Source organism: Eubalaena glacialis, chromosome 13, assembly GCF_028564815.1.
Source record: "Eubalaena glacialis isolate mEubGla1 chromosome 13, mEubGla1.1.hap2.+ XY, whole genome shotgun sequence".
Lineage (NCBI taxonomy): Eukaryota > Metazoa > Chordata > Mammalia > Artiodactyla > Balaenidae > Eubalaena > Eubalaena glacialis.
Genome location: NC_083728.1, coordinates 78027517 through 78160523, shown reverse-complemented (window position 1 = coordinate 78160523; position 133007 = coordinate 78027517). Strand labels below are relative to the sequence as shown.

General features: G+C 47.1%; 7 protein-coding genes across 22 annotated transcripts; 5 read left to right on the top strand and 2 right to left on the bottom strand.

The window, feature by feature from the left end:
* Positions 1 to 5907: 5907 nt before the first annotated feature.
* Positions 5908 to 7378, top strand: NUPR1 (nuclear protein 1, transcriptional regulator). Its single transcript, XM_061208323.1, has 3 exons — positions 5908 to 6203; positions 6608 to 6757; positions 7090 to 7378. The coding sequence occupies exons 1-2, from the start codon at positions 6092 to 6094 to the stop codon at positions 6742 to 6744; spliced, it is 249 nt and encodes an 82-aa protein (XP_061064306.1). The 5' UTR covers positions 5908 to 6091; the 3' UTR covers positions 6745 to 6757; positions 7090 to 7378.
* Positions 7379 to 25662: 18284 nt separating this feature from the next.
* Positions 25663 to 30295, top strand: IL27 (interleukin 27). The gene is made up of 5 exons (XM_061209455.1): positions 25663 to 25693; positions 27763 to 27935; positions 28020 to 28118; positions 28999 to 29157; positions 30044 to 30295. The coding sequence occupies exons 1-5, from the start codon at positions 25663 to 25665 to the stop codon at positions 30293 to 30295; spliced, it is 714 nt and encodes a 237-aa protein (XP_061065438.1).
* A 291-nt stretch (positions 30296 to 30586) lies between these two features.
* On the bottom strand, positions 30587 to 34852 carry APOBR (apolipoprotein B receptor). Its single transcript, XM_061208939.1, has 4 exons — positions 34796 to 34852; positions 31789 to 34455; positions 31435 to 31697; positions 30587 to 31344 (listed from the first exon to the last, which is right to left on the bottom strand). Exons 1-4 carry the CDS (start codon positions 34850 to 34852, stop codon positions 31275 to 31277), a joined length of 3057 nt encoding a protein of 1018 aa, XP_061064922.1. The 3' UTR covers positions 30587 to 31274.
* Positions 34853 to 36362: 1510 nt separating this feature from the next.
* Positions 36363 to 47464, top strand: CLN3 (CLN3 lysosomal/endosomal transmembrane protein, battenin). Of its 4 annotated transcripts, none has more exons than XM_061207905.1 (16): positions 36363 to 36596; positions 36785 to 36907; positions 37008 to 37110; positions 39524 to 39620; positions 40433 to 40504; positions 40917 to 41023; positions 41134 to 41219; positions 41851 to 41923; positions 42009 to 42152; positions 42975 to 43087; positions 43961 to 44007; positions 44089 to 44157; positions 44252 to 44307; positions 44446 to 44539; positions 46840 to 46980; positions 47087 to 47464. In XM_061207905.1, the coding sequence occupies exons 2-16, from the start codon at positions 36862 to 36864 to the stop codon at positions 47204 to 47206; spliced, it is 1368 nt and encodes a 455-aa protein (XP_061063888.1). In that variant the 5' UTR covers positions 36363 to 36596; positions 36785 to 36861; the 3' UTR covers positions 47207 to 47464. The 4 variants fall into 4 exon arrangements, with proteins under 4 accessions (XP_061063888.1, XP_061063889.1, XP_061063890.1 ...); XM_061207906.1 differs by having other exon boundaries at positions 36365 to 36596; positions 37032 to 37110; XM_061207907.1 differs by having other exon boundaries at positions 36366 to 36596; positions 37032 to 37110; positions 40917 to 40996.
* A 10211-nt stretch (positions 47465 to 57675) lies between these two features.
* LOC133104103 (eukaryotic translation initiation factor 3 subunit C) lies at positions 57676 to 81079 on the top strand. The gene is made up of 21 exons (XM_061209782.1): positions 57676 to 57729; positions 57865 to 58004; positions 59193 to 59258; positions 59365 to 59554; positions 60281 to 60406; positions 60597 to 60651; positions 60783 to 60892; positions 61290 to 61417; positions 69878 to 70037; positions 70174 to 70277; positions 70744 to 70885; positions 71076 to 71201; positions 71334 to 71427; positions 72269 to 72459; positions 72695 to 72919; positions 78316 to 78679; positions 80059 to 80218; positions 80310 to 80375; positions 80465 to 80552; positions 80651 to 80813; positions 80912 to 81079. The coding sequence occupies exons 2-21, from the start codon at positions 57904 to 57906 to the stop codon at positions 80992 to 80994; spliced, it is 2742 nt and encodes a 913-aa protein (XP_061065765.1). The 5' UTR covers positions 57676 to 57729; positions 57865 to 57903; the 3' UTR covers positions 80995 to 81079.
* A 26203-nt stretch (positions 81080 to 107282) lies between these two features.
* Positions 107283 to 118839, top strand: ATXN2L (ataxin 2 like). Of its 12 annotated transcripts, none has more exons than XM_061209394.1 (24): positions 107283 to 107773; positions 109269 to 109305; positions 109523 to 109579; positions 109668 to 109739; positions 110138 to 110288; positions 110692 to 110816; positions 111671 to 111762; positions 112217 to 112417; positions 113028 to 113203; positions 113371 to 113481; positions 114030 to 114224; positions 114313 to 114384; positions 114629 to 114699; positions 114876 to 115171; positions 115251 to 115320; positions 115698 to 115844; positions 115969 to 116041; positions 116135 to 116322; positions 116674 to 116803; positions 116894 to 117015; positions 117183 to 117395; positions 117529 to 117718; positions 118045 to 118081; positions 118194 to 118839. In XM_061209394.1, the coding sequence occupies exons 1-23, from the start codon at positions 107478 to 107480 to the stop codon at positions 118074 to 118076; spliced, it is 3117 nt and encodes a 1038-aa protein (XP_061065377.1). In that variant the 5' UTR covers positions 107283 to 107477; the 3' UTR covers positions 118077 to 118081; positions 118194 to 118839. The 12 variants fall into 12 exon arrangements, 10 of the variants coding, with proteins under 10 accessions (XP_061065377.1, XP_061065378.1, XP_061065375.1 ...); XM_061209395.1 differs by having other exon boundaries at positions 118323 to 118407; XR_009703392.1 differs by having other exon boundaries at positions 117529 to 118081.
* A 2104-nt stretch (positions 118840 to 120943) lies between these two features.
* Positions 120944 to 124412, bottom strand: TUFM (Tu translation elongation factor, mitochondrial). 2 transcript variants are annotated; one of them, XM_061208242.1, is made up of 10 exons: positions 124252 to 124412; positions 123955 to 124149; positions 123316 to 123482; positions 122997 to 123101; positions 122740 to 122904; positions 122460 to 122592; positions 122272 to 122376; positions 122007 to 122158; positions 121798 to 121917; positions 120944 to 121310 (listed from the first exon to the last, which is right to left on the bottom strand). In XM_061208242.1, the coding sequence occupies exons 1-10, from the start codon at positions 124292 to 124294 to the stop codon at positions 121137 to 121139; spliced, it is 1359 nt and encodes a 452-aa protein (XP_061064225.1). In that variant the 5' UTR covers positions 124295 to 124412; the 3' UTR covers positions 120944 to 121136. The 2 variants fall into 2 exon arrangements, with proteins under 2 accessions (XP_061064225.1, XP_061064224.1); XM_061208241.1 differs by lacking the exon at positions 122997 to 123101 and having other exon boundaries at positions 124252 to 124410.
* Between the last annotated feature and the right edge of the window lie 8595 nt (positions 124413 to 133007).

The following is a 133007-nucleotide window of genomic DNA, read 5'->3' as shown; positions in this document are numbered from 1 at the left end:
GCCTCAACTAGAGACAGAAAACCAACCAGCACACCACAACTAGAGAGAAGCCCATGCGTCGCAACAAAGAGCCCACATGCCACAACAAATATCCCGCGTGCCGCAACTAAGAGACGTAGGCAAAAATTTTTTTAAATAAATAAATAAATATTTTTTTTAAAAAATGACCCAAATTAACTTATCTACAAAACAGAGACAGAAACAGACTCACAGACATAGAGACAGACTTGTGGTTGCCAAGGGGGTGGGGGGGATGGATTGGGAGTTTAGGATTAGCAGATGCAGATTATTATATATAGGATGGATAAACAACAAGGTCCTACTGTATAGCACAGGGAACTATATTCAGTATCCTGTAATAAACCATAATGGAAAAGAATATGAAAATGAATATATGCATATAAATAACTGAATCACTTTGTCATATACCAGAAACTGACACAACATTGTAAATCAACTATACCTCAATAAAATAAATTTAAAAATAAAATAAAAAGACATTTTAAGCAACAGGGTTTGGAAAATCTTAATGTGTACACCTGGGTAAGCATGAGCTATGTGTGTTTTATTTTCTCTATGTGAGAAAATTGACAGATGTGCTGAATCACCATATATTTGTCAATAGACTTAGAGAGACAGGTAGTACTTAAAAAATAGCACTGAACTGGGAGATGGGAGACTATTGTCTCCTAAATCAAGAACTAAAACTCCCTTGTACTCCAACTCCTTTGGTTAACTAAATGCACTACACTTTCCCCGCTTTGAATTTCCTGGGACACTGTTCCACGATCTCCTGGTCTACCTGACTTCTGCTCATCCTTTCCAGTACAGCTAACACATGACCTTCTCTGGGAGTTACTCACAGGTCTGGATTAGGTGCACCTTGCAGCTTGAATGTGCTTTTCTCACATTACTTATTACACTGTATGGTACCATGTTGGACACTAGCCTGTCTATGACCTAGTTGGGTGTGGGTACCATGTTCTGCTTTTATGTCCCAGCACCAAGCAAGTGCCTGGCATATGGTTAATGCCCTAACATATGTAGAGTGGAGAATGTCAGCCTCTCTGGTCCTTACTTCCTCATCTGTTAAATGGGGTTGGGTTTGCTGATCTCTAGGGAGACTTCCAGTAATAGAATTTCTTATTCTAAAGTCTTCTACTATTGTTTTATCTGGTCATGTATCTTCCTTAGTTACCAGGAGAAATGTGTGACACCTGTATTATGCTGACAACAATGTATTACGCATTATCTCTATTATTTCAATAAATGTAATGCAAAATTTTGGATTATAATATACATGATGTTCTGTAGACTACTTTTTTCATTTAACAATGATTTATGGACAACTTTCTCATCAGGGCTAGAGATATAGCTTATTCTTTTTAATGGCTACAGAATATTTCACAGAAGGGTGTTGATCAGTTGCATACCGATGGACACTTAAGTTGTTTCCTGTTTTTCACTCTACAAACAAGGCTGGGAGCATTTCTTTTTTTTAAATAAATTTATTTATTTATTTATTTTGGCTGTGTTGGGTCTTTGTTGCTGCGCACGGGCTTTCTCTGGCTGTGGCGAGCGGGGGCTACTCTTCGTTGCGGTGCGCGGGCTTCTCGTTGCGGTAGCTTCTCTTGTTGCGGAGCACGGGCTCTAGGCACACGGGCTTCAGTAGCTGCAGCACGTGGGCTCAGTAGTTGTGGCTCGCGGACTTAGTTGTTGCGCGGCATGTGGGATCTTCCCGGACCAGGGCTCGAACCCGTGTCCCCTGTGTTGGCAGGCGGATTCTTAACCACTGCGCCACCAGGGAAGACCTGGGAACATTTCTATAGGAGACTTCTCAGGGGGTATGTGCATTTAACATTCTTATCAATATTGCATCCATTTATACTCAAGGTGATGTTATCACACAGTCAAGAATAATTCCAAGCACAGCAGCCAAGCTTGAGGGTTTCTCTGGACTTGGGGCTATAAGGTCATACAGACGTATCTTGTTTCACCTCATTGAAGCTTCTTGAGTCCCCTTGGTATACAGTGATGTCACCAACTCACCTTGATGACATATCCTGCCTTCAAGGGACGCTCCTGATCCTTTGAGCCAAAGACCTCTGCACATCCCTCAGGCTATCCAGGCTTTCCCGACTTGGATGGTTTAACTCCTGGAGTTGGGCATGTCTTGCTGTCTTTCTCACAGTAGTTCTTGTTCAAGCTTCACTGCCTCCAGGAAGTCTGCCCTGATCCTCCCCCAACCCCCTCCACCTGCCCCACCCCATGCCCTGCTGGGTTAGGTGCCCTCTGGAGAGCTCCCCCAGCCCCCTGTGTTTACTCCAGGCTGATCATAATGGGTTGTAATAGGCATGCTTGGCAATCTCCTGTAATGTCATGAAGGTATAGTCATAAGCAGAAAGAAAATAAACTTCCTTGTAGCTGGCCTATGGTTAATGGCCTAACCACACCTGGAGGCAAGGGGATGGAAAACACGCCTGTTGACTTTTCCCATTGAGTCATGTTTTGGGTCCTATAGGTCCAGCTGATGGGTTCCCCAAAGTCCCTTCTCTCTTGGGCACCCTCCCTCTGCCTGCCCCTCCCCCCAGGGTCTAGACTTCATTCTTCCAGCATGGGCACGATCGAGGCCAGAGAGACCTTCTTTCCTGGCTCCATGAAGGACAGTCGCATGTCTTCACAGTCCTCTGTGGGACTAGGATTGGGCCTCTCTGTTTCTTCAGAACAGAGCATCTGGAAGCTGAAAAAACAATATTGATCTCAGCATAGCTCTATGTATTCAACTAGTCATTTATTGAGCGCTGACTGTGTGCCAGGCACCACGGATAAGATAGACAAGATTCCTGCTCTCATGAATAATGATAATGATAGCTAACATTATTTAACGCTTACTATGATCTAGGTACCGTGCTAAGTCTTTATAAAAATTGGTCCCTTAATCCTCACAACAATCCTCCTAGGTAGGTACAATTATTAATCTCATTTTACAAATGAGGAAACCAAGGCACAGAGAGGCTAAATAACTTGTCTAAGGGCATACAATTGGTAGAACCAAAGTTTGGACCCGGGCAGTCCCGCTTCAGAGCCTACTCCTTTATTTTTTTTACTATTTTATTTTATTTATTTATTTATTTTAGCTGCGCTGGGTCTTTGTTGTGGCGCACGGGCTCTCTAGTTGCCATTTGTGGGATCTTAGTTCCCCGACCAGGGATTGAACCCCGGCCCCCCGCACTGGGAGTGTGGAATCTTAGCCATTGGACCACCAGGGAAGTCCCAGAGCCTACTCCTTTAACTGCCAACTAAACTAAACCAGTGATTGTATTCTAGTGGGGACAAATCATGGAGAAGTAAACAAATAAAAAAGAGATTTTTGATTAGTAATAACTGAATGCCATGGAGAAAGTAAAATGAAAGAGTAATGTACTGAGGGGATGCATGGTATTTTGGAAAGGAATGTGCACTAGTCTTGCTGAAGACCCACCTCCCCCAGAGCTTCCAGAGGGCGCAGTGTGTAGTTCTGTGCATCTTCAGTACCTGGCCTGGTCCCAAGCAAGCACTGACTGGGAGGCAGGGAGGAAGGAGGAAACCCTGACAGATGCCTCCATACACACAGCTGTCAAAACTTTGCCAGTGTTTGGTCAGCTGTGCTGACTTAGAACGAGCTCCGGAACTAGGGTCAGGTAGACCGTGGGAGGAATCCTTCACCACTCACCAGCCGTGTGACCTTGAGCAAGTCACTCTCTGAGCCTCGGTTTTCCTTCTTTGAAGACTGGGGGAAATAGCAGTACACCCCAGGACGGGTCTGGAGGAAGCCCTTTCACATACCAGGGGCTGTCGCCGTTCTCCCTTTACAGATGAGCAGACTGAAGCTCAGAAGTGGGCTCAGGATCTCACAGCTGGTAACCCAGAGTCCTGGTGGCAGAAGTGAATGAGCGAAAGACCGTCCCCTAGAGGTAGCTCGGGAATTTGTGGGCGTGTTCTCCGTAGTCACAATGACCTCAGGTCGGAGCAGGACAGTCCCACGACCCGTACGACGTCGGACTGTCCCGCTAGACATTCACGAAGCTATTAAAAAAAAAACTTATTTCAATGACCCGACCCCACCCCATCTCATGTCATGCTAGAGGGAATGATTTTGCTACTACACTTAGTGATAAAGCCCACTACTTTGCAAGAACTCCGTATTTCCTAATTTCTCCACCTTAAATTGCCTTGGTCTGTTTGTGGTTTTTGGTGTTTTTTTTGTTTTTTGTTTTTCTTTCTGGCTGCACCAGGTCTTCGTTGCAGCATGCAGACTCTTAGTTTTGGCATGCGGGATCTAGTTCCCCGACCAGGGATCGCGAACCCAGGCCCCCGGCATTGAGATCCCGGAGTCTTACTCACTGGACCACCAGGGAAGTTCCAGTGTGTTTGTTATTTCTGTTTAAGTTATGGTTATTTTCCTCTTTCTCTTGTCATCTGGTCTGTTATTATTATCCCCACTCTGTTTTTATTCAAGCGTCCTCTTGTGTTCACTTTCATTTCCTGGGTGTTAAAGAACTCACAAATCGCCCAAATCTGGAAAACAGAAGCTAAATTTAATTCTGGCTCAGGCCAGGGAGAAGACCAAGCCGAAGTGATGCTTCTTGTTCTGCAGAGGAGGAGAGCGGGTTATTACTGGGTTATTCGGGGAAGAATGGAGTTTAGGTAACATTGAGATGAAACAGTGTTTCGATGGGCTCACAGCAAAGTGGGAATGTGAGCAGGTAATTAACACCTGCCCTAGGCTGAGAAGGTCCTCTTGCACTGGAAACCACAGAGTTAAAAAAAAAAAAAAGTGGAATGTTGTGCCTGCTTCCTTCCCTGCCCCTGGTGCTGAAGCCTCAGTTGAAGCATGAGTGGGCAGCCCAGGGTGTGGCCTCTCTGGGTCAACGTGACCCACACAGATCCTTCAGGCAAAAGAGGAAAATTCCACTTTTCCATGTTTCTTATCCAAAGCCCTTCTTTTAATTCATATTAAATTAGCACAAACATCTGTTTACTTCACAATGTCTTCTACCTCAGTATATCCATGGTTTGAAATACATATTATTTTATTTTAAATTAATTTCCTTCTATGTCTCCTTTACATTACAGGGAGGGCATTATATTGAATTGTTTGGAAACTATGTGATCAACTCATATAGTGCAGCTTACACTGTAGCAGGCACTGTTGCAGGTGCCGTGCCATGGATTATCTCATTTGATCCTCTCCCCAAATCTATGAGGTAGATACAGTTATTATCATCCTCAGTTTATAGAGGAGAAAACTGAGGCACAGAGAGGTAAAGTGACTTGTCCAGGGTCACACAGGATGTAGTGGATCAAGGGTTTGAATACAGGGCATCTGGCTCCAGAATCAGCTTAACCACTCTGCTAGCCTCCCTCTCAGGAGTGGGAGATTACCTAGGGACCCCCATTTCAGGATGTTAAGGGGGGTTTCCAAGGTGTTTCTTATAAAAAAGGAGGGTTGGGTGCGATCAGGGTGAGAACCAATGACATAACACAGAGTGTGTTGTACCCTGTCCCAGCTCATTCTTCACTCCATGTTCTGCCACCACGGTCCTGAATCTGAGCCAGAAGTGGGTAGGGGTGAGGGTCAGCTGTGTGGCCATGACCCCCAGCCCAGGAGGGGCATGTGGCAGAGGGCGGGAGATGGATGGGAAGGAGTCAGCCAGGTGAGGCCCTCACTTCCCTGCTGCCCTCCATCCCAAGGGCTGTTTATGCCCGGACCCTGCTTCTTACCTTCCCCCACCCCCGAGGGGCGGGGATCTCCTCAGTGGAAAAATACCCAGCAGGGCGAGCCCCAGTAGAGGGAGGGGTCAAGGGGGGCTGGGACTCAGAGGACCGAGTCTTTTCCCCTCTCGTGACTGATGTTTACTCGGCTGGGTTCTGGGAAAAGGCCAGATTGCATCAGACAGGGCCTGAGGGGCTGGAGCCAGACTGTGGGCTGAGGAGGAGACGTGGCCTTATAAGTTGGGGCCAGTGAATTGGGAGGTGTCAGCAAAGCAGACACAAACAAAGCTTTAGAAGACGAGAGAGAGAGAGAGACAGAGACAAACAGACAGACCTTATGGCCACCTTCCCGAGAGCAGCCAGCCCGTCCAGGCAGCCCCCAGGCCCAGAGGATGAAGACCCCAACCTGGATGAGTATGACCTCTACAGCCTGGCTCATTCTTACCTGGGTAAGGCCTGGCCCTGCCACCTTCCTGGTCCTTCCATTTCCAATGCCCACCCTCACAAACGGCCTGACCACCCCCCTCCCCAAACTAGGATCCCTCCTTGGGCTCCTGCCCATACATCACCCTTCTCCAGCCTGTTCCCTTGACCCCTCAAGTCACCTCCTTCTAACCCCTCATCCAGTGCGCTCTGTCCTACTCAGCCCTGGGACCACATGCACTCCTAGAATACTGGAGCAGCAACATCATTTCACACATGGGGAAACAGGGACAATGACGGCCCTAAAGCTACGCGGTGATGCTCCCCAGCCTCCCGACTTTAACCCAAGCTCTTTCCACCCCTGCCCTCTGGACCCCCTGCGGCTCACGCCTCTGCCCACCTCACCACCGACTCTCGCCTCGGTTCCCAGGAGTGGGAGGCCGGAAAGGTCGCACCAAGAGAGAAGCCGCCGCCAATACCAACCGTCACAGCCCCGGTGGGCACGAGAGGAAGCTAGTGACCAAGCTCCAGAACACGGAGCGGAAAAAGCAAGGGGCACGGCCCTGAGACAGAACTCGAGGTGAGGCATCAGGGGGCCCCGCCCGCAGCACCAGTAGAGGTCTCTCTGCCTGGAAAGGACAGGCCTGAATGGGTGAGGTTGGGTGGGAGGAGGGATCCAAGAATTGTTGTCTCAACATAGAATAAAATGAGAGAGACTTCTGAGTTTCCTAGTGACCAGAGCAAAGGGAGAAACAGACCCTTTCCAACTGGAGCAAAATTTGGTTTACAAAGAGGGAAACTGAGGCCCAGAGAGGGTAGGGTCCTTCTCTGGAGTCACGGAGCAAGTGAGCAGGAGAGGCAGAATTAGAACCCAGGCCTCTGTGCTTTCACCACCTGCTTTCCTTCCCCCAGATGAGGTCAGAGCACGGACACCCCACAGCGATGGAGACAGAACTGCGAAGAATCAACCCCTGGGGGCGGGATCCAGGCCTGCTTGCCCCTGCCCCCAGGACTTAGCCCACCTGACTGAGGTTCCGAGGGGCCACCAACAAAGGAGCCCCGACCCCAGAAAAAGGGCAAGATGGGGAACAAGAGGCAGAGAATAGAGAGAGGCAGAATCATGAAGGTACCCCTCAAAAAGAAAGAAGAAACCGGAGCTCCCCAGGGTGACAGCGACAATAAACAAAGTACAGCAGCTGCAGCCTTTGTGTGTGTTTTTGTCCTCTCTCTTTGTGTGGCTTTTTGGGTACACATTTCTGCCTGCAAGTGTCTGCATTTGCATGAACCAATGAGAGCATTTTGGTGAGTGTTTTTGTTTTTGGTTGTGTGTCTGGGAAGGGGTGTTTCTAATTTTGTATGGGCGTAGAGGTGAGCTTTTTTTTTTTTTTGTATACATGTGTTTTGGTGCATATGTTTCTGTGGTTTCTTATGAGGTGCAAGGGAATTTCCTCTGTTTCTTTGTAACGCTGCCCATGAAACAAGCCCCCTCCCCAGCTTCTCTCCATTTTCGGAATAACAATCTTGTTGTTTATGTTGTATTCATATAAAACCACCTTTTGAAGTGAATGTTATTTATTGATGCCATCTGCAAAATGGCAAAAACTGAGATTTAAAACATTAAGGGAGGGGCTTCCCTGGCGGCGCAGTGGTTAAGAATCCGCCTGCAAATGCAGGGGACACGGGTTCGAGCCCTGGTCCAGGAAGATCCCACATGCTGCAGAGCAACTAAGCCCGTGTGCCACAGCTACTGAGCCTGCGTGCCACAACTACAGAAGCCCATGCACCTAGAGCCCGTGCTCTGCAACAAGAGAAGCCACCGCAATGAGAAGCCTGAGCACCGCAACAAACAGTAGCCCCCGCTCGCCGCAACTAGAGAAACCTGCGCGCAGCAGCGAAGAGCCAACGCAGCCAAAAATACATAAATAAAATAAATAAACTTATAAAAGAAAAAAAATTAAGGGATTTGCCCCAAGTTATTCAGGGCTCAAATTCAAGGATTCTTATTGTCCTCTAGTGTGAGGTGGGTCCCTTTGCCAAGGGGGCTGCCAGGACAGGGTTCTGGAAAGTCAGCTGAGGAGGAAGATTCTTACCTAGTGTTAATCAGTCTTGGAGCCAGACTTCCAGAAGAATGTGGAGCAAATAAGAGGTGTGATGGGAGCTGAGAGGATGTATTGATTGAGGTAGAGACTTAGGTTGCTGTAATGAAGACTCAAACGAAACAGGATAGAAAGTTCTTTCTCTGTTACGTAACAGCTCCAAGGGTCAGTACTCCTGGGCTAAAATGGCAGCTCCATTGTGGCAGGAATTCCAGCTACTTCTGGCTCATTTTTCTGCCACCCTTAAAACATGGCTACCACTTTGCAGTCCGACCTAGCTGCTCCAGTACCTGCCATCTCATCTGCATTCAGCTTATGTAAATGGAGTGGGGAAGGGACCAGGGGAGACCACACTAATTTATTTATTTATTTTTTTAAAATTTACTCATTTTATTTATTTATTTTTAGCTGCATTGGGTCTTCGTTGCTGCGTGCAGGCTTCCTCTAGTTGTGGCAAGTGGGGGCTACTCTTTGTTGTGGTACGCGGCCTTCTCATTGTGGTGGCTTCTCTTGTTGGGGAGCACGGTCTCTAGGCGTGTGGGCTTCAGTAGTTGTAGCACTCAGCCTCAGTAGTTGTGGCTTGCGGGCTCTAGAGCACAGGCTCAGTAGTTGTGGCACACAGGCTTAGTTGCTCCGCGGCATGTGGGATCTTCCTGGACCGGGGCTCGAACCCATGTCCCCTGCATTGGCAAGCGGATTCTTAACCACTGCACCACCAGGGAAGCCCACACTAATTTATTTTTAAAGCCATAACCTAAAAGCAGAACACATCACATCTGCTCAGAATTTAGACACATAACCATGCCCAACTACAGGAGAGGTTGGGACATGTAGTATTTAACTACTTAGCCACGTGCTAGCCAAAACTGGGGGAGGGCAGGGTTTTATTATTAAAGGAAGCAGGAGACAGTGAATATCAGAAAAAACTAGCAAGCAACAAGGGGTAAAGGGTGGCCCTCAGTCTAGCCCTGGGCATAGCCTTTTTCCTTTTCTCCCGTCCCTTCCTAGGCTGCAAAACTTGGAGTTAATTGTTCTTAGGGACCCAAGAATATGGACAGGGGAATAAGGCAGCTGTTGAGCAGTAACAGATGCATAGCTTGAACCTTTAAGAACCTTTATCCATCAGCCTCCCCTGAGTCCAACCTAATAACAGTTGGACTGTGTTAGGAAGAACACACTGTGTTAGGAAGATAACACAGTTATCTGACTTGGGAAGGACGTTAAAAGGCATCTAGTCCAACCTCACCCCACTTCACGGTGGGATACTCTCTGCTTGCTTGAATACCACTAGGGGTAGGAAAATTGCTGCCTTTGTGTTGCCTGATTCCTTCTCAGAGTCACTCCTTAATGTGAGCTGAAATCTGATTCTCCCACCTGCCCCTTGAGCAAGCTTCTGTTTTCTGGTCCTTTCTGTCTGAGATGCTTTTAATCCCACCCATCCTGCAAGGCTCAGCTCTTCAAAGTCTTCTCCTACTTGCCCTCCACCACCTGACTCCTTGCCCCCACCCCAGGGAGAGAGACCTTCTCTGGGATGGCACCCACAGCAAAACTATGCCCAGAATCTCACAGTCATTTTGGCATACAGCTCCTTCAGACTTTCCCTCGAACCACTCTTTCCATGACAGATTATTTATTCATTCAGTTAATGTTTATTGGATGCCTACTCTATTACCAGGACCTGGCTGAAGGCATGCATGCAAGGAGGGACAAATGGGACCCTGATAGGATTGGAACCACGCCTTAGGGTCAGTGTCAGCTCTTGAACTCAGGAGGCAAATGGCAGGAGCATCACTGGGCAGTAGCTCTCTGCCCAGGACAGGTCTGTGCATCAGCTTCAGAAAATCATAGCAACAGCTCCCATGCATTGGGCTACTACTCTGTGACGCATGTTTTATAGACATTATCCCATTTAATCCTTACAATAACCCAATAGGCATAGTATTATTGATCCCATTTTACAAACCAGAAAACCGAGGTTCAGAAAAGTAATTTCACCAAAGTCTCACAGCTGCAACCTGCAGAAGCTGGGACTTTAAAATCCGGTCTGGGGCTTCCCTGGTGGCGCAGTGGTTAAGAATCCACCTGCCAATGCAGGGGACACGGGTTCAAGCACTGGTCCGGGAAGATCCCACATGCTGCGGAGCAACTAAGCCCGTGCGCCACAACTACTGAGCCTGTGCTCTAGAGCCTGCGAGCCACAACTACTGAAGCCTGCGTGCCTAGAGCCCGTGCTCCCCAACAAGAGAAGCCACCACAATAAGAGGGCTGCGTGCCACAACAAAGAGTAGCCCCGACTCGCTGCAACTAGAGAAAGCCCACACTCAGCAGCGAAGACCCAACGCAGCCAAAAATAAAAAATAAATAAATATATTTATACAAAAAAAAATCAGGTCTGTCTGATTTTCCTTTTTTGACTACATGCCTGAGAAGAACTATGTACTGACAATGAGGAATCCTAGATGCTAGTTAATTTCTAGTCAATTACTCCAGTGTGAGCCTCAGTTTCCCCACCTGTCAATTGCTGAGACTATCCTCTCTTCTGTCAACTTGAAAGGAGAAAACAGGCTGGGGAGTGTTGTGTCTCTAGTGGGACGTGGCCACTCCCTGGGTAATGGGTCCTTTGACACTTGCCAGGAGGCTCCATACATCACCCCTCACTCCTGGCCTCTGATTGGCCTTCCCTGGCCTTGGCCTTCCCTGGCACAGCCTCTGCCTGGGAGGCCTTTAAGTGGCTGTTCCAGGAACCAGACCATTCTTGGAATTACAGAATGTTCAGATCTGTAGATCTGAACCCCACTCAGAGTTCAGCCCCACTCTTTCTCCTTTGTGGAAGGGGAAATCATGGCCCAGGGTGCAGGGGCCTGGGCCTGGCTTAAACTACATGAAGACTAGGGATCCTATCAGGATGAGAACCCTCCAGAACCTCCCTCTTCTGTTCCATTCTTTTGTCATTTCCTGGTTGTACGTAATAACTGTTTCCCCAATTTCTTGGGTTCCTCCTGAGACCTGGAGAGCTGATTGACCTCTCTTTCCCCCCAGGGGCTTATGGAAATTTCCCGTCAGGTTGCCACAATCCAAAGGATTCCTGGCTCCTTTATGTGCTTGTCTTCATCCGCCCACTCCTTTCTCAGAGGCCAGCTCTCAGATGTCTATTTTTTAAAATTTCAGAATCACCCAAAGTTGATTTTCAACCAGCACTTTTTTAAAAAAATTTATTTATTTATTGGCTGTGTTGGGTCTTCATTTCTGTGCGAGGGCTTTCTCCAGTTGTGGCAAGCGGGGGCCACTCTTCATCGCGGTGCGCGGGCCTCTCACCATCGCGGCCTCTCTTGTTGCCGAGCACAGGCTCCAGACGCGCAGGCTCAGTAGTTGTGGCTCACGGGCCCAGTTGCTCCGCGGCATGTGGGATCTTCCCAGACCGGGGCTCGAACCCGTGTCCCCTGCATTGGCAGGCAGACTCTCAACCACTGCGCCACCAGGGAAGCCCTCAACCAGCACTTTTTAAAGGTGATACTAATAGCAGTCACAGTCCTAGACACCATTATTGATTACCTGCCTCAGGGTTTTCCCAGCTTTACCATCCACACAGCACTTTTGTGATTTCTGCCCTATGTGCATTCAAGCTACATCATTATTTACTTAACATTTTATTTATTTTTTTAAAGATTATTTATTTCTGGCTAAGGATGATGACGTCTCATATTCTGTTTTGAACAATTTGTATGTACATATATGCACAAGGAGAGAATGTTAATTAAAGTTGTGATTTTTACAACTTCTTTTTTTTTTTTGGCTCTGTTGGGTCTTCGTTGCTGAGTATGTACTTTCTCTAGTTGCAGCAAGCAGGGGCCACTCCTCGTTGCGGTGCGCGGGCTTCTCATTGCGGTGGCTTCTCGTTGCAGAGCACAGGATCTAGGCACACAGGCTGCAGTAGTTGTGGCTCGCGGGCTCTAGAGCGCAGGCTCAGTAGTTGTGGCGCATGGGCTTAGTTGCTCCGCCTGTGGGATCTTCCTGGACCAGGGCTCGAACCCGTGTCCCCTGCATTGGCAGGCGGATTCTTAACCACTGTGCCACCAGGAAAGTCCCTATTTACTTAGCATTTAAAAAATTACCTTCTTACCTTTTTTACTTAAATGTATTTTAAAAGAAACTACATAACCATAACCAAAAATGGAAGCCCACAATCACTTGTCATAATTAGAAAATAACTTTAAAAAGAAACACCTAACTAAAACATTAAGTCCACCTGTGCACTATCTATGACAACTTTGTCTATTAAGAGTCATAGGGGGCTTCCCTGGTGGCGCAGTGGTTGAGAATCTGCCTGCCAATGCAGGGGACACGGGTTCGAGCCCTGGTCTGGGAAGATCCCATATGCCGCGGAGCAACTAGGCCCGTGAGCCACAATTACTGAGCCTGCGCGTCTGGAGCCTGTGCTCCGCAACAAGAGAGACCACGATAATGAGAGGCCCGCGCACCGCGATGAAGAGTGGCCCCCACTTGCCGCAACTAGAGAAAGCCCTCGCACAGAAACAAAGACCCAACACAGCCATAAATAATAAATAAATAAATAAAATAAAATAAAAGACAAAACTGTAGTTCCCAGAGGCTCTCATTATAAAAAAAAAAAAAAAAAAAAAAAAAAAGAGTCATAGGTGTTTAGGCTTCCCTGGTGGTCCAGTGGTTAAGACTCTGTGCTTCCACTGCATGGGGCGCGGGTTAGATCCCTGGCTGGGGAAGTTCTGCATGCCTCAACATGCGGCCAAAAAAAAAAAGTCATAGGTGTTTACACTTGGGGGAAAAAACCCAAAAAAACAGTTGCTCACGAGCCAAACACTGTGCCAGGAGCTTTGCATACATGGGAGACGGCCTCATTGTAATTACCCGGGAGCTAAAGAAAATATTGCTTCCTGGCTCCCTCTCCCTGATTCTGATTTCATTGGTCTGGGGTATAGCTTGGGCACTGGGATTTTGAAACGTGATTTGAGCTTGCAGTGAAGTTTGAGAATTGCATTTATGAAAGATGGTCACAGCAAGAGTTCCCACCCCACATGCTCTCCTTACAGTATGCCCTTGACCCCCCCTCCATCAAATGGGAGACACGGGACTATGTCTCTTACTTCTGAACATGGGAGGACTCCTACGACCATGTCTTCCTGACTGACAGAGGACAGCGTAAGTGGTGCTTTCATGAAACACCATGCGCTTCTACCTTGCTGCCGGCGGTTCCTGGACCCCAGCCACCCTGCTGTGAGGAAGTCCAAGATAGCACACATGAAAGACAATATAGAAAGGTCACATATTGTTGTTGTTCTGGCCTTCGGTCCAGCTGAAGTCCCAGCTGAAAGCCATCCCCAACCTCCAGACATGTGAGTGAAGGGAGCCTGCAGATGGGTCCAGCCCCAGCCGTCAAGTCACCTCCAGCAACTGAATCTTCCCAGATGAGGCCTGAGATATTGCGCAGCAGAGACAAGCCACCTCCAATTCCCAACCCGCAGAAACTGGGAGCATAATTAAATGGTTATTTCATACCATTATGTTTGGGGATGGTTTGTTACACAGCCATAGTGACTGGACCAGCCTTAAGAGTCCCCCAGACCCATGTCCAGATCCAGCCTGCAAACTTGGCTGTGACCTGGGACAAGTTATTGTTTACCCTGCATCTTAATTTCCTCATCTGTAAACACTCACCTCCCAGAATGGTGTTTTGTTGTTGTTGTTGCTGTTGTTTGTTTTTTGGGTTTTTTGCGGCTTGCAGGATCTTAGTTCCCTGACCAGGGATTGAACCTGGGCCCGGGCCCTCGGCAGTGAAAGCAGCAAAAGCCTGGAGTCCTAACCACTGGACCGCCAGGGAATTCCCACCTCCCGGAACGGTTTTGAGAATGCAAGGAAACTGTGTTTTTCAAGCACTTAGCAGGGTACCCGAAAAAAAACTTAAAAAGGCGGCACAGTGGCAGCAGACAGCGTGGGCTCCGGGCCCAGACTCCATGGGTTCAAGTCCCAGCTCTCTTACCATCTCTGTCTGACCTTGGGCTAGTTACCTGACCTTTCTATGCATCCGTTTCCCCTGGTGTAAAATAGGAGTGCCAATAACATTCAATATAGGATTGTTGCTGTGATTGGGTTAATGTTGTGAAATGCATAGGAAGCATCATGAGAGTGCGCTATTAAAACAAGGATACAGAAACATAGGCCAGGTGTGCAAGAAATGTGATCTGTCTGTTGTTTATTTGAATTGATATTTCCTGTTCCTCTTCTGCTGGCGGCAGGTGTTTAAAGGGGTCAGTTTGTGGTTTTTTCTCTCCTTTTCCCAGGGCTCCCAGTAGCAGAGTTGAGAAGGGGCATGAATCCTCTTGGCCTTGATACCCTCTTGGTACACTGGCATCTGCCAAGACGTCCCCCCTTCTGCCTTCCTGTCCTTTCTGTCTGTTCTTTTTTTTTTTTTTTTTTTTTGGCTACGTTGGGTTTTCATTGCTGCGCATGGGCTTTCTCTAGTTGCGGCGAGCGGAGGGCTACTCTTCGTTGTGGTGCGCGGGCTTCTCATCGCGGTGGCTTCTCTTGTTGCGCGGGGCACGGGCTCTAGAGCGCAGGCTCAGTAGTTGTGGTGCATGGGCTTAGTTGCTCCGCAGCACGTGGGATCTTCCCGGACCAGGGCTCGAACCCATGTCCCCTGCATTGGCAGGCGGACTCTTTACCACTGCGCCACCAGGGAAGCCCCTTTTCTGTCTGTTCTTTACTGTCAGCCCACACAGCCCCTCCTCTTGGTCTGTGTGCTCTGGGCCACCTCCCACAGCCTTTGTGTCACACTGGGGTGTAGAGGCACTGCTGGGGTCTGTCCACCTGGAAAACGGGGTACAGTTCCTTCCGTCCTCAGATCTCACCAAACTCTTCAGGACAGGCAGGACACAGGCACCCTTTCTTGAGGACACATCTGTTCTAAGATCTCTCTGTGTCCTTTCCAAATTCCTCCTTCCTCCTTGACTTGGGGAGTATTTTAAAATTTGCCCACTCCCCACCCCATCCACCTTGCTCTTGTGTCCTCGTGATTCTCTGTGCCTTGAGTCCCCTAAGGCTGTTGAACTAAAAAGGAAACTTCAGTGACATTTTTTACTGTAGCCATGAATGTCCTCCCTCAGTAATGGGATGAGTGTAAAGGAAGAGGGGGAAAACTCCACCTTGGTTTGTAGATAAAAATATTATACAGCCACAATGACTTTTATTATCACACTGAATATTTACCAAAGCCCTGTGGAAGGGAAAAGACTTGGGTCATGGGTTCACCACCTGTCACAGGCTGAGCCAGGAGTAGACCAGGTGTGCTGACAACCACACCCAAGCTTTCTAGAGTTCTGTGGTCTTCAGGGAGTCTGGGGGGAGCAAGCAAAGAAGCGAGAGCACCTCACCACCCACCCCACCGATCCCCTGTGCAAGCAGCCAGCGTTGACAAAGGAGACCATTTCCCAGAGGCTGGACCCGGAACCCAGATCTCTGCACCTTCTTTTCTTTGTAAAACAAGTTCTCTTTGCTTTTCTGATTACAAAAGCAGCTGATGCTGTGGAACAGAAGATAACCCCTAACCTCTTGTTCCGTCCTCTTGACCGAACATGTTCTCCTTCCAACTTTGGCAAAACACTTAAGTTATAAAATTAACCACTTTGTGGAATGTTTGCACCAGCTCTGTGCAACCTTATCCTGTTATCTCTTTTCTGGAGAATAGTTTGGAGAGTTGTCATTTCAACTGTTTAAGGAAAGAATCATTTATTCATTCGACAAATATTTCTAGAGCCAGGGAATATTCTAAAAGCTACGGATACTCTGGTAAATGAGCTCTTTTCTCGTGAAATTTACATTGTAGTGGGGGCAGACAAACGATCACAAGTGAACAAACAAAAACAAGAATTTCCGCCGGCTTGTGCAATTTAAAATGCCTTGGTTAAGGAAAGCCTCACCGAGAAGGTGGCATTGAAGCAAAGACCAAAAGGAAGTTAGGGAGTGATTCATGCTAAAATTCCTGTTTATTTCCTTAAGAGCACGTAGTACCATCTGACATACTGTATATTTACTGATTAATTTATTGTTTAGAGTTAGGGGAGGGGAACACTGGCAGCTAAGAAACCTGAAGCCATAGAGAACAGACTTGTGGTTGCCAAGCGGGGGGAGGGGGGAAGGAGAGGGATGGACTGGGAGTCTGGGGTTGGTAGATGTGAACTATTACATTTAGAATGGATAAACAAGGTCCTACGTATAGCACAGGGAACTATATTCAATATCCTGTGATAAACCATAATGGAAAAGAATGTATGTCTGTGTATAACTGAGTCACTTTGCTGTACAGCAGGGATTGGCACAGCATTGTCAATCAACTCTCCTTCAAAAAAAATAAATAAATAAATAAGAAACCGGAGGCCATGAGACGGGCTGGAGGCTGAGTGACCACAAGCAGAGGATGAGGGTTGGCAGGGCCCTAGGGGCCAGGCAGGTAGGCCTAAGTGTCCTCTTTTCTGCTTAGGTCTCACCCACCCTCCCTGCAGTCAGGAGCTGCCGCCCCACTCCGTGGAGGAGATACGCCATCTCCACCAGGAGTCTCTGTGGTCATTCTGTCGGAAGCCCTCTCTGTCTCCATCCTTCTTACCATGGCTCCCAACTGCCCCTTTGACCCAGTCCATATTCTTGAGTGTGGCATTCCAGGACCTCCATCACCTACTTGCACCTTAGTGTAAGTGCCCTCTGGTTCCTCTGCTTCAGAGCTGGTACCTGGCACTAAGTAGGTGCACAATAAATATTCACGAATCAATGCATCAGAAATAGTCTTGCTTAGCACAGGGAACTATATTCAATATCTCGTAATAAACTATAATGGAAAAGAATCTGAAAAGGTGGGACCTCAGGGCTGGGCCTCTTGCTGTCCCTCATTTCCGGGCCTGGTTTCTCTTTTCTGGTCCCTCTTCATTCCTTTGTTTATTCATTATAGGTCATATGCACTAAGGGTTAAGTGTGGACTCTTGTGACTATAGTTGATTACACTGTATTGTATAATTGAAATTTGCTAAGAGAGTAGAACTTAAATGTCCCCCCCCCCACACACACACACACAAAGATAAGTATGTGAGGTGATGGATGTGTTAATTAACTCGACGGGGGGGTAATCCTTTCACAATGTATATGTATATCAGATCCTCACGTTGTACACTTTGTTATCTTTTTTCTTCCAGTTTTATTGAGATACAACTGCATACAACACTGTGTAAGTTTAAGGTGTACAGCGTCATGATTTGACTTACATACATCATGAAATGATGGCCACAATAAGTTTAGTGAACATCCATCATCTTATATAGATACCAAATTAAAGAAATAGAAAAAATTTTTTTGTTGTGATGATTGTTATACACTTTAAATAACTTATAATTTTATTTGTCAATTATAACTCAATAAAGCTGGAAGAAAAAAAAGAGTGTGTACTCTCAAGCCATACTGTTCTGGTTCAAATTTCAGTTCTGTTACTGTCATTTAACCTCAGTTTCATCCTCTGTGAAATGGATTGTTTTGAGGATTACATGATTTTATGCATGTAAGGCCATTAGAACAGTGTCTGACATAGAGAGAAGACTCAGTAAATGCTAACTGCTATACCAGGCAGTAGAGTATAGTGGTTAAGAAAGCCAGATAGGGGCTTCCCTGGTGGCACAGTGGTTAAGAATCCGCCTGCCACTGCAGGGGACACAGGTTCAAGCCGTGGTCTGGGAAGATCCCACATGCCTCAGAGCAACTAAGCCTGTGCACTACAACTACTGAGCCTGTGCTCTAGAGCTGGCGAGCCGCAACTACTGAGCCCATGAGCCACAACTACTGAAGCCCGCGTGCCTAAAGCCCATGCTCTGCAACGAGAGAAGCCACCACAGTGAGAAGCCCACACACAGCAATGAAGAGTAGCCCCCGCTCACCACAACTAGAGAAAGCCTACGTGCAGCAACGAAGACCCAATGCAGCCAAAAATAAATTAATTAATTAAAAAAAAAAAAAAAAAGAAAGCATGGGGAATTTCCTGGTGGTCCAGTGGTTAAGACTCTGCACTTTCACTGCAGGGGGGGTGGGTTCAATCCCTGGTCAGGGAACTAAGAGCCCCCCATGCCCCACGGTGCGCCCAAAAAAAAAAGAGCCAGACTTCCTGGGTTTAAATCCCAGAGCTGCCATTTACTAGCTCTGTAACCTTGGGCACAAAATCTTAACCTCTCTGGGCCTCAGTTTCCTCTTCTGCATGAAATGAACACGAATAATAATACCTACAACACAGGGTTATTGTGAGAATTAAATGAGCCAATAGTTGAAAAGTGTCTGGCCTATATAAGCATTTGATTAGATTTTGATTACAATTTTATTCCATTTAGTGTAAGCTCCATGAAGCCAGAACTTTCAGTCGGCTTCATTCACTGCTGTATCTCTAATACCTAGAACAATGCCTGGGATGTGCTGAGTTGCTCAGTAAATATTGACCAAGCAGCTACTCTGTTTTCACACTGTTCTTTCTCCCTGAAGTGCTCTCTCCCCTGGATCTGACACAGTGCTCTTTCTACTATATAATACTATTTGACTTTGTCATGATTTTTAAAATCTAGTCTGTGATTTTTGACATTGGAAATCAACAGTGAAGGTAGATCCAGGCAGGAGAGTGGACATATGCTACGAGTGGCGAAACACAATTCAAAATAGCTGAAGCAAAAAAGAGGATTGGCTCGTGAAACTGAACATTTCAGAATTAATTGCTTCAGGAGTGTCCGGATCCAGGAACTCAAAGTAAATCATCATCACAATTGTCGGCTCCCTCTCCAGCTCTCAGCTCTACTTTCCCATGCACTGACTCCAGTCTGAGGCAGGGTCTTCCCTCATGGCAGATCAGCTTCACAACCTTCCAGTTTAGTCACCTCTGCCAAGAGAAAGCCTCTTTCCTGACAGCAAGTCCTTCTCAGTGTGTTGTGTACCCATCCTCGAATCCTTCATTGTAGTGAGAGGTGTGGGGCACCTTGACTGGCTGGGCCTGGGTCATGTGCCCACCACGAGGGTTAGGGTTGTCAGCCTCAGGGAGAGAGGATGGATAATTCCCCAAAGGAAAATCCAGATACTTTACTATATTTTTTAATTTAAAAAGAAAGAATAAAAAATAATTTAAAATTTTAAAAAAATAAAAGAATGGTAGACAGGTGGAAATGACAGACATCAACTGCACCCCGAGCGAGGCTTTTCTCTCCTTATCCTCTTACCCACTGGCCAGTTGACAATCTTTGTTTATGAGCTCTCAATATATATATATATATTTTTAGCCGTGCAGCCTGTGTGACTTTAGTTCCCAGACCAGGGATTGAACCCATGTCCCAGCTGTGGAAGCGTGGAGTCCTAACCACTGGATCGCCAGGGAATTCCCAATGAACTCTCAATACTAATAGCACTTTCCAGTTTCAAGAGCACCAGAGCACATGTTCATGTGCCCTCTTTCTCTGGGAGAAAGGTATTGCTACACCCACTCTCCAGGTGAAGAAATGAAGGCCAAAAAGTGGTTGCCAGTGTCTCCCAGTAAGTTACAAAGTGGTCTGCTTTGTCGTGTCCTCTCTAGTTTCACATCGGGTCAGTCTGCTCGGCTAGGCAGCTGCCTCTGTGGGCAAGGACCAGGGTTCCCACACCTTGACATTCAACCCTAATTCTGTCTTCCCCTCTCCTACCTCACAGCAGAAGTATGGAAGGACTGAACGTTGTTCAGACCAACACTGCCAACAGGATCCAGATGCCTGATAAGCTGGGTGGATGCTCAAGGTCTGGAGAATACTCCAGGAGTTCGGGAAGGGCCTGGAATATGCAGAAAAATTGAAAGGCTAAGAGACTAACATCTATATCTTCGGGTTGTAACAGGGTCTTAGTGTAGGTGGGAATGAGATTGGACAGTTCTCAGAGACATAGAATGAAGAAGGCATTTATGAGAAGTTGAGCCCTGAAGGAGGGACAAGGAGCCAGTTATTTGAAGAGCTGAGGAAAAAGTATTCTGGGCAGAGGGAACAGCAGGTACAAAGGCCCTGAGGTAGACATGTGCCTGGTGTGTTTGTGGGGCAGCCGGGAGAACAGAAGAGGTCAATGGGAGGGATCACGAGGACACTGTAAGCCACTGGAAGGGCTTTTGCTTTCATCAGGGTGAAATGAGGAGCCATGGGAATCAGTGAATCCGTTGTGCAGATAGCCTGTTGGGACCCAGGACCAAAACTGAGGTAGAAGGAAGAAAAGTGGGTGAGTAGAAACATATATGTTGTATACATTCTTTTGCTCAGATCAGATGGTACATAAAAATATAAGCTGTGAGTGTGTTCCATTCCTTGGGAGTGAACTGGGGGGCTCAAACGCAGGGTTCAGGACAAGCAAGGGATACAGCAGTCAGGGGTGGCTGAGACCCCACGGAGGCTGCCAGGTGAGGGCCCTCGGATTGGGTGGGGCCCAGTGTCAGCCTCAGAGCTTAGGGCTGCTGGAGGACCTGGTGTCTGCCGGGGGCCTGCCTGCCTCTCTCAGACACCTGGCAGGGCCTGGCCTGGGGCTCAGCCCAGAGTCTCTCCATTCCAAGTCCTCTCCATAGAGAGGCTTGATGAAGCCCCACCCAACTTAGGAAATGAGTCCCAACCAGTGGTCCTCAGAGCTGAGGCTGTCCACACTGTGGCCCAGGGCCTGATTGGCTGTCTCCCTGAGGCGTCTGCTTCTGGCCCGAACTCTGCTCTGATGCATGTCTCTGGGTTACCAGGTGCCTTCTGCCTGGGGCCCCCCACCTGCACCCTGTACCTATCCGAACTTCCTAAGCTCTAACTGCAGCCTCTTCTTTACCCTCTTCCTCCAACTCTCCTTTGGCATTTCTTTGCTTATTGATGACAACCATCCCAAGTATTTATTAATGACAACTAGCATTTCTTGAGAGCTTCCTTGTGGGTCAGGCCTTATACTAATACCAATAGCTAAAACCTACAGTCTTACCACGTGCCAGCTCCTGTTCCAAGCACTTTATAAACAATAGCTCATTGAATCCTCTAAACAGTCTTATGAGTTTGGATTATTTTTCTCATGTTATAGATGATGAACCTAGGCACAGAGAGGTTAATTAACTTGTGTAAGATCACACAGCTACTCAGTGGCAGTGCCAGCCATTTATATGCATAATCATCACAGCTGTCCTATCTGGCTGGTAGGAGTAGCGTCCCCTTCCTGCCTTGACCAAGGTCACCCTGGGAAGTGCTGGAGCTGTGAAAGGTCTGTCTGACTCCCCAGTGGGGCCCTGACCCTTGAAGCCCTGTACCTTCCCAATTTTGCCTTCACCTCTGGGCTGAGAGGTGGGCAGGGCTGGGGTCGCGGGCCTCATTTTCCAGATGGGGAAACTGAAGCCCAGTGTGCTTGGGCAGAGCAGAGCCGGGACTTGCACCGGGACTTTTCACCCCCAGGCTGGTGTTTTTTTTCTCTGCAGCCCTGCCTCAGGAACTCTCTTCCTGGCACTCAACAGACCTGGCTTCCCACCTTCTCCTCACCCCCTGCATAGCTCAGTCTTCCTGCCCCTGCATTCCTGTGTCATTTACATAGAACACCCAGCGATGAACATCTAGTCCCTGGCAAGGTGCCTCCTGCACTCCCTTTCTCTCAGCCCTCCCCGCACGTGCCTGCTGTGGCCTTGAGAGTGCCCCCCCAACCGAGGAAAAAAGAGGTGGGACCGAGCGTGAGAAACCCTTTTCCCCTTCCAGGCTCCTCCCGCCCTGCCCCTGCAACCCCAGGGTCAGTAGTCCCATTCAGAGGCGCGCCCCAAGGTGGGTGGAAGTGGGTGGGGCACCCAAGCTGTCTTGCTGCGGCCTTGAGTGCATGCTGCAGAATAAACCCTAGGCGTGGTGTGCAGCAGGGCGCATGCGTACAATGGGCCCAGTGATTAGGGCTGAGATGTGGGGCTTTATTCACCTCTATTCTCCTAGGAGCGGGTGGGAGCTGTGCCTAGCCTCAGGGTCTCATCACTCGTGTTTGGGAGACTCAGAGGTGTGGCCCCAGCTCCAGCCTGGCCTCACCTCCTCCCAGCCTTCCCACCTTCACTGAAGCCCATCTTGGTTTCACCGAGGGGTTAGATCTCGAAGCTGAGATCATGGGGCCCAGGGATTCCCCTCGCCAGCCCAAGGTGAAAATGAGGGACTCGAGTTCCAGTCTTCATTCTGTCACTGATCTGCTGTGTGACCTTGAACAAGACTTCCCCTCCCTGATTCCATCCTGATGTCACATCTGAGGCTTCTAACTTCTGCTTCCTGAACTCAGGATTCCCATGCAACCCCATGGAGTGCCCCACACGGTCAGAGCTGTAACAGGGCTTGGAAAATAATCAGAAAAATTGGTGGCTGGTTCCTTTCTCTCTCTTTTTTTAATCATCTGGGTTTTAATTTCTCTATGTAATAATAGGCAGCATTTGAAAATTGTGATCACTTTTCAATGAGGAAACTGAGGTCCAGAGTAGGCTAGTGACTCACCTGAGGTCACCAGAAGGGTTAGCTGCACACCGGAGTCTACAGCCCTTTCCAGCAGTTCTCACCCCTCACCACATCCCTTCCATTTCCTGCTGGCCCCAACCCAAGCCTCAGCTTACCTGCCAAGATCCACCTGTGGAAACAGGCCCAGGGGGGCAGAGATGGGCCAGGCCCATCCTCTAAGGATATGGACAGAGGCTGGCACTGCCCTCACTGACCCTCTGGCTTTTTGCCAAGGATCTGCTAAGATTGTCAGCCCACAGCTTTGCCCAGCAGCCCGGGTGCCTCCTTACCCCCCTCAGCACCTGGCTGAAGCCTTGGACAGACTGGGAGAAAGCTGACTGTGAGACTTCAGGGCTCTGGCTGCTCCCAGACCTGCTGCTCCGTCCAGGCAACTTACAGCTCACCAGCCATGAGCAGAACCTGGGTTAGACACTTGTGGCAGAAGACAGATCTGTTCAATGATCTACTGAGAACCTGCTGTTGTTAGCTACTGGGGATACATCAGTGCACAGAACAGGCAAAAATTCCCATCTCTGTGGAACGCATATTCTAGTGCATGGAGACAGACCGAAAAAAAAAGAGAGAGAGAGAGAGAGAAAGAAAATGTTCAATATCTAAAAATGTTTCATATCTAAAATGCTATGTAGAAAAATAATGCAGGGAAGGGGATAGAGAGTTCCAGGGGCAGGGCTGCCTTTTTTCAGGGTAGCCAGTGAATACTCCATTTATAAAGGAGATATTTGAGCAGAGTAGTAAGGAGAGAGTGAGCTTTGCAGATATGAAGAAGAGTGTCCTAGGCAGAAGAAACAGCAAGAGCAAAGGCCCTGAGGCAGGAGCATGACTGGAATGTTCTAGGAGCAAGGAGGAGGCCAGTATGGCTGGAGAGGTATGAGTGAGTATAGAGTGGGCAAGATAAAGAAATGTGAAATGTCCATTGGAGACAAGATTTATGGCAGGAAGGGATGAGCCACTCAGGGGAGAAAGCCCGTGCCAAGGGGTCTGGGCACAGAGAAGGCTGGGGAAACATAACTCTGGAGAAAGCAGTGAGGGCATTCCAGGCAGGGAGACCAGCTTGTGCAAAGGCAAGGAAACAGTCGGTGGAGCAGGAAGAGGGCTGAGGCACGAGGCTGGAGGAGTCAGCTGCAGCCAGATTGAGAAGGGCTGCGAAGCAGCAAGGGCTGGGAGGTCTCTGAGAAGGTTGGGAAGGCCAGGAGGTTGTAGTCAGAGAATGGGAGATGGGGTTCAAAGTTTGAAAGGGAAAGCAGTTCTGGATGATGGCAAAGAATCAGGAGCGGCTGTGGTCGGAGGGGTGAGTGGGTGGCCATGCCTCCTGGACAATGGCAGGACTTGGGGATGTGAGGAAGACCAGCCAGGGCCTCTGCCTGTCCTCACCATCAGTGTCAGGATGGATGGGACCCCACAGCGAGAAGCACCAGCTGCATGGCATGTGGGGAAATGGGCTGCCACCACTGGGGGGCACTGTAACGGAAACTGGTCTGGGCTAGGCAGGTGCCAGCCACTCTTCCTTTTCCTTCTCCTCCTGCAGCCCTCTGGGATTGCTCCCCCGCTGGTGCTGGTACTTCCCTGGCAGTTGGTCCCAGGTGGCCCTGCCCAGGCACGGCTGAGGAGGCAGGTTATAGGAAGGGGAAGCCCCCTTGGTTTCTGTCTCACAGCAGGGACCCAGCAGGGAAACCCCATGGGTCCTAAAAGGAAAGTGGCAGCAGTGGGCTTGGGGGAAGACCAAGAAACCCCCATCTTCTCCCTGAAGATGGGAAATCCAGGGTGGGGCTGAGGGCGGGGCTGTGCTGGAAGGAAGATCTGTAACCAGCCGTGACGGCCCCTGACAGCAGTCTACAGAGCAGAAACACCAGAACTATCCTGGGACCTGGCTGAGCCCTGATCCTGACCTCACAGAACCCCAACCTGGCCACAGACTGAGCCCTGACCCTGGTCATCAACTGAGCTCTCATCCCAGCCCAAGCCTGAGTCCTGACCTGAGTCACAGGCTCAGTCGGAACCTTGGCCGCAGACTGAGGTCTGTGCCCCATTTGGACTGAACTCTAAGCCCAATCCTAACTGGCCCCATGCAGAGCCCCCAGGTCATTGATGGCTCTGACCCCAAACACAGGCAGAGGCAGGATGTTGGCCCCAGACAAAGCTCTGAGTCCAGCCCTAGACCAAGTCCTGATCAGAGTTATAGACTGAACGCTAATCCTAGATCTGCCTCTGGCTGAAGTCTGAGCTTGGCCCTGAATGAACGTGTTCTCATCCAGCCCTGACCCTGACTATAGACTGAACTCTGACTCTGCCCAGACTGAGACCCCACCGCCTCACACAAAACCTCATCCCAGCTACCCACTGAGCCCTGACTTCCCTGGCACTCCCTCCCTCAGCCATCTGGTAAACCAGAAGAGAGTAAGGATGACTCAAAACCCCAAGTCCCCTCTAATGGGCAATCCCCTTACCTGGCCATCCGTCTTTTGAAGGACAGTGAGCTGGTGATGGCACTAGGATGATGATGACAGAGAAGAGAAACAGGAGGGGGTTAGAGTCTCTGGGATCTACCAGCAAGCAGAGCGGGGTGGCTCACCCAAGAGTGGGGAAGTGAGGGGAGGGCTGGATCTGGTAGAGCAGCAGGGAGTCAGGAGCTGGGATTGACCGAAACCCCAGCTTCCCACCACCCTCACTGCACCTCCCACCCCCTCTGGGAAGGGAAATTACATTTCCCCATTTTAGCAAGGGGTGGTGAGAGGGAAGACTGAGTGAACACAAAGCCGAAAGTACAAGCAGGACGGAAAGTGAAACCGGGCGCAGCCCCCAGTATAAGACTCCCCCTGCCCGGGAGATGGCTGTCCAAAGAGGCTGGCCCCACCATGGGCCAGATGGCAGGCGACCTTGGCTGGCGTGAGTTTGAGGCCAGGGCTGGGGCAGAGGGGTGGGGGGCTTGGTTGAGACTGGGCAGAGGATGGGTGAGCTTGCCTGCTGTGGATGGGCGCCAAGGGCTGAGGTGCTACTATGTGGGCAAGACTAAGGATACAGGATACAGCTGACTGGAGGATGGGAGTGACACAGGCATAAACTGGGGAGAGGGGCTGGGGCAGAGGGGTAGTGATCAAGCCAGGGCTGGGCAGAGGATGGGGCAGGGCAGGTTGGCTGGCATGAATGGGGGAACAGGGTTCTGTAGAAGGGTGGAAGTTTGGTGAGGGCTGGGCTGAGGATGGGAAGACTTGACTGGCATGAATGGGGAGAGTCGGGCAGCCGCTTTGACCAGGATCAGGACCAGGCGCATAAATGAAGCGTTTATTTGGGGTGAATGAGCAGGGGCCAATCAGCTTGGCTGAGAACTGGGGCTGGCTAGAGGAAGAACAGCAGGAGCAGGGGGCTGGGGCCAAGGAGTCAGCAGCCTAACTGGGTCAAGAGTCTGGAGATTGAAGCTTGGAAGGAGGTCCAAGCTACAGCTGGTGGCTGAAGAGCTCAGAGGCTGGAAAGAGAGCTCTAGACAGAGGAGCCGATGGTAGGGTCAGGGTAGGGACCAAGGGCTGAAAGACGGGGACAGAACCTTCAAAGGCTGGGCGAAAGCCCCAGGATTGGCTGCAGAGGGGAAGGAGAAACCAAGGGAAGGGTCTGGGGGCTCCAGAGCTCAGGCAGAAAGCAGGGGGTCAGTAGGAGACGGCACAGTTCAGTTCTGGGTGGGCAATATCCACCAGGGCCTGGGGGTGCCCACCCATAAAGCTAGGAAGAACCCCACTCTGCCTTAAGTCTCCAGGGTGCCAGAGTGGCCCCCAAGCCAGGGAGCCTGAATGCTACAGATTGCAGGCATGACCCACCACCTGTGTAAGTCCATGGGGTAGTGGAAGCGCCCAGAATCTCCCCTTAGTCTTTACTGAGAGGACATTTCGAGGAGCAGAGCCCAGGGCTTAGAGATCAAGAATGGATAGGAAAGAGGCGTGGAGAGAAGGGGGAGCAGGAATAGACTTCGACTTAGTGACCAGTTTTAGTTTGGGTTTCGAGGAGAATTGTGTAACTCCCTAGTGATTGCTAGATTTCCTCTCCCTGAAGAAGAAACTGCCCTCTTCCCAGAGCTCCAGCCCCACTGCCCCTCTTCCTTCTTTCCAGGAAATGCAGGGCAGGAAGCACTTTCAGAAATCAGCCAGTCTGATTCCCCCATTTTACAGATGGGAGCCTGAGGCACAGAGATAAGACGTGACTTGCTGAAGGGAAGAACCCAAATGAGAAACAGAGGTTCAGCCTCCCATTCCAGACCCTCCTCCCTCTCCTGGCACCCCGTGTTCCTCCCACCCTGCAGAGTGATCTACCTGCCTTGGGGGAGGCTGGACCAATCTGTCCTTCTGACTCCCTGGGATAGAGCCTCAGCATCATCAGCCCACCCCTGGGACCCTGGTTCAGGCCATCAGAGCCGCCTGGCTGAGCCCGGGGAATCCTTGGCAGAACAGACCGTGCCCACTCCAGGGGAGGTGGCGGTCTCCTCTGAGTTCCCTGGGGGAAGCACGCAGGCTCTGCATTTGGGCAGATCTGGAATCCAGTCCTGGTCCCCTCACCCTCTGGCTATGTGCCCTTGGGCAAGTCAACCTCACTGAGCCTCACTTTCCCCATCTGCAAAATAGGGAGAATAATAGCACCCAGGCTGCCACATACCCTTGTTCAGTTTGTTCACTGAGAAAGACACTTGGCCAAGGGAGATAGTGGGGTTCAAGATCCAGCCCGAGATCTGCTTGCAAAGGCGGGCACTCTGTGCACGACTGTGTCTGCCTGGGGGAAGGGGCACTTTCCCTTCACTGTACAGAGATGCCATATGGTGTCTCAACAGCTTGTTAGTGGTTTTGAAGGGTCAGTGAGATGACACACAGAGCGTGCCTGTAGCACAGGCTCAGAAAAGGCACGGTCCCTTCCTTTTCCTGAGTTCTTCTCCAGCTCTTCCCCTCATCTTGCCCACCCCCTCCTCATTGCTCCAGGGCTCAGCCTTTTGCTACTCTCCTTGCTCCTGGCTCGAGCTGGTGTCTGGGGATTCCCGAGGCCCCCAGGGAGGCCCCTCCGGAGCCTGCAGGAGTTGCAGAGGGAGTTCAAGGTCAGCCTGCATCTCGCCAGGAAGCTGCTCTCCGAGGTTCGGGTCCAGGCCCGTGACTTTGTGAGTCTCCCTAATGCAGCTGGCTCTGGGGATGGGAAGATCCGCAATCCCCTCGGGCCCCTACTAAAAGACCCTGCCCCACAGGCTGAATCTCACCTGCCAGGAGTGAACCTGGACCTTCTGCCCCTGGGAGAGCAGCTCCCCAACGTTTCCCTGACCTTCCAGGCCTGGCGTGGCCTCTCTGTGAGTGGTGGACTGGTGGGGTGGGACAGGCAAACTGGCAATAAGGCTGGGTTGGGGGGATGGAGATAAAGTTGGGGATTGAATTGAAGATGGATTTGGGGATAAATTGAGGGAGAGAATCTGGATGAGGCTGGGTAGGTCACTGAATATAAAGATGAGGCTGGAATAAAGAAATGGCGTTAGGAAGAAGGTAAGAATGAAGCTGAGCAAGGAAAGATGTGGGGATGGGAACAGAATGGGATTGGGGTTAGAGATTAGTATGGAGGACGTGTGGAATTGGTATTACGAGTGAGAATGGTAAGAGTTTAGGGATGGGAAGAAGGTTGGGGATGAGAGTGAAAATGAAGTGGGGATAGAGAAAGAATGGGGATCGCTAGTGAGGACGGGAATGGAATGGGGTTGGGTAGAGTTGGAGATGGGATGGAGAGATGGTGACATTGAGGCTGGACACATGAAAGAGGGATGGAATTGGGATAAGAATGGGAACAAGGATGGGAAAGAAGTTGAAGACAGAATGAAAACAAGTGAGGAGATGGAGATGGGGCGGGGCAGTAGAGAAGGGAATGGAATGGGGTTGTGGATAGAGAGTTACAGAAGGATGGAGATGGGGTTGGGGGTTGGAGATGAGTTCGGGTGTGACTGAAAATGAGGTTGGAAAAGGAGATAGGATAGAGATCAGAGACAGTGGAGATGGGAATGGTGATGAACATAGGAAGGGAGTAGGGATGGAGATGGGGTTAAGGATGAGAATAGATATGGGGATGGAATGGGGATTGGAGTTCATGCTGGGAATGGGACCCAAATAGAGATGAGCTTGGGTTTGAAGTGGGTCATCCTTGGCCTGCAGGCCTTTCCTGATGCCTTCCCTCCCCTTCCACAGGACCCAGAAAGACTCCGCTTCCTCTCCATGACACTTCACCCCTTCCATACCCTGTTGGGAGGGCTGGGGAGCCAGGGGTTCTGGACCAGTTCAGAGAGGTTGCAACTGTGGGCCATGAGGCTGGATCTCCGAGATTTGCAGCAGCATCTCCGCTTCCAGGTAGAGTGCCCACCCACCCTCCTCGACCCCCAGAGACTAACACTCAAAATTGAGGCTCATTGGTTCCCTTTTAAAACACCCCCTGCCCAGAGGTAGGATAAGTCTGGAAGGAGATGCTCCAGATCCTCTGAGTGTGTGTGTGTGTGTGTGTGTGTGTGTGTGTGTGTGTGTGTAGGTGTACCAGGTCCTACCTCTGCCCCCTGAATCTCTGCCTTCTCTTGGGGTCTTGGTCTTAAATGAGAGAAGCCAGGACAGCATCTGGCGTCAGCAGGCCCTATGGCAAAGTACGTTCCCTTCTCCCTCATCCTCTGACATCACCAGATTCTCCTGAACATTTCAAAGGGAAATAGGAATTTTACCCTTAATAAAAGAATAGAAAATGAAAACAGCATAAAAACTAACTATATCACCTTTCTGCCCATTTCTGATCTTAAGACGACCCTTAAGAGAGGAACTTCCAGTTCCCTGGTTGCCTAGTGGTTAGGACTCCAGGCTTTCACTGCCGGGGACCGGGTTCTATCCCTGGTAGGGGAACATCCCGAAAGCCCCATGGCACAGCAAAAAAAAAAAAAAAAAAAAAAAAAAAGAGAGAGAGAGGAAGAGAGGACCTTCCAGAGCCCCCAGTCCCCCGGGCAGTCCTGGATGAGTGAGAGCCAGCTCCATGAGCACCATCTTGCTCTGTGACTTCCATGTTTTTGAACCAAAAAAAATCAGGCAGTTCACATGAAACGATGACATAATGGAAGATGTGAAGTAGGGGTTGTCCAGGGAAATCATGCCCTTGTGGTCTCTGATGTCATTGTGCACCACTGGGCACATAAAGAAACAAGGATTCACTCAGGGTCTCAGGCGGGCCATTCTCTGACCCATGGGTCTCTCCCCACAGGTGCTGGCTGCAGGATTCAACCTCCCTGAGGAGGAGGAGAATGAGGAGGGGGAGGGGCTGCTCCCAGGGGCTCTGGGAGGCCCCTTGCAGATGTCAGCCCAGGTGTCCTGGCCCCGGCTCCTCTACACCTACCAGTCGCTACACTCCTTGGAAATTGTCTTGTCTCGGGCGGTGAGGGACTTGCTGCTGCTCTCCCAGGCCGGGAACCCAGCCCAGGCCTTGGGGTTCCCCACACCCAGCTCCCAGCCCTGATGGAGGGTGACTTCTTAGCCCCTTCCCTTCACCTATCAGGACTTGAGGACTGGAGTCTGGGCCAGCAGACAGGCTCCGGCTCATCTGCCTTAGACAAGGCACGACTCCACTGGTCTCCTGCCCCAGACCCTATCCAATAACTTAAGGCCCCTCCAGTCCTTGCCAGATATTTATTTCTTAGATATTTATTTATTGTTTAGAAAAATGGTTTATTTATTGTTTCGGGGACCTGCTAGTCATCCTCAGACTAGGCTGCCACGCTGGGTGCCTAATAAAGCACTCTCACCCTCTCTCTGCCTCGGCTTCTTTTCAGAGAAGGGGTGCCTGACATGCAAAGGGGCCCTGGAACAGAGTCTGTCTGCAGCTTCTGGTTACCCTGGACTCCTCTCTGATCTTACATTTTTGGGGTTCCTGGCCCACCTTCCCCGACTCTGGCTTGTTCAGCTGGTGGCTGCCGTAGTAACCAGCAGAGTTCCGAGACGGAGCTCCCATTTTGGAGGCTCAAGGCAGCTGGTCTGCTTCTCTTTGATTGCAAATGGAGCGCCACTGGCCCTCCTGACCTTTTCCTCAAGGCCGGCTTCAGCCCCAGAGGTTTGCGTTAGTCCTACACAGCTCTCCAGGGCCTGGTGGGGGGTTGAGAATGGAAGGGGGGGTCAAGGAGTGGGCGCAGTAGAGAGGGAAGGCTGTGGGGAGAACTGTCTCTGTCCTCGCTCAGTCCTCCAAGCAGCTGAGACAGGTTGGGGAGGTAGGCAAGGCAGGCCATCAGAGAGAGGTGACCCCAGCGGGGCAGTGGTCCACCAGCCACATTGGAGAGTCAGACTCCTTAAGTTCATGGTTCTCGCAGACATCTGGTTCTGTCTGCTCCGTGAATGACACATCAAGAAACTAAGGCCCAGAGGGTGGAAAGGATCCGTCCAAAGTGGCAGAGGGAGTCAGGCTGAGCAGGGTTCAACCCAGCCTTCCGAGCCTCACGTCCCAGTCACTGGGGCTTTGGCTGGCCCAGCCTGGCTCGCAGCTCCTGCATCATGCCAGGGTGTGCCAGGCCAAACCTGCAGACGGAAGACAGGCCGTGGGAGCTGGTGTCCAGATGCTGTCAGCCTCCTCCCCATCCCAGGCCGGTCACCTCACCCTGTGCTTACCTCTGTCCCAGGGGCCTTCTGGCTGGCAATGGAGTCCCTTCAGGGCTGGAGGAGCTTGGTTCTGGGGGGTGCTCTGGCTCGAGAAGTCTCTGTTCGGGGGCTACCAGCTCTCCCTCCGGTGGGGGGCTGGGAGGCTCCTCCGGTTGCTCAGGGGCGGGGGTCCGTCGGAAGGAGGGCCGGGAGCGGCGCTGCGAGGAGCTGCGGGAAAGGAGTACTCGGCTCCTCGGGACAGAGACATCCAGGCAAGACCCAGGCAGCAGGGCCTACGGGGAAGAGGGCACGGGGTACCACGGGGCCGGCTTCAGCTTCGAGACTCTGCTCTGTCCAGCCCGGGACCCTACCTGGAGCCCTCACCTCACTCCAGCTGCTGTGAGCATCCCCTCTGGCGCTCCCGGTGGCCTCCCCGCATGGACTAGGCTCAGCCTCTGCAGGGTCCTGGTTGGTTGACTGGTCCTCTTGGCCCTGGACGTCCTCCAGGCCTTCTGGATCCATCTCCTCGGCCTCTGCCTTTTGGTCTCCAGTCACCTCGATATCCTCCACCTCAAGGGGCCTTTGTGCCTCTCCCTCGGGGTGCTTGTCCCCATGCTGCCCCTCACTGCTTTGCCCCTGCTCCCTCGCTTGCCATCCTCCAGCCTCTTCTTCCCCCAGTGTGTGCCCTCCTGGGAGGCCCTCTACCCTCACCACCTGGGAGCCCGAGGTAACGCCATCCATCCCCCAGCTTCCTTCTGCTACTGCGGATTCCTCCACCTCAGCCTGCTCTCCCCGGGGCTCACCCTCCCTAGTGGCTTCAGAAGCCTCTGCTTGGCCACCTCTGCCAGGCACCTCCTCCTCTGCTGAGCCCTCCAGGCCAAACTCCTGCCCACCTGTTTTCTCCCCCTCTGCAGCCTCTACCAGGTCCTCACCTCCGCCGGCTTCCTCTCTCCCTTCTGAATCCCAGTCTCTCCCGAATGCTTCCTCAGCCTCTCTGCTGGGCCTGTCCCCAGTCCCAGGAGCCCTTCCATCCAGAGCTGCCTTATCCTCCACGATCTCAGTAGCCAAAGAATTTGTCTCCATGTCGTCGCTGTCCTGGAGACTCGGAGCCTCCGCCTCCAGCCTCCAGCCTCTCCTGGATGTTCTGTCTGCCCCCCAGGGCACGGCGGCCTCCACCTCCTCCTCCTTGGTTTCTGTGGCCTCTGACTCTCCCAATGACTGGACGGTCCCTGCTTCTGCTCCCTGCCTTCCACCCAGCTCCTGGTTCTCTGCTCCAGGGGCCTCCCCCTCCTCTGCTTCATGCCAGGCTTCCTTTACTTTCATCCACTCCCCGCCTGCCTCTGGGACCTCTGGTCGTGCAGACTCTCGGCCTCCTTCAGCCTCAGCCACCGGTGCCTGGCCTCCTGTAGCCTCCTCCTTCCCCTCTTCAGCATCTGCTTTTTCCTCCTGGGTGTTCCCTGTCTCCACATCCCTTCCTCTGTCTTCCCAGGCTTCAGCCACAGAGCTGTTAGGTTCTACATACCCCACGTTCCCAGGATATTCCTCCAGGCTCCTGTCTGTCTCCTCTCTGCTCAGGGCTGGAATGCTCCAGAGCTCTTCCTTACATACCTGCCCTTCCTCAGGTTGCTCTGTGGGGGTCTGGGGGCCTCCCACCAGCTCAGGTTCTTGGCCTTCAGTGACCCTGTGCTCAAGGCCACCCCACCCCACCTCCAGTGCTTCTCCCCTGGTCTGAGCCTCTTCCTCACCCCTCTCCCTGCTGAACTCCTTCTTGGGCCTGGCCTCTGGGGTTGCCTCCAAGTCAACATCACCTTCAGCCTCATTTGCTACTTTGTCCTGGAGCAGCTCAGCCTCTGCAGCCCAGCAACTCTTCTGCTGCTCCTCGGCCTCCTCTGCCTGCACCACCTCCTTGAGACTGGTCTGAGCAGCCCTGATCTCTGAGTCTTGCCTCTCCACAGCCTCTTCCTCAGCCTGATCTGCCTGGCCCTCAAAGCCCTCCCTTCCCTCCGCCTCTGACTCCTGACCTTCCTCAGCTTCCCTCCCTGCTGCCTGGTCCTTGGCCGCTTCTTCCACTCTCTCAGTTCCCAGGGCCTGGGTCTGTTTGGGGAACAGGCTCACTTCAGCCTCTCTATTCTCGTCCACCTCCTCCTCCTCCTGGTCTCGCTTGGAGGTCTCCTCTAGGGCCCAGACTCTCCCAGTACCCTCTGGAATCCTTTCTCTTGGGACTGCCCCGTGTTCAGTCTCCCCAACCCCTGGGAGGTCAGCCTCCTCCCTGCCTGAGGTTTCCCTGTCCTCAGATTCTGCCCCTGGCTCCTGTGTCCCCTGTGCCCTTGTGCTTTGGCCACCCCTTACCACTACCACCTCTTCTTCCCTCCCAGCCCCTTTGGCCCCAGGCCCCTGGATCTCCTCTGCAGCTGTCTCATCAACCCCCTGCTCTGACTCCTTTCTGTCCTCTGCCACCTTTTGCCCATCAACACTCACCTTCCGCTCAAGCTCCTTGTGCCAGGTCCCCTCTGACTCCGCCCCTCCAGCCACCCCTGGCTCTGTTGCCCTGACCTCTTCCTCCTCCTCCTCCCGTTCCCAGGTTCTCAGTGTCTCCTCTCTCTTCACTTCCTGCTCATCGGGCTGCTGACTCTCCTGGGCTTGGCTACTCCTGTCTCGACCAGCCTCAGACCCTGCCTCAGACTTCTTTCTGGGCTCCAGGGGGATACTTGAATGCTGGCATCTAGTGGCCATGGCTGCCTCCCAGGCCCCAGTGTCCTGCCTATCTGCTTGAGACCCATGGGAGCTGCCTTCTCCCCCACCCCAGGTCTGTTCTGTAGCTGAGCTTTCCTCCTGGCATCTTCCAGCCTCTCCAGGCCCTCTCAGCCCTTCATCCCCCTTGCTTTGGCTGCCTCCAAGGCCCTCCACGGCCTCCTGGGCTTCCTCCTCTACCTTCCCCCCAAGCCTTCTTGCAGCCACCTCCCCCAGTTCCTCAGCTGCACACGCCTCCCTCTTCTCTGCAGTGGGGACATCATCTCCCATAAGGTAGGAGACAAAGGTGCTGAAAGACTCCTAGAAGAAAAGAGGGATGGGGACAAAGGTATTAAGGGGACGCCCAGCCCTCTCCCTCGGGGCCCTGGGCCAGAGGGACTCGGGAGAAGGAAGAGGGGTTCTAGGATCTAGGAGGAGGAGGGGGACAGGATCTGCAGAAGGAGCAGGAAAGAGCCTAGATTAGAGGTGTGTGGATGTGTTTGTGGAGATGAGGGGATTGAAATCCAGAGAAGATCGGGCTAGCAGTCTGTCTGATCCTGGGGAAGGAATCTTGAGTCTGAGGAGAAGCTCAAAGGGAGAAAGGAAGGTGAGGCCCCAGGGAGCAGGGTGAAAATCTCTGGCCTCTCTTTGCCCCTCTCACCAGTGCCCCCCTCAAGGCCTGATGCAGCCCAGGGAGATGTAGCCGGAGGAAATCCATCCCGTCTGTCTCTGTGTGTCCAGAAAGCTGACAATGATTGTCCCCACCCACCAAGCCAGTCTTCCCCAGGACCCAAGACACTTCCTCTTCCCCTGTCTCTCCCTGACGCATCCCCACCCCGAGCCCTGCCCACCTTCTGCAATGCCCACAGCTGCTTCCAGCCCAGGCTGGGAAGTGGGTGTATATCACACAGGGGACTCAGGTGGTGTACATTCGGAGCTAAAGGGCAAGGGAGGAGGATCCAAAGGAAAAAGCAGGAGCAGGAGACCTCAGAATTGGGGAGGGGGGAGGGGGCATGTGGCAACTGCAGCTCAAGTGACTCAGGTCTTGTATTTACACCTCAGCCGTTTCCGTCTCCCCTCAAAGCCACAGCCTCTCTGTGAGAGGAAGCTGGGGTTTGTGGTTCCTGTTTTGCCTGGGGACAAGGAGTAGGAGTGAGGAGGGGGCTGGTAAGAGCTCTGGCTTCTCATTTCAGGGTCATTAATGCTTGCCCAAGAGGAAGAAGGGGCTGGATTGGTGGCTCCAATGCCCATTCCCTCACCTGTAGTCATTCTCGTGAAACGAAACTTGGCTAAACTTTGTACTGTGGTTATTCACGTCTACCTCCTACCCTCCTTTGAGTTCCTTGAAGGTGGAGGCCATGTATGACATGTTGCTGAATTTCTAGAGCCCTGCATGGGTAGTAGGACCCCATTTTTCATTGGTTGAGTGATCTGGGAAGCAGACCAAAGGGGGTACATTTCAAACAGCAGTCTGAGGGCCTGGTGGTGAGAAAGAGCTGGGAGAGGTGGGCACTGACTGTTGGAAGCCCACAAGAGAGATTAGCAGGGGAAAGACGTGATGAAGAAAATTCAGGATGTTGCTTTACCACCTAGAGGAAGGTAAGAGAATAATCGCTGCTTATCTGGGACTTTGTGAAGTGACCTTAATCGACACCTCTTCCTTGGGTCCCCTCCCTGAGCCTCACTTTCCAAATTTCCAATTAGAGGAACTAGATGAGATCACAGAATCAGAATCTTGGGCCTTAGAATCATCTGGTCTAAGCACCCTTAATGCAGGCAGGAATCCTGCAGCAGCCAGCTCAGCCAGCACCCCTGCCTCCGGTGCTCTATTTCTTATTGCCGAGTCTCTAAGGTCACCTTTAGGTCTAACGTTGTATGTTCATCAGTAACTTTCCTTTTTTGTTTTCTCATCTGTAAAACTAGGGTTGAACTACTACTTTGGTTCTAAGGTAATTTGAGAAAAGGGCTCTCTTAACCACCTTGGATACTGCCAACAGACAATTCATGAAATCTTTTTAGGTGGGTGTTATCTTTATTTGCAGTTTCTAAAGCAATCTAAAGGCAACAGATAGAAATAAGAATGACCTGAAGCTGGCTGCCTTTGTTGTCATCCAGAAACAGTACCCGCTAGGCAGGTGGCCATATTTATTTCCGGGAGTTGCAGAGGATCTGAAGCCACTGGCAGCCATGATTAGTGCTGGTACGGTAGGTCACGGCCTTGGGCGTCCCCAGCTAACGTCATGGTTCTTCTTGCTGATCCTACCCACCCCAGTTTTAAACCGGTGGTTCCAGGGTTCTCGCAGCCTCTCTCAGTCCCCCGCCCCGAAGCTGGGAAGGTCTAAAGAGAAGATCGAGAAAAGACCCGGAAGTGGTGAGGACCTTCAAGCACGTGATGAGGGACACACTGGTGCTGTCACGTGACCCGTCATTCCTGGGTGCGGAATGTTTAGGTGCTCTTAAAGGTACAGGCTGCAGGGCCCCCTGCTTTAGAGGGGGCGGGGGCAGAGTCCGACGGGTGGGGCGTGGGGGGGCGTACGAGGGCGCGAGGTGGAGCCTGGGGTTAGGGCCGTGGCTCGTGGGGGCGCCAGTGCAGCGGAGAAGCCGGAGCTGGGACCGGCAATGGGGCGTTGATCCCTCTCGCCTGTCGTAGACCCTCATCCGCCTCATCGGAGCCAACTCTGAACTCTCGCTGACTTTGGACCCCTCGGGGGACCTGAACTTGATGCCATGGGAGGCTGTGCGGGCTCTCGGCGGCGCCTTTCGGATTCGGAGGGTGAGTATTCATTCCTGCCCACCCTCACGGGATTGACTTCCTCGGTCCCGGGAGAACGCCCGTTGGCCCATCGTGCACCTGAGAGTGGGGTGGGGGTCAGGCCCTCTTCTTTTCCCCCTTCCAGGAGAGGAGGCCGATCCGGCACCTAGGCCCCCGCCGCAGGACCGTCAGGGCGGCCATTGGAAGAACGCGGTGGGCTTCTGGTGAGTAGCGGCCTGAAGAAATAAAAGTAGGGTGGGAAGAGGGAAGCAACAAGAGGGGTGAGAAAAGAGAGTTGAGCTTCCAAAAAGGAGCTGAATCCACAAAATATTTACTGAACCGCTTAGTTTGCCCTGAGGCCATGTGTAAATTTCCCAAATTTCACTCATTCCCTTATCACCTTCACCTTTTGGCCAGCTTCTCATATGACCTGTAGGGATATTTTCTTCATGTTTTTACTCCAACCAACTCAGCCTTTATTTTATTTTTTCATGAAAATAATATCTATTCAAATTCAGAATTCGTGTCTCTGAAATTTTCTGTGTGACCATTTCTGAGATGAATATCAGTAACAAATCATTTAATTTCTAGACAAATCTCAATGTCATCGGTTATCTTCTTGATTTTAGTTTCTCTGAATTTTCGTTTCCTCATCTGTAAAATGGGATAACAGCAGGTGTCTTGCCATGTTGTGAGGACTTTATTTTATTTTATTAATTTTTATTGGAGTATGGTTGCTTTACTATGTGGTGTTAGCCTCCACTGCACAACAAAATGAATCAGCCATACACATACAGATATCCCCTCCCTTTCGGACTTCCCTCCCATTTAGGTTACCACAGTGCATTAGGTAGAGTTCCTTGTGCTATACAGTATGTTCCCATCTGTTGTCTATTTTATACATAGTATCAATAATGTATATGTGTCAATCCCAGTCTCCCAATTCCTGCCTCCCCACCCCTTTCCCCCTTGGTATCCATACATTTGTTCTCTACGTCTACGTCTCTATTTCTGCTTTGCAAATAAGGTCACCTATACCATTTTTCTAGATCCCATATACATGCGTTATTATACGATACTTGCTTTTCTCTTTCTGACTTACTTCACTCTGTATGACACTTTCTAGGTCCATCCACATCTCTACAAATGACCCAATTTCATTCCTTTTTATGGCTGGGTAATATTCCATTGTAATTATGTACCACATTTTCTTTATCCATTCCTCCATTGATGGACATTTAGGTAGCTTCCATGTCCTGGCTGTTGTAAATAGTGCTGCTATGAACATTGGGGTGCATGTGTTTTTTTGAATTATAGTCTTCTCTGGGTATATGCCCAGTAGTGGGATTGCTGGGTCATATGGTAGTTCCATTTTTAGTTTTTTAAGGAAACTCCATACTGTTTTACATAGTGGCTGTATCAATTTACACTCCCACCAACAGGGTATGAGGGTTCCCTTTTCTCCACACCCTCTCCAGCATTTACTGTTTGTAGATTTTTTGATGATGGCCATTCTGACCGGTGTGAGGTGATACCTCACTGTAGTTTTGATTTGCATTTCTCTAATAATTAGTGATGTTGAGCATCGTTTCATGTGTTTGAGCCATCTGTATGTCTTCTCTGGAGAAATGTCTATTTAGGTCTTCTGCCCATTTTTGGATTGGGTTTTTTGTTTTTTTGATATTGAGCTGTATGAGCTGCTTGTATATTTTGGAGATCCAATTCAGCCTTTAAATTTGTAAATACATGTACTTTTTAAAAAAAAAACTATAAATCACTACTCTGGACAGAAAGCCAGTATTTTCCTAATGCACGTTTAAATAAATGCATCACTACCTTTTAAAAGTCATCCATCTACCTCCTAAAATCATTCGAATACTGAGCTTTGGGAAATACTTCTAGCCCTAACCTAAACATCAAGGACTTGGGTAACAGATTGGGGTGGAAGTGAGGCTCTCTCTCTGAGCCTCAGTTTCTCAGCAGTAAAATGGGAAGAGCAGCAGTACCACTTCAGAGGCTTGTGAAAAGGACACATGATATCCTGGTGCTGGGCCCTGTTCCCTTCCCATCACTGATGGCAGCTCTGGGAGATGAGAATAAGTGAACCAGATCCTTCATGGATCATAAAGGGTATCATCTTGTTTTGGTCCCTACAGCACTCTGTGAGATAGTCAGGAGAGAAATTTGGATCCCCATTTTACACATAAGTAGACTGAGGCCACTCAAGTAGGAAGTGGCAGACTTGGGACCTGAACATAGTCCTTTGGGTTTCAAGCCCCCAGGATCTTTCTACCATACCACAGTCAGAGACAGTGGATCAGTGGATGAGAAATACCCCGGGAACTGAATCATGGTGGGAGCTTGGAGGAGAGAGTCATCAAGGATAACTTCCTTCTCTTCCTGGGAGAGTCTCAGAGATTAGATATGAACCTAAGTTTGTTGTCCCAAAGCCTGTATTTCTAACCTTCGCACTAAGTGGGGATGGGGTCTGGCGATAGAGATAAAAGAAGGCACAGGAAAGGGGGAGGTTTGGTGCTAGGACTGTGGATAGATTGTATATAATTATATGTCTATTCTTCTATGTCAATTATATCTCAATAAAACTGGGGGGTGGGGGATCTGTCCTGCTCACTCCAGGCTCCTGGGCCTCTGCAACAACTTCTCTTACGTGGTGATGCTCAGCGCTGCCCACGACATCCTCAGTCACCAGAGAGCACCTGGGAACCAGAGCCATGTAAGTGACCCTCTCTACCACCACCACCATGTTTAGTCCCTATGGGAAGATGAGGGACTCACACTTGGGCAGAAACCCACTTGAAAAATTCATGGAATGAGGTGGCTAAGGGGTGGGGCAAGATGGCTAAAGTTCCCAGACCTCAGAACAGGAAGGGTCTTTAAGAATCAATTTGTTCTTGTAAAGCAATTGCAAACTCAAACGTTGGCCAGGTGGGACTATGGTCTAAGCCATGGTTTTTTAACCCCAGCACTGTTGATGTTTTGGGCTGGATAATTTTTTGTTGTGTGACTTTCCTGTGCATTGTAGGATGTTTAGCAGCATCTCTGGCCTCTACCCACTGGATGACAATAGCATATCCCTCACCCTCCCGTTGTGACAACCAAGAATGTCTCCAGACGTTGCCAGATGTTCCCTGAAGGGTATAATCATCTCTGGTCGAGAACCTCTTGTCTATGATGAGCTGGAGGATGCAGCCCCAAGGGGAACAGCTACCACCTTGCAGGTCCAACAGGGAATTTGGTCCAAGAACAGATTTTTCTGGAAACCCAAAGTTTTTAAATGAAAGTTCCCGAGTGTGTTACCCAAATAAAGTCCACTTACAAGGCCATCTTTTGCGTGTGGACCATTAGTTTGAGACTTCTATGGAAACCTCCCCTTCCCCCTTGTGCACGTAGAGAAACTGAGGTCTTAAGAAGCCAGTGCTGACCCAAGGCCATCCTTCAAGTTAGAGCAGAGCTGGGAATGGAGCCTGGCCCTGTTTGTCTGCCCTCCTGCCTCCCTGGGTGAAAGATTTTCTTGTCTCCCATCAGGTGGACCCAGACCCAACACCCACCTCCCATAATAGCTCATCTCGATTTGACTGCAATTCTGTCTCCACAGCTGTGAGTACCCATCTGGTCCTCCCTTTACCCTTACTCTGGGTCTATAGACCCCACCCACACCCCCTCAGCACCCAGCTGGTACTATCATGACTCTACTGATTAAGACTGCCATTTACTGAGCCCTTTCTGTGTGCAGCATATATTAGCTTATTGAATCCATACAACAGTACTGTGAGTTAGGCTCTGTAATCATCCCCGTTTTCCAAATAAGGAGACTGAAGCTCAGAGAATGTGAATACCTTGACCCACAGCTAAGGAGCGGCAGACCTGGGACTGGAACTCAGATCTGTGTGACTTCAGAGCCTGTGTTTGTAGCAGGTCTAATGGGCTGGTTTCTATCTTTTCTTGGCCACTTGGTTGGGAGGGTTGTCCCTGGGAAGGTCTGGGGTCTTACTCTGTTCTCCGGTCCCAGGCGGTGCTCCTGGCAGACATCCTTCCCACCCTCGTCATCAAATTGCTGGCTCCTCTTGGCCTTCATCTGCTGCCCTACAGGTCTGGGTGGAGGTGGCGGGAGGAAAGGCAGGTGGGATCTGAGAGTGGGGAGGCTGGGAGAGCAGAGGAGGTGGCGGGAGGGCTGGGGAGCTGAGAATGGCAGCTGACCATCCCCCCCGGCCCGTATCTCCCTTCAGCCCCCGGGTGCTCACCAGTGGGATTTGTGCTGCTGGAAGCTTCATCCTGGTTGCCTTTTCTCATTCGGTGGGAATCAGCCTGTGTGGTGAGTGTGAGGTTTTGTGTCAGGTGGGGGGTTCCAAGGAACTACAACAGAGCATTGGTGGGGGTAATCTCCCCAGCTTCCCAGGGGAGAGGGATTATTTTTGTAACCCCTGAGAAGCATGCTAAGACTGTCACAATAGGGGAAGGGAGATGAGGTCGATTTGGAGGGGTAGGCGGTGGGGAAGATGGGAGGAAACGGACAGATTAGTTGGAGATCAAGATGAGCGGAGTCACCAAGCGTCTGTGATGGAGGTGGAGGAGGCATCAAGGATGAGTTCTTGGGAATTCCCTGGTGGTCCAGTGGTTAGGACTCGGTGCTTTCACTGCCGTGGCCTGGGGTCAGTCTCTGGTTGGGGAACTAAGATCCCACAAGCCTCGCAGCGTGGCCAAAAAAAAAAAGAATGAGTTCTTACTCCTGATTTGATAACTGGGCGGATGGAGGTACCATTCCCTATGAGAGGACATTCAGAGGAAGGGGTTGGTTCTAATTCAGATCTGGAGCCCAGCCTATCCAAGGGATCTGTTTTTAGCCCCACTCTGCGGATGCAGAGGAGGCTGTGGCCACACCCCTTAGGGGATTGAGGCTATTGGGGAAAGGCTAGGTAGGTATGGCCATGCTTGTCCTTCCCCAGGTGTGGTCTTGGCTAGCATCTCTTCAGGTCTGGGGGAGGTCACCTTCCTTGCACTCACCGCCTTCTACCCCAGGTAAGCAGGCAGAGCAGGGAGTGAGGGGAGGGGGTCCCACTGCTGGCTTTGGTCCTTCTTAGTGCTACTGTGTTCTCCTTCTCAGGGCTGTGATCTCCTGGTGGTCCTCAGGTACTGGGGGAGCAGGGCTGCTGGGGGCACTGTCCTACCTGGGCCTCACCCAGGCTGGCCTCTCTCCCCAGCACACCCTGCTGTCCATGCTGGGTATACCCGCACTGCTGCTGGCCAGGTAAGCGGCCTGGGCTGGGAGGAAGAGGGATTCAAGGAGAGAGAACTTGATCACGATCCCAATCTTCAGATCCCTACAGCCATGTGGGGGGATGTGGATTCTGGACTCCGATAGGCCCGAGTTTGAGTCCTGGAGCTGCCACTTGTTAACTGTGTTGTATGGGACGAGTTACTTTACGTCTCTGACCCTCAGTTTTCCCATATTTCAAATAGTGGTGGCTTTCCTTGCTTCCCCGTGCGGTGACATGCGTGAAGCATTCATTACAATGTGGTTCCCACAATGAGGGGACAAGGATAGACTCTGTTCATTTTGTGTGTATTTTCATGTGAATTAGGAAAAGTTCCAATTGGTCGACCAAACCTGTGATTTCACAGATTATCACTTAGGATAAGGCCACGTAGAAAAAGTGAATCAATTGAAAGGGAAATATTAAATAAAAAATATTATACACAGAGGGAATGTGGATATGGCAAATACCATGAAGGCAAAACATAAGTGACCAAACTTTGGAAACTTCTGGCCTAGCACAAAATGAACACGTGATAAATGGTAGCTAGAGTGATTATTAGAAAAACAACAAGAAAACAGGGCTGACACGCTTGGTGTGAGCCAGGAGTCAAAACGAGGGCCCATGGATTAGAAACAACAAGAAGATACATTTCAGTTCCAGAGAAAGAAGCATTTTTGCGCAGTTGGAGTTCTCTGGCGGGGGATCGAGGGCCTTGGCGGAGAGGAGGAATGAGGGGGGCTGCCCTGGGAAGAAGTGACCTTTCCAGCCCGACAGAGGCTCTTCAATCTTCTTTTCATTCTGCCCACTTCTAGCTATTTCTTGTTGCTCACGTCTCCTGGGCCCCAGGACCCTGGAGGGGAAGGGGAGGCAGACACGGCAGCCCGGCAGCCCCTGATAAACAGCGAGGCCCCAGAGTCGAAGCCAGGTAGGAGACACAGTGACCGTCAGAGTGGTCACTTTGTCTGAGTTTCAGCCTTTTCCTCTCTACTGTGGGCAGTCAGAAGAGGAAGTGGATAGGCGTGCTGGTTATGGTGAGAGCCAATCACATTCATCTACTCAAGAAATACTCACTGAGTACTGACTATGTGTTGTACCATTCATAAACAAATAACTGAATTGGAAGCACATTGTTTTCACACATTGATAAGTACTAGAAGAACATAACAGAGTGATGTGCTTAGAAATGACAGATGGGGGGACTTCCCTGGTGGTCCAGTGGTTAGGACTCTGCGCTTCCACTGCAGGGGGCACGGGTTTGATCCCTGGTTGGAGAACTAAGATCCCACATGCCATGCAGTGCGGCCAAAAAAAAAAAAAAAAGCAAGAAATGACAGATGGGGTGAGGAAAGGGGTTCTATTTAGAGAAGGTGGTCAGTGAAGGCCTTTTTGAGGACATCTCGTTGGGCTGAAATATGAATGACAAGGAGTCAGCCCTGTGCACATCCAGGTGAACAGGTTCCAGGTAGAGGGAACAGCTAAGTGCTAAGGCCCTGTGGTGGGAATGAGCTTGGGTGTTCAAAAACAGAAAGAAGGGCCCACTGTGGCTGGGGTAGGGGTGTACCGCCATCAAGTTGTACAAGAGCCATGAAGAAGTCTCATCTAGTTACTTTTTTTTTTTTAATCATGGTAAAGTATCCATACCATGAAGTTTACCAATTTAACCATTTTTAATTGTACAGTCCAGTGGCGTATGTGCATTCACACTGTTGTGTTGGCTGGCTGATTCTTGCACACCAGCACCCCTTTTCTGAGTCAGTGTGCCGACCTCACCTGCCTTTCTCTCCCTGCCCCCCTGCAGGCTCCAGCTCACACCTGTCCCTTCAGGAAAGGTGGACCGTGTTTAAGGTACGGACAGTGGCTCTGGCGTGTCCTCTGCGGCCAGTGTTCATCTCCCAGCCTCCCGCTTATGTCTCCTGACCCTTCCAGGGCCTGCTGCGCTACATCGTCCCCTTGGTGCTGGTTTACTTTGCTGAGTATTTCATCAACCAGGGACTCGTGAGTGAGGGCTGCCGGGAGGGGTGTGGAAATAGTGATGAGGGTGGGGACCCACACATCCCCGTCCATCTCCCCCGTCTGGTCTTTGCTGCAGTTTGAACTCCTCTTCTTCCGGAACATGTTCCTGAGTCACGCTCAGCAATACCGCTGGTGAGAAGATTGAGGGTGGGTGGCAGCACGTCGGTGGGCTGGGGGGCGGGACTTTGATGATAAGGACTGGGGTTGGGAGGGGCTGCCCTGCCGAGTAGGCACCGGAGGGGCTTCCTCTTACTCCCTGCCCCCTTGAAGGTACCAGATGCTGTACCAGGCCGGCGTCTTTGCCTCCCGCTCCTCTCTCCGCTGCTGTCGCATCCGCCACACATGGGCCCTGGCCTTGCTACAGGTACTGAGCCCCTGGCCCTCACTCTCCGCCTGCCTTGGCTCACAGCTTGCCTAGGCCCCATGCTTTCCTCCCTCAGCAGGGGTTATTGATTGCATACCATCATGTTCTAAACACGGGGAACGGAGGCCAGCAGGGCTCTGTGTAAAATGAGTGGCCTCAGGAGCCAGGCGAACCTGGGTGCAGATCCCAGCTTCTGTACTCAGTAGCTGCGGGATTTAGGGCAGGTCCCTGAACTCATCTGAGCCTCAGTTTCCTCATGTATAAATCAGGCATGGTTGTAAGAAATAGAAATGCGAAGAATGAAAGAACAAGAATTTGTATTGTGTCTTAATCAGCTAGAAGCACTTATTTAATTATTTGCCCAAGCCTCATGCAGAGAGGCAGGCTTTCAAATAATGTTTCCAATGATAGGATAATGTCCAGTTCTTTTATCCTGGATGGTTAATTACAATAGAATCAGTGACATTGTAGTCAACAGGTTATTTATCTCAAGGCTGGTGAGCAAATTCATGGCAAAGGTCATGTAAGTGATTAAGCTTTAAATGAACGGAAATACCTGCAACAGTCTAACAAAAGGAGTTTTATGTAACCAGCATTCATGTTTCATTGTCCCATGTCTACAGCCACTGAAGGTAACTATTAAAAAAACCTTCAACTCTTTTTTTTTTGGAAAGAAAACATGATTTTAAACATTCATGTCTTCTTACTTGTTTCTAAATGTCAGAGTTCTCCGTGGTCAGACTTGAAAACACTTTAAAACAAGTCATTGGCAACCTCCAAATTATTCTCCGTGACTCTAATATCCCTCTGGGCCATAATCTTGGGACCAGAAGGGCATATAAAAAATTGCCTTTAAAATAAAGCTTCAACTCTTACAGGAAAGTTCTTTGCCCTTTTTAATAATTTTAACTCAATTCAGTGATAACAATATAGTGAATTAGGGTAAATTACACTTTAATGTTATGTCAACAGCAGGCAAATATCCTCTAACTTTCTTCCTTATTTGTCTGAGCAGGACTGCCACCCCAGGGCTTTGTACCCGCCAAGTCCCAGATTGTATCAACAATTCTTTTTTTTTTTTGACTGCACCGCGGGGCATTTGGGTTCTTAGTCCCCTGACCGGGGATCGAAACCCGTGCCCCTGCAGTGGAAGCACGGAGTCTTAACCACTGGACCGCCAGGGAAGTCCCTGTATCAACAATTCTTAACTCAGGGTTCTTCATTAGATGCCACTGAAATGTGTAGCTTATGATTTTAGCTATAATTTTAACCAAGGCTGCTTCATAGAATTAGCGGCTTATAATCATTTAATGCCATTACAGAAAGTGTCTGGCCTAATGCTCCAGATGAAAGCATCTGCAGTGTTTCTAGGGTCATATTAGTATTACCAGGGTGTGTTCTTTTAAATGCAGATCTCTGAGCCCACCTCACTCTTCCTGAATTAGAACCTCTGAGGGCAAGGCCTGTGTAGGTAACAAGATCCACAAGTGATCTGTGTGTATGTTAAGCATGTGAACCACTGGGGTGGCCTACACACTGGGGAGGCAACCCTGTGCGCTGAGGACTGGGACAGTGGGATCCCCTGAAGGACTGGGGCACAGAGAAAGGGACCTACACCCTTGGGTGGGGTCAGCGAGCCTTCTTAGAAGGCGTGGGAACATCTAAGCCACGGTTTCTCAGCCTTGGCGTTATTGCATTTCGGGCTGGATCCTTCTTTGTTGTGAAGCTGTCCTGTGAGCTGTAGGATGTTGAGCAGCATCCCTGGCCTCTGCCCACTACATGCCCGTAACACCCTCCCTTCCCAGTTGTAACAACCAGGAACATCTCCAGATGTTGCCAAATGTCCCCTAGGCAGCAAAGTCACGCCTAGTTGAGAACCTCTGGTCTCACCATAGCCTCAGTTTGGTAAAATAGAGGGGAACCTCTCCATTCAGGGAGACTTTGGGAAGAGGAATGAGATCATAGGAGTGAGAGTGACCCTGATCCAAGCTGAGCTGTGAACAGTGGTGACTAGGAGAGCCCAAGTGGGGGAAGGTGGGATAGCATCGCAGGCGGTAGGAGTGACATGGGCAAAGGGAGGAGACCCCCAAGGTCTAGGATGCTGGGATGCGGTAGGGAGAAGGCCTACCCCAGATCCCAGGGTCTGGTAGGCCAGCTGGGTGTTGGGATTTGATCCAGGCCTGTCAGCCCTCACCCTCATCAGCTTCTCTCAGAACTGGGGCCCGCTGGACGGGATGGCACCTCCCTTCCTGCCCACCTCTGGTCCCAGGCTCAGCCCTCCCCTCCACCTGCACCCACAGTGCCTCAACCTGGCCTTCCTGCTGGCGGACGTGTGGCTGAGCTTCCTGCCGAGCATCTACCTTGTCTTCCTGATCATTCTGTATGAGGGACTCCTGGGGGGCGCGGCCTACGTGAACACCTTTCACAACATTGCCCTGGAGGTCAGCACCAGCTGGTCGAGGGCTGTGGGTGGGTGGCCTCTCTGGGAAAGTGCCAGGCAGGGGTAGCTAGGACTGAAGCCTCACGCCTGCTCCCCACCCTCCCCAGACCAGCAGTGAGCACCGGGAGTTTGCCATGGCAACCGCCTGTATCTCCGACACCTTGGGGATCTCGCTGTCAGGGCTCCTGGCCCTGCCTCTGCACGACTTCCTCTGCCAGTTCTCCTGACACTCTGACTCCTTGGAACATAGGACACACTGACCTGGGCCCACACTGACAGGCGGGCAGGTCGGACCGACCCCAGGCCCACAGCCCAGAGCCCACCCATGAGCTCTGCCCCCAGCCATCGCTACACGGCTGGGATGTAGAAAAGTGCTGAGGTCCTGTTCCCCTTTGATGGAGGGGCAGCAGTTTTCTTCCACTCCCAAGCTGCTTTCGGGGAATTTCTTGGCATTATGCCTTCAGAATAAATGCCTGTTTTATCAATTGACTCTTGTGCCATATTTCTCTCTGAAAAAACATTTTCTTCTATTATAAAAGCAGTAAGCTCACTTTGGAATATATACAGGAGCCTGTAAAGAAAGTCTTTCAGCAAATTGTCTAGTCTTTGAGGCTTTGCTTATTTGTTAACTCCTTTATTCATTTACTCATTCATTCACTGTGTGGGACAATCTGTATGCATTTTTTTCCCAACATGTAAGTTTCCAAACCTACAGAGAAGTTGAAAGAACTTACACAATGAGTACTGATGTATGTACCACCTGGGTTCTACAATGAATGTTTTGTTCTAGTTGCTTTGTCATGTAGCCAACCTTCCATGCAAATCTATCCTTTCCTTAGTTCAACTTAGTTTTGTGATGCATTTCAAAGTAGGAGGTTGACTGCAATACAACTCCCTCTTAATGCTTCAGCATGCACATTTTTACCTAGAATCCAGTCTATTTTACAAGTCCCCTTTTTTTAAAAAATTTATTTATTTTTGGCTGCGTTGGGTCTTCATTGCTGCACGCGCAGGCTTTCTCTAGTTGTGGCGAGTGGGGGCTACTCTTCGTTGTGGTGCGAGGGCTTCTCATTGTGGTGGCTTCTCTTGTTGCGGTGCATGGGCTCTAGGCGCTCGGGCTTCAGTAGTTGCAGCACACGGGCTCAGTAGTTGTGGTTCGTGGGCTCTAGGGCATGCGGGCTTCAGTAGTTCTGGCGCACAGGCTTAGCTGCTCCACGGCATGTGGGAGGTCCCAACAGTACCTTAAAAAAGGACTTGTAGGGGGACTTCCCTGACTTGTAGGGGGACTTGCCTGGTGGCACAGTTGTTAAGAATCCATCTGCCAATGCAGGGGACACAGGTTCGAGCCCTGATCCAGGAAGATCCCACATGCCGCAGAGCAACTATGCCCGTGTGCCACAACTACTGAGCCTGCACTCTAGTGCCCGTGAGCCACAACTACTGAGCCCACGCACCTAGAGCCTGTGCTCCGCAACAAGAGAAGCCACCGCAATGAGAAGCCCATGCACTGCAACGAAGAGTAGCCCCCGCTCGCCACAACTAGAGAAATCCCGCACGCAGCAACGAAGACCCAACACAGCCAAAAATAAATAAATAAATAAATAAATAAAATTTAAAAAATAAGGTACTATTTATATACAGTAAAATGCACAAATCGTTATATATTTTTAAAGTAACTGAGGTTGGCTTAGCAGTATTTCCCATACTTCACTGTTACCGTCTCTACCATATTTGCGATATCTGTGCATAACAGTACATTTATTAAGATTTTTTGGGAATTCCCTTGGCGGTCCAGTGGTTAGGACTCTGTGTCCACTGCAGGGGGCACGGGTTCCGTCGGGGAATTAAGATCCCATGTGGTGCAGCTAAAAAAAAAAATTTTTTTTTCATTAAAGGGAATTTCCTGGTGGTCCAGTGGTTAGGACATAGCACTCTCACTGCTGAGGGCCTGGGTTCAATCCCTGGTCAGGGAACTAAGTTCCCACAAGCCTCACAGTATGGCCAAATAAATACTTTTCATTAAAGCAACTAATTTTTAATAAAATTCACTCATTTTAAAGGGAAACGATGTTACTATTGAAATCATGAGCTTGGAATGCTAGTTATATATATATTTTCTATGACACATTAAAATAAATACATAGGACTTCCCTGGTGGTCCAGTGGTTAACACTCTGAGCTCCCATCGCAGGGGGTCCAGGCTAGATCCCTGATCACGGAACTAGATCCTGCGGGCCACAACTAAGACCTGGCGCAGCCAAATAAATAAATATTTTTTAAAAATACATAGCTGGGGGCTTCCCTGGTGGCGCGGTGGTTGAGAGTCTGCCTGCCAATGCAGGGGACACGGGTTCGAGCCCTGGTCTGGGAAGATCCCACGTGCCGCGGAGCGGCTGGGCCCGTGAGCCACAATTACTGAGCCTGCGCGTCTGGAGCCTGTGCTCTGCAACGGGAGAGGCCACGATAATGAGAGGCCCGCGTACCGCGATGAAGAGTGGCCCCCACTTGCCGCAACTAGAGAAGGCCCTCGTGCAGAAACGGGGACCCAACACAGCCATAAATAAATAAATAAATAAATAAATAAAATAATTAAAAAAAAAAAATACATAGCTGTTAGAGTGTAAAATGAACATTCAGGTACCCGCTGAGACTACCTCATCTCTACCAGTGATGCTTGTGGCCCACACTCAGGGGAAATGCTGACACAGTGCTTGATAGCATGGGCTTTGGAGGTGGAGAAACCTGGTTTTGGGGTCCCAACTCCACTATTCAGTAGCTCTATGATCTTACGCAAATCTCTCCATCTCTCTGCACCTTAATTTCTTGACGTGTCAAATGGGAATAACAATAGTATCAACACAGCATAAGGTGGTTGTGGAAATTACACGAGCTCCTGGGAAACCATAGCACTCAGTATATGTTAGCTTAGATCATGCTATGGTTTGAATCCTGCCTTTACCTTTTACATTGCCTTATGCCAGTGGTTCTCAAACTTTAGTGTGCACCAGAGGGCTTGTTAAAGTACAGATTGCTGGAACTTCCCTGGTGGTGCAGTGGTTGAGAATCTGCCTGCCAATGCAGGGGACACGGGTTCAAGCCCTAGTCCGGGAAGATCCCACATGCCGTGGAGCAACTAAGCCCTTGCACCACAACTACTGAGCCTGCAAGCCACAAATACTGAGCCCGCGTACCTAGAGCCCGTGCTCCGCAACAAAGAAGCAACCGCAATGAGAAGCCCGTGCACCACAATGAAGAGTAGCCCCTACTCACTGCAACTAGAGAAAGCCCGCGCGTAGCAACGAAGACCCAGTGCAGCCAAAAATAAATTAATAAAATAAATAAAATTTTTAAAAAAGTACAGATTGCTGGGTTCATATCAAAAATATATAAAGAAATCATACAATCCAATAGCAAAAAAAGGAAATAATCCAATTTAAAAATGGGCAAAGGAACTGAATAGATGTTTCTCCAAAGAAATACGAAAGGCCAACAGGCCAACAGGTACTTGAAAAGATGCTCAACAGCACTAGTCATGGGAGTTCCTTGGTGGCCTAGTGGTTAGGATTCGGGGCTTTCACTGCTGTGCCTGGGTTCAATCCCTGGTCGGGGAACTGATATCCCGCAAGCTGAGTGGCGTGGCCAAAAAAAAAAAAACTAGTCATTAGGGAAATGCAAATCAAAACCACAATGAGATGTCACCTCACGCCTCTTAGAATAGCCATCATCAAAAAGACCAGAGGTAACAAATGCTGGCATGGATGTATAGAAAAGGGAACACTTGGGCACTGTTGGTGGGATTGTAAATTTGCACAGCCACTATGGAAAACAGTATAGAAGATCCTCAAAAAATTAAAAGAACTACCATATGATGCAGAAATTCCACTTCTGCAAATATATCCAAAGGAAACAAAAACACTAATTTGAAAAGATATCTGCACCCCTATGTACATAGCGGCATTATTTACAATAACCAAGACATGGAAACAACCTAAGTGTCCATTGATGGATGAATGGATGAAGAAGTTGTGGTGTATATATATATATATATATATATATATATATATATATATATATATATATACACACACACATACACAATGGAATATTATTCAGCTGTTAAAAATTAGGAAATTCTACCATTTGCAACTACATGGATGAAGCTTGAAGGCATTATAGTAAGTGAAATAAGTCAGATAGAGAAGGACAAATACTATATGATTTCACTTACACGTGGAATTAAAAAAAAAAACAACTTTTTTTTTTTTTGGCTACACCACTCAGCTTGTGGGATCTTGGTTCCCCATCCAGGGATTGAACATAGGTCACAGCAGTGAAAGCGCTAATTTATGATCCATGAACATAGGATGTCTTTCTGCTTATTTAGATCTTTATTTTCTTTCAACAGTGCTTTGTAGTTTTCATCGTATATATTTGAACCTCTTTTGTTAAATTTATGCGTAAGTATTTTATTCTTTTTGGTGCTTTTGTACATGGAATTACTTTCCTAATTTCCTTTTTGGATTCTTCATTACAAGTGTCTAGAAATACAATAGATTTTTGTCTATTGATCTTTTACGCTCCAACTCTGCTGAACTTGTTATTAGTTCAAATAGGTTTCTGTAGATTCCTTAGGATTTTCTATATACAAGATTATGTCCTCTGCAAACCTTTCTAATCTGGATGCTTTTTATTTCACTTTCTGGCCTAATTGCCTCGACTAGAGCCTCCATTACAACATTAGATAGAAGTGGCAACATTCTTCAACATTCAAATAGAAGTAGACATTTTTGTCTTGTTCCTGATATTAGGGAAAAAGCTTTTAGTCTTTCATCATTAAGTATGATATTAGCTGTGGATTTTTTGTGGATGCCCTTTATCATATTGAGGAAGTTCCCTTCTATTCCTAGTTTGTTAGGTGTTTTGATCATGAAGGGGTTTTCAATATTGTCAACTGCTTTTTTTTTCATCTATTGAGATGATCGTGTGGTTTTTGTCCTTTATTCTATTGATATGGTGTATTAGCAAATTAATATTCATTTTCATATGTAAAGCTGACTTTGCATTTCTGATAAATCCCACTTGGTCACGGTCTATGTATTAGATTTTCTAGTATTTTGCTGAGGATTTTTATGCCTCTATTCGTAAGAGAAATTGGTCTGTAATTTTCTTTTCTCGTGTCATTTTTGTCTGGTTTTGATATCCAGGCAATGCAGGCCTCAGAGAATGAGTTGGGAAGTGTTCCCTCTTCTATTTTTTGTGATGAGTTTGTGAAGAACTGGTGTTAATTCTTTAAATATTTGGGGAATTAACTAGTGAAACAGTCTGGATCTGGGCTTTTCTGTGTGGGTACTTTTTGCTACATGTGGTTTTTAAGCAGTTAATATGTGGTTAGTATGACTGAGAAACTGAACTTTTAATTTCATTTAATATTAATTAATTAGGTTAAATATAATAAGCCACAGATGGTTGTTCTTACAGAGCAGGTCTTGAACAGTGGTACTCAATGGGGTGGTATTGCCCCCTATCCTCATTCTGGAAGTTTGTGGGGTTTTGAATCTCACTGTAAATGGAGCAGAGCCCTTTAGAGGGTGAGGGCCTAGCCATCCTGCCATGCACAACATGGTCCTGTGTGAAGAGTAATTTTCCTACGCCTGAGTGGCTTTTTAGTGTCTCCCCGCAACCCAGACATCTAATTCCATTTTACATGTGAACCCAAAGTATATCTTGCTTGGTTTGAATATACGTGAATTTTCCAGGATTTCAACTATCATGTTCATTGAAGGAAGACTGCACTTCGTTTTGTTTGAACATTTACCAAGAGCTTTTTGCTGTATTTGGAAAATCCCCTCGCTAAAGGCAACACCCAGTGTCTCATTCACTGTGATTCTAAGTACATATAAAAATGCTAAGTATATATACACATACTTATTTCAAAATATCAAATATGAAGAAAAAAATTCAACGTTTGTTCATATAATAATCGTCGTTTCATAAATCCAAACTATGTCATTGCAAATAGGTGCAAATCTCTATTTCTTTATATCTTCTAGGGAAATCACGTCTCAACATTTACATATTTAAATGCATATTTTCAATAAAATTTTTTTCCTATTTTTCCTTTATAAATATACTTAGAGCACAGCAGTATTTACTGAAGCTGAAAGTACACTTACTCAATGACTCAGCTATCCCACCGAAGAGGATAAGTATTTATGTCCACAAAAAGACTCGTATCAAGATGTTGATAAAAGCTTTATTCACAATAGCCCAAGACTGGAAAGAGCCCAGATCAACAGGAGAATTAATACATTGTGACACAGTCATGCAATTGAAGACTATTCAGCAATCAAAAAAGAAGGAACTTTCAGTTTATGTAACAACATGGATGAATCTTACCGGCTTCTGAAAGTAGCCAAACACTAAAGAGGACATACCTTATAATTCTACTTTTTACATGAAACTCAAGAAAAGGCAAAACTAATTGATTACGGTAGAAGTCAAAACAGTTGGTGCACTCAGCTGTATACGTCTTCAATATTTATTATTATTATTGTCTTTCAATAATAATAATGAAAAGAACACATTATTGAACACATACTGTGGGAAATGCACTGAGAGGGCTACTAAGACATACAAGATACTATCCTTGTCTTCAAGGAGCTTGGTGGCTATTTGGGAAAATAAAACACACACAAAGTAAAATAAAATAGTGTGTGTCAGAAGTTTATATTATCTATTAATTTCATAAAATGTTTCAAGATATTTGTTTTAAAAGTGGGGCATTGGGACTGCCTGAGCTGAGGCCTCAGTGGCTGGAGTTGAGTAAGAGAGGGCATGGTACCCAGGATTTAGTCCCAATGAGGAGTCAGCACCACCTCCTTCCCTACCCCATGCTCTGTTCTCTGCCTCCTCTCAGTCCACTCCCCTTCCAAATTATGATTTATTCCACTGTGGTCAGTATTAGAAAATAAAATTATACATTCAGAAGAGTCTACTGTGGCTTCTAAATCAGAGGACCTCACTCTGTCACTAGCTTAACCATTTCCTGCTCTTTCAGAGTCTTAGTTTTCTCATTTGTAAAATGAGGTTAGTAATAGCTGCTTTTCCTGCCTACCTACAAGTTTGTTATGAGTTTTACATGCCTTTATGCATTTGAAATTGCTATTCAATTGCCAGTAATGATTATCACCTTTCTGCTTGCTGGTTACATTATTACAGGCACTGGGAGAGAAGCAATTTGCTTAGGGTCATGTGACGCCCACAATGAACTGGAGATGCCAGACTGATCAAAAGTTCCTCCAGGGTGTGCTTCTTGCTCTGGAACCATTAAGGACCTCATCAAAATCTAGGCATTAACAAAATTCATCTGTTAAAAACACCCATGTTCTGCTTGGCTCCAGTTACAGAACCTAGTTATACTCACAAAGGAAGACATCCTCGGGGTTTTTTTTACTTTGCTGTCCTCACTCGCATCCATCTTCTTCATAAGACCAAGTTGTGGCAACTCAAACATTGTTAGCGTCTAGCTCTAAAACAGCAAACCTCCCAATAGTTCAGATGGCTGTGAAATAATATTTGGGTTAAAATACAGGCTAGCAGTGTAATCCTGGGCAAGTCACTTGGCCTCTTAGGAGGGCCAAGGAATTCCCTGGCAGTCCAGTGGTTAAGGCTCCGTGCTTCCACTGCAGGGGGCCTGGGTTCGATCCCTGGTCAAGGAACTAAGATCCCACAAACAGTGACATATGGCAAAAAAAAAAAAAAAAAAAAAACGGGTTGGGACAATAATATCTGCCTTACAGGGTTGTTGTGAAGATTTAAAAGAGGTATTCATCAATAGGAACATATTTTATATTTCATGATATATAATGATACGATAGTCTGCCATTAAAAAGAATGAGAAGGGAAGAGGGATAAATTTGGAATTTGGAATTAATAGATACACACTACTGTATATAAAATAGATAATCAACAAGGACCTAGTGTATAGCACAGGGGACTATATTCAATGTCTTGTAATAACCTATAGTGGAAAGGAATCTGAAAAAGAATACCTGTTTATATATACATGTATAACTAAATCACTTTGCTGTATACCTGAAACATTGTAAATGAACTATATTTCAATTAAAAATAAAATTTAAAAAAAGAATGAGAGGGCTTCCCTGGTGGCGCAGTGGTTAAGAATCCGCCTGCCAATGCAGGGGACACAGGTTCGAGCCCTGGTCTGGGAAGATCCCACATGCCGCAGAGCAACTAAGCCTGTGCGCCACAACTACTGAGCCTGTGCTCTAGAGCCCACGAGCCACAACTACTGAGCCCGAGTGCCACAACTACTGAAGCCCACGCGCCTAGAGCCCGTGCTATGCAACAAGAGAAGCCACCCAATGAGAAGCCTGCGCACCGCAACGAAGACCCAACGCGGCCAAAAATAAAAATAAATAAATAAATTTATTTTAAAAAAAGGAGAGATCCATAAGCATTAAAGAATGAGCTGCAAGATATATGAATAATGAAATAAGACGTAGAAGAGCACATAAAATATGACATGATTTGTGTAAGAAATCATGTCATCCCATCTCTCTAGGTAGACAGACAGATGGTTATAGATAGACAGATAAATAGTTATCGATAGATCTGTCGACCTGTCTTTCTGTATCTAGATATAGGTACATAAAAGGATATAGATATATGTATGTATGTTCATGTATAAGAATTATATAGATAAGGATATATAGACAGAGATAGATATCCAATATCACATGTAGACATCCAAGAGATAGATAGATAGATCTTTATACAATTCTTACACGTATACATACACCCATATATCTGTATCCTTTTATGTATCTATATCTAAATACAGAGAGAGACATCGGGAAGATTATGCTATAAACTGATCATTATATTTGCCCCTAGGGAGAGAAGCTAAGGAACTGGAGATTGGGGTGGAAAGGAGATTTTTTCCCCCCTGTATATTCTTTTGTATCATTTATATTTTTAATCATGTACAAGTATTATTTTCAGCTAAAGAGAGACGATCACATGAAAGGGCCTGGAACATGGTAGGTGCTTTAAAGATATTTGTGGATGTCCAGTGAACCTTGTTCATTTAACTAGGATGTCCCAAATGTATTTAAATTTTTTCTTTAAAAACAAAAACGAACCACAGCAGAATGTGGTATGTGGTATCACACGAAGTTTTGACAATGCTTAGTGGATTGTCGGTACATAGGTGTTCATTAAAATAGTGTTTATTCTTGTCTCTATGTTTGAAATATTTCATGATAAAAAAATTTAAGAAGCCTGCTGGGTAGTGACAGGAGGGGGATACAAGAAGGGAGTTTGGGTGGGGTTCTGGTCATGTTCTGTTTCTTGATGTGGGCATACAGATGTGCTCACTTCGTGGAAACTCATCAAGCTGTGCACTTATGATCTGTCACTCATCTGAATCTATGTTACAGTTCAATAAAAATTTTACTAAAAAAGCCCCCTCCCTGTTAAATTGAAAAATTTCATAATGACTTAGTAAAGGATTAGTAAAAAATAAACAGTTTGGATATGATTTTTCCTTTGCAAATGATCAGGGTCTTGGGAGTAACTAGAAACCACTCTAAAATCAGTAGCTTTACTTTAGTCTGAATTTGCATTTCTTCATCTTCAGTGACAATGATCTTCAAATCACTCAACCTCCTTTACCCTTTACTCAAGCTCCCTTGGCCATTTCAGTGCATTCCCTTTCTATTTTGGGAGGTAAAGAGGTTGACTTCAGCATCAGGTGGATCTGTGGGGAGAGAGGGAGGAAGAGAGGAAAGGAGAGAGGAAGAGAGGAAATGAGAGAGAAAGAGAGACAGAGAGGAAAAGGGGGGAAAGTGGAAGGAGAACAGGGGTGACAGGCCAGGATGTGTGGAAAAGCCCTGCCACATTCTAACCCCAATATACCAGCTGTTGAACTTGCCCTGAACTTTCCTGTCTCTAGGATTTTGTTCAGACTGTTTCCTCTACCTAAAGTGGCCTCCTTCTTTCCCCATGATCTGCTAAGTCCCAGTTTTCTTTCAGGGGAGCATTGTACCCCCAGTGCTAAACAGTACCAGACATGCAGCAAGTGCTGAATGAATGAAACCACCTTAAAAAATGTAAAACAGTCACATAAGCATTTGTGGAATAGTGAACGAATACTAGCTAATATTTGTTATATGCTTACGTTGTGCAAGGCATTGTCCTAAATGCTTCACATATACTAAGCCACTTAATTCTCATAACACCCTATGAAGTAGGTCCTATTATGGTCCTAACCTGGGGAGACTGAATCACAGAGAGGTTAGGAAATCTGCCTAGGTTCACACACTAGTAAGTGATGGAGCTGGGATTCAAATACAAAGTCCGATCCGAAGTTTGCTCTAAGCCTGGCTCCAAAACCTTGCAGCTCATCAGCATCGCGTGGGCGCTTTAAGAAAGTAAACTGGCCCTGAAATTCTGATTCCACAGGTGAGGTGTGTGCTTGGTTGGCTGGCTGTGAGCGATAACACCCGAGGGCAAAGCGCGGTCGGATCCAGGAATGTCGAGACCGCCTCCTCGCGGCCAAGTTTACTGCAGGCCTGACCCTGCCCCCTGCGAGGCGCGAGGGCCACTGGGAGTTGTAGTCTCACAGTATAGTTCGTCGGCGTCTCCCGGAAGTGACGTAAAGGTCCCGCCTTCTCCTCGCCGCGTTTCCGCTGCTTCGGTTAAGTGGTGTGATTCGGGAGGTCAGCAGGTACGTATTTCTTGGGCCTTGTGCTTCGTGGAGGGGGCCCGGGTTGGGGTACGTGCGGAGACGGTGAGGATGGGGGTCAGGAGGTGGCGGCCCGGGCCCTTTTTCGTGGCCCATGACTTTCGGGCTCTACCGTAGGTCTGGCCGCGCCCGCCGCAGCCGCTCAGCGCCGTCGCCATGTCGCGGTTTTTTACCACCGGTTCGGACAGCGAGTCCGAGTCGTCCCTGTCCGGGGAGGAGCTCGTCACCAAACCTGTCGGGGGTAACTACGGCAAACAGTGAGTGAGGGCCTGGGCCATGGGGACCACTCGTGGGGGTGAGGGGTTCGGCAGGCTGTGGAAGGCCGCGTATGTGGGAGGGGAATGGAAATGGGGGCGGTGGGAGCGGGTTCTAAGGATGATGAGAGTTTAAGGGACCGGAGCAGTGTTGGAGGGACAACCGTAACGCTAAGGGTGCTGTGAATTGTGGGAATCCACCCACCCGGCAAAGGATAGAGTCACAGAGAAGAGGTTTCCCACTGGCTGGGTGTGTTGCATCAGCAAGAAACTCCCAATACTCGCTTGATATCTGGGAGTTCCTTGATGTGGCTCTGAAGTTCTTAAACATCTATTAGTATTTTCCTGTTGTTTATCTCCATTTAAATACTTTTCTCCCATCTCTGCAAATTAAAATTCTTTTCCTCCTTTGGAACGTTGGAATGTTGTTTTTCAAATTTCTGTCATACACATGCCACCTTCATTATTTTTGCCACGTACTTGTACTTAAGAATATATATACATAGCACTTCAAAGCCTTGTTTCAGCATAAAACTCATTTTTAAAGGTGAAAAATAGAATCTGTGTATACCCACATGAATATGATTTCATATCTGGGCCACAAGTGGAAAATCAACATCACTTGCTATAAAATAGGAAATAATTGGAAAAGTTAATAAGATGGAAAGAAAAGAGATATTGTTGCCAGCTGAATGTTGTCTGTGGTCTGGTTTTTCATTATTAAGTAAAAATAACTAGTAATGGAGGTGTCAAAGCCGTTGAGACTCTTTCCTTGCCCTTGGCCTGTCACACTCTGGGAAATATTGCTTTCTAGGACCTAGTTCAGGTACCACCTTTTTCATTCATTCTAGGTAAAGTACCTCTTTTGTCAACTTCTTTTAGTAATTCTTAGTGACTTGTGTCTTCACATAATTAATTTCTTGACACAGTAAGTAAGCACTTTCGTTTGTTTATGTTTGAGAGGCTGGAGAGGGTCATTTTTTTAATGTGTTACAACATTTGATAAAAGGCTTTACTTGAAGTAAGCTCAAAAGATTGAGTTCTATATGATGCGGCCGTGAAGAGAAAGAATAAAACAAGATGAGTGTGGTAGGAATGGGCTACCTGCCCCATCTGAGAAGAAAAAGAGAGATCATTTGGAAAGACTGGAGCTAGGAACAGAGGTTAATGGTCTCTTTTCCTTCCAAATAGGCCATTGTTGCTGAGTGAGGATGAAGAAGATACCAAGAGAGTTGTCCGAAGCGCCAAGGATAAGAGGTGAGGCCATGGGGAGGCGGGGTGATGGGGAGTTTCTGGAGCAGTGGTGGGTTTTCTGGTTGGTGACGGTGGGCATGTGCAATGTGGTATTGGGCTCTCAAACCAGGTTTGAGGAACTGACCAACCTTATCCGGACCATCCGTAATGCCATGAAGATTCGGGATGTCACCAAGTGCCTGGAAGAGTTTGAGCTCCTGGGAAAAGCATATGGGAAGGCTAAGAGCATTGTGGACAAGGAAGGTGTCCCCCGGTTCTATATCCGAATTCTGGCTGACCTGGAGGACTACCTTAATGAGGTGTGATTCCTGTGGGTGCAGGGGGATCTAGAAGGGGATTGTGGACCTGGAGCTTTCTCCTGACCCACACCCAGGGATCATGTCTTCTCTGAGTTGTTTGCCAGATATTCAGTATTTCCCAGAACATAAGAAATAGGGGGATGAAGCAAGGAGAGGGATTTTTTTATGCTAAGAATTTTAATCGTATATATTTTTATATTACCTGTTATTTGTGGTTTTGTATTTTTTTAAACTTTTTTTTTGTTTGTTTTTTGTTTTTTTTTTTAAATTAATTAATTTATTTATGGCTGTGTTGGGTCTTCGTTTCTGTGCGAGGGCTTTCTCTAGTTGCGGCAAGTGGGGGCCACTCTTCATCGCGGTGCGCGGGCCTCTCATTATCCCGGCCTCTCGTTGCGGAGCACAGGCTCCAGACGCGCAGGCTCAGTAATTGTGGCTCACGGGCCTAGTTGCTCCGCAGCATGTGGGATCTTCCCAGACCAGGGCTCGAACCCGTGTCCCCTGCATTGGCATGCAGACTCTCAACCACTGCGCCACCAGGGAAGCCCTGGTTTTGTACTTTTGATACATAAATAAAGCATTGGTAAACAATAAGTTAACAGGTATAGGTATTAAGTAGTATAGATGTTTATAGATAGCAAGACTCAAAAGTTGTGAAGCCTGAAGTTTAGGGAATACTACTTAATCTCAGATCCCTGTTCTCCCTTTCTTCCCTATTTTTTCCTTCAGCTATGGGAAGATAAGGAAGGGAAGAAGAAGATGAACAAGAATAATGCCAAGGCCCTGAGCACCCTGCGCCAGAAGATTCGAAAATACAACCGAGATTTTGAGTCCCATATTACGAATTACAAGCAGGTGAGGCTGCTAGAGGGAGACTTTCTGAATTTTGGGGACAGTGACCTCATGACTGAGACAAAAAAGTATTTGCAAATGGGAGGTGTGTGACTGGAAAGGAATCATGAGAAAGCTCTGTGGGGTGGAGGAGGTGGGATGGGGTAGTGGTTGGCAGGCATCCTTAATTGTTCTCTCATTTCCTTCTGTCAAGAACCCTGAGCAGTCTGCAGATGAAGATGCTGAGAAGAATGAGGAGGATTCAGAAGGTGAGTGAGGAAAACCCTTAATTGCAGATGGTTAGGAGGTCTAAAATTAAGGGTTTCCTTGGCTTGTTTTCTTGGTTGTCATTCAGCTCTTCACCATTCTAACTCTTTTTTACTCTCCCCTTTCCCACCAGGCTCTTCAGATGAGGATGAGGATGATGAAGGAGTCAGTGCTGCAGCTTTCCTAAAGAAGAAATCAGAAGCTCCTTCTGGGGAGAGTCGGAAGTTCCTCAAAAAGATGGAGGTAAGAGCCAGGGTTACACTGAGGGGTGGTTTGTCTGCTGTGGACCATTCTTGGGTCTCTGGGGAGAAGAAAAGACTCACAGAGCGCTAGGGTTGGGAGGGGTGGGGTTTAGCAGAGTCTGGTCTGGGGACAGGTTTCCTCTTCGATTAGAGCACTGAGTGACTTGGAATCTGGAGAACTAGATTGTGGGCCCAGCTCTGCCCCAGGGTAGCTTTGTGTCCCTGGAGCAAGTTACCACTTCTCTCTAGGTCTTGGTGGTCCAGTCCAGCTCTTAATATCCTGATTCAACCACTCTTCTTCTGCTCCTGAGAGTCTCTGAAACGTGTCAGCAGGGAGAGCAGAGACACCAGTCAGTCTTCCCATCTTGCTTCTTCTGATCATCTTTTTTTTCTCTAAGGATGAAGATGAGGACTCAGAAGATTCAGAAGATGATGAAGATTGGGACACAGGTTCCACATCTTCTGATTCAGATTCAGAGGAGGAAGAAGGGAAACAGACAGTGCTGGCGTCAAGATTCCTTAAAAAGTAAGAAAAACGGTACTTTGGGCTACAGTGGGAGGGGTAGGAAGCCTTTAATCATCTTGAAAGTTGTTGCTCCCGTGGAGTCCTTTTATTTATTTATTTATTTTTTCCATTTCAGTTTTAATTTTTATTTGTCTTTTATTTTTATTTTGACATTAAAAGGTTTTTTTATTGAAGTATAGTTGCTGTATAATATTATATAAGTTATGGGTGTACAGTATAGTGATCCATAATTTTTTTAACTTATTTTTTATTTTATTTTATTTATTTGGCTGTGTCGGGTCTTAGTTGTGGCACGTGGGATCTTCTTTGCAGCATGCGGGATCTTTTGTTGCGGTGCACAGGCTCTTCATTGAGGCGTGGGCTTCTCTCTAGTTGTGGCTTGCAGGCTCAGTAGTTGCGGCACGCGGGCTTAGTTGCCCCACAGCATGTGGGATCTTAGTTCCCCGACCAGGGGTTGAACCCACGTCCCCTGCATTGGAAGGTGGATTCTTAACCACTGGACCACCAGGGAAGTCCCTAGTGATCCATAATTTTTAAAAGTTATACTCCATTTATAGATTAGTTCCCGGTGTTGTACAGTATATTCTTGTAGCTTATTTTATACCTAGTGGTTTGTACCTCTTAATCCCCTACTCCTATATTGCTCCTTCCCCCATGGAGTCCTTTTAGGTTGTAGAGGCCAACAGAGGGATCTCAGAGTCAAGTATGTTAGTTGGCTAAGGTCATAAAGCTAATGTGTCCTGCAGATGAGATTTGAAGGTTCCAGTGTCCAAATATTTAACCATGACATTACTTGCTGCATGTGGACTGAGTGTTTATCTCTCTTTGATGCTGATTAGCTGTGTGATATTGGATAAGCTACTTAACCTTTCCAGTCTTCAGTTTTATCTTTTGTAAAATGGAGTGGTACTTGACCCTGTCTCAAGGATACCTGCAAAAATATAGGGAGGTGATACGCCTGCCTCAGCCTGGGACTGGCATGTGGTGTGCCCTCAGTGACAGTAGCTTCTCTTCTCACTCTTCTGAGAACCTAGCATATAGCATATAGACTGCAGCAAGCCTTCCTGAACTTTACTAGTATCGTCATGGTATGGGGGAGGATTCTGATTTGGATTCTGGTCACAGCCCTTACTACTTTAGTATCTGTCAACTTGGGTGAGTTACTTACCCTACTTAGGTCCTGGTTTCCTCCTTTGAAGTCAAGGTGACACCTATCCCTGTGTATTCTACAGAAGTTGAGTATCAAGCTCAGTGATAACTGGCAGAAATACTGATGCTCTAAGGGTTGCTTTCCTGCTTTCAAAAGTTGGGGTTATGCAGCTTCAGGAGTTAGTGAGTTCCCTCACACTAGAGGGGTCAGATACAGCCATTTTATTGAGAAGCATTTTTCATTGTGTGCTCCAGGGAACACTGGTCAAATGCAGGGGGAGTATTGTGTATCTGATGTTTTTTTACTCACAACACTTCTGACACCATATATGTTTTTTTCTCATACCAGCTAGTTTTCCAACTCTCTGGACACCGACTGGGTGTTCAACACTAATTCAGTTCTGACACTACCCAAAGTTAGCATAGACCCCGTGAGACTGCCACCACCTTAGAGGCCAGTTGTAAGTTCCAAGTGTGGCTCCCGTACTTCTGACCAACCGGCTCTAAATTCACAGAGTTCCTACAGTCCCCTCCTCAGATTCGATAATTTGCTAGATCGACCCACAGAACTCAGGAAAGCTCTTTACTTACTATTACCAGCGTATTATAAAGGATACAACTCAGGAACCGCCAAATGGAAGAGATGCGTAGGGCAGGGTATGGGAGAAGGGGCATGGAGCTTCAGTGTCCTCTCTGAGTTCACCATCCTCCTAGCATTTCAGTGGTTCATCAACCAGGAAGCTCTCCAAATTATCATTTAAGGATTTTTATGGAGGCTTCATTATATAGCCATGATTGGTTAAATCGTTGGCCGTTGATGCTGGGCTCCATTTCCAGTCCCTCTTATCCTCCATGGTGGTCAGAGGGTGGAGCTATAAGTTCCACCCCTCTAATCATGCTTTGGTCTTTCTGGCAACCAGCCCCCATCCTGAAAGCTTTCTGGAGGCCTGTCAAGGCCTCATTAGAATGAAAGATACTCCTATTGCTCAGGAAATTCCAAGGGATTTAGGAGCTCTGTGTCAGGAACTGAGGACAAAGACCACATAAATATTTCTTATTATGCCACAGTATCATATTCCCTTCTTGGAGAGTGTACAACCATATATCAGTTAAGCAAAATAGATCTGTTTAACTTTGTTTCATTAGCTATCTCTTAAATTTGCTTTACTGTGAAACTCATATTTTAAGCCTACTGACATCCTATAGAACTATCAACCCTATTATTGGTTCATATCTTTTATATCTCCTTTGTGTTTTTGTCTTTTCAATAATTGTGTATTGAAGTCTCCATTATTTGGACCAATGTGTGTAGTGTGCACTGCACATGTGCATTGCATAAAGGCTCCTGTCTGAGGGAACAAGTGGGGGCTAAGGTTAAACTTAGGACATCATGAGAATAGAAAACTACAGACCAATAATATCTTTTATGAATTTAGGTTCAAAAATCCTCAGCAAAAACCAGTCCAGCAACATACAAAAAGGCTTTTACATCATGACCAAATGCAGTTTATCCTAATAATGCAAAGTTAGTGTAACGCACGACAGTCAATTAATGTAATACACCATATAAATAGGATAAAGGATAAAAACCATATAGTCATCTCAGTAGACACAGAGAAAGCATTTGAGAATAATCCTAACACTTCCTCATGATAAAAGCACTCAACAAAGTAGGAATAGAAGGGGGCTTCCTCTGCTTGATAATAGGGCATCTTTGAGAACACACATACAGTTGACCCTTGAACAACATTGGTTTGAACTGCACAGGTCCACTTATACACAGACGTTTTTCAATAAATGTGTGCTGTAGTACCACACGGTCCATGGTTGGTTGAATCTTCAGATGCAGAGGACCAACTGTAGAGTCACATGTGGATTTTTGACAGGGGATTGCCACCCCATCCCCATGTCGTACCCCACATCGATCATGGGTCAACTGTATATCTTCTCCTGTCCTTTTATTTTGCACTTTACCATGGTTTATGTTTAGAGATGTCTCTTACAAACACAGCTCGGTTTTTTTTCTTTTTCATGTCATGATCATTGCTATTTTTTTTTTTTTCTGTTTTCAATTGTGCCACTCATAAAATTTACCGTTAATCATTTTTTTAAAAAAATTTATTTATTTATTTATGGCTGTGTTGGGTCCCCGTTTCTGTACGAGGGCTTTCTCTAGTTGCGGCGAGTGGGGGCCACTCTTCATCGCGGTGCGCGGGCCTCTCACTGTCGCGGCCTCTCTCGTTGCGGAGCACAGGCTCCAGACGCGCAGGCTCAGCAGTTGTGGCTCACGGGCCTAGTTGTGGCTCCGCAGCATGTGGGATCTTCCCAGACCAGGGCTCGAACCCGTGTCCCCTGCATTGGCAGGCAGACTCTCAACCACTGCGCCACCAGGGAAGCCCCGTTAATCATTTTTTAAGTGTCCAATTCAGTGTCATTGAGTTCATTCACTCGGTTGTGCAACCACCACCACTGTCTCCAAAACTTGATCTCTGCTTTTTAATCTATGCAGGTTAATTTACGTTTATTGTGATTATAAATGTATTTTGTCTTGTTCTTGATGTCTTATTAATGTGCTTTCTATTTATCCTCTTCCTATTTTTAACTTCCTTTTTTTAACATAAATTTATTTATTTATTTTTGCGTTGGGTCTTCGTTGCTGCGCATGGGCTGTCTCTAGTAGCAGCAAGCCGGGGCTGTTCGTTGCAGTGCGTGGGCTCTCATGGCGGTGGCTTCTCTCTTTTTTAAATTTAATTAATTAATTTTTTTTTAATATACAACAGGTTTTTATTAGTTATCTATTTTATACATATTACTGTATATATTGTCAATTCCAATCTCCCATGTTGGTGTCTCTTGTTTCGGAGCACGGGCTCTAGGCACACGGGCTTCAGTAGTTGTGGCTCGCGGGCTCTAGAGCGCAGGCTCAGTAGTTGTGGCCCACGGGCTTAGTTGCTCCACAGCACATGGGATCTTCCTGGACCAGGGCTCAAACCTGTGTCCTTTGCATTGGTAGGCGTATTCTTAACCAGGGTGCCACCAGGGAAGCCCACCACACATATTTAAAGTTAGCAATTTGATAAGTTGTGACATGTTTATACTCATGAAACCATCACTGCAATCAGAGTAAATAAAATCCATCACTCCTAAAAATTGCTTTATGCCCCTTTGTAAACCTTCTCTCCTGCCCCACTTCTCTTTGCCCTTTCTGTGGTCAACTGCTGATTTGTTTTCTATCACTAGATAGGTTGGCATTTTTTAGAGTTTTATATAAATGGATTCATACAGTATATAATTTGGTTGGGAGAGATTTGGCTTTCAGAATTATTTTTCAGAATAATTATTTTAAGATTAACCCTATCTTTATTATTTTACTTTAGAGATTACCCTTGATATATTTTTTTAACTTGTGAAATTTTACTTTGTGTACCTAACCCACCTGATTTCCCCCCCCCCAAAAAAAATCTAAAATTAGATTTAGTTAAAGTGTCAAGTGTCAGAGGTTGGGTTAACCATGGGATCCTCAAAGGCCTTATTGACATTAAGAGTTTGTGGCTTTGTAGTGTCAAAGAATAATTCAGAGACACTATTTTACTTGTATAACAAGGTAGACCAACTTTTAAGATCGATTTCTAACCAAGACAAAAAAGAATTTGATAAGAGAAAGAGGAATAAGGAGAGAGGGAGAAACCGCAGACGGTGGTGGGAATGTTGAATTTTGTTTGCACATTTGTGTGTGTAAACTCATTAGCTATCTAAGCCAGCCAAGGTTAGTTTCAGTTGTTAATGGATTATCTAGAAACATGACAGGCTGTCCCTATAATGTCTGCCAGCATCCTTTTTCAACATCTCCGTATTAAACCAGTCTATACCCTTCCTCTCGTCAGAATTTCTCAGCTTTCATCTTTTGGTCAAAACAAGCACGTAAAGGAACACATTTAATCTCAAGAGCTTCAATTTCTTTGATGTGGGATAATAAGATTGTCTAGCAACATTAAAGCACCTGGATATTAGATAGTGGGTTTGGGCAGAAAATATGAGGATAGTCACAGATACAATAAGAGAAACATTTAGGACCTTTATTTAATTTTCTAATCAGGCTAAGCCTATCTAGGAGAATGTCTTTAAGAATCACTTTAGTGAACTTTTAATCAAGTGGCTTTTTTCTTAATTGATTTGTTTTTTCCAAAGTATTTATCCAGGTTCAATAAGATGTTATTTATTGCACATCTTTATTTATTAGCCTTGACTGACCAGTATTTGAGATCAGTTTTATTTGGGGTTAATTCTTTTTTTTTTTTTTTTTTAATTTTTAGCCGAGCCTCGTGGCTTATGGAATCTTAGTTCCCTGACCAGGGATTAAACCCGCGCCCTCGGCAGTGAAAGCTTAGAGTCCTAACCACTGGACTGTCAGGGAATTCCCTATTTAAGGTTAATTCTTAGCTAAGGAATTTGTTAGTTTGGGGCTAAAATGTTTAAATTATTTGTTATTTTGGACCATACAAGAGGTAAATGACAGATCACATATTCGTGTTTCTGAATTGGTAGTTGGGGTAGGAATTCTTAAGTACAAACTGATGAAATCTAGTATCTTGGACCCCTTCTCATAAGTTACCATGTTGGAGTCTTAATCAAATGTGAATATTGGTTTGCAACCTTGGGAGCTCCCTGGTAAAATCTGAAACTATCCCCATGCACAGAGGACAAGGAGAGACCGAAGAAAGAGGCAGACCACTCCAGATTGGTAGGTGGCAGGTGTAATAAGCAAGGGAACTTAAATACAAGGTTTATCTTTGGTGGCCTCAAGATGAGTAGATCTCTGCACCTGTCTTCCAGAATCTTAAGAGTTTATATAGAGGCTATAATAGAGCTCAGTCACATATTCAGATCAGATGGTCTCAACACATTGCTCTCAAGGCTGCATCCTTGAAGTGGCTCCTAAGGTGGGAACCGTGAGCAGAACGTACATTCCAAGGACAGGGGAGGGAGTAAGGAGCCTCCAATACCCTGGGTCCAGCTCTTGGGTCAGCCCATGGTCACATCCTCTCAGTGACCTCTTCCAATAGTGAGCAACCAAGATTTTTACTGTGAAACTTCGATAATGATGAACTGGTTCAAAAGAAGTTAAAAGAGGAGGAATACACAGAATACATTTGTTGTCTCAATTAGGAATCCTAATCTGAAGGGTTTTGGAGGAAGTTGTCTACATCTGATATGGTTGCCCTGTGGAATCTCGCCGAGATGCTGTCTGCTTCTAAGAGCTACCTGCTTCTGGAGGCCTTTTTTAAAGTGAACCTCAGGATAGATCTCTGGTGGGATTGGATCTCCAAGTTGTTAGGATCCTAAGGAAGAGTGTATGTCTAGGGGCTCTAGATCATAGTTGTGGTTAAGAGGGTGTGGAATGGTCCTTTTCAGTGTAGTTTTAGGACTAACTTCTATTGGTGTCTCTTAATGTCTTCAGTTTCTTAGCTGTGTATTTAGGTGGAGGTGTATCTGGTGATGTCCCTCTGCCTGAGAGCATAAATGTCAGTTTTCTGATCGATTCTAACGATGTGAATATACCAAGGTATAATCTGTCATAGGGGAGAGATCAAGTCAAGTTTTAGGTCTTTCAGTTAGAATTTCATAGGGTGAGAGTTTGTGTTTTTGAGGTGTGAATCACAATATCCTGAGGGCTTCGAGTAAAACTTTAGGCCAAGGATAATTAAGTTCTTTTGAAGTTTAGACAGCATTGATTTTTAAATAGCATGAGGTCCTGTGATCTCAGAGCTTTGGGGATGGATGATGCAGACCAAGCAGTTTCAGCTTAATGAACATACTTAGCGTATTTGCAAAGGATTTTAGCTATGAAATGAGTTTTTATCATTAGGGAGTATTGCATTAGTACAGGAGGAAAAACCATTAAGCTTTTACTGAGTTATGGCATAGGGAGTTCCCTGGTGGTCTAGTGGTTGGGATTCGGTGCTGTCACTGCCATGGCCCGGGTTCCGTCCCTGGTTGGAGAACTGAGATCCCACAAGCATCCCACAAGCCACGTGGCATGGCCCAAAAAAAAAAATATGCCATAAATCTTTTGGCAAGGGCAAGTTTTAATCCAACTGGCAAATTTTTAAACTATTACTAAAGCATATTCAAGCCTTTTAAGCAGTTAAAATGAAATTTATTTATAAATGTTTAAATGGTGTTTTAATTATAGATAACTTGAATGTCTGTTCAAGTCTTTCTGGAGAGACTTTTTCCTCAGTATCTTTATAAAGTTTGAAATAATTTGTCCCTGTCATTTGGTTTATATTTCATTATATAAGTATTAAAGTCTGGAAATGGTTTCAGACATCAAATAGCTTAAGTCCACTTTGAGGTAGCCAGTGATCTTTTTCTCTTTTGTTGGGGACATTTTGTTGTATTGAACAGTTTTTTTTTTTTTTTAATTCAGAATTTATATTAATAATTTTCATAAGAGGGGAAAGAAAGGCAGGGAAAAGCAGCCAGTCTGGGAACCGCAAAAATTTTTTTGCACTTTTTTTTTTCTAAGCACTGATTTTAAACTGATAAATCAGTTGGTGATAAAAAGATTAGTCTGGGGACTTCCCTGGTGGTGCAGTGGTTAAGAATCTCCCGGCCGATGCAGGGACACGGGTTCAAGCCCTGGTCCAGGAAGATCCCACATGCCGTGGAGCAACTAAGCCTGTGCACCACTACTACTGAGCCTGCGCTCTAGAGCCTGGAGCCACAACGCCTGGAGCCCGTGCTCCGCAACAAGAGAAGCCACCGCAGTGAGAAGATGGCGCACTGCAACAAAGAGTAGCCCCCACTAGCTGCAGCTAGAGAGGACCCGTGCACAACAACAAAGACCCAACGTAGCCATAACTAACTAACTAACGAACTAAATAAATAAATAGATTTATTTATTTAAAAAAAAAAAAAGATTAGTCTGGACAGAGCAACTAGTACCAAAGAACAACTGTGTTGCTTATGGATTCTTTGGAAAACCTTAGAGTTTAGTTGTGGAGCAACATGACAGGCTGTTTCTGTGTCTGTAGTGGCCTGGTTAGCACCTCTGTCTTATTAAACTAGACCATACTCCTTCCTTCATATGAGTTGCTTAGTGTAATATGGTAACAGACCTTGGTAAGTGGTCTGGCAGATTCAAATGCTTAGTGGTCCTTGCTTTGGTTATGGTTACAGTTATCCATAGGTCATTCTTGTAGAGTGTAACTTGGACCCAGGAAGAGAAAAAGAGGAATTTCGTGGGAGGAAGAAGCCTCAAGGTGGAGAGGGGGCTGATCCTTCATCTTCTCCTGTGTCTCTTGGCAGGGCCCCCACCACAGAGGAGGACAAGAAGGCAGCTGAGAAGAAACGGGAGGACAAAGCCAAGAAGAAGCACGATAGGAAATCCAAGCGCCTGGATGAGGAGGAGGAAGACAATGAAGGCGGGGAGTGGGAAAGGGTCCGGGGTGGAGTGCCCCTGGTTAAGGTGAGGATTTTAGAACGAAAAGGAATTGGGAAACAGTTTGGGAGAGCATACAGGTACCCTCCTGGTCGGATTCGGGAGAACAATTAAGGCAAGAACAGGTTTCTGTCAGCCTGCACATAACTTGTGTGTTACCTAGGAGAAGCCAAAAATGTTTGCCAAGGGAACTGAGATCACCCACGCTGTTGTCATCAAGAAACTGAATGAGATCCTACAGGCACGAGGCAAGAAGGGAACTGATCGGTAAGATTCATGGGCCTGGGCTATGTCATTACAGGGTGAAAGCTCATTTTCTCTTAAGACACAGGGTGAAGGTTGGTGGGGAAATAGTGGTATTTTGGGAAGATCTTTGTGTGGTTACAGTAGAAGGAATGATGTACTTGGAATACACCAGTCTATTTTCTGCTGTTTGCATTCTGTTTGACCTTAGATCAGTCACTTAACCTTTGGGGGCTGTTTTCCCATTCGTAAAATGGGAATAATACTCATCTTCTTTAGTTATTCAGTGACTAAAGAGGATGGTAGATTGTTAGCATTATTGCTATTTCTGTTTGGAATTTATGAGGGAGAAGCAAGTATATAGGTGGTGAGGCTAGGGGTGGGTATTGGGAATGAGGCTGCTTTTCTTGTCTGAAGAGGGCATGCTGTATGACAGGATAAGACATTTTTATTTGTTTCCTGTGCCTCACCCAATTCTGTACCCCTCCAGTGCAGCCCAGATTGAGCTGCTACAGCTGCTGGTTCAGATTGCCTCTGAAAACAACCTGGGAGAGGGTGTCACCGTCAAGATCAAGTTCAATATCATCGCCTCTCTTTATGACTACAACCCCAACCTGGCCACATACATGAAGGTGAGAACAATAACGAGCATCCCACGGCGGAGCTGGTGGGTCATGGGAAGGTGGCTAGTGACTCAAGACTCTAAGGACTGTTGGAGCAGTCTTGGTGGTTGAAGGCCCGTGGATTTCTGGTGAAGGGCTCTTGGGAGGCATCTGCTTGTTCCACCTTCACAGCTCTGACTGCTGTCTGATCTCTTGGCAGCCTGAGATGTGGCAGAAGTGTCTGGACTGCATCAATGAGCTGATGGACATCCTGTTTGCAAACCCCAACATCTTTGTTGGAGAGAACATTCTGGAAGAGAGTGAGAACCTGCATAACGCTGACCAGGTAAAGAGGGGATTTGGCAGGCTATTTGGAAGTGTGTGTTGTCTGCTTTGGGAAGGCTTGTTGGAGACAGAAGGGTTGAAGTCCAGGACTGGAATCTGGGCTAATTTATTTCCTCCTTTGCCTTCTCTTCAGCCGCTGCGTGTCCGTGGCTGTATCCTAACTCTGGTGGAACGAATGGATGAAGAATTTACCAAGATAATGCAAAACACTGATCCTCACTCCCAAGGTGAGCCCGAGCAAGCATGGGCATCAGTGAGAGGAAAAGTGCAGGGATTAAAATGAAGGATTATATTAAGTGAGAATGTTCGGAAAGCCAGCCCTTCCTCACCCCAGCATTCATACCACAGGGCCTCCTCTTTAAGATACTGGACCCCACTCCCGTAGCTTCTGATTCAATAGGTCTGGGTGAGGCCTCAACAGTTTGCATTTCTAACATGTTCCTAAGTGATGCTGCTGTCTGCTACTTTGAGAACTGTTGGGGTATGATGGTCTCTGTCCACTTGGCTTGTTTAGCTTGTACGCCTTAAGCATTAGAATGGGGAAATGCAGGACATTTACACAGTAAAATGTGAGTGTCCACATGTGTCCACCAAGTCAAAGGTGTATTGATGAACAAGACAGCTTGGGGCCTTCATGCTCATGGAGCTTACATTTCGGTGCTGAAGCAAGGCAGTTCTACAAAAAAAATGAACGAGTCAGTTGTAGATAATGTAAAGTGTGAATTAGAAATTCAGATCGGGACATGTGACAGAGGATGTCTGGAGTGGTGGCTCCTTTAGATAATGGTTGAAGAAGCATCTGTAGGTAGGGCCCATTTGAGGTGAAAGCCGAATGAGAAGGAGGAGGAGGAGTTAATCAGGGGAGGAATTAGCAGAAGAGAGTGCCTGACAGGAATGGAAAGTGAGCTTGACATGTCCCAGGAGAGGATGGTATTTTTAGGGCACAGTGAGTAGACTTTTCTGATGGGTACAGAAAACACATGCAGAGGTAATTGGATTGATGAGGGACATATGATTGGGAAAGCCTGGGTGCCTGGCTAAGCTGAGGGTGGGTGCTCTCCCTGCCAGAGTACGTGGAGCACCTGAAGGACGAGGCACAGGTGTGCACCATCATTGAGCGTGTGCAGCGCTACCTGGAGGAGAAGGGCACCACTGACGAGATCTGTCGCATCTACTTGAGGCGCATCCTCCACACCTACTACAAGTTTGATTACAAGGCCCATCAGCGGCAGCTTACCCCCCCTGAGGGCTCCTCAAAGGTAAGTGCTTGGCCACCATGTCAGAGGGGAGAGGGGTGTGTCCATCGGTTCTGCATGTCAGGACTTCATGGCAGATCTTCTATTCCCTGGGGACTGTCTGTGGTGGAGCAGAGGGACGAGGATGAGACTGGATGGAGTCTCGTCTTTGGTAGCTGAAGGTTGAGCCATTTAGAACCATTGTCCTTGCTGCATCTCCTCCTCCAGCAATATCTCCCCCCACCCTCTACCCCTCCAGTCAGAGCAAGACCAGGCCGAAAATGAGGGCGAGGACTCAGCTGTGCTGATGGAGAGACTGTGCAAGTACATCTATGCCAAGGACCGCACAGACCGAATCCGCACATGCGCCATCCTCTGCCATATCTACCATCATGCTCTGCACTCCCGCTGGTACCAGGCCCGTGACCTCATGCTCATGAGCCACCTACAAGACAACATTCAGCACGCGGACCCGCCAGTACAGGTAGGATGGGAAGGAGGCGTTCTGGCCCTGGTGGCAAAGGGAAGACCAGGCCAGGCCCCCGTCCTCTCTGTTCAGGCAAAGTGGCTCAGGCAGATTAGCCACCTGTCTGGCTAATGTAGATACAGGGAGACGCTTGGTCCTTCCCGAGTGCTAGCATTCTTTGATTCTCCTACATATTAACATAGAGTCCTTTGGGATAGGATTTGGGTTCAACTAACATTTATTATAACTACTATGTGTCTGGTTTGGCACAAACATTAGGAGATCATCTTACTTAAAAAGATGAAAAAGCATTTAAGCAGTTAAACTGAGAAGGACAAGGACCCAAATACAGTGTGACGTGTGAAACATAAAATTTTGTGTGTGGTAGCATTGTGAGGACGTTTTCATGTAGGAGTAGTACAGCTGTGTCTAGGTATAGATCCTATAAATGTATGTTTAGAACAATTGTGAGGGATTTATGTATAAAACATTTGGTGAGCCTGTCTGGTGGTGCTTTTTGAATAGCACTTCTATTTTTTATTCCATTGTATGAATTTATCACAGGTTCTTGAATTTCCTCTTGATAGATACCTGATCAACCAGTTTGGGGTATTATAAATGAAGCTCTTGTGATTTATGTATAAGTTTGTGTGGTTGTATGGTTTCTCTTGGGTAAATACTTAAGAGTGGAATTGCTGCATCATAGTGTAGGTGTATGTCCAGTTTTATAAGAAGCTCAAAAGTGAGACTTCCCTGGTGGTACAGTGGTTAAGAATCTGCCTGCCAATGCAGGGGACACGGGTTCGAGCCCTGGTCCGGGAAGATCCCACATGCCGCAGAGCAACTAAGCCCACAACTACTGAGCCTGCACTCTAGAGCCTGCAAGCCACAGCTACTGAGCCCCTGCTCAGTACGAGTACTGTACTCAACGAAGAGTAGCCCCCGCTCACTGCAACTAGAGAAAGCTCGCGTGCATCAGTGAAGACCCAAGGCAGCCAAAAGTAAATAAATAAATTTATTTAAAAAAAAAAAAAGAAGAAGAATGAAACTCAGAAATAGTTGTACCATTTTTCTTTTTTTTTTTTTTAAATAAATTTATTTATTTATTTATATTTATTTTTGGCTGTGTTGGGTCTTCGTTTCTGTGCGAGGGCTTTCTCCAGTTGCGGCAAGCAGGGGCCACTCTTAATTGCGGTGCACGGGCCTCTCACCGTCGTGGCCTCTCCCGTTGGGGAGCACAGGCTCCAGACACGCAGGCTCAGTAGTTGTGGTTCATGGGCTTAGTCGCTCCGCGGCATGTGGGATCTTCCCGGACCAGGGCTCGAACCCGTGTCCCCTGCATTGGCAGGCAGATTCTTAACCACTGCGCCACCAGGGAAGCCCAGTTGTACCATTTTTCACTTCTACCTTGTCAATATTTAGTGTTGTTGGTCTTCTTAATTTTGGCCATCATGGTTGTTGTCTAATGGTATCTCAATGTGGTGTTAGTTTGTATTTCCCTGATAACTATTGAAATTGACTACTTATTAAATGTTTATTGGCCCTTTATATATCTTCCTTTGTGAGATGTCTGGTCAACTGTTGCCTCCCCCCTTTTTTTAAAGATTGGATTATTCATCTTTTTATTATTGAGTTGTAGGAAATCTTTATATATCCTGGATACCAGTCCTTTGTCATATAAATGTTTTCCAAATATTTTTTTCCAGTCTGTGGTTTGCCTATTCATTTTCTTAACCATGTGTTTTGATGTATATTCTAATATATCAGTTTTATCTCTTTTGGTTATTTTCTGGGACCTATCTAAAAGAAACTTTTTCCTACTTGCAATTCATAAGGATAATCTTTTTTTATTTTTAGTTTTTGGAAGTTCTTGTGGTTTTAGCTTTCACATTTAGGTCTATGTTTTCTGCATATGGTGTGAAGTCAGGGTCAGAGACGTTCTTTCCCCATTATACTGCTTTGGTGTCTTTGTGGAAAACCACATGAAAAACCAACCACATGACCCTATAAATGTGTTTCTGGGCTCTCTATTCTATTCCATTCATTCATCTTTTTGTCTTTCCTTATGCCAGTTCCACACTGTCTCGATGGCTGTGCCTTTAGAGTGAAGCCTTTTTTTTTTTTTTTTTTAATTAATTAATTAATTTATTTATGGCTGCATTGGGTCTTCGTTGCTTTGCCCAGGCTTTCTCTAGTTGCGGCGAGCAGGGGTTGCTCTTCGTTGCGGTGCGTGGGCTTCTCATTGCAGTGGCTTCTCTTGTTGCGCAGCATGGGCTCTAGGCGTGCAGGCTTCAGTACTTGTGGTACTCGGGCTCAGTAGTTGTGGCTTGCAGGCTCTAGAGCACAGGCTCAGTAGTTGTAGCGCTTAGTTGCTCCACGGCATGTGGGATCTTCCCGGACCAGGGCTCGAACCCGTGTCTCCTGCATTGGCAGGCGGATTCTTAACCACTGCGCCACAAGGGAAGTCCCTAGAGTAAGTCTTGAAGTCAGGTAGTATGACTCCTCCAACTTTGTTGTTTTTTAAGAATAGTTGGAATGTTCTGTGACGTTTGCATTTCCACATAAATTTCAAAATCAGCTTGTCAATTTGTGCAAAAATGCCTGCTGGGATTATATTGAATCTGTAAATCAATTTTGGGAGAACTGACACCTTAACAACTTTGAACCTTTTGATCTTACGTGTTATTCTTCATTTAATTTCTTTAGTTTCTCTCTGCAGAGGTAATACACATCTTTTAAAAAATTATTCCTGAGAATTATACGATTTTTGATGCTATCGTAAATGCAATTTTTAAATTTAATTTAATTTTATTTTATTTTTTATTTTGTCCACATGGTTTGCGGGATCTCAGTTCCTCAACCAAGGATTGAACCTGGGCCACGACAGAGAAAGCACTGAATCCTAACCACTAGACCACCAGGGAACTCCTGTTAATTTCATTTTAAAATTGTTAACTACCAGTATCTAAAAATAGAGTTAATTTTTTTACATTGGCCTTGGATCCTGCCATCTTGCTAAATTCAGTTTTAGTCTGGCCTTCTGTCCTCTGTATTTGTGGATTCAACCAACTGCAGATTGAAGATATTTGGGGGGAGGGGGAGGGATTCCAGAAGGTTCCCCAAAAAAAACAAAATTTGCCTTGTTTGGTAACTATTTACATAGCACTTACATTGTATTAGGTGTTACAAGTAATCTACAGATGATTTAAATTACATGGGAGGATGTACCGTAAGTTATGTTCAAATACTATGCCATTTCATGTAAGAGACTTGAGCATCTGCAGATTTTGGTATCCATGGAGGGTCCAGGAACCAATCCCCCATGGATACTGAGGGACAGCTGTATTGGGTCTAGTGTTTTATAGATTCCTTAAGTTTTTTTTACTGAATTAATCATGTCATCTGCACATAGGGACAGTTTTATTACTATACCAATCTCTGAGACTTTTCTTTCTTTTTTGCCATATTGTAATGACTCAAATCTCTAATACTTAGTGCTGAATAGAAGTGAGAGCAGACATCTTGCCTCCTTCCCAGTATCAGCAGGGAAGCAGTGAACATTTCACCATTAAGAAGAATGTTACCTATTTTTATAGATAGTATTTTTGTAGATAGACTTTCTCAGATTGATGGAGTTCTCTTCTGATCCTAGTTGGCTGGGAATTTTTGTCCTTAACAGGTGTTGAATTTTGTCAAAATCTTTTTCTGCATCTATTGAAATAATGCACAGTTACTTCTCCATTATTCTGTTCATATGGTGAATAACCTTGATTTTAGATTTTTATACCAGACTTTCATTCCTGTGATATATCCTACTTGGTCATGGTATATTATCTCTTCTATGTATTGCTGGATTTTGCTTGCTGGTATGTTTTTAAGGCTCTTTGTATCTAAGTTCATGACCGATATTGACCTCTATATTTTTGTTGTCAGTAAAGACTTGGTCTTTCCCCCCCACCAAAATCCGTACTACCTACAATCTTCCCTATCTTAATTATTGATAAGTCCATCTTTTCAGTTGCCTAGGCCCAGAAGCCTTGAATTCATCTTTGATTCTTGTTTTTCTCTCACATTTGATTCCCCACCCATTTGTGTTGAAAATCCCTATCTGACCACTTATTATCACTTCCACTGCTATCCTCTGGTCTAAGCCACCATCAGGTTCCCGGTCTGTCTCTCTGCTTCTGCCCTTATATCCCTTCAGGCTGTTCTTTCTTTTTCTTTTTCTTTTTCTTTTTCTTTTTTTAATGTTTATTCCTTTTACTTTTTTAATTAATTTATTTTTGGCTGCATTGGGTCTTCATTGCTGCGCACGGGCTTTCTCTAGTTGCGGCGAGTGGGGGCTGCTCTTCATTGCGGTGCGCGGGCTTCTCATTGTGGTGGCTCCTCTTGTTACAGAGCACGGGCTCTAGGGCACGCGGGCTTCAGTAGTTGCGGCGCGTGGGCTTAGTTGCTCCGCGGCATGTGGGATCTTCCCGGACCAGGGCTCAAACCCATGTCCCCTGCTTTGGCAGGCAGATTCTTTTTTTTAATTTTAAATAAACTTATTTATTTTTGGCTGCATTGGGTCTTTGTTGCTGTGCGTGGGCTTTCTCTTGTTGCGGTGTGCGGACTTCTCCTTGCTATGGCTTCTCTTGTTGCGGAGCATGGGCTCTAGGCATGCGGGCTTCAGTAGCTGTGGCGTGTGGGCTCAGTAGTTGTGGCACACAAGCTTAGTTGCTCCACAGCATGTGGGATCTTCCCGGACCAGGGATCGAACCCATGTCCTCTGCATTGGCAGGCGGATTCTTAGCCAGTGTACCACCAGGGAAGCCCCTTCAGGCTGTTCTTAATGCAGCAGCCAGAGTAACCCTGTTAATAAAGTCAAATTATGTCACTTACTTGCTCAAAAGCTTCCTGTGGTTTCCCATCTTAAAATCTTTAACATGGCTTACAACGCCCTGTGCTTGCCCAGCCTCCAGTTTCTGATCACATCTTTTACCAGCTCTAGCCATATCGCATTCCTTGTCCTTGAATACGTCTGGCATAGGGCCTTTGCACTTGCTTTTCATGTTACCTAGAATATTCTTCTTCCTCCAGAGATCTGCATGACTTGCTCTTTCTTTTTCTATTAGGTCTTTGTTTTTAAACATCCCCTTCAAAATGAGGCCTTCCCTGGTTATCCTACATAAAATTGTGAGTTCCCACCACTACTGCCACCACTCAGACTCCCTTAACTCCCTCGTCTGCTTTATTTTTCTCCTTAGCTTGAGTCACCACCTGCATATTATGCTTATTTTGTCCTCCATATCCCTGTCCCTAGAGTGTAAGCTCCATGGAAGGGGAGGAACTGGTCTATTTTGTTCTCTGTCCTAACCTTGTGAAAGACTTGCCTTGTGGCTATCACATCTGAGTGCATTGCCCTTCGCTCTTAGATCCTGTACAACCGCACCATGGTGCAGCTGGGCATCTGTGCCTTCCGCCAAGGCCTGACCAAGGATGCTCACAATGCCCTGCTGGACATCCAGTCAAGCGGCCGGGCCAAGGAGCTTCTGGGCCAGGGTCTGCTGCTGCGCAGCCTGCAAGAGCGCAACCAGGAGCAGGAGAAGGTGGAGCGGCGCCGGCAGGTGCCCTTCCACCTGCACATAAATCTGGAGCTGCTGGAGTGTGTTTACCTGGTGTCGGCCATGCTCCTGGAGATCCCCTACATGGCCGCCCATGAGAGTGACGCCCGCCGACGCATGATCAGCAAGCAGTTCCATCACCAGCTGCGGGTGGGCGAGCGACAGCCCTTGCTGGGTGAGTGTGGGGCTCTGTAGTGCAGCAGACTTTGTTCGTTTGTTCCTTGATTACTTGTAATCAAAGGATTAAGAGAAGATAAAGGGAGTAAACTTTCCCACAAGATGATTCCCTTTGATTTAATGGCATTTCCATGTATGGCATAAAAGCATCATTTTTACTAAGTAGTCTTCATGGTCTCTTACCATAGGACACATTGTCTTAGCTTACAAATTAAGCTCCCTGCTTCCTATCATTCTCCCCTTCAGTCTGTATTTGTCAGTAGTATCTTTCTACCAAGTGTAGGATGTTATACGCCCCCAGCACCTTCAGAAGTTCTTCATTGCCTGTAGAATGAAGTCCAGCCTCCTTAGTCACTAAGTTAAAGTCTCCATGACCTGATTCCAACAGTATTTTTAATTTAGTATAAACTTACGTACTACTTTTTTCTGCCTGGCACTAAATGTTTTATAAATAATAATAATTCATTTATTCTTCATTAGTCATAGCCCTATGAAGATACTATTATGACCCCCTTTTTCCTGATTAAGAAACTGAGGCACTAAAGTTAAGTGACTTTACCCAGGGTTAACACAGCTGGTATGTGTCTCTCTGACCTTTTCGTCTTTTTCCCTTTCATCCATATTATTTTTTAGCTAACTAACTAGACCCTTGGCGTTCAAGAATCTAACATTGGCTTCTTTGAGCACTTTTAGAGGTCTGATCATTCAGTCCAGAGGTTGAGTGAGTTGTGATTTCACTGGGAAAGGAATTTGAATTGTGCCCTTCCTGTAAGGCTGGTACATGGAAGGACTTGGCAAGTGAGCCAAGCTTACTGCCCACAGCCACGTCCCTCTACAGATTTGTCCTCTACTGGTTGTGTGTATGGTCATATTAAGAGCAGGCGCACTTTAGGCACATTTTGTCTGGGCTGTATAGTGGTGCTTTACTTTGTTTTGTTTTCATTGGAAAATTGCCAGTGAAAATCTGTATGTCCAGCATCTCTTAGGGCTTCTTGGTTCACATTCCCCGCCTCTCTACTACTGTCTGCAGTGAATGTTAGACATTTTTTTTAGGTCAGTGAACCTTGTAAGAATCTGATAAAAGCTGTGGACCCTTTCCTAGGAAAATGTGCATAAGGGTACACACAGCAATTTGTCAGCATTTTCAAGGAACTCACCAATCCCCTGAGGCACATCATAGACTAAATCTAAATGTAAATATAGTTATTCTGATATTAAGTGACTATTACAGTTACATGGCTACTTAATGGAGAGCTGGGAGAGTCTCAGTCCAGTTGTTTGCTCTCCTAGCCTGGGTTCCTCCTTAAATAGTGCTTGTGGGGGAAGGAGCCCTCATCCCAAGTTTCCCTAGGCCCTCCCTCATTCCCAACCTTTCAGGTCCCCCCGAGTCAATGAGGGAACACGTGGTCGCTGCCTCCAAGGCCATGAAGATGGGTGACTGGAAGACCTGCCACAGTTTTATCATCAACGAGAAGATGAATGGCAAAGTGTGGGACCTTTTCCCGGAGGCTGACAAAGTCCGATCCATGCTGGTTAGGTGAGCAGAGAACAAGACCCTAGTGGGTGGGGAAGAAAAGACTTGGTCTCCTTCACTGAAGATCTCCCCCTTTTCTCCCTTCTCCCCACAGGAAGATCCAGGAAGAGTCACTGCGGACCTACCTCTTCACCTACAGCAGTGTCTATGACTCCATCAGGTAGGATGGGCCCTGAGGAGGCACAGGAGCCCCAGCTTTGTGGTCAAGGGTCCTAATTGCTCCCTGCTCTTGGCCTTCTTTCTCCCCAGCATGGAGACACTGTCTGACATGTTTGAACTGGACCTGCCCACTGTGCACTCCATCATCAGCAAGATGATCATTAACGAGGAGTTGATGGTAAGGGCCATCAACAGGGGCACATGGGCAGGTGGAGTCATGGAGAGATTGGAGTGCAGGAGACTGATCGGTCCCTTCCTCCGCCTCACTTCTGTCAGGCCTCCCTGGACCAGCCGACACAGACAGTGGTGATGCACCGCACTGAGCCCACTGCCCAGCAGAACCTGGCCCTGCAGCTGGCTGAGAAGCTGGGCAGCCTGGTGGAAAACAATGAGCGGGTGTTTGACCACAAGCAGGGTACCTATGGTGGCTACTTCCGAGGTGAGTGCTTCCATCCCCTCTGCGCTCCCAGGGTCCTGGCCCTCTTACTGCCTCTCCCTTGGCATTCACCCCCTCCCCTCCCCATCTCTCTCCTGCAGACCAGAAGGATGGCTACCGCAAAAATGAGGGCTACATGCGCCGGGGTGGCTACCGCCAGCAGCAGTCTCAGACGGCCTACTGATTGCTTGACTTCAGTTCCCAGTGCCCTAAACCATTCAACGTTTAGGTCCAGCCACACCCCAGTCATTAAAGGTCTATTTAGAGTTGCTGCAGTTCTGCCTGTCTGTGTGTCGCCAGAGGTGTGTTGGACACATTTATTTGCTAATTATATTTCTAAGCTTCTATCCCATGACAGGCACAAGGCTCAGGATGCAGGGATGACTTGCACATATCCCTGACTTCAAAGAGCTTGCTGCTTTTTGACATTTGACCGGAAAATTGTAATAACATGTGATAAGTTATAACGGGTGTTTTTTTAAAAGGTGGTGGGTATATTGAATAGGATGTGATTATGGGGCATAAATGTCAGGGAAAGCATAATGGAGGCAGTGGTGATGGACGTTGCAAGTGGATGGGTGGTGGTTCACCAGGCAGGGAAAAGGGAGAGTTAGTCTAGACCCGTGTGAAGTGTAGTCCTCAGACCAGTGTGGATGCACAGTTAGCCTGTCCATGACAAAACAGGCACCATAATTAAGAGTAAGCACTGAGAAACTTTGCCATTGCTGTGATATCTAAGCATGTGATCAATTTTCTGATTTGTGTGTATAGTGTTTTCGAAAGTATTTACCCACAATAGGCTGGGGATTTTTTTAATGGCCCTTCACCACATTTGAAAAGCATTGATGTAGGCAAAGGAAAAAGAGCACTTAAACAGGATGAGAGGAGCAAAAGAATAGTGTGGTTGGTATAAAGTGTTTGTGGAGTATGTGCAGAAGATCAGCTAGAGGCTTAATCCTCTAGCTGGGCCATCTAGGGGGCCATCTCGTGAAGGCTAAATGCTTTGGACTTGTGGAAACAAAATAGAATGGATCCATTTTTAAGAAGGGTAATGGAGCAGTACTGTGGAGTATAGAGTTGGAGGCAGAGAGCCTACCAGAGTAAAAAGCATCTAAAGCCAGGGTGGGGCTTCCCTGGTGGCACAGTGGTTGGGAATCCGCCTGCCAATGCAGGGGACGCGGGTTCGAGCCCTGGTCCGGGAGGATTCCATGTGCCGCGGAGCGGCTAGGCCCGTGTGCCACAACTACTGAGCCTGTGCTCTAGAGCCCGTGCTCCGCCACAAGAGAAGCCACCGCAATGAGAAGCCCGTGCACCGCAACTAGAGAAAGCCCGCGCGAAGCAGTGAAACCCAGCACAGTCTAAATAAATAAATAAATAAATTTTAAAAATGAATAAATAAAGCCAGGATCGGGTTGGGATCAGAGGTGAGGGAATGATAGAAGAGGGATGTATGTGTCAAGCTGTGGGGTTCTGTGACAGGTTGAATCTGAGAGTAGTAAGAGCGACAGATTCTCGTGTCTGGGGATAAATTGACAGTAGGGATGTTATCAAGAAATTGTTGGGCTAGTCTTTGTGTTCAGAAATACAAGAAGAGCAGGGGTGCAGAGTGGGCTTGATAATGAGGTTGGTTTTACGAATGTTGAGTTTGAGGTTCCTCTGGGACATAAGCAAGGCAGTTGGAGGTTAAGGTTTGGGATGCGTATTAATTAGACTACTAAGCTGCTCTAACAAATGGACTCCAAAGCAATGATTCACACAAAATAGTTTAGTTCTCATGTGACAGTCCAGAGGTAGGTGAGTGGCCCTGGCTTGCAGTTAAGCAACTATATTACAGGATCATCTGGGGACTCAGGGTCCTACTGTCTTAATGCTTCACCATCCCCTAGGTGGTGGTTCTCATCTGTATGGTTGAAGCTAGTGCACCAGCCCCACATCTTTGTTCAGGCCCATAGGAAGGGGAAGAGAAAATAGAGGGCCTGGAAATTACCCTGATCCCATGGGCTAGAACCTAGTCTCAAATTCTTACCATCCTGTGGAGAAGGCTAAAATGCCTCTATCTGGATGGTTGTGTGTTCATTTAAACTTGGGGGTTATATTATTAAAAGAAGAGGAGAGTGGACCATGGGGGCACAATTATTAGTCTGTCACAGAAGGAAAAGAACAAAAGATTTTGGATTGAGTGGCTTATAAATGGTTGTCAAAAGTATGGTAGTGGGTAACATTTATCAGAGCCAGCATTATTGACTGCTTAGATGCTGGGTGCTTTACATGCCTTACTTCATTTAATTCTTCTAGAATAACCCTATTATCTCCATTTTATAGTTGGGAAAACTGACATTAAGTGATTTGCCTGAGATCACATAACTAGGAAGTACGGTAGATAGATGCACAATAAGGCAGCCTTACTCTGTGATCCTAGCTCTTAACTGTTGTACTTAGTGATAATTATATTTCAGGAATGGTCAGCATAGAGGAGGAGACAGCTAATGACTGAACTCTCAGCATGTGAGTGGTAGGTGAAAGGGGGAAGCCAAAGAAAGGAGTGGCCACAGAGGCAGTAGAACCAGGGAGGAAAGGTGATGGAAAGGCTGAAGAGTCTGCATCTCTAGACTAGGCTTCCCCGTACTAAATTTGTCCAGTTTAGCATCCTTTGGCAGAAGGTACAGTCATCGTGTTGCCCGGTTCCATGAAGTCCCTTTCCATTTTCCAGTCTAGAACTGGTAACCACTGAACAGTGTTGTCAAAGCTTTTTCTGTCTGGGGCTAGATAATAAATATTTTAAGCTTTGTAGGCCACATGTGATCTGTCACATATACCGTTTTTCTTTTGAACAACTCTTTAAACATGTAAAATCCAGTCTTGGCTAACTGATTGTACAGAAACAATCCACGGACCAGATGTGCCCCAATCCCTGCCCTAGATACAGAGTGATTGGTGCCACCTGGAATTGTACCACATGGCATTATAGACGGAGGCCTAGAATACGTTCAACATGATTTTGCCTCAGCCTGGCCTTACGGAGGGAGGCAAAATATGACCTCTGCCAATGCACGCCCTTCAGTTTTTGTTTTTGTTTTTGTTTTAAAGATTATTTATTTATTTTTGGCTGTGTCAGGTTTTAGTTGCGGCACGCAGGCTCTTTGTTGTGGCTTGCTGGCTTCTCTCCAGTTGTGGTGTGTGGGTTTTCTCTTCTCTAGTTGTGGCGTGCAGGCTCCAGAGCACGTGGGCTCTGTAGTTTGCGGCATGCAGGCGCTCTAGCTGAGGCGTGCGAGCTCAGTTGTGGCGCATGGACTTAGTTTCCCCACGGCATGTGGGATCTTAGTTCCCTGACCAGGGTTCGAACTCCCGTCCCCTGCATTGGAAGGCAGATTCTTTACCACTGGACCACCAGAGAAGTCCCACGCCCTTCAGTTTTGGTGAAAAGCTCAACTTCACAAGTTTTTCTCAAAATTTTCAAGAGTTCACAGAATTTCTCAGTTGTACGAATCTAGCTGAAACAATAGTCTTTTATGAAAATGAAGTCAGATTCAAAAGTTTTCAAGACTCCAGCAGGAGTTTGAGCAAATCTAGAGGATAAAAAACACTTTTTGTTAAAAGAAACTCCAATCAAAATGTCTCAAAAGTACGTTCAAGCAAATTTGGATGAAATAAGAATGAAACAGTTTTTGTGAAAGCTAAGCTTAGATTCATAAATTTTCCTGTTATGAATTTGAGCAAATGTAGCTAAGACAGCCATTTTTGTGAAAGCAAGCTCAAATTCACAGTTCTCACATGCAACTTCCTAGCATCAGTTTATGCAAGTGTAGGTGGAAAGCAACAATATTGGCTCTTGTGAAATTGTGTGAAAGCACAGATCATGAGTTCTCAGAAATTGCTTCCCAACTTCTGGTGCTGGTCAAGATTTAAGCCCACTACAGCCTATCTCCAACTGATTATAACCAAAAATTGGAAAAAATACAAAAAGTTACCTGAGTATTCTGAAAAGTAAAAGAAGTCAGATTAGGGAAGGGGAGTCAAAACTTATGCAGTCCCTACAGGGCTGAGTTTCCTGGTGTTTTTCCTTTTTTCATGGCTTTCACTTCTGAGGTCAGGCTGCAAAACCCCCAAAAGAACCCAGCTTAGCTTTGGCCAGAGGACCGGGAAAAGGGACCCTGTGAGCTGGAGAACATAATAGGAAATCCATTTCTTTTTTTTCCTCTGCTGGCCCCCAAGAGCAGGCAAAAGTTGCAAGGCTGCAGCACTTTAGCTCTGGCAGCTAAAACTATTATTGTCTGGGCAGAGGAACCAGGAAAAGGGGACACTTGTCTAAAGAAGGGGAATCACCATTCTGTTTCTCTTCCTATTTTGGCCCAAGTATGGCCCCGTCATAGAGCTAGAGCTGTAGTGGTGGCACAGGCAGCTGAAACGTCTAAGGAACCCTATCCTTCTGACAGGTTAAATTGCCTGCTGAAACAGAAATATTCTTGAGAGGATTTAGACAGAATCTAGAGTCTCACAACATAATATTCAAAATGTCCAAGATATTGTCCAGAATTACCATGTGACCAATTCTCAAGGGAAAAGTCCATTGACAGATGCCAGCTCATATCAAAACCTATAAAGCAGCTGTTATAACTACTGCATGAAATGAATATAAACACACTTTAAGTGGATGGAAAGATAGAAGTTCTTAGCAGATTCTCAACAAAATACAAGCAAACTAAATTCAACAGCATATTAGAAGGATTATATGCCATGACCAAAAGGGTTTATTGCAGAAATGCAAGGGTGGTTCAATGTAAGAAAATCAGTGTAATACACCACATTAATAGGACAAAGAAAAACCCATATGAGCATCTCAGTTGATGCAGAAAAGGCATTTGACAAAACACAATGCCCTTCCATGATAAAACAATAGAAAACTAAGAATAGAAGGGAATGAATATTCTTTACATCAGGGGTCCCCAACTCCCAGGGCCCAGTCCACGGCCTGTTAGGAACCAGGCCACACAGCAGGAGGTGAGCAGCAGGCGGGCGAGAGAGTGAAGCATCATCTGTCTCTCCCCATCACTCGCATTACCACCTGAACCATTCCCCCCCAAACCAGTGGAAAAATTGTCTTCCATGAAACCAGTCCCTGGTTCCAAAAAAGTTGGGGACCCCTGTGTTACATGATAAAGGGTATTTATGAAAAACTGATAGCCAACATTCTCTGGTGAAAGACTGAAAGCATTTCCCCCAAGATCAGGAACAAAACAAGGACACCTGTTATCACCATTGCTGTTCAACATAGTACTAGAAGTTTGAGCCAAACCAATTACACAGGAAAAAGAAAAGGCATCCAAATTGGAAAGGAAAAAGTAAAATATTCACAGATGAGGTGATCCTATATAGAGAAAATTCCAAAGAATCCATAAGAAAGCTACTTGATCAAACGAATTCAGCAAAATTACAGGGTACACAACACAAAAATCAGTTGCATCAAAGGACACTACCGACAGTGAAAAGGCAACCCACAGAATGGGAGAAATTTGCAAATCATACGTCTGATGAGTTATTGTTCAGAATATACAAAGAACTCTTAAAAACAACAACAAAGATTTTTAAGTGAGCAAAGGACTTGAAGATATTTCTCCAAAAAAGATAAACAAATGGCCAATAAGCACATGAAAAGATGTTCAACATTACTAATTTTTAGGGAAATGCAAATCAAAACCACGAGATACCCCTTCACACCCATTAGGGTGGCTGCTATCACATAGAAGATGAGTGTTGGTGAGGATGTGGAGAAATTGGAACTCTCATATGTTGCTAGTAGGAATGTAAAGTAGTGAGGCTAGTACAGAAGACAGTTTGGTGGTTCCTCCAAAAGCTAAACAGAATTACTGTAAGACCAAGCAGTTCCACTCCTAGGTATATACCCAAAAGAATTGGAAATAGGAACTCAAAGTGATGCCTGTACAGCAGTGTTCATTGCAGCATTTCTCACGGTAACTAAAAGATGGAATCAACCCAAATATCCACCCACAGAGAAATGGATAAACAAAATGTGGTATATACATGAAGTGAATAATTGTTAGCCTTAAAGAGGAATAAAGTTCTGATACATGCTACAACCTTGAAAAAATTATGCTAAGTGAAATAAGCCAGATGCAAAGGACAAATATTCTGTTAGTCCATTTATATGAGGAATCTAGAATGGGCAACTTCATAGAGGCAGAAAGTAGAATAGAGGTTTTCAGGGGCTGGGGCGGGGCAAATGGGGAATTACTGCTAATAGCTAAAGAGTTTCTATTTTGGGTGATGAAAAAGTTTTGGAAGTAGATTGTAGTGATGGTTACAAAACATTGTGAGTGTACTTAATGCCCCTGAATTGTGTACTTAATATTGGTTAAAAATTACTATTACACACCTATTAAAATGACCAAATTCCAGAACACTGACAACACCAAATGCTGGCAAGGTTGTGGAGCAACAGGAAATTTTATTCATTGCTGGTGGCAAAGCAAAATGAATGGTACAGCCACTTTGGAAGACAATTTTGGCAATTATCTACAAAACAAAGTATGTTCTTACCATACCATCCACCAGTCATGCTCCTTGGTATTTACCAAAGGAGTTGAAAATTTAACGTCTACACAAAAACCTGCACATGGGTACTTATAGCAACTTATAATTGCCAAAACCTGGAAACAACCAAGATGTCCTTCAGTAAGTGAATGGATAAGTAAACTGTGGTACATCCAGATGATGGAGTATTTTTCAGCACTAAAAAGAAATGAACTGGGACTTCCCTGGTGGCACAGTGGTTAAGAATCTGCCTGCCAATGCAGGGGACACGGGTTCGATCCCTGGTCTGGGAAGATCCTACATGCCATGGAGCAACTAAGCCTGCGAGCCACAAATACTGAGCTGGAGTACCGCAACTACTAAATCCCGTGTGCCTAGAGCCTGTGCTCCACAACAAGAGAAGCCACCTCAATGAGAAGCCCACGCACTGCAACGCTGAGTAGCCCCCACTCACCACAACTAGAGAAAGCCTGCGCACAGCAATGAAGACCCAACTCAACCAAAAAAATTTTAAAAAGTGAACTATCAAGCCATGAAAAGACATGGAGGACACTTAAAATGCATTCCGAAGAAGAAAAGTTTACCTATTGTATGATTCCAACTATGTGACATTCTGTAAAAGGCACAACTACGGAGACTAAAAAGATCAGTGGTTGCCAGGGATTGGGGGAGAGGGAGGGAAGAATAGGTGGGGCACAAAGGATTTTTAGGGCAGTGAAACTACTGGGTGTGATACTATAATGATGGATACATGTCATTAAACATCCCTCCGGACCCATAGAATGTATAACACCAAGAGTGAACCCTAACGTAAATTATGTACCTTGGGTGATGATGTGTCAATGTAGGTTTGTTGATTGTAACAAATGTACAGGGGGTGGGGGGACATTGATAATAAGGGAGGCTGTACATGTGTGGGAGCAGGGGGTATATGGGAAACTTCTGTACCTTCTGCACAATTTTGCTGTGAACCTAAAATTGCTCTTAATGGGAATTCCCCGGCGGTCCAGTGGTTAGGACTCTGCTCTCTCACTGTTGAGGGCCCAGGTTCAATCCCTCGTTGGGGAACCTAAGATCCCAGAAGCTGCAGGGTGCAGCCAGAAAAAAAAAAAAAAAACTCTTAAAAATAGTGTCTTTCTTTTTTTTAATGATAAACTTCATCTTATGTATATTTTACCACAATAAAACAAAAATGGATCAAAGGTCTAAATGTAAAACTTAAAACTATAAAACTGTTAGAAGAAAACATTGGTCGGAAATCTCTGTTACCATGAGTTAAGCAAAGATGTATTAGGTGTAATACCAAAAGCATGCTTCAAAGAAGAAAAAAAAAAGATAAATTGGACCATCAAAATTGAGAACTTCTGTTCTTCAAAAGTCACTGATAAGAGAATGAAAAGACAAGCTAGGACTGGGAGAAATTTGCAAGTCATGTATCTGACAAAGGACTTGTATCCAGAATATATAAGGAACTCTCGAAACTCAGTAAGGAAGTAACACGACCCAATTTAAAAATGGGTAAAAGATTTGAACAGACACTTTACCAGATATATCGATGGCCAATAAACACATTAGAAGGAGGCTTAACATCATTGGTTATTAGGGAAATAAAAATGAAAGCCATGAGATACCACTGTATACCTATGAGAATGTCTAAAATTAAGCAGACTGACAGTAATAAGTGCTGGGGGTGGGATGTAGAGGAACTGGAACTCATACACGGTGGGAATGTAAAATGGCATAACCATTCTGGAAAACAGTTTGGCATTTTCTTCAAGAGTTATACAGCTACCATATGGACAGAGGTCTCAAGAGGTTTCGAGCATTGAGGACACCCGTATGTAATGCTTTCCATGGCTTGCTTGCCTTTCCTGAGCTGGTGACAACCTTGTGGATAGGAAGGACAGAGTGAAGTGGGAGATGCAGGGCCAGAACCTGGTTTTGGTTCCTCTGCCACCACTTCTGTGTAGGTGTGATCTGGGGCAGATTTCTCTCAACCTCTCTGAGCTTCAATTTCCCCATGGCTACATCACTGGCACACTAAGATTTAACAAGATGTGTGATAGTATAATTGTAAAAAGCTGTTTAAGCGTGCAATGTTCTATGTTGTCATAAACATCAGGGAGTTTTAATTACTTGCTTGAGATCATACAGCTTTTAAATATAAAAGAAATGTATGATGCTAGTACTTGAAAGGACTTTCAGGTGTTGTAGTCAACATTTGCCAGATGAGGAAATTAAAATACAAAGAAAGTTATTTTCCCAAGGTCATTTGCATCCCTCTGTGACTGTCACGAATTCTCACTCCATGACTCTCTCCCCCTTAGTGTAGGAAAGAAACTCAGGCCTAAGTTGTTATCTTCCTGCTATAAGTTATGGATGCCTCTCCTGGAATCTCTGCCACAATTCCTGGGCTGGCCTCCCCGAGAAAACAGGACAAGATTTCCTAGCCCTTGTCTTGGCACATCTCAGTCTAAGAAACAAATTCTGGAGTCTGAAAACAAGTGGCAGCTTTCTTTGGGGTAGAAAGTGGCTACACAGCCCAAACCTTTACTCTAAAGACCACATGGTGTGTCTAAGTCAGGCAGAGAGAAAGGCTGTGGCCAATGAAAAGCTAAGGGCATTGCTAACAGATGTCAAGCCCCCTGGGTTAAAAATTACTATTACACACCTGGGTTCAGTCCAGGCCCTGGGGCTATGGGAGGTATGGAATGTGGTAGGAAGGGGCATGTAGTCGAGAGGTGTGGCAGACCCACCAATAACTCATACATGCAACCTGAGTGATATTTCAAAGAAAAAAATTTTTTTTCTGACTATAAAGTCACTCTTGCTTATTGTAGAAAATCTGGAAAATACTAGAAAGTGTAAAACCGATAAAATCACCTGTATTTTAAAAATAAACACTTTTAACATTTTGGTGCCTTTTTTTTTTTTTTCTGGCATGTGTATATTAGTTTACTACCAATTGGGATCATCCTATATAACTCTCCAGCGGGTGGGGTGAACCAGCAGGAGGGGCTTGGTACATACATGATGGGTGTGTTTTCTTGGCCTCTGGGGAGCAGCCACTGGATCTTTCCAGGGGAATTTCTGACCTGGCTACTGGGATTTCTGCTCTGAGTCATGTTCTTTTTAACAGGAAAACTTGTTTCCTTTTGACCTGGGTAACCACTTTTGGGAATGATGTTTCACTTCCCAGTGTCTTATTGGGGGTCAGGAGAGAGACACCCCTTTGTTCTAGTCTAGGGATCACAAGACAGTGCCTACAGGGGGCAGTCATGAGTAAATAATGCAGTGACGCAAGATAAATGAGAAAGGCAATAGGGGATGGTGGAAATGTGACAAACTGGAGAGCTTTGCCCTATTTTAGGAGGCAGCCCCTCAGAATATGGGCCCAGTGTTGCCAGAGCTGATTTTTCAAGAGAAGCAGAAATTTGGATTTTATTGTGAAATCTCCTGATCTTGGTATTTTGGATTTTTTTTAATTTTATTTTATTTATTTATTTTTGGCTGCGTTGGGTCTTCGTTGCTGCGTGCGGGCTTTCTCTAGCTGTGGTGAGCGGGGGCTACTCTTCCTTGCGGTGCACGGGCTTCTCATTGCAGTGGCTTCTCTTGTTGCAGAGCACAGGCTCTAGGCTCACAGGCTTCAGTAGTTGTGGCACGTGGGCTCAGTAGTTGTGGCTCGCAGGCTCAGCAACTGTGGCACACGGGCTTAGTTGCTCCGCAGCATGTGGGATCTTCCCGGACCAGGGCTTGAACCCGTGTCCCCTGCATTGGCAGGCGGATTCTTAACCACTGTGTCACCAGGGAAGCCCAGTATGTTGGGTTTTTATAAAACACTTTACTGATCAGTACTTTGTAGGACAAACATAATATTTGCTGGCTAGGTTCAGCCCCAGGGCTCTCAGTTTGTTGAATTCTGCTCTCATCATGCTGTTAGTAAGAATTAATTAAACATTCGGCCAAAATTTATTGAGGCTTTCATGCAGGGCTTTGAGGAAGGCACTGGGGTGAGATTCAGTGAATGTCATTCATTTAAACAGTCATTTTGGTTCACCTTTTCTGTGCTAGCCCCTGATCTGGGCCCCATGGATACATATGAACAAGGCCTCACTCTCAAGAGAAAGAGGGGAAGGAAGTGCCACCCTGTGCTCTGGAGAACAGATCTGCAGTCAGAAGAGATGAGAAAGGGATTGTCAGGACAGTCCAGACAGTTGTCACAAAGCAAGCCTTTGGTCCCCTCTTCAGGACCTAGGATGCCCTCAGATCGAAGCACCAGGCCCCAGATTCCTCAAGTTTGAGTGTAGAAGGGTCTAGTATTTTGCTGCCTTTCAGTCCTCTGACATCCTTGACCTAGTGTCTGTCTTCACCCTCTGCACTACCTTTATTTCCCCAGGGGGCGCTATTCCCTCACAAAACACAGCCCAAGGCCTGCTCTGTATATCATAGAAGATACAATGCAAAAGAAAGCTGAAGTGTTTATACTAATATGAGGCAAAATAAACTTCAAGAAAAAAATGTTTTTAGAGACAGAGAAGGACATTTTATAATGATAAAAGCATACCATTGTGAAGATACAATAATTATAAACATATAAGCAGCTAATATGAGAGCCCCATGAAGCAAAAACTGACAGAATTGAAGAGAGATTACAGTTCAACAATAATAGTTGACGACTTCAATACCTCACTTTCAGTAATGCATACAATAAGTAGGCAGAAGATTAACAGAAATAGAAGGCTCGAATGACGCATAACCAACTAGACCTAACAGGCATCTATAGAACACTGTATCCAACAACAGCAGAATAAACATTCTTTTCAAGTATACTTGGAATATTCTTCTTGATAGAACATATGTTAAGCCATGAAACAAACTTCAGTACATTTAAAAAGACTGAAATCACACAAAGTGTGTTCTCCACGCATAAAGGGATTAAATTAGAGATCAAGAACAGAAGGAAATTTGGGAAATTCACAAATATGTGGAAATTAAAGACCACACTTCTAAAAAGATTGATGAGTCAAAGAAGAAATTACAAAGGAAATTTTAAAAGTACTTTGAGGGACTTCCCTGGTGGCACAGTGGATAAGACTCTGTGCTCCCAATGCAGGGGGCCAGGGTTCAATCCCTGGTCAGGGAACTAGATCCCACATGCATGCCACAGCTAAGGAGCCCGTGTGCCACAACTAAGACCCTGTGCAACCAAATAAATATTTTTTAAAATAAAATAAAAGTACTTTGAGATGAATGAAAGCAAAAATAACAACATACCAAAACTTAGGGAAATCATCTAAGTCAGTACTTAGAGGGAAATTTATAGCTGTAAATATCTATATAAAAAAAAGAAGAAAGATCTTAAATCAATTAGGACTGCGCTTTCACTGCCGAGGGCACGGGTTCAATCCCTGGTCGGAGAAATAAGATCCCACAAGCCATAGCACTGCCAAAAAAAAAAAACTAAAAACCCAAAAACCTAGAAAAAGAAGAGCAACCTAGACCCAAGGCAAGCAGAGGAAGAAAATGATAAAAGAAATAAATGAAACAAAATAGAACACTAGAGAAAATCAATGAAACTGAAATTTGATTCTTTGAAAAGTCCACAAAATTGACAAATCTTGGGCTTCCCTGGTGGCGCAGTGGTTGAGAATCTGCCTGTCAATGCAGGGGAAACGGGTTCGAGCCCTGGTCTGGGAAGATCCCACATGCCGTGGAGCAACTAGGCCTGTGAGCCACAACTACTGAGCCTGCGCGTCTGGAGCTTGTGCTCTGCAACAAGAGAGGCCACGACAGTGAGAGGCCCGCGCACCGCGATGAAGAGTGGCCCCCGCCCGCTGCAACTAGAGAAAGCCCACGCACAGAAACGAAGACCCAACACAGCCAAAAATAAATAAATTAATTAATTTTTAAAAAAAAGTTAAAAATTGACAAATCTTTAGATGGATTGACCAAGGGGGGAAAAAAAAAGAGGACTCAAATTATAAAACAAGAACAAAAGAAGAGACATCACTACCAACACTCAGGAATAAAAGTATTATAAGGGAATATAAACAGTTGCATGCCCACAGATGGATGAATGGATAAGCAAATGTGTTATATACATACAATGGAATATTATTCAGCCAGAAAAATGAATAGAATTCTCATAGAAGCTGCAATATGGATGAACCTTGAGAACATTATGCTAAGTGAAATAAGCCAATCATAAAAAGATAAATACTGTATGATTTCAGTTATACCTAGAGTAGTCAAATTAATAAAAAACAGAAATAGAATGATGGTTGCCAGGGGCTGGAGAGAGAAGAAAATGGGGACTTATTTTTTAATGGGTACAGAGTTGCAGTTTTTCAGGATGAAAGGAGTTCTGGAGATAGTGATGATAGTTGATTGCAGTAACCAAAGAAATGTGTTCAGAGAAAATAAACTTGTTTAGACTATTAGTCATTAGGTGAGAACAGTTGCTCAAAAGAGATGAAGAAATTGGGAGCAACACGAATGATGATTAAAAAACAAGGTGAATGGGAATTCCCTTGTGGTCCAGTGGTTAGGATTCCATGCTCTCACTGCCGAGGGCCTGGGTTCAATCCCTGTTTGGGGAACTAAGGTCCCACAAGTTGCATGGACAAAACAAAACAAAACAAGGGAATGCTTTCAGGTGGTTTTTCTTGGCTCTTGATGATTTAACAGATGTTACCAATACTGTTTAGTTAGTGTGTTTATTTGAGGAATCAATGTTTGAAGTAACTCAAGAATTAGCCTCTATGAATAGTCTATGTGAAATAAGTACAGGTAAGAATATGTTTAAAGAAATTGAGAAAACACTAATTCAGTACAAACTGAAGTGGAATCTGCTAAGATGTGTTACAACTGACGTTGGTAAAAATATATGTGGAGTAGAAAAAGCCTTAGTTGGACAAATTTACAAAGCTTGTGAAAATGTGAGGTATTTAAAGCCTATAATTGTAAATTGTATTATTCATCAGTAGGTGCTTTGCAGAAATTATTTGAATCTATTATATGATATGGAACTAGTACTGTCAATTGTGAACTTCATTTGCTCTTGTGGACTTAACCATCATAAATTTTTGTTAGAAATGGAAGCTGAATATCCTGTCTTACCCTACCCCATAGCAGTTTGATGTCTTAGCAGTGCTAACGTTTTATTGTGGTTTTTTGAACTCACAGCTTAGATTAAAATTTTTTCTGAATGAAAAGAATCAAACTCAACCACTACTATCCAACACTGAATGGCTTTGGTAACTAGCTTTTGCTTCAGACTTGACAATGTTTATTAATGAATTAAACCTAAAATTACAAGGCAAAATAGCATTTATGTACATAAATTATGATGCTGTAAAGTAATTTCAATGACAACATTGTCTGAATCACAAGTAATGACAAGCTGCATTATACACATGATGTCAAAAGTTAAAACAAGAAGCAAGATCTCCATTCCCCCACAAATTTGTAATAGCTATTATTTTCCAAGCTCAAACTACTACAGTTCCAGCAGCATTTTTTAGGATTTTAATATAGGCAGTACAAAGGAAATTTCCATATTTCAAAATCCATTTAACTGTGTGATTGAGGCTATTCCACATAACCTTCAATTGGAAGTGATCAATCTGCAATGTGGTGACATGCTAAAAAGCAAATATCAAGGAAAAAATCTAATAGAATTCTTTAAATGCCTTCCAAATGATGAATATGCTCAAGTAAAATCAAATGCTTGGGACTTCCCTGGTGGTCCAGTGGTTAAGAATCCTCCTGCCAATGCAGGGGACACAGGTTCAATCCCTGGTCTGGGAAGATCCCACATGCTGCGGAGCAGCTAAGCCCATGTGCCACAACTACTGAAGCCCACGCGCCCTAGAGCCCACGCACTGCAACTACTGAGCCCCTGTGCTGCAACTACTGAAGCCCCCACGCCTAGAGCCCGTGCTCTGCAACAAAAGAAGCCACTGCAATGAGGAGCCTGTGCACCACAACGAAGAGTAGCCCCCGTTAGCCACAACTAGAGAAAGCCCGCATGCAGCAATGAAGACCCAGCACAGCCAAAAATAAATAAATAAAATTTTTTAAAAAGATTAAAAAAAATAAGCATTCTATTAAAAAAAAATCAAATGCTTGTGGATTGATATCTGTATTTTGCAGTACCTGTCTGTGTGAAAGACACAGATTAAAAGTATCATTACAAATCTGAATTAACATATAAACATTTGTGATAGATTTTGATGATAGGGAACACTCACTTTGAACCCCAATTAAGCAAAATGTTATACAAAAAAATTCCATTATTTTCATTAGTAGACTTAAATTACAAAAATTGTACTCATTGTTATTATATTTTTAATCTGACAAATAAATTGTTTTCTCTCTCGTTATACAAGTACCTATAGTATCCTCATTTTTGCCTCTTGTCCCACAACACCTAAAATATTTACTATTTGGTCCTTTACAGAAAATGTTTGCCAACTCCTGCTCTAGAAAACGCAGGCAATCTATAGTGACATAAAGCAGATCAATGGTTGCTTGGGGATGGGGGGCTTGGAGAGGGTCAGGTGGGAGACATTACAAAGGGTCACAAAGAAACTTTTGAGGTGATGGATATGTTTACTATTGTGATTGTGGTGATGGTTTCATGGTTGTATACATATGTCAAAACATACCAAATTTTGCACTTTAAATTTGTACAATTGTATTTTAATTATACCTCAATTTAAGCTGGTTTAAAAATGAATTCTGTGAGTTGATGAATTACAATGATAGTTACATTCACAGTCTCACGAGTTTCTTACATGTAATTCTGGACACTGATTGGGAAAGATTGGGATCCTGAAACTTGGAATAGGGATGTCTTATATTGAACCATGATGAAACTGATAATCTTGGATACACAGGTTTTCTGGGCCTCCCTTGCCAGTAGAACTATCTTGCCTTCTGACGTCTAAGGACACTAGTGTTCCTTGCTTGAAAACTCTGTGATAACCTCACCTGGGACAGATTCCTTGGAAGGGGATATTCATCCTCCTTAAAACCACAACTATTCCTGTTGCCATTAGATCCATAACAAGGGTCAAATCTCGGTGGGCTCCAGAGGATTTAGGTGCACACTATAACCCAGGAGGAAATAATTTATACAGCAAAAGAACTGCAAGACTTTGCTAATATATATCAGCAGAAACCTGGGGGATTTGTGCAGAAGGGGATCCTAAGAGTGTTAGACCAAGTAGAGCAAAGTATAGCCCCGGGTTGGGTTGAATTCATTGATATGGGTGCACTTGCTAGAGACTCTGGATTTAATGTGTTGGCTCATATAGCTGCAGGTGGCTCTTTAACAGTTTACATAGTAAGTTGACTGCAATGTGAACTTAACAGTGGCCTATCTTCAGTGAAGTTGAGATGCCAGAATTTTTCTGCCGTGATGTAGAGCAGGGAATAGAGATAGGAATTTTGGAGTAGATTTATCACATGCAATTAAAATATTCACCACCTAATTACATTTCATGAGAAGGCCTAGAAGATATTTCCTTCACAAAGGCATTGAGTAATACATTAGTGAGGAAAACACCTGCATTTTTTTTTTTTTTTGGCCACGCCGAGTGGCACGTGGGATCTTAGTTCCCCAATCAAGGATTGAGCCCGCGCCCCCTTCCGTGGAAGTATGGAGTCTTAACCACTGAGCCACCAGGGAAGTCCCAACACCTCATTATTGAAAGCTCCGTTTTGCTATGTGTTTGTGTAAGCCAGGTATTACCATGGAGGATGCCACCATTGAGATGGGCTCTCTGATTTTAATGGGGATAATGGGAACCTGAAGTAGCAAAGGCCAAATGACAGTATATTACCACCAAAGACAAGATGGATGCATCTCCTGTAAAGGGCAGCAGGATATACCATTAATTGGAATGCCTTGGCCCACAGCAATCTTTGGCAGTGGCTAATTGGTTACCATGTTCCTAAGAACAAATAGATGAGAAGCCTACTAAAAATTTGCTTGGTCTATATAACAGGGGGAAAAAATGCTGCTCTGGTAGCCAAAAACCTAACTTGAGTCACCACAGTGGAGAGCCCTGGTTTCTCTTCCAGTTTCCAGACCTAAGTTAGCATAGATCCAGAATCCTTTGATTGATGGGGAGGTTGGGTGTCCTCAAGAAAGGAACTGTGGCCCATTTACTAGAGTGACTGTACATTAGGGAGAAGGAAATACCCAGACCTTTTGAGGATTACTAGATACTGGCTATGTATTGTTGGTAACTCCTGGGGATCCAAATGCTACTGTGGCTCACCAATCAAAGTGGGGGCTTAAGGTGGTCAGGTAATAGATGGGGTCTTAGCCCAACTCACAGAGGGCTCAGCTGATCCACAGTCCCGCCCTGCGGTTATTTCTAAGTTCGTGAGAGTATAACTAGAATAGACCTTGATAGCAAATGGAAGGATCCCCACAATGGCTCCCCAGTCCACGGAGTGAGAATATTATGGCAAGAAGGGCTAACTATAAGGGCTAAGGGCTAATTATGGCATCACTTGGGAGACCACACCCTGAAAGGATGGGGTTCTCTTTTACAGCATGGAGTGTATACTTTAATCAGAGACCGTTATATGATGCTGTTTCCCCTAAAGCCAGAATACATGGGTCTGAGAATCAATGGGTGGAAATGAATCTTGCTCTTCTCATTATTTTTTTTTATTTTTATTTTTTTATTATTATTTTTAATTAATTAATTAATTATTTATTTAATTTTTGGCTGTGTTGGGTCTTCGTTTCTGTGCGAGGGCTTTCTCCAGTTGCAGCGAGCGGGGGCCACCCTTCATCGCGGTGCGCGGGCCTCTCACTGTCGCGGCCTCTCTTGTTGCGGAGCACAAGCTCCAGACGTGCAGGCTCAGTAGGTGTGGCTCACGGGCCTAGTTGCTCCGCGTCATGTGGGATCTTCCCAGACCAGGGCTCGAACCTGTGTCCCCTGCATCGGCAGGCAGATTCTCAACCACTGTGCCACCAGGGAAGCCCACTCTTCTCATTATTATACTTAATAACCCACTTGTAGAATTTTTGCTTCTCATCTTGGCAACTTTGAGTTCTGCTGATTTGGAAGACTTAGTCCTCAAGGGAGGAATTCTTCCACTAGGGCACACAAGGATGATTCCATTGAATTGGAAGATGAGACTTCCGCTGGGCTATTTTGGACTTTCATGCCACTGAACCAATCAGCAAAAAATGGGGGTTACTCTACTGGCTGGAGTAATTGATACTTATGACCAGGGGAGACTGGGTTGCTGCTACACAGTGGGGGTGAGAATGGTGTGTCTGAAACCCAGGGGTTCTCTGGGGTGCCTCTGGGCACTACTTCCATGCCCAGTTACAAAGGTTAATGGAGAGCTACCACAACTAAAAGAAGGCAGGACAATTGAGGACCCATAAGGAATGAAGCTTTACATCACTCCACCAGGTAAAAATCCCAACTATCTGAGATTCTGGCTGAGTGCCAAGGAAAGATGGCTTGGATACTTGAAGAAGGAACTATAGTTATTAATTACAGCCTCATGACCACTTACAGAAATGGCAACTGTAGAAGCTTGGCATATTTTCTCTTCCCTTAATATAGTCACGTGTTTATTTGTATATGCTAACCAATTTCTTCTTCTCTCTCATTTTTATTTTTATACAAGTTGTTGGGGGTTAACTTTACAATTAGTGCTTAGGTAGTAGAATATTCTGTAGGACTGTGATTGAATTTGAGGAGTAATTCATATAACCAGCAATTTATACAATGATGGTTCCCTCATTTTAGGGAACAGGAAAGAACTCCACTTGTATGAAGGGTAGCTGTACATTATAAGGTGGAAACATAGTGGCATGGTGTTCTAATGTGTAAAAAAAAGGGTGCATACAAAAGCTGAATAGCCAAAGAGATGGCTACGATGATGGTTATCAATTTTATTGCCTCTCAGCTTCAAATCCACTCTTCATTGCTAGGGTTGTGCTGGACACATAATAGACACTCCATTAATGCTGATGCATAAGTGAATGAGAGAACGGGATGGATTAGAAGGTTACTTCTAGAAATAAGAAATCGTTTTGGAAAGCAGAAGTCAGGAGAAAGGGACATGGGTATGAAATGAGTCCAACTAAAAGAGAATTGGAAAGGTTGAAGGAGGAGAGAAGGTAGAACTTGCCAGAGAACCAGAAAGACGAACCAAAGAAAAGAGAACAAAGGGCACCTGGGGAAGTGAATGAAAAAGTAACTCTAAGTCAGTGTGTGGCATTTTAGGCATGAGAGACAGGGGGGCACTGGGGAAATGAATACAGGTCTGAGAGGCAGAAGAGGGTGTTCATGGAGAAAAGTCTGGGCTTGGTTCAGGCTTGGTCCGGGGTTGGACAAGGAAAGTTCTTGAATGTGGACTCATCCATCCAACATCATGAAGAGGCTACATGGTCAGAGATTTGGAGGATACTCAGGAGAGGGATCATTTCTAAAGGATTTGAACACTGAGCTATGGGAAGGTCTTTCTCCTTGGAACAAGTGAGAAAGTTTCCAGGGAGAAGAGTCTGCTCCAGAGGTCTCAGGAAACTGACTCTACTTTTTTCCTTCCTCCATGGTCAGGAGACTGGCAGTGGCAACAGGGTTTTCAGGGTGATGATGAGCCATAGGAATATCATCCTGACCGTTTTGATGAGCATCACTGCCCTGGCTGTGTGATTTTCTACATCTAAAGAAGCACAGAAGTATCTGGGGGTAGAGAAGGAACAAGGTGAAGACCCTAGAGTGAGACAAGAAATAAAAGTTGGGGACATGGCGACATGGACTAGGAGGGGCAGGGAAGCTTGAGAAGGGCAGGAACTTTGCTGCCTTTCTTGTGGAAATCCTGGGATTCTGGACAGGGAGAGGAGAAAATTAGGCAATTGATTCTTTGGAAGGAGAAACTACTCTAGCATCCTTATGTATTCCCAGTCTTCAAGATCTGAAAAGCAGCAGATGGAGGGGACAGGGAAGAGGTGCCACAGAGAACTGGGTTCCTGTCCTTGAGGTAGACTTGGAAGCATAATCCCTATGATCAAGTGGGCTGGAGCTCCCAGGAGGCAGGAGTGCTAGACCCCACTGTTCTCTGGATTACTGGAAGGTGGGGGAGAGATGAAAACATGATATGTAAATACTGAAATGCAAAGCCCAGGAAAGTGCAAAGGGATTGGGGGCCAGACACTAGCGAGAGAGAAGGATGGTTTTTGAAGAATAGAGAGGTTCCTGGAAGGAGATGGAAGGAGTGAGCTTGAATGTGTGGGAGAAAATGAGCTCAATCTTTGAGTCGATGTTCAGGAGGACAGAGATAAACATGAGAGACTGCTCAGGGGAGACAAATGAGAGAGCCAGGTCCTAGAAGCAGAAAGTGAAGAAATGTTTGATGAGCAGGTGCCAAAAGAAGGTGATGGAACTTCTGAGAGACCTAAAGAAGATAGAGAAACCCAGTGAATCAAGTGGGAAAATGTGGGTAGAGCATCTGTTAATGTGTCATCTGCTCTTGCCCTTAACTTTCCTCCTGAAGGATGCAGTCATGGAGATCTGTGCCTAGTGGTCCATTGGGAGGGAAATGAGAAATCCAGAGTCTTCTTTTGGAAAGGAAGTGCTAGATATGCTCAGAAAGGGAGCTTATTCTCCAAACTGATTGCAAAGGCATAGCTAAGGTGTGCCTATCTTCTTCTGATGAAGGCTGAAGCAGGTCTTCATACCATATTTGGATAGCATGAGCGGCATTGGAAAGACCTTGGTGAAGGAGGACAGCAGACACTGGGGTTCATCCAACCTGATGGCTGCACACTGTGGCTTGCACACATACATTGTTTGGCACACAAAATATTTCCCCCGAAAAAGAAAAGAAAAATTGGGAGATTTCAATTTTTAAAAATCCAAACTTCTGGCTTCTTCTTTTTTTGTTGTTTTAAATCAAGATCTCTGGCAACACTGGGACACATCCCTGCCAGGCATTAGTTGGTTGGAGCTGAGAAGCAGGCACCCCTTTTAGATAGGGCACATGCTCTCCAGTTTCACGGTGCCTCTTTGTTTCACCCTATTTTATTACCCGTCTCATGCAGGAATTTGAGTATGGGATCCTTCCTCTAATCCAGCCCCTCCTTTTACAGATTCAGACTGGGGCCGCAGAAGTCCAATCACTTGCCCTCGTCAGTAGAGCTAATAAGAGACAAAGGCAGAGCTAGAGTTCTTGTCTCCCGGGACAGACTCTCTATTCTTTCTGCTACCGTGCAGGCCTTTGTGAAGGAAAACTGCCCCTGTGGGATATCTGTCGGGGAGATGTCGTTGAGCTGGGCTTCATCATAACGAATGTCTCTTGCTGTTCCAGCTACTCTCTCTTAACATGCCTTAAGTGAGGAATGTGGCCTCTTTGTATCAGTGGAGTCTGGTAACACCTGAACCTCAAAGTGGGATTACTTTGCAGTGAACACTGGGGTACTGCCTAAGGGTACTCTCAAGAGCTAAAAACTCCTCACCTAATTTATCAACAAGTTTATGAGTGTTTAGTAAATATAATTAGGTGGTTTACTCTCCCTCTTTTCCCTAACTTTAGGGGTATCAAATAATTTTTACTTACCAGGAAATTTTACTTACCAGGGAATTTTACTTACCAGGGAATTCCCTGGTGGTCCAGTGGTTAGGACTCCGTGCTCTCACTGCCAAGGGCCCGGGTTCAATCCCTGGCTGGGGAACTAAGATCCCACAAACTGAGTGTCCAAAAAAAAATTTTTTTTTAAAAATTTCAAATTTACAGGTAAGTTGAAAGGCTACTACATAGAACTATAGTATGACATTTACCAAGATTCACAAACAACTAATATTTTGCCAATTTGTTTCATCATTTTCTCTGTGGGTGTATAAAGAATATATATAACTTGAACTATTTAATAGGAGGTTGCATATATCATGTTCCTTTGCCCCATAATACTTTGGTGTATAATTACTAAGAATATACTCCTACACATCTACAGAGTTAGCACATTCAAGAAATTTATCATGGATGTAATACTTCATAGTCTATATTCCAAATTCATCAATTTTCCCCACAATGTCTTTTATAGCAATTTTGTTCTGGATTTAGGCCAGGATCAAGTATTTCATCTAGTTGTTAGTTACTTTAGCCTCCTTTAATCTGGAACAGTTCCTCAACCTTTCTTTGCCTTTCATGCCATGGACATTTTTGAAAAATATAGTCATTTCTACGTTTCTTCTTTTTAGCAGTGTATGCATTATTTATTTATTAGTTATTTTTTTAATTTTACTTTTGGCTGCATTGGATCTTCATTGCTGCAAGCGGGCTTTCTCTAGCTGCAGCGAGCGGGGGCTACTCTTTGTTGCGGAGTGTGGGCTCTAGGGCACACGGGCTTCAGTAGCTGTGGCACGCAGGCTCAGTAGTTGTGGCTAGCGGGCTCTAGAGCGCAGGCTTAGTAATTGTGTTGCACGGGCTTAGTTGGTCCATGGCATGTGGGCTCTTCCCAGACCACGGATCGAACCCATGTCCCCTGCAATGGCAGGTGGATTCTTAACCACTGCGCCACCAGGGAAGTCCTGCATGTATGTTTATATCTGTTAACAGTATGGATGCATGGTTCTTTTATTCAATGAGCTATAATCACTCACTATCCTTATTTGTTTCGATGCTCAAATTGTGCCAGATTTGGCCTTCTTAAGATGGCTCCTGTGGCTCTTTGATGCGCTTATAAATGTTTTTAGTACTTATTTTCTGGCACAACAAAATGTTCCAAGCTCATCTGGTACCTTCCTTGCGCCTGTCCAGGCTGGAGTCAGCCATTTCTTCAAGGAGCCCTGGTTTCTTTCAGTGGAATATTTAGTAAACAAGATCTGGGAACTTGTGTAAATGTCAGTCTGTCTATCCATCTAATTTTTTCCCATAAATTTTATACTGATGCTTCCCATTCCAATCCCCAGTTTTTGCTCACTTCTCTCACTCCACATTTGCTTCTCCCTACTTCCTCAGTGAGAACGCTCCCAACCAGTCTGCATATTTACTCATGTGCTCAATCCTACCATGCACCCAAAATAATTTCCGAATTGCCATGCCCTTACCACTAAAGCAAACTGACTTAAGAAGAATTCAAGGTTTGCAGATATTTTTTTCTTTAGCAGAAGGTGCTTAAAAGTTACTTGAATTAGTTCTATTTTTTTGCCTTTCAGGGTATTTTTTTAAATAAATTTATTTGTTTTTTATTTTTGGCTGTGTTGGCTCTTCGTTGTTGCACCTGGGCTTTCTCTAGTTGCGGCGAGCAGGGGCTACTTTTCGTTGGTGGTGCGCAGGCTTCTCATTGTCGTGGCTTCTTGTTGCGGAGCATGGGCTCTAGGCGCGCGGGCTTCAGTAGTTGTGGCATGCGGGCTTCAGTAGTTGTGGCTCACGGGCTCTATAGCGCAGGCTCAGTAGTTGTGGCGCACGGGTTTAGGTGCTCCGCAGCATGTGGGATCTTCCTGGACCAGGGCACGAACCCATGTCCCCTGCATTGGCAGGCGGATTCTTAACCACTGCGCCACCAGGGAAGCCCAAGGGTGTTATTTTTACTTATCTAAAATAGTGTTGGGTTCATTTATTTATATCTGTATTCAGATTTTAGGTACTCTGTTTCTGTTGATTTAATTTTTTTAATATGTTGACCATTATTTGAAAAGCCAAAACTATATGAAAAGGCTCAAAGAAGTGTCTCCCTTTCCCCATTCAGGGGACTGTTGTTTCCCTCAACAAGAGGGATGTAACCCAACAACCAAGGAACCCTCATCTTCTCCCACCCCTCATGGGTGCCCAATTTTTTAAAATATTTATTTATTTATTTATTTTTGGCTGTGTTGTGTCTTCGTTTCTGTGCGAGGGCTTTCTCTAGTTGTGGCAAGCGGGGGCCACTCTTCATCGCAGTGCACAGGCCTCTCACTATCGCGGCCTCTCTCGTTGCGGAGCATGGGCTCCAGACGCGCAGGCTCAGTAGTTGTGGCTCACGGGCCTAGTTGCTCCGCGGCATGTGGGATCTTCCCAGACCAGGGCTCGAACCCGTGTCCCCTGCATTGGCAGGCAGATTCTCAACCACTGCGCCACCAGGGAAGCCCCATGGGTGCCCAATTTTATTAGTTTTTGGTTTACCCTTCTTGCGTTTTTCTTTGGAAGAATTTGCAGATATATTTGTTTTCTTATTTCCCCTTCTTCCTTGCACACAGGAAGCATAGTTAATACTCTTTGCTTTCTTCACTTAACAGTATACCCTGAAGATCACTCCAGAGCAAATCACAGGATATAATCTCTAAATTGCAGGTAATAAGACATTTCATTCATTTATCAATTTATTGAATGACTGTGTGCCAGCCACTGAGCTAGACAGGAAGGATAGAGAAATGAGTAAAATACAGTCCCTGACCTTAATGACCTTAGGCTCCAATGGAAAGGGGAGCCAAAAAAAAAAAAAAAAATCAGTGTTCTGGGAGCCTGGAGGAGGGAGTCAATAACAAGATGTTCGAAAGAACTGACACCTGAGCTTGAAGAATGAGCAGTAGGTGAAGAAACAGCACATGTAAAGGCAGAGTTGAATAAGGGCAAGGCATGTTGCGGAAATGGGAGTTTAACAGGCTGAGACATAACAGAGTGTGGGAGCAGAATGTGGGTGGGGAGACAGGAGTGCCCATAACGAGGCCGGGGAGGTGGCATAATGCCAGGAAAGAGCTAGACAGTTATTCAGACATCCAGGAGACATGGTCCTCAAAATACCTCTTGGATCCATCCACTTCATAGGTATTTAATTGACTGCCTGCATTGTGCCAGGTATCGCAGAAGGAGCAGCAAGAATAAGATCCCAGCCGTTAGGGAGCTGATACCCAGCAGGAAAACAGAATGAAAGGGAGCTCACAGAATACAGTGGAGAAAATTGCTGGCCAAACACAGAGGGAGGGAACCTAACACTCTAAAAAGCTAGGAGTGAGGTGGGGTGAAGGAATAGTTCCCAAAGAGTAAGGTAGACTTTTAGCTAAGTGTGTGCATGTTCAGGGGAGAGTTGGGAGCTGGAGGAGTTCCAGTGCTAATGCCTGAGTGAAGAGAGAATGAGATGTTGAAAGTTTCGCCAGGATTAAGACCATAGACCCATCTCTTCTCCACTCCATTATCCACTTTGCAAAGAAAGAGTAGTCCTTTAAAAATGCAAATCTGTTCTCTTCATTTTCTGTAAAAGGCTCCCCACTGCTTTGAGGATGATGTCCACGTCTCTCTTTTAAAAATAAATAATTAGTTAATTTTTGGGGCTGTGTTGGGTCTTCGTTGCTGTGCGCAGGCTTTCTCTAGTTGCTCTAGTTGCGGCGAGCAGGGCCTACGCTTCGTTGCGGTGCACAGGCTTCTCATTGTGGTGGCTTCTCTTGTTGTGGAGCTCGAGCTCTAGGTGCGTGGGCTTCAGTAGTTGTGGCATGCGGGCTCAGTAGTTGTGGTGCACAGGCTTAGTTGCTCTGTGGCATGTGGGATCTTCCCGGACCAGGGCTCAAACCCGTGTCCCCTGAATTGGCAGGTGGATTCTTAACCACTGTGCCACCAGGGAAGTGCCTTTTATTTATTTTTTTAAATATTTATTTATTTGGCTGCACCAGGTATTTGTTGTGGACCACGGATCTTCGTCGCCACGTGCAGGATCTTCGTTGTGGCATGCAGGATCTTAAGTTGTGGCATGTGGGGTCTAGTTCCCTGACCAGGGATCGAACCCAGGCCCCCTGCATTGGGAGCGCGGAGTCTTAGCCACTAGACCACCAGGGAAGTCCCTCCACATCTCTTTTAAACTCTGGTCCCAGGTTACTTACCTTTCCAGTTTTTGTGTGTTTTTTTTTTTTTTTTGATTCCTCCCTCTTATTTTATACTCGACATAATGAAGTTTTCTTACCTTGTCATATCCTATTTCCCCTGCCTAGAAATCCATCACCCAAAGCTGAATTAGGTGTACTATCATAGTGCCCTGTGCTTCACCTAATAGATCTCATCTAATTCTCTGAATCTACCATTAGTTTGAACTCCTTGAGAGCAAGAAGTGGTTTAATTAGTTACATCCAAAGCACCTAGCCTAATGTCCTAATGCCCAACTAATTTGAATGAATGAAGGCTGCCTTCATTGCCGAGTTGGGTGGAGGATTTTGAACTAGACCCTAGGAACTATGGCCTTCAGTCTCTTTGTTACTACAGTTTAAGGGTTCATCCTAGGGCATGGAGAAACCATTAGGTTGAAAATCATTAAAATAACTTAGAATTAGGCATAGATTTATCCCCAAAGATCAGCATGCTCAAACTGATAACTTTAATGCCTATCAGTCTTTTATGTAAAGCAGATAAGGTCCCCATGCAACCTACCACAAGCCTAGGATAAGTCCCTGGTCTAGTCGCGGGATTTCTTTTTGCACTCAAGACTCCGCCCATGGGCCCCCAAATGGCGGAAGAACTGCAGTCTACGTCGTGACTTCTCACACGACTGCGGAGGTATCCCGACGCTACGCCGGCGGCCTAGGCGGGGCGGCCGGCTCTTCCTTCCTCTCTGCTTCTTCGGCTCCACCCCCAGCGCTTCACACGCTCATTGTGAAGCGACAGCGGCCGGCAGCCTTCCGGGCTGCTTGAGATCTAGAGACCATAAGTCCTTGGCGCGCGTGAGCGCCCGCGCTGCTCTTTCCCAACTCCAAAGGCGAGGGGCGCGAGATTCACCTTTTTTTATTCTCGCCTCTCCCGCCCGGAGCTGAACGCCCCGGTGCGCGCGGACAGCTCGCGCCGCCGCTCCCTCCTCCCCCCCTCCCCCTTCGGGAGCTCCCGCCCGGGCGCTCTTCCCCCTCCCCTTTCCCCGGCGACGCGCACGCGCGCCAAGCCGGCTCGCGCCCTCTCGCTTTCCTCCGGCCCACGAGACCCCCTCCCCTTCCGCCTCGCGGCGCTTCCTCGCGCCGCGGTCTTCTCTCTCCACCCCCGACACCGCGGGGCTTGCCCCCGCCCGCCAACGGCGGGTCCCCAGCTTCCCAGTCCCCGTCGTTTCCCGCGCTCTCCGGCGGGGGCCCAGCCCCGGCTTCCTCTCTCCCTCCCTTCCCCCTAATTCCCCTTCCGGACGCTGCCATCATGTTGAAGCCTCAGCCGCCACAACAGACCTCCCAGCCCCAGCAGCCGCCCCCCACGCAACAGGCCGTGGCACGCCGGCCTCCCGGGGGCACCAGCCCTCCCAACGGCGGCCTCCCGGGGCCCCTGGCCTCCACCTCGGCTCCCCCAGGGCCTCCCGCCGCTGCTTCCCCCTGCTTGGGGCCTGCAGCCGCTGCCGGGAGCGGGCTCCGCCGGGGAGCTGAGGGCATCTTGGCGCCGCCGCCGCCGCAGCAGCAACATCAGGAGAGGCCAGGGGCAGCGGCCATCGGCAGCGCCAGGTGAGGATGGGTGGGTTTCCGGGCGCTGGAGCCGAGGTGGCTGAGACACCGCGCGAGGCGGACTTCCAGCCTGGCCACCTTTGAGGGGCGCCAGGGGGAGTGGGGAAACCCCGTGAAGCTGGGGTTGGGCCCCTCAGGTCCAAACAGGTCGGAGGAAAAGGGTCCCCGGATGGCCACCGGGGCATTTAGGGGCCGTGTTCAGCTCTGCGAGCCTAGTCAGGGCTCGGGACCTGGGCTTTAAGGGCAGGCAGGGCGCATCCCGCCAGCGGCGTCGGAACGAGGAGTTTTGGGGGGGGGGGTGAAGAGGTGATCGGGGTCCCCGGCTCCATTACCACGAAGGGTCTGGCGGTCCCCGGCTTCAGCCAATGGGGAGTCAGCTGCGGGAAGGGGTTCCTGGCCGTAGCCAATGGAGGGGGGCGCGCGGCCCACAGTTTGGCCAATGGGGAGGGAGGGACTTGGGAGCGAGTTGCCACCTCCCCCTTCCCAGTCTGGCCAGTAGGAGGGGAGCAGGGTGGGCGGGGGGACGGAAGGAGGGACGAAGCTGGGAGGACTGCGGGTCGGGAACCTCCAGCGCGCGCGCGCGCGCTCTTCCCCTACGTGTGCGCGGATGCTCTGTCTTATGACCCGGCCATTCTCCAGCCCCGGGTAACATATAGGGCAGCTGCTGGGAGTGTGCGTGGACGGGTTTGCCTGGTGTTCTTGGATGAGTGGTGGACACCCCACTCGGTTTCTTCTGTGTGTGGGTGTATGGAATTGAGAGTGGAGGTACACGCAGGCGCAGTGGGTTCTGATCGCGGGAGGGGGTGGTTAGAAGAGGCCCGTGGGCTTTAGTGCGCAGGCGCAGACCGGGCGAGGCTTCCCGGTGGATAGGTTTTGCGGCTGCGCTGTCCCCCAGCCCCGCCAACGGCCCCCCTGATCGCCTTCTTCAACCGCTGGTTACATCACCCAGCGAGGAGCAGGGTTACCGGGCGATAGGTGACTCCTTCCAGAGTGGGTAACAGGCTGAATGAGTAAAGAAGTCTAGAAGGGTGGATTGTAGCGGGAGTACCCCCACCCTCCAGGGTTTAGGACGTAAAAATGATGGTCTTTTCTGTTTCGGAGGTAATATGCCTGAGCTAGGTAGTTCCAAATCTACACTCTCTGAGTTTCCACCTTTACATCGGGGATGGGTTATTTGTTGTCGAATATTGTAGCATTTGTCTTTTGGAAGCATGCAGCCCTGGCCCTCTTGCAGAAAGTGAAACGGTTGTATTGAATTGGCTCTTAAAGCAGTTGACAGCCGTTGATGATTGACTGGCATTTGGAGAAAATGGCTTTTAATGCCTGTTTTTCTTCCTCTATAAAGTGAGAATTTGAAAATCTTGTTGATTAATTGGTTTGTAGCCTAAATGATCATCTTCACATGGTATCTGGCTCTAGCATACCAAGTTCTTTGAAGTCAGTTGTATAAGAGGGATTGAACATATTTAAAAAACTAGTTTCTCATTTCTTACAGGGGACAAAGCACAGGAAAGGGACCCCCACAGTCACCGGTGAGTGCCTTTTCCCCCCTGCCTAAGGTATAGAGACCTAAAAGATGTATATATGGGTATATAGGGCAGATTAGGTGCAGAAATAGTCAGATGGGTTCAGAAGCGCAAGGGGCTCAGCACATACAAGGTGGGTGTGAGTTGAATGTGGACATTTTGAAGGAAGGTGAGATGGTGACTGGCTGTTCCTTTATTTGTCCCTCTCCTGTGTTACTGACAGGTGTTTGAGGGTGTCTACAACAATTCCAGAATGCTGCATTTCCTTACAGCTGTTGTGGTAAGTGGGTACCTAACCCCTAGGTTGAGAAATGTAATGCATCCTTTTGCTAGAGGCACTCTTCTTTTTTTCTCTCCCGCTTTTTCAGGGCTCCACTTGTGATGTAAAGGTAAAGAATGGTACCACCTATGAAGGTATCTTCAAGACGCTGAGCTCAAAGGTCAGTGTATTCAGATTAGCTTAGCTTTGGAGTTACATGGGAGGAAGAGGGGGAAAATGAAATAGGCTCATTGCAGATACAAATTGAGTGGTGTTGGTCAACATTGTGGCTGTACTCATTTTTGTAGGCCTGTGCCGGAATAGTGCTGCATGCACTTAAAAGATATGGGTTTGAGATTTGAGGGCTCAGGACTTTGACGTTAAAATGCTCAACTTTAAAGATGTGAATTTTTAAGTTTGGGACTTTGGCTAAGTCCTGTGGCTGGTGTTGAGAAGACAGTGCACGTTAGAATGTGGTGTTGGGGAAAGTTTAGAAAGGGTAAAACAAAAGTAGTCATATTTTTGTCTTCACATTTCTTGATACTGACCCTTGGGTGTTGGGAAATGGGACTTTTGTAGTTTGAACTGGCAGTAGACGCTGTGCACCGGAAAGCATCGGAGCCAGCAGGTGGCCCTCGTCGGGAAGACATTGTGGACACCATGGTGTTTAAACCAAGTGATGTCATGCTTGTTCACTTCCGAAATGTTGACTTCAATTATGCTACTAAAGGTATTTTTTTGGGCCAGGGTGTTATGTCAGACCCACTTCTTGAGTAGAGGGCAGAGAACGTGATGACTTGTTTCTCCTCCTCCCTCCCCCTCTTTACCATCTTCCTTTATTTCTGAGGAAGATAGCTAGATTTTTCTTCTTCAGAGTATGTCTTAATGTCTAAGATACAGTGGAATGAATTCCAGCCTGTGTTGTGGTTCTTGATACTTTCCTTGCTTTGTTTTCAACTCCTTGCTCCTTTTGAACTCTTAGAATGAGGCTTTTTATGCTGCACCCCACCCCTTGCCCCCACCCCCCAAACTCTGACACACAGAAACTTTTCTTTACTCCCGTGGTGGGAGGGGTGTTGGAAAGAAGGCTTTGAAATATCACCTGACTCCTGATCTTCAATCTGCCCTCACAGACAAGTTCACTGATTCAGCCATTGCCATGAACTCGAAGGTGAATGGGGAGCACAAAGAGAAGGTGCTTCAGCGCTGGGAGGGGGGCGACAGCAACAGCGATGACTACGACCTGGAGTCTGACATGGTACAGTCTCCTTCCCCGAGAACCTGAGAGCTGGGGAGCTCTGCTGCCAGAGTGTGGGTTGTTGACACGACATAATTCTTGGAACCAAGAGTTGCTGGGGTGGGCGGGGGGATCTCTTTTACTATTGCTTGTTGATGGCAGTTAGATTCCAATGGAAAGGTACAGAAAATAACAAAACAAAAATACCTGTTCTTCCATCATCTGTGATTGACAGCTGTTAACCTTTGCTTCAAATCAGTTTTTTATCCAGCCTGAAAAAAAAAAAAAGATATAGATGAGATTGAGTACTGTGTAGGCCCATTTTCCTTTCTCAAAACAACTACCGTGACCATTTAAAGTTGCTCATTAGTGAGTGCATTGTTATTTCACTGCATTAATTTGTCTAAAATTTACTTTTCCTGCTTATAGATTTTGAATTTTTCATGTTGGTCTGTGGATCTAGTCATTGCTCTTAACTGTTGTGTATTGTCCTATTTATATACATGTACATGTATGTATACACAACAAATTGTATTTATCCCTTTCCTTACTGATTGGTGTTTCTTTGGCCGTTATTTTGGTATTAAAAATAGCGCCTTAGTGAATTTTTAGAACATGTATCCCCATGTACATATGCCAGAATTTCCCTGGGATATAAACCTGGAAATGGATGTTAGGTCTTAAAGACTTCTCTTTTGCTAGGTATTGCCGGTTTGTACTACAGTCCGTAGTACTAGTTGACATTCCCACCAACTGTGTTCCTTTTTTCACTCTTGATTTGGTCAGATTTTTAATCTTTCAACCTGATGGAGGACAAAGACAGGTTATTGTTGCTTTCCTTCCTGGGTTTTAAAACGTTCTCCCTTTTCCTTTAGTCCAATGGATGGGACCCCAATGAAATGTTCAAGTTCAATGAGGAGAACTATGGCATAAAGACTACCTACGACAGCAGTCTCTCTTCTTACACGTGAGTGTCTTTTGGTACTTCTTATGTGGTACAGCTTGAGGTGTGGGGTCATCAACAGAAGGCGGGTGGGTCTGTAGGTGGAACATAGCTTTTGTACGTGCTTTTCTGGGTGCTGGGTTGCCCTCTCCCCACTCCTGATCTGCCTTGTGAACTGCTCCCGCAAAGGTTTTCTCTTTTCTCTTAACCTTGATTCCATGAGTAGAATTAACTGCTTTCTTGTCCATACTTTTTCTCTAAAACCTTAACAGATTTATATATGTGTCTAAGTGCCCCTCAGATTCAGAGATAGGCCTTGCTGCTCTGCCTGGGACCCTCCTAGATGCCAGTTCAATACATGCTGAGTTGTTGAAGGGTTTAAACACCTACATATCTGAGCTGGTGATAGGACTGATAGAAATGTCTTCCCTTTTTCCCCTCTTGTCCCACGGCACTGGGATTGTCGTGGTCCTCTCAGGGTGCCCTTAGAGAAGGACAACTCAGAAGAATTTCGTCAGCGGGAGCTGCGTGCAGCCCAGTTGGCTCGAGAGATTGAATCGAGCCCCCAGTACCGCCTGCGGATCGCCATGGAGAACGATGACGGGCGCACTGAGGAGGAGAAGCACAGTGCAGTTCAGCGACAGGGTTCAGGGCGAGAGAGCCCCAGCTTGGCATCTAGGTGATTGCTAGGGGTGGCTGGTCCATGTGGGGCTCACCGTTTGGGCCAGGGCTTGAGCCAAGAGCTCGGTATACTCTTGTTGAAGCCTCACAGCCATATAGGTTAATACACAGTTATTCCCAGTTCTTAGGTTTAGGAGACTGAAGTCTAGAATCATTAGGTAATTTGCCCAAGGTAACAAGGCTAAAGCTTACGGATTAAGGACAGGTTTTTTTCAGCTTTTTGATACATGTTCTTTTTTCCTCTGCATATTCATTCATATGTTTTTCTACTCTTTCCTTTATGAAAATGAAACCAAAGTGTATAGTGTCTTATAAAAGCTGCACCTTAAACCACAGTGTGATACTACCTTTCTTGTAGGTCAGGAGGGTTAGGACTGTGGAGTACTGGCTGCTTTGTTCTGGTCAGGGGTTGATGCAACATAAGGGCATAATCCTGGAGCCACAGAACACATAACCAGGACAGTTCGTCAAGTGAAAGAGTGCAGACAGCCAAAGCCAGGCATAGTTGTGTGTGTGTGTTGAGGCAGGAGGTGGACTTCAGGAAGAGGGCTTCATCTTTGTAAAATGTGTTTTGTGGCTACTTAATGTTATTTGAACTCTCTCCCCAGGGAGGGAAAGTATATCCCTCTACCCCAACGAGTTCGGGAAGGTCCCCGGGGAGGAGTTCGATGCAGTAGTTCTCGGGGTGGCCGGCCTGGCCTTAGCTCTTTGCCACCTCGTGGCCCTCACCATCTTGACAATAGCAGCCCTGGCCCAGGTTCTGAGACACGCGGTATCAATGGAGGTGAGTTATGAAGCAGACTTGTTGGGGGCAGGGAACAGGAAGGTAAGGAGGTGGGGAAGACAATTAAAAGGATTTAGATGGGTTAGAAGGAAGGTGTGTTGATGGTAATGTAATAGCAGGAACTCTGCCTCTTTTTTCCCATCTTTAAAAAAAAAAAAAAAAATTAGGCCCTTCCCGCATGTCCCCTAAGGCACAGCGGCCTCTGAGAGGTGCCAAGACTCTGTCTTCCCCCAGCAGCAGGCCTTCTGGAGAAGCTTCTGTTCCACCTCCTCCTGCAGGTAAGATTCCAGTGGTGTTACATGAAGAAATGGATAGAAATTTGTGAAGGGATGTAAATGTGTCAGAATGCTGGGATGGGAGACAGTTTCAAGATATGATAAGAGGTGTTTTGGAGGCTTGGATTTATGCTTTTTAGGAAATAATTTTTCAGTTTCCCTCGTGCAGAAATCCCACTGTGGCAATCCATGGGTTGTGTCTGGCCGGCAGATGTCTTTTGTTTAAATTAGTTGCCAACATTTTAAGACAGGAGAAAACATAGAAAATTTCTAACTTCTTTTGAAATACAGAAAGTTCTGCCAACACTGAACCTGTCTTGCTGCATAGCTCTGGTTGGCTGGAACTGAGTCATGCCTGTCCCTTTCAGCATTCCAGTCTTTCATGGTACCCATGAAGCCATTTTACCTGCTTACCTTACCTGCCTTGCCCTTCTAAGTATTTAGGTTTGTGACCTTGTGGATAAACTTTTCTTGGTGTTTCTGGTGAGTCTCCGGTACCCATTGCTCATTGACCAGCAGTGACTATCACATCGCTCTCCCTTTTCTTTCAGTAGGCCGGATGTACCCCCCACGCTCTCCCAAGTCAGCTGCCCCTGCCCCAATCTCAGCTTCCTGTCCTGAGCCTCCCATCGGCTCAGCAGTACCGACCTCTTCAGCTTCCATCCCCGTGACATCATCAGTTGGGGATCCTGGAGTAGGCTCCATTTCCCCAGCTTCTCCAAAGATCTCACTGGCACCCACAGATGGTAAGAGCCACCTGCCTGAGGGCTGTGGACAGTGGGAAGTGTGGTTCTGGACAGAAGGGCCTTCATGCATCTCTCCTTTCTTGTTCAGTAAAAGAACTCCCAGCCAAGGAACCTGGGAGAACGCTGGAGTCCCAGGAGCTGTCCCGCATAGCAGGGAAAGGTGAGGATTTTTTTTTTTTTTTTTTTTTTTTTCTGCCAGAGTCTAATACCCCTTGGATTAGGACAGCCTTTCAGTTAGGAAAGTTGTTGGAATTCAGACAATGTGTATCAGCCTTTTGATCCTAACTTAAAGGGTTCTAAAGAGCTCTTCTTTTTTTCCGTGGTTTCTTTGTCCTTTGGGATGCTGTGTAGCCACCTTCGAGAAAAGAAATGTATATTTTTTCCTTTTTTGGTATTTCTCATAGTCCCTGGTCTTCAGAACGAGCAGAAACGCTTTCAACTGGAAGAACTGAGAAAATTTGGGGCCCAGTTTAAGGTGAGAAAAGTGTGGGAATGAGCTAGGATGTTAGGATGGAGGTGAAGGGGGTTTATGGAATAGGCACTGGGTGGCACCAAGAGGTGACAGCAAGCAAAGATGAAGGAAGGAAGGTGGGCTTGGGGTCTGGACTGGACAGTACTCTGTATGTTGTGTATGTGTTTCTCTCCTTCCAGCTTCAGCCCAGTAGCTCCCCTGAGACCAGCCTGGATCCTTTTCCTCCCCGGATCCTAAAGGAGGAGGCCAAAGGGAAGGAGAAGGAGGTTGATAGTCTTTTGGCTTCAGAGCCCATGGGGTCCCCTGTTTCCTCCAAGACAGAATCCATATCGGATAAGGAGGACAAACCACCCCTGCCACCAGCAGGAGGCACCGAAGGGCCGGATCAGCCCCCACCGCCTTGCCCAAGCCAAACCAGTAGCCCCCCAGTGGGCCTCATCAAGGGAGATGACAAGGATGAGGGCCCTGTTGCTGAGTGAGTGGGGTGGGGAGCTGGGTGGGTATCGGGTGATGAGGGGCAAGCTGTGAGGATTTACTTTATTTTTCTCTCATAGACAAGTGAAGAAGTCAACATTGAACCCTAATGCCAAGGAGTTCAATCCCACTAAGCCCCTGCTGTCTGTGGTGAGATGGGATGGGGGAATGTGGGCTTTGGACTTGGGAGCAGGGTGTTAGAGCACTGGAGGGGGAGCACCTGACTGTCAGGCAGCGAGAGGTGACAGAGTCTGGTAGTCAGGAGCACGGGCCCACTGACTCGGCTTGATCCTCTGTACCTGCAAGCTTTGTGATCTTAGACAAGCCACTTAACCTCTCTGTCTCAGTTTCCTCTCCTGTAATTTGAGAAAGCTCATCTCATAGGGTTTGACGTGAGGCTTAACCAAGATAAAGCATAGGATGTGTTTGGCGCACAGCACTCCGTGGATGCTGTTGATTTGGGGTGGGGGGGGGTGGTACAAAAGTCATTAAGATATCTTATACGTGTCCTGCTTTGTCTCTCACAGAATAAATCCACCAGTACTCCAACTTCTCCTGGGCCCCGGACTCATTCAACTCCCTCCATCCCGGTGCTGACAGCAGGCCAGAGTGGGCTATATAGCCCCCAGTACATTTCCTACATACCTCAGATCCACATGGGACCAGCTGTTCAGGTGAGAGAAGAGACTGGGTGGCCCAGGGTAAGAGGTTTGGCTGGGCTACCTGAGGGACCGAGTTACACCTGTTCTGAGCATTTATAAGCAAGGCGTTCAGTCTCACCTGCGTTCTTGTCCCTAGGCACCTCAGATGTATCCATATCCTGTGTCCAACTCAGTGCCTGGACAACAGGGCAAGTACCGGGGAGCAAAAGGTGAGCAGGGTCAGGAGGGGCAGTCGGTGGCACTGCCTAGTGCCTGCTGGCAGATGGAGCTTGAGCTCTGCACTATTTTCCCCCCATCGGCAGGCTCCCTGCCCCCCCAGCGCTCGGACCAACACCAGCCAGCCTCAGCCCCTCCGATGATGCAGGCCGCCGCCGCTGCTGGCCCCCCTCTGGTGGCTGCCACACCTTATTCTTCCTACATCCCCTACAATCCACAGCAGTTCCCAGGCCAGCCCGCCATGATGCAGCCCATGGCCCACTACCCCTCGCAGGTGACTGAGGCGCGGGAGGAGAGAGGGGTGCAGAGCCCCCGCTTCTTAGAAAGCCCGTCTTCTCCACCTCCCAGACTCCGGGAGCTGGCGAGGGAGGCAGGCAGAGTTCTGGGTGGTGGTGTCCCACTTGGGCTTCAGTCCTGGCTCTGGTAAGACCTGTGCAAGGCAGTGGATCCCTGGGCCTTAGTAGTGCTACACTTTATATGGAAAAAAACTTAGTAGGGTTATTGTGAACGGGAAGCAGGGTGGTCGTGACGAGACCAGGGTAGCGCTGTGCCCAGGGTGCTCGGCAGCAGGCTCTGCCTCCCGAGCCCTCCACCGTGCCGACCGCTCCTCTCCTTGCTCCTCCAGCCGGTGTTTGCCCCCATGCTTCAAAGCAACCCACGCATGCTGACGTCGGGGAGCCATCCCCAGGCCATTGTGTCATCCTCCACCCCTCAGTACCCTTCTGCAGAGCAGCCCACCCCCCAAGCCCTTTATGGTGAGTTCTGTACCCTCCCCCCTCCAGGCTGTGCTCCTCTGTCCCCTCCAGTGTGCTCAGCCCTGATTCTCTTCCCCTTTCCTGCTGTAGCCACTGTTCACCAGTCCTATCCACACCATGCCACGCAGCTCCATGCCCACCAGCCGCAGCCGGCCACCACGCCTACTGGGAGCCAGCCGCAGTCCCAGCATGCAGCCCCCAGTCCCGTCCAGGTGCCTGCCATGGGGGATCCAAGTGGGCGGGGCAGGAATGGGTGGCTGCAAGAGAGGGATAGGCTAGGGGTCATTCTCCAGCGGGGAGGGAGGACCAGGGGTCAGCAAGTGGTAAGCCGGGGGACCAGAGGAGGAAGTGGTACTCACCCTCCATCTCCCCTTGACAGCACCAGGCGGGGCAGGCCCCACACCTGGGCAGTGGACAGCCACAGCAGAACCTGTACCACCCAGGGGCCCTGACAGGCACGCCGCCTTCTCTGCCGCCGGGACCTTCTGCGCAGTCCCCTCAGAGCAGCTTCCCCCAGCCAGCCGCTGTGTATGCTATCCATGCCCACCAGCAGCTGCCCCACGGCTTCACCAACATGGCCCATGTTACCCAGGTAAGAGCCCACGTGACCTGCTTTGCCACGAGGACCTGAACCCTCGGTGCACCTTTCCCTTCAGGCTCCTGACACTGAAATTTTCAGAGCCCGTGTCTGAAAGGTGCTCCCAGCTGCTTTTTGTTCTCTGCAGGCCCATGTCCAAACTGGAATCACAGCAGCCCCGCCCCCTCACCCTGGGGCTCCCCACCCGCCCCAGGTGATGCTGCTGCACCCACCCCAGAGCCATGGGGGCCCCCCCCAAGGCGCGGTGCCCCAGAGTGGGGTGCCTGCACTCTCAGCTTCCACACCCTCACCCTATCCCTACATCGGACACCCCCAAGGTGAGCAGCCTGGCCAGGCGCCTGGATTTCCAGGAGGAGCCGATGACAGGATTCGTGAGTTCTCGTTAGCTGGGGGAATTTGGCATGGAAGAGCTGATGGGCTGCAGGTGGGGCAGGATGCACGGGTTCTGGGTGGGGAGTGAGGGGTCTTGGAGGCAGGGCTGTCCCACAGGGCGCCTGCCGACCTGCACCTGTCTGTGAAGTATGTAGGGTGGGCAGAAGCCACAGTCGCCGCCGCCAGGGGCTTGCTCCTGGCTCTGTCCTTTGCTTCCCTCCGTCCTCGCTCAGTTGTGATCCAGCAGCCCCCCTCCCCACTGCCTCCCCAGCTCTCAGTGACCCCGACTGTCTCCTGACTTAGCCGAGGTAAGGTCAGCGCAGCAGACAGGGCCAGGCTGGGGTGTGGGGGGCTGAGCTGGGCACATGAGGAAGGGCTCTGGCTCACTGGGAAACGGCGATTGATCTGTGCTTCTGACAGCCCCATGAGACACCTTGAGGAGGCGCTTCTACCAGCACTGCCCCACACCCCGCACTGGACGGCACTGGATGCAGGGACAGCTGCTTGGGTTCTAATGCTCCTGCTCTCTTCTCTTTCCCCTCCAACCAGTTCAATCTCATCCCTCCCAGCAGCTCCCCTTCCACCCCCCGGGGAACTGAAGATTGTCCTGGCCGCGACCTGAGACCTCCATGAGTGGAGGGAAGAGTGACCTATGTCTCTTCCCCCAGCAGCTCGGACCAGTCCCAGCCCCCCAGTCCCCCTTTCCCCCCGGGGGCGGGGGGAGCTGGGGAATTCCTGCCAAGCACCTTGAATGGGAAGGGCCTCAAAGTGGGCAGGGCCGGGGTCCAGCGGGGGTGGGGGGTTCCTGCTCTGCCCCTGCCCATCCCCACCCCATCTTGCCCTTCCATCCTCTCATCTATCCCCCCCGCTGGAGACGAAGATCTTTTATTTTCTATTATTTATAACCTCAGACTTGGGCCCCCCGTTCTTTCTTCCCCATTAACTTGAATGACCTGCGTGACAGACACAGATGCCCCACAAGGATGGTTGGACAAGGACTTTTACTTTTTATTACATAAAAATATTTAAAAAAAATTAAAAAAAATAAAATTTTAAACTAACTTAACCTGCTTATAGTTTCCTCTTTGGAGAATAGTGAGATCGCAGCTCAGTTTTACGTGGTTTCCGACGTGGGGCAGTGTAGCAGTACAGCCCAAAGATGCCTTTCTGGCTCTGTAAGTGCTACACAGGTCACCCAGTCTCTGTGGCTGTTTTCTCCTCTCAAAGTTGGCCTCAGGTATGGTTTGAGGTTTTCATTTCTAATGTAAGTACTTCATGAGTTATGTCTACCTCTTTACACTGAAAAGTACATTAGTGTTTTGGGCCACTGGAAATAAGAGCCCGACTGGTACACAGCTGAGAGGTCTTGGGTGTGGGTGAGAGCTGTAAGATGAAGCTGCTGGTGAAAGTGGGGAGAGGGCTGAACTGAGCCAGGCTGAGGGGAGTAGGAGCTAAATTAGGAAGAGAGGAGGCAAGTATGGGATGGAGAAATAACAGGCTTCAGAAGAGGGGGTTTTTTCAGAGGCGGTTTGGAATTCTTACTATAGGACCTGGCCTTGGTTTCTTGTCTATAAAGTGAAGATTTCACCCTTAGAGGATAGAGGATGGGACTGGTGTTCAGTTATAGGCAGAGAAAATTGGCTGAGACCAGGGCAGGAAGAATGAAGTTAGATATTGGGGGAGAATTCCCAGGTGTGAGTATCTGAAACCTGGTATTTGGCAGGCATGGCACTGGGGAAGACAGGCGAGGTGTTTAAAGAGGCGAGTAGAAAGGGGTTATCTGTAGCAGCTAACTGGCTGTTAAAAACAGGCGGGTCTGGGGTTCCAAGTGACTGGAGCTGTCTTAGGGGCCATCCTTTGGGGTTGGGAGGCAATCCACGATGGAAGAAACAGGAGCAGGAAAGCCTTCAATTGGGCTCCTGATGTTTGCGGTGCAGATGGAGACAGGTTTCTGTAGTCCTGGGAGAGGTGTAATTGCAGGCGTTCCTGAGTAGCCCTTTCGATGATAATTTATTCCTAAGAGCAGAAGTCTTGAAGTTGGAAGGGAACTAAGCCTCCCCCCGCCCCGTCAGGAATCCTCCTGTGAAACCCTTCAGCCTCACCTTGGACACTGAAGAGGGTAAAACAAGTAACCTCGCTTTACTGTTGGACAGTACTTTTCATGAAGTTCCTTTGTCCTCTCAAGTTTGCCTCGTTCTGGAATCACGGATCAGGCTGAGTTTCTCAAAACAGCTCCCACGTTCGGCCCAAGACCCTTCTATGAGCTGCTTGTGAACAGGTTGTCGGTCCTGAATATACTCATTTGTCAGGATCCAAGTTTGAAAGGGTGCCCATTAATCCCTGCTGAATGTTACCTTTTTTGTTGGGGGTCAGCATCTGACCGGTAATTTCAAGTTTTTATAAGTCGCAGCATTTTTTTGTTTCTTTTGGGCTGTGCCATGCAGCTTGTGGGATCTTAGTTCCCCGACCAGGGATTGAACCCTGGCCCTGGGCAGTGAAAGCACACAGTCCTAACCACTGGACTGCAAGGGAATTCCCCCAAATCTCAGCATTTTACTCCCTGTGTGTTTGATAAACAGACCTTGTTAATGTTAAATCTAAGTAAATGTTGAAAATGAAACTTTCATGCTACAATTTCTCACTCCTGTTTGGAATTAGTGATATGGTGGTGATAACCCATCAAGCAAATTATGTATTTACCAAGTACATTTTATGTGCTGGGTAAGATACAGAGGTAAGATACAGTTCCCAGTATCAAGCTTAAATAAAGGTAGCTAGACATTAACAGCCTAGTAACTACTCAGAGGAAACCAGGTGGGTTTGGCGCCTGAACTGGGCCCAAGCTATAACCACTTTCCCAGTATCTCCCAGTAGGATATCCAAAATATAGCCTATTACATGTAGCATTTTGTTAGGCAATCATACAAAGCTCACTAGAATAGCTTTCAATCCTAATTTAGCTTCTCTGCCTTTCTCAAGTTGTCACAGCAGTGGTGACAGCTTTAAGACAGGAGCTTTTCCACCCTGTACCATAGATGAACTCTTGAGGCTAGAGATGTGAACTCAGTTCAAACGGCTCAGGGATCTCTCCCAAGCTATGTGTCCAGCTCCATTTTTATATTCCTCATCCTCTCCAGTGTGTACAAAGGACATAAGGCACACAAGCTAGCTTTCTATTCACAAAACAGTTTATTGACCTACCTCACCTGGCCGGCCACGTGGCCCTCTGGCCAGGGGAAGTGTCAGTCTAGCTGCAACTCAGCTGGGCTGCAGCCTCTGCCCTGAGAAGGGGGCACGAGAGGCAGGAGAGAACACTGGCCAGCACAGCCATGAACACAAGAGAGCCCCAGCAGAGGTCCAGACTCAGCTCCACTTGATGTTCTTGTCCTCCTCGGTCATGGCTGGTGTGTCAGTGACGAGGCCGGTGCCGATGGTCCGGTTGCCATCTCGCAGGGTGAAACGCTGGCCTTTTTCTAAGATCATTGGCTGCCTCAGGATTAGGGTGAGCTGCAGGTCCTCCCCGGGCATGGCAAGCTCCTGGAGGGCAGAGACAAGGACCACTCATGTTCTTCAGGGAGCTTCCATTCCCTATTTGTTTGCTACCAAGGAGGTTTTAACCTCCTTGGGAAAATGAAGCAGGGTGATGATTCCTTCTGGGGATACCTTCATCCCAGCTGTTAGGCACATGCAAACAGCATACGCAAAGGCAGGAAAGGACTGGTAATTAGTGTTTCTAACATTTTTCTTGAGAAAAAAATGTTTAGGGAATTTTGGGTTATACAAGTTTCTTAGTTACAGGGCTTCTCTGAGCCCTTATGTAAAATACACTGGAACTCTCAACCACAGGAACTCTTTTCTGGGAAATCTTTGTGGGTAAATGCTACCAAAGCTAAGGAATACTGGATGAGGACTCATTCCCCCTAAATCCACTGATCCAGGCCCTTCCGTCACCAGTTCCACCTGCATCATCAGCCAGCTTCTCTTTACGTGGTAAAAGTCCCCCACACTGTCATATACATCGTACCTTCCCTGGAGGCAGGACAGTCCGACAGGCCATGTCCCAAGTCAGGGAGAACATGACAGGCATGAAGTGGGATACAAAGGGCTTGTGGCGGCCACCCTCCTCCTTACTGAGGATGTACACCTGTGAGAGAAAACGAGGGTGGAGCTGGGCGTGGCTGGAAGCACCGAGCCTCTCCACGGTGCCTGCCCACCATCACAGGGAGCCCTCACCTGTGCCTCCACCTTCTGGTGGGGCTGGATGGAACCTGGCTTGGCCATGACCAGGCCACGCCTCAGGTCCTCCCGCTTCAAGCCACGGACCAGGGCCCCAAGGTTGTCGCCTGCCTCTGCCCTCTCCAGGCTCTTGTGGAACATCTCAATGCCTAGGAGAGAGGAGAGAGGAGGGAGAAGGGTGTGAGGCAGAGGGAAGGCACGAGGGGTCTGCGAGGGGAGGGGTCATCCTGGAGCCCCTGGGTCCCAAGGCTTCTTTCTGTACCTGTCACCACACTGCGAATATTCTTGCTATGTCCCAGGAATTCACACTCATCTCCCCTCTTCAAAATGCCACGCTCTAGTGTGCCTGTCACCACCGTGCCCCGGCCTGGGAGAAACAGGACAGGATATCAAGAACTCCGGGTGAAGCTTCTGTGAGGGGGAGGGAGTGCAAATAAGCAGAGTCCTCACCGGGGATAGAGTACACTGACTCTATAGGCAGCAGGAAAGGCTTCTCCAGGTCCCGGGTGGGCACTGTGATGTAAGTGTCCACAGCATCCAGCAGCTTCTGTACAGACTTCAAGCCTAGCTCAGGGTCACGTTGCTATGAGCGGGAGGTGACAGGACTCTGAAACTTCCATTCTGCTCCTCTTACTTGCCAAGAGCCAGTCCCCAGACTCAGAGCAGAGCTCTGATGCCCATCCAGCCCCATCCCCAGCCAGCAGCAGCTCCTGCCCGACCCCGCCTTCACCTCAAGGGCGCAGAGGGCAGAGCCAACGATGATCGGAGTCTCCTCCCCTTTGTAGCCAAATTCAGTGAGCAGTTCCCTGATCTCCAGCTCAACCAGCTCCACCATCTCAGAGTCCTGCACAGCATCCGCCTTGTTCACATACACCACCACACGCTCTACTCCAATCTGTAGGTGGGGAAAAACATAGAGATGGTGTCCTGAGTGGCCCAACGCCGCTCCCCCCTTCCTCCTTCCACCCGTACCCAGGCTCTGGGTACCTGTTTGGCCAGTAATAAGTGTTCTCGGGTCTGGGGCATGGGGCCATCGTTGGCTGCCACCACCAGGATGCAGCCATCGAGGGGGGCTGTGCCTGTGATCATATTCTGGGGAGGGAGAGGAGAGGAGAGGAAACACTCAGTGTAGGTCAATGACCTCCTCAGCTCCCCAGCCACCTCCTTACCACCTGCTGTGACTGGCCAGGCCCACAGATCCATGATCTCAAAACCATACATCTCAAGTATCTTAACCTCCTCCCCACAAGCCTAACATTTTTCCCGAGGGAGGGCAGTTCCAGGCCCTGTCCCCAGCAGCTCTCACCTTAACGTAGTCTGCATGACCGGGACAGTCAGTGTGGGCGTAGTGGCGGGCAGTGGTGCTGTACTCCACATGGGCGGCATTGATTGTGATACCTCGGGCTCGCTCCTCCGGGGCGTTGTCAATCTCCTCGTATTTCTTAAACTTGGCCCCACCTCCCTCGGCTAAAACTAACGGAAGGAAGAGAACACACGTTTCAGCTAAAGTTCCAGAGATAGAGGAGGGGCTCAGGCCACACCCCTGGGCCCCTCCTACCTAAACAAAGGACAGTCTGGGAGAAGTAAGCTTCCGAGACGCCCTCCTTCAACTCCTGGAGCAGAGGTGACTTCAGGTCAGAAAGAAAGGTTATAGGGTCTCAAGGGCCATCCCTGTGACTTCTCTAGGGTAACACCTCTGCTTACAGGGCACTCCCCAGGGCTGGAGGGAGGCCATTCGGGGTCCCCCAATTTATGCATCACAAACTTCTTCATGTCTACGGGAAATCTGTCTCCTGCATCTTGCAACCTACTGTCCGCCCGAGTTCTGGCGCCTGGGGTCACACTGAACACCTCTAGCAGCCTCTCCGCGGGCCCCACCTCCCTGGCTCCAGGTCCCCCCAGCAGAGCTGGCGCTGCCGGAAGCCTCCACCCCAACCCTGCTTACTTTTCGTTATGGCCGCGGTCAGTGTGGTCTTGCCGTGGTCTACATGGCCAATGGTACCCACGTTTACATGGGGCTTGTCGCGCACATAGATCTTCTTGGCCTCCACAGCCAGGCCGCGGCACAAGCGGGGCAATGCCGGGGCCTTCAGCGGCCGCAAAAGACCCTTCAGCAGTGGGGTCGGGCCGGCGCCGAGACCTGCCGGGGCAGAGGCTTGGAGTCAGGGCGCGGGTCTGAGCCCAGCCGCTCCCGAAGACCCCACGTGAAACCGGGCCGCAATCGCCCTCCCCGCCCCCTCACCGCTGAAGAGGGGCGTCGCGCGCAGCAGGGTCGAGGCCGCCATTGTCGTCGTACTGGTGCCCGGACTGGTGTGTACCGGGCCCGGACTAGCGTGTACCGAGCACTGGCGGCGGCGCGTGCAGTAAGCAAAGGGCAACTGTGGATGGAAGTCGCTTCCGGCGGAAGTGAGGGCCGAGAGGGCAAGTCTGGGAGCTTCTAGCCCCCAATCTCTATGTCCCTGTCAACTTCCGGGCGCGGGACGTAAGACGTCCAGGAAGGTGCTGATGGCTGTCGGCTGGGTGAGGGTAGAGAAGGTTTCCAAGGCGCCTTTGGGCCTCGCGGGCTCAGGGCCCACGCAGTTCTCTCTGGTGGCGCCGGGGGGCGATGTGGAGCGTCCCACAGCGCACCTACGCCCCGGAGGCTCATGGGCGTTGTAGTTCCCAGGGCGGCGAGCTGTGCTGGCACTTAGCGTGGGAGGGTGAGGCACGGTCCCGTCCTCCTTGAGGCAGAAGCGGCTGTCCCGGCGTGGATGACTCCGGAACGTCCTGGCCCCGAACCCCCTGGAGTGCGACCTACTGCGCGGGTCTGGCGACAGATCTGGCGGCCGTGTGTCGCAGCTGGAGGTAGGACCAGGCCCTGCGGCCTGGCTGAGGAAGACCGTCCTGGGAATCTTTCGGGGGTGGGGCTCTAGTATGACCCATCTCTCCGCTGAGCCTTTGTTTTCTTATCTGTAAAATGGGAATAGTAGTATTTACTTCATAGGGAGATGCTGACGTCTGGCTCTGAGAGGAAGTGAGCTGGGCAAGAGACAGAAAAGGGCTCCAGAAGCCTCCAGGTCCCACAGTCTTTGACCCTCAAATACCCTCGCTCCTGGCTCACAGCCTGCGGCGACAAAGTTTGCCGTCCACCCTTGTGGACCATCAGCAGCCCAGAGAGTAATTCTCTCGATCGTCGTTCCACCCACCCAATTTTACAGATGACCAGGTGAGGGACAAACTTCTAGTGCCTTTAAGGGCAGCCTGAGTCTTTCTTGTTCCCGCTGTGTCCCTGGCTCCTACCACAGGGCGGGGCACTCAGTGAATACTCAATAAATGTCTGTTGACTGAATGAATGAGTGCAAGGATGACCTTTAACTTTCACATCCATCATCTCATCACCCTGGGATGATAATAGCAGCTGCTTAACCTTGATTAATGTTTCTGAAACTCATCAGAGCCTAAGACTCAATTGACGGTGTCTGTTTCAAATAGATTCCTTAATTCCTCCCTTGGAGATTATGATTCAGTAGTGTCTGGGCATAGGCAAGGAAACTGTATTTATTTTTAACACACACAAACACCCTTCTTAAGCTCAGAGGAGTTTGGGAAACTCAGAATTAGAGACTTTTATGGATCAGACGTTGTGGAAATGCTTCATATTGGTTCACATTCAATGCTCCCAGTGTTATCGTCTGTAATAGGAGCCATTATTTACCTCATTTTAGCAATGAGAAAACTGAGCATAGGGAGATCAAGGAGCCCAACACGGCTAACCTCCAAAAGAGTGTGCACTTAGCCACTGCACTGTACTATAATTTAACTGTCATTTTACAATGAGAAACTTGCTAAGACTTCTGTCCTCCTGGCCCTCCAAACCCATCAGCTCTGTTTACGAAGGGTTGGTACAGTATAAAAGGGTTCTCTTTGTCCCCAGCCTGTACCTCAGTCACTCCTGGGAATTTCCTAAGACACTATTGGCCACCACCAGGATGTGAGATTTTGGGGGCTGGTACTTGAACTGATGCTTATTATTTTAGTGGTGCTATATTTATTTTAATGTGTATTAGTTTGACAGAAAGACTGGCATTGTAAATATTGAGTTGAAAAAATGAATCAATTTGAAAAACAATACTTGGTAGATAAAATGGGTGGTATGAATATATGGCAAATTTGGGGAGAGGTGAACTTGAATGACTGAAATTTGCAAAACACAGTGCTCGGAAAAGAGTCCAAAGGGAGAGAGTTTCTTCTAGAGCTGTTGCGTGTAGCATTCTCTGTAATAGTCAGGAGTCTTGATTTACAGATAACAGAATTTACAGGGGCTGGTTTGAGAAGAGAGGGATTTGTTTAAAAGTGGTAGGCAGCTTGGGACTTCCCTGGTGATCCAGTGGTTAAGACTCTGCCTTCCAGTGCAGGGGACGTGGGTTCAATCCCTTGTCAGGGAACTAATATCACACATGCTACGGGGCATCTAAGCCCGCGTGCCACAACTACTGAGCCCACGCACCACAACTAGAGAGAAGCCCGCGTGCCGCAATGAAGGGCCCACTTGCCACAACAAAAGATCCCTCATGCTGCAACTAAGGGCCGATGCAGCCAAATAAACAAATAAATAAATAACAAAAAAAAGTGGTAGGCAGCTTATAGACTTGTGGGGCAGGCTGCAGAAGTGGCTCCTAAGCCATAGAACTGATCTGATAAGAAAACCGCTGCTACTGCCGCTGCCACCAAACACTAAATGCCAGGACTTAGACTTATCTGTAACAGCGACTGCTTATGGTACTGAAGCCACTTTTGCATCAAGAAAGTGACCTTCTCTCCTCTCCACCCCCAAAGCCAGGCAAATTCAAAGGCTCACATGGATGTGTCTGATTGGAGAAGTTTAGATCATCATATTTCAGTGTTCTTGTATCAGAGGAGGCTGAGGGATGTATTTTTCTAACTTTGTTGTAAGAACAAGACTGATAGCAGGGAATTTCTCCAGATGTCCAGCCATGCTTATGACCAATATCACAGTGAAAGAGCAGAATGAATACAAATGCCCAGTACGTGGATACAGTAGCATAAATTTTGGCATAGCCACTAGATGAAATGTTGGGCTCAGGGTTGCAGAGACAAGAGCCAACCACCTGTGAAAACGCTTGTGAGCAGTGTTAAATGAAAGAAGTTTGGCCACTATAAAAAAAAAATAGCAAGTGTACAAGGTGGGAGTGGGGACAAAGTGGAAAACAATTGTGATTTTAGGAGGCTGTAATTTGCTTGGAGAAGGAGAGATTTTTCTCGCAAACATTTCTTTTATGTGATTACAGTTAAAGGAGTTTTTTGTGCAGAATCTTGAACTCTTTAAAAAAGATGCTCTTGAAATCAAACGACCTTCTTGGTCTCCCCAGCAGTGCGTTCATTCTGCTCTATGACAGACACTTTGAGCTCCCGCTTAACAACTATTTTTCCATCTTCCTGCAGTCAGGGCCCTGATTTTGTTCAGGTGGCCCTTTCCCCAGTTCCAGGAATAAATCCTGACAGAGCTAGCCCACTTCTGCTGGTCTTATTCTCCTTGCCAGGGGGTTTGTTTAGGGTTACGTGTGTGATTCCTTTGGGGCTAATGATTGGTAAGAGGCTATCTGCCTTGGGGAGGGCTTCCAGGAGAGGATCCCTCACTTTTAAGAAGGAGACACTGACGAGATGGACATCCTTCAGATTCTGGAAGTTGTTGGGTCTGGATGGGAAGCCTGGAACTACTGTGCCCATCATGCTCCCGGTCCATGATGAAGCCAAAATCCAGAAGAGGGCAAAGCGAAGAGGATCTTAGAAGTCTGGACTCCTCATGGTGTGAGATGACAAATGTCTTTATTGTTTAAGCCAGACTGTGTCAGAGTTGTCTCTTACTTGCAGCCAAATACACCCTAACAGATAAGTCTGCCTTACAGCACTTGGTACCCTGAGACATATTTCTTGGTTTCACTTGTCTGAGACTGAGTGACTTGAGTAGGGCAAGGACTGGGCTTCCTTTATCTCCGTATACTCTGTGCCTGGCCACAGTAGGCCTCTGTGCATGTTTACACTTGAACTATATTAATGAGCCTTCCAAACCGAAGGGTGCTACCACTGTGATGCTATGAACCTAACATATCCCAAACCGGACACTCTGTATTCTCCCACACTCTCCTTACACATCTGAATAAATGGCACCACCTTTCTCCTTTCCCCTCATCGGACATCTATCCATTACCCAGTCCCACTTGTTCTCTCTCCAAAATAAGTCTCAGTGTGACCACTTCTATCTCCACTGTCAATACTGTGGTTCAAACCAGGATCACCTCTCCCCTAGGTTACCTCATGACCTCTCCAATGGGTTTCCCAGCTTCTGTCCTTATTCTCAATACCTGTCAAATCCATCCTCCACACAGCAGCCAGATCAATCTTTAAATATGATTCAGAAATGAATCCTCCCTCAATGACTCCTTATAACACTTAGAATAAAATCCAAACTCCTGCTTTAAAATGCGTGAACTGTATGGCAGGTGAATTATATCTCAATAAACCTACTATTAAAAAAAAAATCCAGAGTCCTCCCTGTGGCCCACAAGATGCATGATCTGGCCTCTGCCCACCTCTTTGACCCCCATCTCAGTACTATTTTCCTCTGACTCTCTCCCAGCCACACTGGCCATCCTTCTGTTCCACAAACATCCACCATTGCTTCTACCTCAAGGTCTTTGCAAATGTTCTTCCCTCTCCCTGGAATGCTCTTCCCTGGAGATTTCCCCACAGCTTGTTCCTTCTCATCTTCCCACCTCAGATGTCATCTCTTCTGTCACTCTCGTATCAATGGTCCTCTTTAATTTTCTTCATAGCATCTAAATATCCAAAATTATCTTAGTAGTTTGCTTGTTTGTTGGGGTTTGGTTTTTTGTTTTTATTTTTTTTTCTGTCTCACCAGCTCCTGACAGTAAGAACTTATTTTTCACTCTAGGAACAGTGCCTAATGCTTAGGTGAAGAAGTATTTGTTGAAGGAAGAATTTGTTGAATCATTTCAGTTGAGCATTCAGTTAAGCATTGTGTTGGGCTTAAGTTTCTCGATGTTTTCAATGGAAGGCAAATTTTGTATTCACATTCATTTAAAAAATAAAGGTGAGTCACTGTAACTTTTGGGGCTTCTGCTTTATTATCTATAAAATGGGGATGAGTGAAGAGGTTAAACCTTATGATCTCTAAGATTTTCTGTAGCTCTAACTTCTAAAAGGAGGTGGGGTCTACTGTAATTGAAATAGGTTCTGGGGTGACCCACAACTTAGTGGCAAGTTGGGGACTAGGACCCAGAGCCTTGTTGTTGGTGTCACTCAACAGACTTATTGGAAGCTCAAGGGCATCCTTCACTCTTCCCCACCAGCCAGCCTGGCAGTGTCTCCTCAGAAATCTTTCTGGACATTCTCCTTGGAACTAACCTCACTGCACTGCCTTGGCCAGGTCAGCATCAGCCCTCTCCTGGACCACTGCACCCGTCTCCTCTCTGCATCCAGTCCTAGCCCTCCCATACTGGCCCTGGATGCCCTTCCAAACACAGAACTCTTATCACACTCATGTCACTCAGATGTGACTGGAGACATTCCAGTTGGAAACACTTTGTGAATGTCACACAAAAGCTCCTAAGTAAAAGGCACTTGAGAGGCAACCTAGGTGTGTTAGTCATGCATGGCTTCCTAGAGGAGGCTACACTTTGAAGCCTGAAACCAGGGGGAGGAAGATTGGCAGAATTGGGGGAAATGGTGTGTGCAGTATCAGAGGCAGAACCTGAGTAAAGGTGGAGTTCTTCAGCTGTCAAAATGTTCTGATTGAGCAAAGCATGATTTGCTTGGAGGGTAGGAGGTTCTGGTCAAAGCACCAAGGCTGAATTTGACATCCCAGAAAATAGGACAAAATAAGAGAAATTTCCATCTCTTGGGGTGGGGGAGGGTCAAGATGACCTCCAGAAGCCCACAAGCAACCACTTCCCCTTCAGTCAGAGACTCCAGTTTTCTTTTGAAGAGCCACCCTCTTCCATGCTCAGCCCATGGAGTTTGATTGGAGCTGAGCCCATCCCAACCTCAGGGGATGGGTCCGCGATCCAGTGTTTACCAATCAGCATAATCTATTCCTCATAGTCACAATTGTCTGTTCAGTGTTAGTATTTTGTTTCAACCCTCACTGGTGTACTGAAGTGCAGTTCTGGCACTGACTGCCCAGAGTTAGCACAGACCCCGCAAGTTAAGGGCTCACTCCTTCACAAGACTGCACCCACTTCAGATGCCACCTGCAAGTGGGGTCCCCCAGCCATCTCTACTTCTGGTCAACTGCCTACGGATCTGGGAGTTTCCCATGACCCCCGTCAGGTTTGATAATTTACTAGAACCACTCACAGAATGCAGGAAGGCACTGTACTTATGATTACAATTATGATTACATTTTATAATAAAGGATACAAGTCACGAACAGCTAAATGAAGAGCTACGTAGGGAGAGGTCCGAGAGGGTCCACAGAGACATAGAATCAGGGCACATGACCCCCACCCCCCCGACACATCAGTGTATTCACCCACCAGGAAGCCCCACTGAGCTTCAGTGTCCAAAGTTTTTATTAGGGGTTTCATTACTTAGGCATGATTGATTAAATCACTGTCATGTGACTGAACTCAATCTCCAAGTCCCCTCCCCTCCCTGTAGGTCAAACTGGCTCAAAATCCCAACCCTCTAATCACAAAGTTGGTGTTTCTGGTGAGCCCATCCTGAAGCTATGTAGGGACTTGCCATTAGTCAGCTTGTCAGCAGAAACTCAGGTGTGACCTAAGGGGCTCACGAATAACAGGCACATCTGTCACTGAGGAAATTCCAAGTATTTTAAAAGCTCTGTGCCAGGAACATGGGACAAAGACCAGATAAATTCTTTATTATACGATAGATAGGCATTGGGTGACCCAAGCTGAGCTGATGAGACACAACCCTATTGCACTTGCTGGAATTACTGGGAAAGCTATGATCTTTTTCTGCGAGGATTATGAAGCTGGCAGAATGTAAGCTTGGAATTCTGGTGGCCATCTTGCTATCTATGAGGGGAAAACCTGCCTGAGAAGGAAGACAGTCCAGAGGAAAGCAGAGCTAAGAGACAGAGAGCAAGTTCAGATGGACATTGTTTGAGCCTGTGGCTCCAGCCATGCCTAACATCATTCTACCTCTGATTTTTAAATTCTGTGAACCAATAAACTCCCTCTCTTTTCATGTTTAAACTACCTTAAATGGGGTGGGGAGGTGTTCCTATTACTTGTAACTGAAAGCATCCTGAGTATTGCATCCCCTGTTCGTAAGGAGGAAGAAGTGTTTTCCCTTTCATATTAATACCTTGGCTTAACCTGGGCCCTAGATCCATCCTTCCCACCTTCCCCAAACTTCACTCCTTCAATTACCATCCTTTCTACTGGCTCCTTTCCCCTAGGACTTCAGACATAATCAGGTTTCCCTCAGGATTGAAACAAACGAGCAAACCTTTCCACCCTCTAAAATTGCACCCCTCCATATCTCTCTCCTTCCCTTTTTGGCCAAACTGTAAGGCAGCTCTCAGCATTCCTCCTCCCACTTGTTCACCTTCCATTCACTCCTCAGTCCACTACCATTGGCTTCTGCTTCCTTTTCACTTCCCTAAAGATACTCTCAACAAAGTCACCAAGCAATCTAAGTCAATGTATTCTATAGGAGACAATGGCAGTGCCCAGTAGCATGGATCCCTTTTTATCATTTGTGTGTGAAGTGTTTGCCCAATCCCCCCACACACCACACACACACACACTGTATTCCCACACCCCCTGGTCTTTGGTGTGTGGTTTTTCTTCCACACAATTAGACCTTCCAGATTTTTTTTTTTTTTTTTTTTTGAGTACTGTCCTCAGGCTACTGGAGTCTTTCCCTTGAGGAAGTGCCTGAGAATTGACATCTCCCAGGGGAAGCCCTAGTCTACAGCTGAGGGATGTTGGTATATGAAAGGCCCAGCTCCCTTGTTTCTGGATAAATCTGAGGCACAACTTACATCCAGGGCTCCCTTGAGGAATCAAGCTGAACTACTCTCTTCCTGAGATCACGTTTGCTTGGTTTCCTCTCCTGCTTCTCCCACTCCTTTACTAGTTTCTCCTGGTAGCACTTTTTAAATAAATCACTTGCACAAAAATTCTCATCTCAGACTATGCTTCTGGAAAATCTTACCCAAGACAACATCTCAGCACTTTCTACTTCTCTTTCTTTACCTGCCTGTTAAATGTGGCTTTTCCCCCAGAATTATGTTTCAGGCTCTCTTCTCTCTACACATATTACCGGGATAATCTCATTCATGTCCATGGCTTTAACCACTACTCATGTCTGATCACGACCACACTACTTTGTGCAGCTGGGGCTGTAGATCCATCTCTGCTGGACAGCTCCACCTAGTTGCCTACAGGCACCTCTTACACCAATACAGTAGTCATTAGGCACATGTGGCTATTTTAATTAATTAAAATGAAAACTTCGGTTCCGGGAATTCCCTGGCTGTCCAGTGGCTAGGACTCGATGCTTTCACTGCCATGGCCTGGGTTCAATCCCTGGTCAGGGAGCTAAGATCCTGCAAGCCGTGCAGCATGGCACAAAAAAAAAAAAAAAAAAAAAAAAGAAAGAAAACTTCAGTTCCTTAGTCACACTAGCCACATTTCAAGTGCTCAAAAGCTACATGTGGCTAGTGCCTACCAAACTAGGCAGTACTAATACAGAACATTTCAGTCATTGCAGAAAGTTTTATTGGACAGCTTAGACACATTTCCAAACCTAACCCATCATCACTGGCCCCTTACCTTTCTGTATTCCTCAACTTTTCTCTCTCCTGGACAAGGATGGGCCAACTACAGAGAAAGGGTATGTAAGGGTATCAGGGAGGGGGGGGGGTGATCACAGAACTAGAGGCCTTTCCATTGACATCTTTTTCTGAACTGGAAGATGGAATTGACAAAGATGGTGATGAAGACC

Coding starts and splice junctions, on each gene's coding strand:
- IL27 (XM_061209455.1), top strand. CDS start 25,663: ATGGGCCAGATGGCAGGCGACCTTGGCTGGC. Junction 25,694..27,762: donor GGCAGGCGACCTTGGCTGGC/GTGAGTTTGAGG, acceptor TCATTGCTCCAG/GGCTCAGCCTTTTGCTACTC. Junction 27,936..28,019: donor GGGTCCAGGCCCGTGACTTT/GTGAGTCTCCCT, acceptor CCTGCCCCACAG/GCTGAATCTCACCTGCCAGG.
- CLN3 (XM_061207905.1), top strand. CDS start 36,862: ATGGGAGGCTGTGCGGGCTCTCGGCGGCGCCTTTCGGATTCGGAGG. Junction 44,158..44,251: donor ATTTCATCAACCAGGGACTC/GTGAGTGAGGGC, acceptor TCTTTGCTGCAG/TTTGAACTCCTCTTCTTCCG. Junction 46,981..47,086: donor TTCACAACATTGCCCTGGAG/GTCAGCACCAGC, acceptor CACCCTCCCCAG/ACCAGCAGTGAGCACCGGGA.
- LOC133104103 (XM_061209782.1), top strand. CDS start 57,904: ATGTCGCGGTTTTTTACCACCGGTTCGGACAGCGAGTCCGAGTCGTCC. Junction 80,219..80,309: donor GTCCGATCCATGCTGGTTAG/GTGAGCAGAGAA, acceptor TTCTCCCCACAG/GAAGATCCAGGAAGAGTCAC. Junction 80,553..80,650: donor TCATTAACGAGGAGTTGATG/GTAAGGGCCATC, acceptor CACTTCTGTCAG/GCCTCCCTGGACCAGCCGAC.
- ATXN2L (XM_061209398.1), top strand. CDS start 107,478: ATGTTGAAGCCTCAGCCGCCACAACAGACCTCCCAGCCCCAGCAGCCG. Junction 107,774..109,268: donor GCGGCCATCGGCAGCGCCAG/GTGAGGATGGGT, acceptor CATTTCTTACAG/GGGACAAAGCACAGGAAAGG. Junction 114,700..114,875: donor AATTTGGGGCCCAGTTTAAG/GTGAGAAAAGTG, acceptor CTCTCCTTCCAG/CTTCAGCCCAGTAGCTCCCC.
- APOBR (XM_061208939.1), bottom strand. CDS start 34,852: ATGGATTTCCTCCGGCTACATCTCCCTGGGCTGCATCAGGCCTTGAGG. Junction 34,456..34,795: donor AGGCCTTGAGGGGGGCACTG/GTGAGAGGGGCA, acceptor CTTTTCTTCTAG/GAGTCTTTCAGCACCTTTGT. Junction 31,345..31,434: donor AGAAGGCCCCTGGGACAGAG/GTAAGCACAGGG, acceptor TTCCGTCTGCAG/GTTTGGCCTGGCACACCCTG.
- TUFM (XM_061208242.1), bottom strand. CDS start 124,294: ATGGCGGCCTCGACCCTGCTGCGCGCGACGCCCCTCTTCAGCG. Junction 124,150..124,251: donor CGCGACGCCCCTCTTCAGCG/GTGAGGGGGCGG, acceptor CTGCCCCGGCAG/GTCTCGGCGCCGGCCCGACC. Junction 123,483..123,954: donor GACCGCGGCCATAACGAAAA/GTAAGCAGGGTT, acceptor TCCTTCCGTTAG/TTTTAGCCGAGGGAGGTGGG.
- NUPR1 (XM_061208323.1), top strand. CDS start 6,092: ATGGCCACCTTCCCGAGAGCAGCCAGCCCGTCCAGGCAGCCCCCAGGC. Junction 6,204..6,607: donor CCTGGCTCATTCTTACCTGG/GTAAGGCCTGGC, acceptor CTCGGTTCCCAG/GAGTGGGAGGCCGGAAAGGT.